Source organism: Phodopus roborovskii, unplaced genomic scaffold (genome assembly GCF_943737965.1).
Source record: "Phodopus roborovskii unplaced genomic scaffold, PHOROB, whole genome shotgun sequence".
NCBI lineage: Eukaryota > Metazoa > Chordata > Mammalia > Rodentia > Cricetidae > Phodopus > Phodopus roborovskii.
Window position 1 is genome coordinate 10,468,033 of NW_026125295.1, and position 144,179 is coordinate 10,612,211.

At 44.5% G+C, this 144,179-nt stretch overlaps 4 protein-coding genes and 1 non-coding gene across 6 annotated transcripts; 3 read left to right on the forward strand and 2 right to left on the reverse strand.

The window, feature by feature from the left end:
• Nucleotides 1-35,981: 35,981 nt before the first annotated feature.
• Topaz1 (testis and ovary specific TOPAZ 1) lies at nt 35,982-78,709 on the forward strand. Its single transcript, XM_051202849.1, has 20 exons — nt 35,982-36,228; nt 36,903-39,330; nt 41,142-41,206; nt 42,397-42,521; nt 48,187-48,257; nt 51,619-51,758; nt 55,108-55,193; nt 55,889-56,014; nt 56,781-56,844; nt 59,572-59,723; nt 59,821-59,913; nt 62,287-62,402; nt 64,893-64,959; nt 66,009-66,183; nt 67,185-67,285; nt 71,101-71,266; nt 71,758-71,922; nt 73,435-73,638; nt 75,473-75,656; nt 78,397-78,709. The coding sequence occupies exons 1-20, from the start codon at nt 36,000-36,002 to the stop codon at nt 78,614-78,616; spliced, it is 4,977 nt and encodes a 1,658-aa protein (XP_051058806.1). The 5' UTR covers nt 35,982-35,999; the 3' UTR covers nt 78,617-78,709.
• A 2,815-nt stretch (nt 78,710-81,524) lies between these two features.
• Tcaim (T cell activation inhibitor, mitochondrial) lies at nt 81,525-110,327 on the forward strand. 2 transcript variants are annotated; one of them, XM_051202856.1, is made up of 10 exons: nt 81,525-81,627; nt 83,719-83,788; nt 85,190-85,325; nt 88,709-88,865; nt 93,700-93,952; nt 99,743-99,865; nt 102,327-102,424; nt 102,964-103,055; nt 106,338-106,570; nt 107,473-107,647. In XM_051202856.1, the coding sequence occupies exons 2-10, from the start codon at nt 83,730-83,732 to the stop codon at nt 107,606-107,608; spliced, it is 1,287 nt and encodes a 428-aa protein (XP_051058813.1). In that variant the 5' UTR covers nt 81,525-81,627; nt 83,719-83,729; the 3' UTR covers nt 107,609-107,647. The 2 variants fall into 2 exon arrangements, with proteins under 2 accessions (XP_051058813.1, XP_051058821.1); XM_051202864.1 differs by lacking the exon at nt 81,525-81,627 and adding an exon at nt 108,527-110,327 and having other exon boundaries at nt 83,628-83,788; nt 107,473-107,604.
• On the reverse strand, nt 90,668-90,780 carry LOC127213601 (small nucleolar RNA SNORA53). The gene has a single exon (XR_007833660.1). It is a non-coding gene; the product is annotated as a small nucleolar RNA SNORA53 (small nucleolar RNA).
• An 11,294-nt stretch (nt 110,328-121,621) lies between the features above and the next one.
• On the reverse strand, nt 121,622-134,393 carry Znf445 (zinc finger protein 445). The gene is given in 6 exon segments (XM_051202876.1): nt 121,622-125,335; nt 126,019-126,129; nt 127,235-127,361; nt 127,587-127,681; nt 128,003-128,171; nt 133,876-134,393. Coding segments are annotated over 6 exon segments (3,102 nt in total). The 5' UTR covers nt 134,290-134,393; the 3' UTR covers nt 121,622-123,149.
• A 7,365-nt stretch (nt 134,394-141,758) lies between these two features.
• Nucleotides 141,759-142,257, forward strand: LOC127213343 (40S ribosomal protein S18-like). The gene has a single exon (XM_051173692.1). The coding sequence runs from the start codon at nt 141,759-141,761 to the stop codon at nt 142,215-142,217; it is 459 nt and encodes a 152-aa protein (XP_051029649.1). The 3' UTR covers nt 142,218-142,257.
• Nucleotides 142,258-144,179: the final 1,922 nt, after the last annotated feature.

The following is a 144,179-nucleotide window of genomic DNA, read 5'->3' on the forward strand; positions in this document are numbered from 1 at the left end:
GTCCAATCTTTATTCTAAGTCACACAGAAAATACCCTCAGGAAGGGAGAATGAGAAGCCCTGGTGAGCAAGGACCACCCTGGGACTCAAACTGCAGAGAAAGCTACTAAGACCGTGCGTCTGAACTGGCCACCGGCGCTTACACACAGCTCTCTCTCTCTGTCTCACCTTGCAATCAGTACCGAGGCTCAGAGAGGCCTGGGGGAGTCTGTGTTCTGTCCAGGTGGCTCTGCAAAGTGCAGATGCTCCCTGGATGTTTCTTCTGCCACCAATTCAGCCATTTGGAGGAGTGGCCAGGGGATCCTGCTCACAGCCCTGCAGCGGAGGAACATGAAGCTGTCGGGCACAGTGTCATCTGCCTTCAGTAACATCGCATACCACCTATTCAAGATGATTCTCGGCAATGAGTTTAGCGGTGGGTGTGTTCGGTGTGTTTAGAAGCGTGTTAGGCATCCCCACTGACCGAAGGGCCTCTGCTTTGGGATTCTATTGGGCTACAGATGCTCCTGTGACAAATTCTCTAAACTCAGAAGGATGGTAGAGAAGGAAACCTTGAACTTAAGAGGCAGGCAGGTGGGTCTCTGTGAGTTCCAGGCCAGCCAGGGCTACATGGTGAGACCCTGTCTCAAAAAAGAAAGGAAGGAAGGAAAAGGATTCCATCTTGAAAATCGTTTCCCTAATAAAAAGCCCCAGCTACACAAAGCAGAGGCTGTGGGAGCCAGGCTAGTCCCCAGGCCAGAGGATATGCTCAGGTCCCCTTCCCTTTACACCTGTTCTGCTGACCCGCCCTCTGCCATGCAGAAGGGCACCCAAACTGCTCCTGCAATCTGTCTTACCTCGGCTGTGAAAACCAGAGACAAGCCCTGAACAAATTTGTACTAAGGTGGGGCAGATTGTCCCTAACTGTGGAGGAAAAGGATCACCTGACATGGCTGCCTTGGGGATAGCTAGCGACAAGTCATCCGCCTTGTGGGGCAAGACTAGCAATCCTCCCGTCTCTGCTCTCCCAGTACTGTGCCAACAGTGAGCATTACCCCACCCCAGCTCCTGGGAACCTCCAAGTCTCAAGGATCAAACTCAAGTCCCACAGCTTGTGCACTGGGCACTTCCCTGACGGAGCCTTCTCCACAGCCACTAGCATGGACTTCTAAATTCTACTCCACAATCTACCCATAGTTTAGAAAGACAGAATCAGGTCACAAACCTGCAAACATGTTGAATAGTAGCTACATCTTCTCACCTCTGACATGAACCTCCTTGGTTCTGTTTACTGTCGGCTTTCGTGTCTTTAATTCTACTGGGCTGCTTTGTGTGTTTGCAGGAAAGGAAACGAAGAGATCAGACCCCTGCAGCGGAGTATTTGAATCAGAGATCCCAAGTGAGGTCTGCCTGCTTCACCTGCTACACCCATCCCCGTTTAGAGCGAGATTTCTTCGGGATTTCGCGCAGATGGGGGGCAGAGCAAAGGTGGGGTCTTGAGATTCTTCACCATCTGGAGTGCCAGTACTTTCAGTGAAGGTCACTTTTAGATTCTGGCTGTGTTCCCTTACATTAGAATCTCTCAAAGAGCCGTGTCCCTGGAACTCTATACCCCCACCCCCCACCCCACCCCCGCCCTCCACGGCCCAGTTCCACTCAGTGCCCATGGGTATTTGAACTGCTCACAGGACACCACTGCTGGTGTATCAAAAGCAAACAGATCAGTTTGGAAATCTGATCCTCTACAAAGCATGTGTATCTCAAGGATTAGAAGCCCGCAAATGAACTGATTATATTCATCCCTCTTATGGCGAACGGATATGAATGACTTTTAAATCTGTGGCTATTTATAGATTTCAGGGGTTTGAGCTTGCTGTTGTGTTTAGCTTCTGAAGAGAACACACATCCCACCCAACAGAGATACTCAGGCTTCCCTTGTAGGTGTTTGCCAGAGACACGGCTGGTGGACACTGTGGACCCTTTCTTGGGTTTCTGACATCAGAAGGACATTTCATCCTCCTACTCAGTACTCATGGCCAGGAATGAGCCACCTGTACATACCTTAGGTTCCTGTTTGTCTGGCACATAATAACCTCCATCTGGACCAAAATCCAGGAGAAAAGAAAATATCTGCATCAAAAAATGTCTAACAAAGGGCTGGAGAGACGGCTCAGTGGGCAAAGGCGCTTACTCACAAAATAAGCTCCATCCACGGGGCCCTCGTGACAGGAGAGATAACAGACCCCACAAGTTGTCCTCTGCTCTGATTGTCTGTATACCTGCTGCAGCACTTACACACATTTACCTAAAATATGTATTTACTTCTGCTAATCAACATATTTAAAAATGCCCCTGAGTGCCTCGGCACACGCCTTTAATCCCAACACCAGGGAGGCAGGACAGGCATCTCTCTGAGTCCAAGGCCAGCCTGCTCTACACAGAAGAGTTCCACAGAGAGATACTGTGTCTTAATCAGAACTTCTATTGCTGTGATGAAGCACTGGGGAGGAATGAGTTTTTTTTACATATACTTCCACGTCGTCACCATTTATCATTAAAGGAAGTCAGGGCAGAGGCTCCGGCCAGAGGCCAGAGAGAGGAGCTGCTTACTGGCTTGCTCCTCACAGCTTGCTCAGACTGCTTTTTTATAGAACCCAGGCTACCAGTCCAAAGATGGTACCACCCACAATGGGTTGAAGCCTCCTCACCAATCACCAATACAGGCTTGATTACCGCTGGACCTTATGGAGACATTTTCCCAACTGACCTCCTCTCAGATGACAAATAAAACTAGCCAGCATACCCTACTTTACAAAGCAAACGATGCCCCCTCCACACTCTCTAAGTTCATTCTTCCCTGTGCTGGGCTGTATTGGGTTCTGTTGTGTTTTATCTCTAGACAGTGCCTCACTATGTAACCCTGGATGACCTCTAACTTACTATGTAACCCTGGCTGACCTGTAACTCACTATGTAACCCTGGCTGACCTCTAACTCGCTATGTAGAGGCTAGCCTCTAACTCTAACAGAGATCCAACTGGCTCTGCCTCCAAATCACTGAGAATTAAAAGTGTGTAGCAGCTAATGATATCATAAAGGAATTTTTTTAAAGTATTGCTAGACAGATGCACTGAACAGCTGTCGTGCCTCTGGCCCAGTGGCAGCTCAGGAGGAGGAGACCTTGGATCCAGTGGCCTCCTGAACAACAGCTTACTCTTTTGCAATGGATACAAGGGATGGAACAAAGGAGCCTTCAGGTTTGGACACATATTTCATACTAGACTGGTAGGAGGAGAAGGGGGCAAAAAGGTCAGGAAGCCCCATAATTCCAGGTAAAGAAGGCTCCAGTAAGTTCCTCTCCTCACCAACCAATGCTGTCAAAGATACACAGGGAGCCTGAGATACCCACATGGATATGGAAGTCAACGTCTGTCCTAGGCTCATTTCTGTTGCTGTTGGCATGTACTTATAGCTCCAGCACTAGAGAGCTGAAAAGTCCCAAGCCTATCTCCAAAATCTTCAGTGAGCAGCCTCTAAAGACCAACTCTCACGGTTATCCTCTGGTCTCCATGCGAACCTACGCACATATGTACTTTTACATACATACATACACACATACATGAAATAAAACAATCCCATTCCATTCAAATTTACCTCTCCCCTGGAGTATCAGTACCCTTTCCTCCGTCTTATGGTTCTCTTACCCTGAACACTGCCATTGAGATTCTCTAGGGTACTCACCCCTCAGTCAGGCGATCCGAATCTCCCTTCAAATTCAGAGTCTAAAATGAGGGCCTGTGTGCACGTGGGGCATCTAAAGAGTAACTTCAAAAGGCAAGAGCCAGGCAGTGGGAGTGGAGGAATTGTGTATGAACGAACAGGTCACTGCTGCGGACATTGATCTCAGTCCTACTGGAGCCCTGCCGCAGATGGGAAGCTGTACCCTCATCCACAAGTCCCACCCTCCAAAGTCCATGATTTTTCCTGTGTCTTTGGATAGAGTGTATGTGAAGTCCAGGTAGCTCTCCAGTTTGAGGGGGGCTTGGAAGCTGTGGGCTTCCTTGGAGCATTCATAGAAGTCTCCCACTGTGTTGCTGAGGACCCTGCTTAGAGGGATAAGCCACCTGCTCCGTGTGTGCAACACACACACACACACACACACACACACACACACACGTGTGTGTGCGCGCGCGCGCGGAGAGGGTGAGTAACCATTCAGAGGTCATTCTTGTATTTTCATTTGAGGCTGTCTCTACTAACTCCTGTTTCTTCCCCTTTATCCTTCACAGCTTTCCCTGAATAAATCCCTTTCTCTAGTTCTGTTTAGCATCTGTTTCTAAGCCCTGAAGGGACACATCCGCTGGCTTGGAGCTGTCCACCACCGTGGTGCTGAAATCAGAAACAGCTGCAATGACACGGTGCAAACACAATATACCCGTGGTCCCCCCTCTGTAATTGGGTGACCATGTGTGGATCTGTATATTTTGTTGGTTATCCTTATGGGGGGGGCACATAACATGTTTTCAAAGGGCTTGTGCAAGTGCGGAGGGTGGAACATAAAGAGACTGCAGAGATTGTAAAAGGTGGGTTGGTTTCCTTGTGCGCCTCTCTGGAAAATCCAAGTGCTGCTGAAATCCAAAGTCACCCTCAGACAATCACATCTCCAGAAACAGGATCGTGCTGGCTTCTGCCTCTCCTGCTTCCCACCCTTATTCAAGCGCCTTGAATTGGCCAAGTCTGACTGAAATCCAACAGGGAAGTCTCATCCCAAAATGTAGCTCTGTGTGGCAGCGGAGGAAGACACCAGGAATCGTGAAAATAACTAGATGGACAGCGGTGTGCTCTTTTGTGCCAGCAGATGTCACTGATTATGTGAGGTCAGGTGTCTTAGTCCCAAAGAGATGGTGAAGTAGACAGAAGAGTGCTTCCTGTCAGTGAGACTTGAGGCCCACCCCTGCCTGACACTGGACAAGCAACATAATCTCTCTGAGAGCCATCTGGTGTGTGTCTCTGTGTCCACAACTCTGTGTATGTATTTGTTTCTCTGTTGTGTGTGGTTGATACAGGATTGTGCATGGAGGCACACACCTTTAGTCCAAGCACTGGGGAGGCACAGGTAGACTGATCTCTGGGTTCAAGGCCAAGACAGTTCCAGGACAGCCAAGGCCACACAGAGAAACCCTGACTTAAACCAAAAAAAAAAAAAAAGGAGGCAATATTACTGACTGACCCAGAACTTGCTATGTAGTTCATACTTGGCTCAGACTCATATAGATCTACCTGATTACACCGCCCAAATGCTAAAATTAAAGGTGTGTGTGTGTATGTGTGTGTGTGTGTGTTTATATGTAAAGAAGAATGAAATCCTGCCATGTGCATCAGTAAGGATGAAATACCAAGGTTCCCCTCGTATATGGAAGGCTACATTAAAAAGAAAAGTCAGCCTGAAAGTAGAATAGGGATTACTAGAAGTTTAGTGATAGAGGGGGGTGGAAAGGGGTAATTGCAATTGATCAGTGTATGTATGCAAGAAAAATCACACTGAACCCCACTAATATGTATAATCTATGTGTTACATTTTAAAGTAAATAATAAATAAGATAAAACACACAAAGGCACCTGGCTATAACTGATTTATATATAAGGAATCCTTGCACTTATAAATGCAGATGCAAAAAATACCTCCTAACTGGTTAATAAATGCCAAGTAAATAAAATGTAGTGAAAGAAAACAGCGCCTCCCAAAAGTAGTCTAGGCCAGTGACTCACTATCCCTGAGATAACATTTTATCCCAACTTAAATTTTCACCAGGCATATTCAGGAGAATGTGTGGTGCAAGTGGAGCTGTGTAGGGGACTCATCGTGTTGATAAATTACCATAAACACTGTGTATCGTGTATTTGGAGATGCCATAACAAACAAAGACAAAACATTGTCATAGAGTCAAGCATGGCTAGCCAGGAGTTCCAGACTATATGCAGAGCAGAGAGGAACCATGAGAGCCTGGAGATTTACCACAGGCTCCCAGCCACTGGGACTGTTATCTTTGGCTGTGCATTTAGTTCTGAATTTCCAGAAATGTCACCCGGGAAATTAGAACTTTCTACAATTCCACATATTGATTTTTAAAACCATCAACTGTTAATATGTTGGAGTTTGCTTGGCTTTGGATGCTTGATTGCTTTCATATTTTTCAAGACAGGGTCTCTACATAGTCTAGGCCAGCCTAGAAACCCGTGTCCTCCTCCTTTGACCTTCTGAAAACTAGAACTGCAGGCAACATAGTCTCCTGTCAAGTGTCTCTTCCATTTGTGTCCAAAGAGCAGAGTTTATGCAGAATCAGTGCTCTGCACATCCAATACTAAAGTGTCAGAGAAAAGACAAAAGCCCAGCCTAACCCAAGCAGAAGGGATGTGAAACAGCATGTATGAAGCTGTGTCCTCCTGTGTCATGTACCCTCTCTGGTCCTCTGATCTTACAACTCGCTGAGAAAGGGGTAGATGGACACAGAAGCCATCTCTTGACTGGGCCACAGCCCCTCATTTCCAGCTCCAGCATCCAAAGGCTATGAAAGACTTCCTTGTAACTCAGTTACAAACCTTGCCCTCCACTGACGGGAGGTTATTTTTAGTCTTGATGCTATGCTACATGAATATTCATGAATTTGGCTGCAGCAATATTAATATGTTGATGATATCATGCCTCTCCAGGCTCCAGTGGGGGTGCTAGGAGTATGATACGCATGCTGGATTACCTTCCTACAACCCCCACAATTCTGAACTCTGGATATATTGAGGTCTTGAGACAAAGGATTACAGATTTATATTTCATGCAGTCCCCAGTAATATTAATCCCTTTTAAGAGATGTTAAGTAACCACTCAAGAGCACACAGCCAATAGCAAACTGTGAAGACTGACAAAACAGTATGTAGATTATGACTCACAGATGTAGTATTGATGTAGTATTGATTGGGGCTGATTATACCTTAAGGTAGCGCTGGGACTTGGGTGTGAGGGCTCATGAACGTGCATGTGGGAACCAGAGGTCAGCTAGCTGGATATCCAGTCCCAGGGACCTTCCTGTCTCTGCCTCACAACCCCAAGTACTGCAAAGCAATGCCATCAATCCCAACTTCTTCTTCTTTTTTTTTTTTTTTATAGTTTGGTTTCTGGGATTGAATTTATGTTTGCACAGCAAACACTTTACTGACTGAGCCATCTCTAAAGCTGAGGGCTGGCACTTTATTTAATAGACTGAAAACTATTAAAAAAAACAAACAAAAAAGGTCTTGCCATTGGCTAGGCCATGTTGTTGGGATTTCACACCAGCTTCATCTGAGAGGCCTTCCCATCTGCACTCTCAAAGAAAGTGCACCCTCTGAATCCAAGGAGAGCTGTTTCTTCTTGTCCTTTAAAAGCAAAGGAACTTGATAAAGGAGTTGCCTTTAAAAAAAAAAAAAAAAAAAAAAAAAAAAAGAGGGAAAAAAAAGCCTACTAGACAAAATCAAAACAAATCATTTTTGCATATTAATCAGGTGCCTGATTGAAACTGCACTTGCTGCTTCGAGAGAAGAATATTAAAAGCGGATCGCTGCTAATTTAAGCACAACTAATTTAAAAGACATACCTAGAAACAGACACATGAAGAATCTCTTAAACCCTACCTACCACCCGCTTTGTTTGATGGGATATTCCTGGGTTGGGAAGCCCCAGTGTCCTGACATTTTATCCCTATTAGTAGATGGTCAAGTCAACCATCCCTGTAGATGCAATTCTCCAGATCTAGATTCAATTCTCCAAATCTCACCCATCCATCCGACTTATTCCTGCCTCCGGAGTGAGCAAACGGAATCCAGAGGAAAGACCAGAAACAGATGCAAGGAGCCACCCCTTCCCAGCAGGGAATCCTGCAAGAAGGACCCTGGCTCCTCGTTGCACCCCGGCAGCTGGCCTCATTGGGCTCTGGGGCTGATGCGTGGCTGGTGAGAGAACATGCGGGTACACTCAGCTTACATGCCTCTATTCCAACAAGCTCCATGCTCCAGGCCTGAACGCTGCTTCACCTCAACTTCCCCATCTTTTCTTTTAAAATCTTTAAAGTTTTATCATATCTCACTTATTCAGTGTGTGTGTGTGTGTGTGTGTGTGTGTGTGTGCATAGTACACATGTTGAGGTCAGAGGACATCTTACAAGAGTTGATTCTCTCCTACCATGTGGGTCCTGGGGATCAAACTTAGGTCGTCAGGCTTGGCAGCAGTTGCCTTTACCCACTGAGTCATCTCACTGGACCAAACCTCCTCCCCCCCTTCCCCGAGTCTCCCTCTCTCTTTTCCTGTTTCTCCCACTCCTCACTGCTTTCTCATCCTGCAAGAATTAAGGAAGGAAGGAAGGAAGGAAGGAAGGAAGGAAGGAAGGAAGGAAGGAAGGAAGGAAGGACAGAACAACCCCAAACCTGGACTTTCCTGTTGCCCTGCCTAAGATCATTGCACTGGGGTTCCACTTCTCAGTACAGAAGGTAAATGGCATGCTTTGAGGTGAGTGGCAAACAGTAAACTCTTTCCATTGTTAGAAAGAACAACTTAGAAGATCAACTCTCCCTGGAGGACTTGGATTTCTGCATTTGGGCCTGCATGGGGACACAGTGAAGGGGAAATCAAACAAGAGCATGTAGATGTGGGGCCAACCTCTATCTAGAGGAAAAGGAGCTCTGGGGCACAGTGTGAGTGCTCCCCCACCTCTCCCCAGAGGAAAAGGAGCACTCCAGCACTGTGTGAGTGCTCTAAGAGGCTGGCACTTCTCCCAGCAATGACAGAAGCCAAGGTTATGAATTAGACGTTATTAAACTAGCAAAGAAATGAAATGAAGCCCAAATAATAGGAATGCCGGACGGAATTTGCTAACCACCGGCCTCCTTTCCATGAGTCAGCAGGTGGTGAATAGGGTCCTTAAGAAACAAAGAGATAGCTGCAACTCCAGTTTGCCCAGACAAGATTAATTAACACACCCCAAGGCCCTAAGGTCTGCTGACCCTAACAGCGAGACCATCCAGCCTCAAAGGGTCAAGCACTCAATGGACAGAGGGTCCCACCCCCTCCCTAAGCTTGTGGGTTTTGCCTTTAAAAACGCCTGTGCCTGGAGAATGATGCTTCCCTCTAGCCTGCATGCTGAGGGGGCCCATTTGCGCAAACATTTCCTGTTCATTAAAGCCTCTTGCGTGTTGCATCAACTGGACTGGCCATTGAGTTCTTGCGGGGAACCAACCGAAACTGGGAGACTCCTCATTCTGAGGGTCTTACACTCTCAACCCAGGTCTCAACATCATGGATTCCCAAAGATTGTCTCAGGACCAGAAAGAGTCATTCATCATGATAAACCAAGTTATTTGAGGTTCTGTTGAGGAGTCAAATCAATAACCCAGCTAATGTGGTTCCTTAGAGTAGAGTGGAATTACTGAGTTTCTAACTGGATGGGGAATAAAAAGAAAATAGGCTGCCTCAGCCTGGATCCCTTCTAAAAGACCCACAACCAAATGTTCCTCAGGAGACACTCCCAGGAAGCAGTGCACAGAGGAGCGAGAAGGACCAGGCTGTAAACAGTGTATGGTTAGTATCAGACAGCGCCCCCTCCCAGGGCACCAGGGGATCAACTCCTTGGGGTGGTTCTGGGGACTCTTTAGGTCTAACCAGTGTGTCGTGGTCACGAGCAAGGACGTGAGACCGCACACCTGCCCTCGACAGCCTTGAGTGGTTACAGTCTGAGGATTCAGCGTCTGCTTACATAAGACCTCGCTTTAAAGCTCAGCCTGTGGGGATCACAGCCAGGAATAGAGGCCATGGAACAATCCCCAATGGCAGCCAGAGGAAGAGGTCAGTGAGACCAGTTGCCTTATGTGATGGCAACCTTATGTGATGGACTGTTCTCCGCAAACTGTGAGCCTTTTGCTGCTTAAACCCCTTTTGTCAGATGTTTTATCACATTACACAAACAGTGTTTAATACTGTCTCATTTCACCAACGATTCCAGGTGTCATGTGATGGGTTGTAACACATGACCTGCTCTCTTGACAGTTAATTCCCTCTCCCTCTTCCGTTCCTTTCTATTCTTCCCCTTCTCAAAACACCGTGACCAACCTGCAAATTCCTGCTTTTTTCTTTCCCGGACTATTCTGTTCTGGGGCACCTGGAGATTCCTAACACTTCCCAAGGGTTTGACAAAGCCCTGCTTTTTCGAATGCACCAGCGCTCTTTCAAAGTGTAGGTAGCCACGCTTCTTAACCCTCCAGTAGGTTTTCTTGGTTAATGAAAAACAGCTAGAAAAGCAACGTGCAAATAATTCAGCCTACCTGAAAGGGGGAGGGGGGTGAGATGCAGATACCGTGAAGAAACTTATGAAAGGGAAGTCCCAGCAGTGAGGGTTCTCTGAGGATCACCCCACTGGGGAGAACAATGGCTAAAAATAGCCATTGGCCCTGGGTGCCTGAAGGGAAATGATGAAAATGTTGACCAAAGAGTTTAAAGTGTCTTTGAAGAAAAAAGAAAAGTACACCCAACTTTTTTTTAAAGCTCTGTGGATGTCTCTTGCTGCACTCCCTGGAAAGGAAACCCTATTTAGCCAAGGTGTGGATTTTTTTTTTTTTTTTTTAGGAATGACCTTTAAAATAGGCAAAGGACAGCCATGCCATCATATCAAGTAGATGCTGGGGCAACAGAGTGGCAGAGAGAAAGATAGATGTCCCCAAACATTGGAGAGGTCATAAACAGAAATGGCTGGGTCAGAAGCAAGCCACTGTTATGGAATCAAAAGCAGCCAGAGCTGCCTTTGCTGTCAGCAGAGGGATGGGGAGGGGCTTCAGGAGCCAGGGCACCTGGGAGCTAAAGCAGGTCTTGTGGGGGTGGGGGTAGGATCTGATCCTAGCTTCCTGCTGAGATATACTCACAGCACCACACTCCAGCCACCTTCTTCTGAGAGAAAGTCTAGGCCCTGGGGAGACAGACAATGATTCTTTCCTGGGTCATGATGAGCTGCCTGAGTAGTGACAGCCTCATTTTCCAGTCCTCCAGAGGTCCTCACCTATGGTGAACCCTATTTAAGATAAAAGGAACTCTCTCTCTGCGCTCAAGCCTTGGTGGTGGTGATCTGGCTAAGTGCACCAAGAAGTTGGCATCTCTAATAAACAGCTCTCTGTGGAAACCAGCTACACATCACATCTTTCTATGGCAAGGCCAAGCTGGTGATGTGGGCCCTTGGCATCTGGCACTGAGATTTCCACAGGAAAGCAGTAAGGCCAGGACCTGCAATGTCATTTCTTCTGTCACAACTAAGTCTGCCACCAGAAGACAGGGAATTGAAAGACCAGTAGAAACTACTATTTGAGTCATCCCTAGCCTGCAATAAATGGGTTAATTTACATAGCTATGTGTTTGTTACTGGTATATAGATTTCAGGTTCTCTTATAGACTTCCTGACCCAAATCACTTACTAGTTTCAGAAGGTCTTTGTTTTGTTTTTAGATACCTTGAGGTTTTTGTTTTTTACATTAAAAAATCACCTACAAATAAGGACAATTTTATATCTTTGTTCCCAATCTGTATCCCTTTCTAAATTTTCAAAATTTTTTTAAAGGTTTATTTATTTTATTTTTACATATATGAGTGTTTTGCTTATGTGTGTGTCTGCACGTGAAATGCATGCCTAGTGCCCTCAGAGGTCAAAAGAGGATACCAGATACCCTGGAACTGGAGTTACAGATGGCTGTGAGCCACCACGTGAGTGTGTGGGGAACTGAACCCCCCCCCATCTTCTGTAAGAGCAGCCAGTATGCTGAACAACTGAGCCAACTTTCTAACCCACCTTTCAAATTTTAAGGAATTCTTCTGCTTCCTAAAGAGTGGACTATAGGAAACCATCCCATGTCTGCATGCAGGAAGCAAGTGGTGTATGGAGCCCTTTGTAAACCTCAGAATAGTAAAACAAGAGGAGAGGCTGCAGAGACTGTAAGGCCCTCAGAATGAGGAGTCTCCCAGGTTCGGTCAGTTCCCCCAAGAACTCAATGTCCAGTCCAGTTGCTGCAACATGCAAGAGGCTTTAATGAACAGGAAACATTTGTGCAAACAGGCCCCCTCAGCATGCAGGCTAGAGGGAAGCGTCATTCTCCAGGCACAGGGGTTTTTAAAGGCAAAACCCACAAGCTAAGGGAGGGGGTGGGACCCTCTGTCCATTGAGTGCTTGACCCTTTGAGGCTGGATGGTCTTGCTGTTAGGGTCAGCAGACCTTAGGGCCTCGGGGTGTGTTAATTAATCTTGTCTGGGCAAACTGGAGTTGCAGCTATCTCTTTGTTTCTTAAGGACCCTATTCACCACCTGCTGACTCACAAGAAGGGGGGGCAGTGTGAATTCTTGGTATCTTGTTATCTCAGGGCCTTGTGAGGGGGAAGTTAGCAAATTCCAAGGGGGAAGTTAGCAAATTCCAAGGAACAGATATTGGTCTGGGTTAGCTTTCCAGTGGGGGGGGGGGGTTTCTTTAACTTTACTTTTTTGTCTTTCAGAGACAATCCACCACTCTGCTTGTGGGGCTGAAACGGAGATGCAGAGGCTCGAGGCCAAATTCTCAAAGGAGAAATAAAAGATGGCTATAAAAGTTGGAAGATTCAAACATTAGATGAAGCAGCAGCACAGATGTCAGCCAAAAGAGGGTGCAGGGCCGAGCCCTGAGGCCACCAATATTTAGAGTCCCCAGTGAAGAGGCATGCAGGTCTCCCCGGTCCAGCCTCACCTCTGTGCATGAGGCTTCCAGAAACACACACCAGCTCATTCTAATACACTCAGAAATGTGACCGAAGTCCAGGCCTCGTTTCCCACTGCAGACAGGAATTTCCAGGTAACTATGCTACCGGTTGCCCAGTCTGCCATTTGCTCGAGTCATTTCACAGTAATATCCCTTAGGAAATCAAAACCTGAATCTGGCCTCTGACAGGCAAAGCAGAAGGACTTCCCACAGTCAGAACTAGGGCACAGCCCACATGCAAGGTGAGAACAATCCTGGCTTCCTTATCCAGACCTGTGTTTAAATCCTGCCCCTGTTGGCTAGTTTCTGGGTGATTTCAGGCAAGATATGTAACCTCTCAGAACGATTTCCCCATTGTAAAATGGAAATATCATTGCCCAACAAGGAAATTGTTTTCCTTCTGATAAATGGTTGCAGATCTTGCTCTGTCTGTTGTCCTGGAGACATCGTCATAGGAATAACCACACTGAAGAAGTTTCAACCCGCACACAGACTGATCTTTCCATTTGTACTTCTCAAGATCATCTTAAACCCTCTTTGGACTTAAGAGAATGACACAGGGCAAGTAGGTTCTAATTTAGCAATTATAGTCGTGGCTTCGCTGCCCATTTGCCTGGGGCCAGAAGGTAATCTGTAATCCAGAGAAGGAATAAAATGCTTGCTTAGCATTTTGATATTCCCATGCATGAAGGCCGTGCCTTTTGCAATGTCTTTGGAGGCATTTCTGAAATGCAGTTGTGAGTGCCCACCCTGAGCACTGACAGCGAGTTTGCTGGGCTTGCCAGTACATAGGTCACTTCTATGCCAATCACAGTGTTCTTGAAAACAAACTTGCCTATAATACAAAGAATGGGGGTGAAGGTCCCATCCATACCCCAGCAGCATTAACTTCCGGGTGACTTGTGTTTGTGCATACTGAGGTCTCAAATGGGAATGTCTACAAATCCATACTATTTCAAAATGTCTCTCCTTCAAATCGAAAAGTGCGTGTGCGTGCATGCACGCATACCACGGCACATGTATGGAGGTCAGAGGACTACTTTTGGGAGTGGGTTCTCTCCTTTCGCTTTGCATGCATAGTCCTTCATTTCTCCCACTGTGCTCCATGCTCCAGTCTACCCGGCCCGAGAGTCTCCGGGTGAGTCTCCAGATGCTTCCATCCACACCCCACGTAGAACAGGGAGTACGGGGCTTACAGTTGCATGCCACTGAGTCTGATTTGAAATGTGGGTTCCAGGTCAACAGGCTTTTGTGCGAACACTTTTACATGCTGAGTCCCCTGCAGACTTCACCTCTCTGCGGGGTTTCCTGATAGGCTCCTAGATAGTGCTTGTTTCTTACTTTTTTTTGTAGTTACCATTTGATATCCACTCCCAAAGCCTGCTTCAGGTGAGTCACACTGAGAGTTTCCGCTTTTGTCCATTCACACAGGCCTTGAGAGGCCCTCATGGAGATAGCAGGTTCCCGTTTGCTTCCTTCCCCCAGCCTGGCGGCAAACACTCACTTGTCCTTGGCCTCAACTCACTCCTGGACCTCAGTGCTGACAAACCACATCAATTGTACAGGAAAGGGGACAAGCCACAGCTGAGGATTCTAGGATGGATAAAAGGATGACTCCCAAGCTCTTAGAACAATGACTGCCGATTTCTCTTTTCAGAAGGCAGTTTTAGAGTATAAGGGTTAGAGGTCAGGGTTGGGGATAGGGTGGGGACCAGAATGATAGATACAGTGTCTTCTAAGCATGGCACAGACCACTGCACTTACCCATCAAGAGTTTCTGCAAGATGAGATTAGGAAGAAACTTTCCAGCTGCTGTTTGCAGGCATTTCTCTATAAACAGCACAGCACAGATGTGTATGGTTTTTACTACTAAGAACTCTCACATAGGAAGGTAATTCAGAATGGTTTGTACCACTTTTTCTTCTAGCACTGGATGCTTCAGAAGATATATTGACTCTTTTGAAGACCATAATCAGGTAAAGGTAACTTTCAGAACTAGAGAAAGGATCTCAGTTTGAGGAATCACCACTGATCTTTTTATACACATTTCAATTATGTTCCCTTTCATCAGATATTCATTAAACACTGTGACTAAGAACAAACTAGTTAGTTAGTTAGTTAGTTAGTTAGTTAGTTTATTTCGAGACGGGGTTTCTCTGTGTAGATTTGGCTGTCCTGGAACTCACTCTGTAGATCAGGCTGGCCTTGAACTCAGAGAGCTGCCTGTCTCTGCTCCGTGAGTGCTGGGATTAAAGGAGTGTGCCACCATCACCCAGCTAACAATTTATAATATTAAAAGACAATAGAGCCAATGACACGGCTCAGCCAATAAACGTACTTGCCACCAAGCCTAACGACCTGAATACAGTGTCCAGAACTCACATGGAGAGAATCAACTCCTGCAAATTGCCATCTGACCTACATGTGAACCCATACATGTAAGTCCACATACATATGCACTAAATAACCGTGAAGGGGGAGTGTGGTAAGACCTGCTTGCTCTATGAACAACCTGGATAGACTGTACCCAGTAGCAAGCTTATATAATAGAAAGTACCCTTTTACTGGGACCTCCCTCGAGATTTTACCCTATCTGCAAGCTAACCAATTAGTCTGCCACTGTTTCGTGATAGAATTGCTGAAGAGTGAACAAAACAGACACCATTTCCATCAGATCAGCTGTGCCTGTTTGCCAGAGGCCTTCAAAAGGAGCCTGTGGACTGCTGACCTTTCCTCAGAGAAGGAGAAGGTAGAGAGACTCACTGGACCCTCATCTGAGCTTGCAGCCACTCCCCTGCCCCAACCATTTGTGTGTAATTCTTCCCTGACTGCACTATGGCCTCTGGTCTCCAGAGGTGCTACAGTGTAAATGCTGAGGAAGGTTAACGGGAGGAGGAGTGGGGACAGGGCGGGGTGAGGGGAGAATGTGGAGGCAGTACTCCATCAACGAAGCCACAGGGAAGCCATCATCCGTACTGGGGGAAGTGTGGCTGCCCCAGGTTCACCCACGCTCCTATCAGCAGCCCGGCCCCCACTGCTTTGTGAGTAAGTTCAATAAACTTGTGGGTTCCTGGAGTGAACTTTGGTGGAACCATACTTTGCTTTGTCTGTCACTGGGACCTCATGAGGACGGTGGGTAGAGGTTGCTCACATCTCCTCAAGAAGGAATCCTTGGGACAAAAACACAAATTCCTAAATTGAAGGACTTCCTCGTGGTCTGGAGAGTAGAATGAAAAAAGTCTCCAAGGTTTACAGGAATCACGGAAGCGCTTTCATCTGACTTATGCCTGAAGGAGATCCTTCCGGCTGAAATTAAAAAAAAGAAAACAAGCAAAAAAAAAAAAAACAGAGGCGTTAGAGTCAAAAGAACCTCACATGAGAGGTGAAGGAAATTTGATCAGGTGACGGAAAGATGTAGATAGATTTTGAGCAATGTGGAGCTTGATTGCATATGGATTGGAATAATATTTATTCTTGGATTAAAGGCAAAATAGGGGTTTTTAACAAAGAAAAAAGTATACGTGGAAGAGAAATGTTGGTAGAATATTAGGCATCGGCAGTCAGAGGGGGGAAATAACTCATTTTTCTATTGGTTTTGGTTTTTTGAGACAGGGTCTCAGGATGGTCTCAAACTCACTGTGTAGCTGATGATGACCTTGAATTTCTGATCCTTCTGCCTCTACCTCCCAAGTGCTAGGATTATAGGAATGTACCACCATGCCTGGTTTTAATACCACCATGCCCGGCTTTAACAGTATCCTTTGAGCAAAATGATTGGAACGGGTAAGCATATTGAAAGATGACCTGGCAAATGAGCCCAGAGCAAAGATCAAGCCAGTCCCCTGGTAAAACAGTAGCCCAAACCCATTAGATGGAAGACTGAACCTCAGACTATGTCATCAGTTGAAATGACTGCATTCCATGTGTACTTACATGGAAAAGGATTCATGGTATTAGAAGAGATACTGACTTGTAAATAGATCAGTGAGATGGCTCAGCGGATAAAGGAATTTTCCCATCAAGCCTGACGACCTGACTTTGATTCCTGGGTCCTATATGGCAGAAGGAGAGGACTAACTCCCCCAATTTATCCCTCTGACCACATGTTCATCATAGCACACACATACACTCTCCCCTGCCTCACCCCCCCCCACATAATCAATAAGTGTATTTTAAAGGTTTAAATAAACAGAAGGGGACCGAAGCAAGGGCTCAGCAGGTGAGAGCCCAGGCTGTTCTTCCAGGGGACCTGGGTTCAGTTCCCAGAACATACGCGATGGCTCACAAATACCTGTGACTCCAGTTCTGGGGGGATTCATTGTCCTCTTTTGGCTCTCCTCAGGTTCCTGAACACATGTGGTATATGCAGGCATACACATGAAATGAAAATTAAACTTTAAAAAAGGAAGATATTCTTTACATATGTACATACAAAATAAAAATATTCATTAAAATATACACCGGAGAGTTACACGGCTACTCTGCATGGTTACTGCTTTTTCTGGCTCTATGTTTTCCGAACCTCATTCAGTGAACACAAATCACTTGCATAGAGGAAAATAGCCAAGGTAATGTAAGCTGACACCCACAGCTCATGTCTGGGATGAACCCTCCTAGAGACTCATGGACCTCAGTGGGCTGGGTCCAGATTATTCTTCTCTCAAAATTCGAATCATCAGGGAAGTTTCCCTTCCCTTCCCAGGCCAGGCAGGGCCCAGCCCCTGGAGAGTCTGACTTGAAAGGCTTGGAAAGTGGCTCAGACCTGACTGCTCATTCTGAATGATCAGCTGTATAGGAAGGCCTTAGCACTGCTAAGGCCAAAGCAGTGCTCTGAAAACATATGGGGAAAGGAAACGACAGGTTTTGAAATCACAAGAGAAAATTGAAAGGGTTTTGCAGCATAAGAGTATCTCAGCAGTCAAGGGCCAAGGAATACCACGCACGCACGCACACACACGCACGCACACACACGCACGCACACACACACCACCACAGAACAGACCTCACACCAGAGATTTATTGGGGTGGGGTGCAAAATGGCTGCCTCTGAGAGGGATGAAGACAGTGACGGCTGTGACGGCAGGGCTTCATGGGGACGACTATGGAGCAAGTACATGAAGGGACCAGACCCTCACCCAGCCTCCTCTTTAGCAGCCATAACAGGCTGCAGAAAAGATCCAGCAAGATGTAGGCCTCTGACTCAGCAAATGTTCTGACCTTCTGACATGCCCCAGTCACTACCAAGCCAGATACCTCCACTCCATGGGGCAAGGGACCAATTAGAAGTTAACTGGCGGGCTCTAAATGTGCTTTAAGGTAACAATGAGCATAGCAACCATCCTGGGAGGGCCTATAGGCCATAGCAACCAGTTGACCAATCAACAACATTGCCGAAGTCCAGAAGTGCATAAATCCTGAGCCAGTTGCAAACCCCAGACACGCCCCTTGCTCCACCCCAACAAGTTCCCTGCCTCAGGGTCCCTCCGGGTCCTTCTCACCCCACGCACTCGCTGTGTTGGACTGATGATGGCGTTAATACAGTTAGCTCGTTAGGTAATAAAAGACTCTTTGCTTTAGCATCTGAATGGGTCTCTTGGTGATTTGGGGGGGGCGGTTCAGAATTTGTAGTGAAAGTAAGGCAACCATGGAAATGTGTAGCATTGGCTGCTAGTGATGCTGATATGCCCAACAGAAAAAGAACTTGGAAGTAAATGATTAAAGAGAAATCCAGCCACAATCCACAGGGGAAAGACTGAGTCCCTCCTACCTCGAAACAAACGCATTGGCTAGCTGTGAAAACCGTAAGTCAGCAACAAGAGGCCATTCCTGATGTGGCCGAAGCAGGTGTTTCTGCCTGAGCAGAGTGGGCCAGAACTGTGAATCTCACTTGGGAAGTTTCTAGGACCAGGGACATTTACTCTGGTCCTACTCCCTTTCTGGGGCAGCCCACAGTCTGCATTTCTGCACAGCATGTGAATGGAATGGCGTGCCTGCCACTGGGCAGCCCAGGGTCTCCTGCCCTCAAAAGAATTGGCAGTGACCCCAGTCCTGCTGGCTTCCTCTCTAATTGGCCCGTGCTGTGGGGAGCAATTTGGGTATAAATGGCTGCTTGCTGGGTAGCTGGGAGGAGGGGTTTGTGTGGGGTACATCCCAGAACTGAAGGCAGAGACCGCAGTTCTGGAAACATGCTCGCAGCTGCTTTCAGCCTTGCCAAAGCAGGCTCTTGGTTTGGGTTTGCAGAACCACACCCACAGCCAGTGTGGTTCACAGTGGAGCCAGTCCAGGCAAAGGGACATCACGGCTGAAGCCAGAAGCCATGGAAAGGACCAGGAGGGAGGAAACTCAGTCAGTGCCCCTGCACTGCTACTACAGAGGGATGGAGACCAATAACTCCGAAAGATCTGGTGTCTCCATAGCACTGGGAAAGGTCTGGGGCAAAAGTTGTCTCCATTCTGCCTTCTGGGTACCAAGGACTAAGCTTTGGGTCTGCTAATGGGAGGGTTAGGAGCAGTGCTGTGCTCCAGCACAGACATCAGGCCCTGAGCTTTAACCCTGACACCCACGTAAAAGCCCACTGCTGCCAGTACATAGCCGTAACCCATGACTAGACAGGCGGAGACAGGAGCCAGCCAGCAAACTCCCCGGTGAAGACCTCCAGGTTCACCACAAGACCCTGTCTCAACTGACTTAGGTAGAGCTGGGTACAAGGCACACATTTAATCCCTGCCTAGGAGGCAGATGATCTCAGTGTGTTCAGAGCCAGAATGGTCTGCACAGCAGGTTCTAGGCCAACCAAAACTGCATAGTGAGAGTCTGTCTTTAAAAAAAAATTAATAAAATAAGGGGGCTAGAGAGATGGCTCAGGGGTTAAGACAACTTACTTAGCTCTTGCAGGGGACCCAGCTTCAGTTCCCAGCATCCCCACAGCAGCTCACAACTGTCTGTGACTCCAGTTCCAGGGGACCTGATGCCCTCCCCCTTCTGGCCTCCACAGGCTCCAGTATACATGTGATACACAGATATATGTGCAGGCAAAACACTTGTATACATAAAAATACAAACAAACATTTAAAAAATAAATGATAAAAGTGGAGAGCAGTAGTGGAAGATACTTAATGTTATCTCTCTGGCCTTGACACTCATGAACACATGTGCACACACATACACACACCACATATGCACACACACAGAAAGCACTAGAAACACAAGGTAGTTTACTTCAAGAAATATTCTCACAGGGGGCTTCGGGAGCCCTGTTCAGATGTGCAGTACAGAGCCCATGCAGTATCAGCCCCTCCACAAGTCCAGAATCAGATACTTCCTCTTCCTGCACAGTGCAGCTTTCTTAGGTGTCTCTCTGGACTCTTGGACTCAGCCCTTTCTATTCACACACACTCATTAACAATCGCATGTACTCACATGCATTGCCATTCAGAACCTTCCCACTTGCTCCCTTAATCAGATCCATATTGGAAACAGAGCTCTGCATAAATAAATGTTCCCATCTACTACACCTCTCATTGACCTTTGGCATAAACAACTTTCAGTACACACACATAAAGACGATATGTGCACCGCCTTGCTGGAGGAAGCATGCCACCGAGAGCAGGCATCAGGGGTTTACAGCCTTCGCCCCATTCCAGTTCACCCTGCCAGCTTCCTGTGAGCTTCTTGCTTTGGCCACCAGCGGGGCCCATGCTTCCCCTGCTTTATGGACTCTCCCTCTGGAACCATAAGCCCTGGTACATGCTCCCTTCCATAAGTTGCCTTTGGTCCTGATGTTTTATCACAGTGACAGAAAAGTCACGGATATATGGAGGCTTGAGATCATGAGCTGATAAGCAGTCACACATTGGGAATTGTCCATCGTGCATGACCCTTGATTCTAGATCGAAGTATCTGGCTTGGCCAACATTGTTTGAAAGGTTGTGAAGCCTCTAAGAAATGTTGGGAGCCCTACGGGAAGAAATGAGCCACTGGGAGACAAGCCCTAGGGTTCTACAGCCCAGCTCCGCTTCTGGTGGGCTCTCTCTGGCTGCAGATGCAAATGTGACCAGCCACCCTCCTGCCACCATCACTTCCCACACCGTGGGCTGCATCCCTCCTAAACCCTGAACCAAGCAAGCCCTTCCTCCTCCAAGCTGGTGCTCTTCAGGCACTGGACGTCTGCATACTCTTTGAAACTCTGAAAGCACTTGGTGTTTTAAGCTGCAAAGATTTTGTATAATTTTAGACACAGTTTGCCCCCACATCAGTAGATGACATCAACACTGAACTTAGCAGATTGGAATGAGATGACTGGCAGCCGAGAAGTGTGTTGAAGCATGGCCTTTTTCCTACCTAACAAGGCCACCAACCCTCTGCTACCAGAGCTTGTTCAGGAGAGAGGAGCTTGATAGACAATCAGATTTAAGTGTGGGACCATGCCCTGCATTGGACACCTCCGCTTGCAACAGAGCAAGGGGTGCACAGAACTAATACATCAAGGGCGGGAGGGGGTGCGCCACCTACAGCAGCAGAGAAGCCAAGTGTGTCCCAGGCCTCCTGGGAACATTAAGGCAGAGCTGCGGGAGAATGGAGTTGAGAACCACGTTGGGTGATTTAAGGTAAAGACCAGTTTTCCAAGAGCAGCAAATCTTTGCAAGTCACTATTTTCCCTCCCACTCTTAAAAAAAAAAAATAAAAAGAAAGGAAGGAAGAAAAGCACAGAAGGGGAACATTTGCTGTTTTTTAGTGCTGAGAGCCATCGCATCTGCCCCTTGCCATTTGGAAAGTGACGATGCTGATTTGTAGTCGCCATTAATCGCCGAGCTCACATCACTCACTCCAACCACAAGACAGAAACCATTACATGCAGGAGCACTGGGTTAGCCCAACATGCCAGCTCCACAACCCTGATGGTGGCCCTGTGGATGCTGAAGCTGTAGGGTGCAGCCAGAGACGGTGAACTCAGGCTCGGGAGAGAAACACGGGAAAAGCCTGCTGGGCCCATTCTGGAGACTTCCCACGGGCTTCCTTCTGGGACACAAGTCTTTGCTTACACAATCCTCTGTCACAGGAAGCATCTTGTAGGTGCCTACTTCCTCAGTGGCTTGCATGACTTCCCTAAACCATAGGTAGTGGCTGCCCATTGATGACTGAGTGTGTGTGAGTGTGTGAGTGTGTGTGTGTGTTCTGGTTTCATTTCTGTTATTGTAATCATGATACCTGACCTCCCCCCCCCCCAAGAAAGCAACTAAGGAGATTAAGGGGTCTACTGCAGCTTGCAATTCCAGGTTTCAGTCCATCATTGTGGAGAAGTCAAGACAGGAACTTCAAATAACTGACCACACCCATCCATACCAGAGAGGAATGCATGCAAGCACTATCACTTGCTTATGCCCACCTCAGTCCCTTCATTTATAACTCAGGACCCTCTGCCTCAGTGAATAAGGGGGAAGAGAGGACGGGGATGACTCTGGACCTCGGCATGCCCGTGCACACAGATGAACTGCACCCACACGTAGGGACGCCACACACAAGTGTGTGACTGAGTCGAGGCACTCTACAGGCCCTTGGCCACTGAGCTGTCAGCAAGGTGTCTGCTCTATTCAGGCAAAGTCACAGTGGTACATTTATTTCGATGGTAACCGGAAGCTGTTCTTTGACTGGTTAGGCCTTTAACAGTAAGCAGACCCGGTCATTCTATTTACAAATATATCTGAGTTCTTCCGCCGCCTTCCCTCTGGCTAACGCCCTTAGCACTTGCCAGCAGGCAGAGCAGCAATGAATAAGCTGAGGGGAAAATCTATCTATACTCACGCTTGTCATAGCGTCCGCCATCAGCCAGGTGCTGAGATAAAGAAATGAATCAAGAGTTCACAGTTCATTCAGGTTTCTTTTCTCTTAAGATTTACCTAGTCGTATTTTTAAATTATGTGCATGCATTTGTATATGGATGAGAATGGGTATGGATTCATGAGTGCAACAACAAAGAAAACCTCCAAATATTAGCTTCACACAAACTCTCCCAGAGAGTAGATAATTTATCAATGTTTTATGAGGCCAGCGTTTCCCTAGTACCAGCCTGACCCTCAAGGGGAAGTTCAAGGAACACACACGAAGTTACCTGTGCCTGTGGTTATGCACGCCTCTTAGGAAATCACTGGACGGCATGAAAGAGTGAAATTTACAGCAGAGGATGGAGCACAACCCAATGTCCATGAAGAAATCACACCTGACAACATACCAAATGCGTTAGGACACCTGGGGTTGGGTGGAAATGGGTTGTAGGGTGGGGGGGGGGTGGTCCATGTGGCTACAAAGTGATGCTTGGCTCAGTGACTATAAGGAGGCAACAGGCTGAAAGATGGGAGCAGACACTGTTAAGATGAATGCAATCATCATACGGGGACAGTGTCACAGGCACTAGACCTTGCTTAGGAGGTCCAGTGGCACATTTGACTCATGGAGATAAAAGTGTACGTACATGGATGCTGCAGATGAACCTCAGCTGACGGGGTGCTGGCCTAGCATGGATGAAGCCCCGAGTTCCATCCTCAGCGCCACATAAACCTGGAATGATGACGCACACCTGTAACCCCAGCATTTGGGAAATGGAGGCGGGAACCTCAGAAGTTCAGGGTCTTCCTCGGCTACATAGTGAGTTACAGTCCAGCCTGAGCTGCATGAGACTTTTCTTTAAAAATAAATAAAAAGTATAGCCAGGTGGTGGTGGTACACACCTTTGAGTTCGAGGCCACTCTGGTCTACAGCACTAGTTCCAGGATAGTCAAGTCTGCACAAAGAAACGTTGTCTTTAAAAACAAAACAAGCCGGGCATTGGTGGTGCCTGCCTTTAATCCCAGCACTCAAGAGGCAAAGGAAGGCAGATCGCTGTAAGTTCGAGGGCAGCCTGGTCTACAGAGTGAGTTAGTTCCAGGACAGGCTCCAAAACAATACAGAGAAACCCTGTCTTGAAAAACCAAAAAAGAAAAAAGAAAAGAAAAAACAAAAACAAACAAACAAAAAACCCTAAAGTGTATAGCGCCAATGGGGTTGGAATAGAGCTCAGTGGTACCAGGTCTGGCATGTATGAAACCCTGGATTCAGTCAGCAGGGGAAGCAGAAAGCAGAGGAGAGAAGGGAAAGGAGAGAGGGGGAATGCATGCAGGCCACGGAAGCTCTCTGACATTTATAGAATTTCCAAGTGAGATGATGGATTCCTGTGGGTACAAAATAAGCCATAATAGTGCTTGTTTATGCGTTTCAAAGAAAAGTTTATTGGAAACAGAGGGGTCTAGTTATTTGGGTTCTACTAATGGGCACCTAAAAATGGGAATTTAACAGATTAGTTTGCCCTTGGTCTGAAAAAGGATCCCCGAGTCCTGAACACGGATCCAATGCACTGGCTCACACTTAGGGCATTTTATCAGGCATATTCCAGAAGCAAGAGGACCCAACCACTAAACCGTCCCGTTACATTTTAAATTCCAGTGAGGGAGTCATGAGGCACATTTCCAGCTCAGTTAGCCTGTAAATTATGTATGGTTTTAGGTGAGGTTCTCAAGAGTCCCATGTTGGTGTCTAACAACTGGAAGGGGTGTCATAAAATGGATCTACGGCCCTATTGACACAGTGACAGCCATTAACGCTATGCCACCAATTAAAGAAAAACTCATGACTGAATGAGATTACTTTCAGTCTCCTTGTAGAACAATAGCCAGCATTATTAATGGAGTTGCAGGGGTGGGGGGGTGGGGGGGTCTCCCAAGACGCCTAGCAGATTTCTGGAAGCCTCGATAAGTACCACATCCTGAATACTCTGGGCCTTTCCCCAACACCTACACACCTAGGATACAGCTTCATTTCCAAATTAGGCATGGTAGGAGATTAACCGTAACTATTAGTTATAAAACGGGATAATTACCACAGGCTGCAATGGGAGTTATTTAAAACTGAATTGTTCATTTCTGGGACTTTCTATTTAAAGGTTAGCCATGGTAACGGAAACAAGAAGGTAAAACTGCGGCTACGTGTGGATTGTATTCCTCTAGGGCTTCAAATAGGCCAGCTCCTAGTGACACAGTCTTTGCTTTTATTGTTTAGCTACACTTTGGTAGGTGTCCAAACACTATTCCTAACAGAAAGGAGGACCCAAGCAGGATCTCTGTGAGATGACCGAAGAGGAATGAATCTGTGCCTTCTCAACACACTCAGCACACACTTGCGAACGTCGCTTCTGAGTTTCTCAGCATTTCAGTACTGGGGGCTCTGGGGGTATCTGCATCTGCAGATTTACAATCTGCAATTGTAAATCGCCGCAGTGGGCAAAGAGAGGAACTGAGATAGGCACCGTTTAACCAAAGCAAAAGGCGTTTGGTTTAAACGGTGCAGGGCAACCCGTGTGCATGCCCAGAGCGGCCCAGAGAGGTTCCCAGCTCACTCCTAGAGCTCCTGGGCAAAATTCTACATCCTAGAAAGAGGAAAGCCAAGAAGCATTCCTGGACGATCGGCGACACGGGGGGAATAGCCTTTGGCACACCGCCATCTAGTGGCTGCAAAGGAGAACTCACGGCAGAGGAGGGACGCTTAAGGATTCTAGGTTCTCTGAAGAGCAGAGTGCCGGTTTTAAATGAATCCTCTGCCCCTCCTCATCTCAAACCCGATGACTGTCTGTCTGTCATTCCAGCCACAGGGAAGCTAAGGCAGTTGGACTGGGCCTTCAAGGCCAGCCTGGGGGAAACAGTAGGTAGACTCTATCTCAAAGGACAATAAAAATAATTAAAAGCTGAAGACTCACCATTCTTTAGAAATAAAGCCGACCCCTCTCTTCAGGCTCTCCTGGGTGTTCTCCAAAATGAAGATGACACCAGAGCAAAGGTGGAAAAAGCCAGATCCCCGGTAAGTAAGTGCAGAAGCCAATAGAGTAAGAGACTTGCATCTTTTGTACATATGTGCCTATGTGCACACAGGCCCGTGTCTGGCAGGTGCATGGGTGTGCAGATGCATGTGTGTAGGGTACGGCTTTGTACAGCTGCACGTGTGCTGAGGCACATGTGTGTACATATGCATGTGGAGACCAGAGGACAACCTTAGCTGTCGATACCATCTGCTTTTGTTGTCAAGCCCTTTGTTTCTGTCCCTTAACTCTTTCAGACCGTCTGTGCTGTCTCTTCCTGTGTCTCCGGAAAGGTATTCTCCAAGTGTCTGGATGCTGGGCCTGTGATCTCTACCCTTGGGGTCTGAGCCACTCTGCCTGGTAAACAGGGCCTGGGGAGACTGGAAAACAGACACCTCGTCTCCATCGTGGTGAGCCACAGACTCTATGGTAACTGCCTTCTGACCCTCTGCCACACCATCTTCCTTAAACTCTTCCTCACGCACCAGGGAAGCACAGTACCGTCCCTGCTCCCACGGAGGGAGGGACAGGGACAGGCAGCTTCTCTCTCTCCTCAACACTTCACACCAGCAGGGCTCTCGGCCTGTCTTTGTCTGAAGCCCCCAGTTGGTCATTCCTCTAGGGAAATAGCAGGCAGCAGCTTTCCCAAGGCAATGTTGGGGGCTTTCTTCTCCTATCCCCCCCAGCCACCCCCCAGCTCACAGCTCCTATGGACTGCTGCAGACAGCAGGGCGCATCTGTGACTGAAAGGCCCCCAAGAGTTCAGAAGAAACTATTTGATACTTAAAACGAGGCTTTGAATGAGAATGACCGCCATTGGCTCATATGTTTGCATGCTCATTGCGGACCAACATAACCACAGCCAAAGGTTCACACGTGTGTGCTCACTTAAAATTTATTTTATTGAGTTTTCACTTCCAATATTTCTGAGTTTTCACTCCTAGTCTCAATTTTTCTGATGAATTTTAGCCACATTTCTGCCTTTCTTGTTAAGGTTTTGCATTGAATTCTGTATTTCACCCATCTGCTTATCTGAATTAAAGGAACTTCATAGGGTTTCTGTCTCACTGAGGAGTCAAGCACTTTTGGAGGAGTCATGCTGCCTGAATTTTCATATTTCTTGTGTTTCTGTACTGAAATGATGCATTGTTTTGTGGTAGATATATATCTCAGGGGCTTCCCCCCCCCATTTACCCTGTGAGGTCCTTTTTAGGGGCAGTCTTCTCCTGGGTTTATGATCCTCACTTCCATTTAGAAGGGAGAAAACTGACTGCATTAATAAAAACTACAATTTGGGAACAACTGAGGTATTAAAGTGTAATAAAAAGCCAACCAAAACATCAACTGCTTCCTCAATAAGGTTATAAAGAGCCAAGTACTTAACAGAATATACTATGATTCTAGAAATTCTTAAATATTATAATAATTACATTGTAAATGAAGAAGAAGTCAAATGTGGTCATTCACACTTCTGATCACAGCACTGGAAAGGTTGAGGAGGGAACTGATCATAAAATCAGGTAAGGTCATTCACACCTATGATTCATCACTTGGTAGTTCAAGGCCAGGTTAGACTCTATAGCAAGATATAGCAACAAGGAAACCGTGTCTCAAAAACAAACAAAACAAAAGAGAGAGAAGAAGCAAGATAACAAATAGCCAAAAATTTCAAGCCCATTCCTTGGTGGACAAATCTCCAGAAAATCTTGACTTTAGTACTTCTAGGGTAAAGAAATAAGAGACGAATGTAAGTTTGGGGAGGCGGCTCAGTGAGTAAAAGTGAGGACCTGAGTTCAAATCCCCAGACCCACACAAAAGCCTGCACGTATAATATTTGTCATCTCAGTTTACCCCTCATATAAGATAATTCCTAGAAGCTCGTGGGCCAGCAAGCCTGACCTATACAGAATAACGCAAAAGAGAACCTGTCTCAAACAAGGTGGAAGATGAAGACCCAAGCCTGTCCTCAAACCATATTCAGTGGTAACTGCATGCTTACATGTGAATGTATACAAGCACACACTTAAAGGGAAAATGTTTACAGCAACGAATAGAAAAATGGTGGCAAAAATCAGCTAACCTCTCATTTTAAGAACTTTAGTAAAGTACTCATTTGCAAACGTATACATGTTGATGGCATTTACTTTAGAAAAACACTATTCCCAGACAGAAGGATGTACGGAGTGGAGGGGGGGGAAGGTTTCTTGATGGTTCCAACCTGTCTGAGTATTAACTGACAAGATACTTCAGTACAAAGACGACAGTACAAAGATTAAAGAACATATGTCCAGCAGATTCCTAGAAGAAAGCAGGTGCTGAGCTCGAGATCCTTCTTTCTCTAGCTGCTGAGACTAGCCTCAGTCAAGAAACAAACAAAAAGTATATGAGCCAGTTGACATACTTCTCACCCATAGAAACCTATCATTCCTGTGTTTGCACAGTGCTTTAGACAATGAAGATGGGGCCACTATTCCCCACAGAGCTGCCACTCAGGCTTCATTCAATGTGCCAGTTGGCTCAAGAGGCCTGACTATGTACCCTTAGCAAGTTCTCCATGCAAAAATCTTGTGCCTAAGAAAAGGCAGTTTCTTAAGTAGTAATTGAAAAAAAAAAAAATACTGACAAATGTTTAGTGCCTACAAAAATCACGTTATTTCCAGGACGCGCTGGTTCCTTAATAGGTTAGGTAGGCATCTTGGTTAGTTTTTGTCAATTTGACCCAGCCAGAGTCACCAGGGCGAAGGATCTCAGTTGAAACAATGCCTTTATTGGATTACCTGCTGGCAAATGTGTAGGGCATTTTCTTGATTAAGGGTTGATGTGGGAGGGCTCAGCCTTTGGGGAACAGAGCTACCCCTGGGCAGGTGGTCCTGAGTGATACAAGAAAGTAGGTTGTGCAAGCTATGAGAAGCAAGCAAGTAAGCAGACCTGGAGCTGCTCAGGTCTCAGCAGTTGCTTGGGAAGGTCAAGGCAGAACCAAAGAGACCTCGGTTAGAGTTTAGAGGCAGAGTGCCAGTGTCATCTTAGGTTCTATAACTGGTGTGATAACAATATGAAATACTTATGTCAGCACCAGTTACATGCACCGAAAATTAATTTTGCAAGCCTCTTTGTCTCGTTTCCACAACTTCTTACCTGTTTTCTGCCCCCTACCTGCGCGTGCCAGCATCTTGTGTCGAAAACTTGCTGCTGGACTTGCCAGGAGGTAATGTCTGGATTTGATGACCACATCATACAACTTATAATACAGCAATGATATTCTAACAGCTTCAATCTGTGGAACGTTTCTGTCTTTTTCCAAAACATCTGAGTCTCATTTTTATAATTCTCATTTTCGTAATTTATAAAGTATAGCGTGTTCACATCTTCCTATTGTGTGAAACAATTTGGAGAATTGTCGGAAGTTCTGAGAGGGGCTATCAGGTTTGAAACAGAGGCAGGCAGTTTCTCTGCCGTCACGCGGCTGCCATGCTCTCTCAGTATACTTGGTTTATTTTTACTTTAATTTTTTTAAGGAAAAGGTAACATGGGGACTATGAATTAATGCCCGTAGCGGCGAGTATTGCCAGCCACTAAGTCACAGAAGAGAAGACTATGGATATGTGCCCCCCACTGGAGAAAAAAAGCAAAACCAAAAAATGCATTGCCACCTACAGCATCTTGAGAAAAAAAAAAAAAAAGAACCAGAATAAAGTTCAAAAACACAGAATTAAATGATAAATTACCTCAAAGTAATTCAGTCATGTAAATCTAGTCTGTAAGACTTTATGGAGCAAATAACTATCTCCACATTGCAGCAATAGAGAGAGAGAGAGAGAGGTTGGGAGAAAGAGGTAGCAAGCTATAGATTTAGAGAAACCTAAACACTTTAAAAAATTACTATTTATCTACACACACACACACACACACACACACACATATATGTTGAAGTGTACATGTGTGGGCCATGTGTATGCCACAGCTCACAAGTGAAGGTCAGACAATAATTAAAAATACAACAAAATCTTTTTTGTAAAGAAATTTTTTTTTTGTAGTTCAGGTAGCAAGAGAATATCATAAAGAACCAGACAGTGATCAGGTTTTTACTATTGTCCTTGTTTTCAATACAATTTTTGAAGGTCCCCAGCACAGTGGGGTTGGGAGGGTGGGGAGGTTTCCCTCCTGGACCCTGGGTTAGGCACAAGCCACAGCAAATCCTGTTTTCACAGAGAGATCCTCTATTAATCGGGGAAGAAAAGTTAAAGTGGCTGCTTTCTGACTCAGGCAGAAAAGCTGCAGCAAATGACGTTGCAGGTGTCACTTTTAAGGAGAGGAAAAGGGGAGGTCTGTGTTAGAGAGAGAGGGCTAGGGTGCTGTGCTATAATTTAATTGGGTATGTTAATTAGATGAAGGGGCTTCTGATTGCTGGACTTCAACACTTTGATAGCTGGACCTTGGTAGTCAGCCTCAGAAAGAGATGGCCAAATAAGGGAACACACCTTAGGGGCTAGCTTTAGGTATATAATCTATGGTTTTATTTTACTTTATTTTAGCAAGGCAGAGGGAACTGAGGTGAAGGACAAGGCCTGCCAGAGCCACATGCATATAATCTATGGTTTTATTTTACTTTATTTTAGCAAGGCAGAGGGAACTGAGGTGAAGGACAAGGCCTGCCAGAGCCACATGCATATAATCTATGGTTTTATTTTACTTTATTTTAGCAAGGCAGAGGGAACTGAGGTGAAGGACAAGGCCTGCCAGAGCCACATGCTTGAGTGGGCTAATGTCCCTTCACTCTTATGTTTATATAATTTTAAAATATTTTTATATTTTTAATTACATTTTAATAATTTCCAATTATATGTGAGTTGTATGACAGACATCTCCTGGGAAGACACAACACACACATCTACTCAGCCCAGATAGTGAGCCCATGACAGACCAAAGTGAACCTGGATTCCAAATCTAGATTCCACCGAAGTCCAAAATGGTGAACCAATTAGATTTTTGGTGGGATTACTTACAGGAATGTGGGCAAGGGGTTACTTATGTTAGGGTCTGCAGAGCACCCCACAAAGATAATCACTACATAGGCAACCCACAAGAGTGCTTATTTCTCCAGAAGAATTCCAACACGCCGGGGTCAGCCACACAACAAAAGGGCAGTGACCCCAAGAGAAGTTTGCAAGCTCCTTTAAAATCAACTAGGAGAATTCCGGGGGCAGTTAGGTCATCTACAACAAACTTGACTGGCTAAGCAAGTAGCAGATGAATTTGATCTACTGTGACATCTTTGGATCTGTCAGGACAAATCCGAACAAGCCTGGCATTTCTTAAGAAGGGTAAGGGATGGTCAGAGGTAGTTGCAGGATCTGCTCTTTTCTGATTGGCTGGCCTCAGCCTGTAGCCCCTCCCAGCCCACTGAGCAGTTTCTCTGAATGAGACTGGTCATGGTGCCCATCAAACAGTGCATGGTATGGCATCTCCCAGCCATCCCAGAACCAGAACCAGGTAGACTGTGGGACCGGGAGCAGGCCAGGAAGGAGGCCATGGCGAAAGGGGCAACCCAGAAGCCGGACGGGATGGGGGTGGGGGTATGCCGAAGGCCGGGGCAAGGCAAGCAGCCGGAGCCGCCTCCCGGGTCAGACCTCAGCAACCATGCTCTGCCTCAAAGACAGCTGCATCACCAAAGCACTGGCGACAGCTCGCAAAAGGGGAAACCCCGGAGCACACTGCGCAGCCTCCAGGTTTTGCGGCTTCCATCTGTCTCTTCCAAGCCTGCTTGGCTGGTCTGAGTCTTCTTTGCAGAAGTTTTTACTTTTTACTCAACCTGGTCAGTCTGGGGAGGGGCTACCGGAAGCTACTTGGAGTTGTTTAGGTTCTTAAAGCGATGCCCTGCAGGGAAGAGCTTATTCCCTCTTCTATAACAACCCTGAGCTTTGAAGGGGGTGACTATAGACAGGCCACTGGGCCCCAGCAACAGAAGTATGGTCAGTGGTTTTGAGTTGAGGCTGACAATGGAAGCAACGCTTGACAGGCACATGGCACCCATTTGAGAAACAGCAACAGTGGCTTTCCCACTTGGACCTGTAACTTTGCCAGCCACACGTTTTTAATCTATGTTCCCATTAATGGATGTAAACGCTTCCCTGTGGAGAGAGATCGGGCCTTATGGGGCTTGTTTCTATAACTACTCTTGCCACTATTGTTAGGAACTAGGACTGCAGGTGGTGGGTGCCTGGTCCGGCGCTGGGATTTCGAGAATCACCATCCTGGGGTGAGTGGACAGTGGGCAGAGAGGGAAACAGAGACCTGTAGGTGTGATTCATATTGAAAGTTTTGTTGAGGGGGAGGTAATAAAGAGAGGACAGAAGAGAAGATGGGGGGGGCAGGAAAGGTCCTGCCTGTCCTCCAGAGAAACCGTGGGGAAAGACAGAGCAGAAGTGGGTGGAGCCTTTCTTTTAGAACGCCAGGGCACATACACCTGCCGAGAACAGGTGAGTGAGAGGCAGGGCCATGTGTGCCTGGATTACAACAACAACTACAGCTTGCCTGGCTCTTTTGTCAAGAAGCATGACCCACCCCACCCCACCCCCAGAAATCTTACGTAGCAACTTCTGACATTATAGGAGCTCACAGGAAGACCTCTCAGGCCAAATTCTAGGGTTTTTTTTTTTTTTTTTTTTTTTTTTCTCCACATCCTGCAACCAATGTGCACAATGTCTCCAACAACAGGGTCTTACTACTCACTTCCACAGCTGTGGCAATAACCATCAAATTTTAGGCCTCCTTTATCAACAACTCCTAGAGAGGTAACTGACACCTGGTACTGTGAGTTCCAATCAACCTTATGGCTTTCCGTAGCATGTTTCTCCCCTTGCAAGATACCCTTGCTTACTATTTGCAAACTAACACCTCGTACTTATTCAAGGTGCACCCACAGCAATGGCTTTCCAACCTTCAAAACATTCAGAGGTTAGCATTACGTTATCTACATAACAAAGCCTTTCTCAGAGGATGAGCAGGGCAACATCACCCCCCCACCCCCACCCCCGACCCACAACCACGTAACTCATAGTGAGATCACCAAGGCGGGATGCTCTTAAAAACCCATGTTCGGAGCATGTGTCAGTCAGGTGATCCCAGAAGTTCACAACCAAGAAGATGCTAAAGTGGACCGAACGTGAGCAAGGTCTAAACACAGCACGGAAAAGGGGGAAGACAACCCACTTGTATTGGTAGCCTTCCTCCACAGGTTGGGGTTGGGTTAAGTGCATGGATAGGAGCCTGTATCTTAACGAGCTCCCAGTAACCCTCAATCATTCTGAGCCTTTACATTTTCACATCCTGGAGCTCTACCTATGCTTTGCCCCTGATTAATACCACCTAGTGCTAAGGGAGAAAGTGTCCCTGCTTAACCCGGCTGCATTTGCTGGCTCCCTGGGTCAGAGAGACCCTGGGATGGCACAATAGCTCTGGCTTCCCCCATTTGCCACACCTGGTTGTTGGGGGGAGCTCCTGGCTGTGCAAACCATCTCTACTCCTAGCGTAACCTTTTTCCTAGAGAGGAATGTATGCTCCTTATCTGGAGGGATAATTACCCATTCCTGGGGCAGGCCTGATCATCAGCACCTGTATGGCTCTATCATGAATGTCTGTGTGCTGCTTCTCCGGTTTTGAAGCCTCCCAGAACCTCCTTAGCACACCGTTTGGTTTTCTTCGTGTTTTTTCCGTAGGAACTCCAGCTCTACACAAATTCTGACACTTGTGTCTTTGGAGTCACCCAGAAGGACCTCTTCCTCTGCTTTGCCTTCCTCTTTTCTCCTCTAGGTTACTCTCTCACTTTACAGACACTCTTTACATGCTGGTCTAAGTCACTCAGGTCTGCCAAAGCCTCTTCTGCTTTATGAAGACTTTGTCCCGCAAAAAGAGCCCAGCAAAGCTGCCAAAGCTCCAAGCCAGCCTTGAGGTCCTCGTTGAATCTATCTTTTCTTTAACTCCCCTGTGAACATAGTTCTATTGCACCCAGTAAACTGGAATTCAAACACAGCTTTTCCTATTTCCTAGTTCCCTCAATAGCACCTATCCCTAGCCTTTGATATTTATGGCGACCTCAGATGGAGTTTTAAAAGGATTCCTAAGGTCTCTGATAAGCCGGTCCATCAGGTACTGATGTGCCTCGCACTGTCTCAGGCTTATGCAGCCCTTGCCTTAAGGACAGGTGGATAGTTATATTACTCAGTGTTTCTGCCTCCAGCACGTCAGACTGATCCCATCAACTCCTTCATCCCACAGTCTCACAAGCCACAGTGACAGGTTCTTTCACTGATTAAAAGATTTCTTTGATCCTAGCAGTTCCGATGCTGAATGTTTCCCGATTACCCTGGTTTCTTGTATGGGACTACTGTTAAGGTATCCATCTGAATGTTGGGTCACAGATTTTTCTGGCCTTCAGGAGGCGACAGGAATGCACACATGTCTTAGTGTTCTCTTACTGTGAAGACACCATAACCACAGCAGCTCTTATAAAGGAAAACATTTAATTGGGGTTTACTTACGGTTTCAGAGGTTCGGTCCATTGTCATGGTGGGGAGCATGTTAGCAGGAAGGCATGATGCTGGAGAAACCACTGAGGGTTCTACATCTGGATCCACAGGCAGCAGGAGGAGAGAAAAAGACTCTGGACGTGGGTTTTTTTTTTTTTTTTTTTTTTTTTTTACCTCAAAGCCCACCCCCAGTGACACACTTCCTCCAACAAGGCCACACCTACTCCAATCACGCCTCCTAATCCTTCTCAAGTGGTCTCAGTCTCTGATAACTAAGCACTCATATATATGAGTCTATGGGGCCGTTCTTATTCAAACCACCACATGGTACAGAGTTATACAGGGAGACAGAATATACATACACATAAAGTAATAAAAAGAAAATGGTGTGTTAATATGCAGAGGGGAACTTCTGACCTTCCCAAGTGTACAGACAAGGGCAACAGAAAGCTTTTCTGGGAGGTTGAACATCAAAGAGGGGTGAATTTGTAGTTTTCCAGGCACACAAGCAAAGGAATGATTTTTAAGAACTAGTGTATAGATAGGCATGAGCAGAAGGCATGTGATCTGGGGAATTCTGGTAGTAGTGATGTAAGTGAAAGACGTGTGGCGCTGATTTATTTTAAAAGGTCTGTCTCACATATTGATGTGAAAATGAGTCTGTTTCTTTCATCAAGTACATTTTATAACTACTAGTTCACAGCTTAATGGGCGATGGTGGCCCACGCCTTTGATCCCAGCACTCGGGAGGCAGAGGCAGCCGGATCTCTGTGAGTTCGAGGCCAGCCTGGTCTACAGAGCGAGTTCCAGGCCAGCCTGGTTGAGCTATAATAATAGCAAAGGTCAATGAGTCAGCAACAACTGGAAGTGTGCCTGTTTTTGCATAACTTTCCATTTAAGGGACACTTTTTTATTCCCTTCTTACAAGGGCAGTGAGACAATACTGACTAAATATACACAAACAGGCACGTTAGCCAGGATCCAAAATAAATTCCACCCTAATCTTTAAGCAAGGGAAGTTCATGAAGGGTCAAGGTGGAGGACACCAGGATCCTCTTTCAGTGGAGAGGCCAGGCCTGGCAAGCTGGTTGAGTTTCACCGAACTGAGGCAAGGATGGGGACATTAATAAAATTTAGACGCATGATGCTACGCTACATACAGGTCAAAGTCTGAGGGCCAGAGCCACAGTAATGGCAAGGAGAGAGGAGGAGGAGCAAACAAACACAGAAAAGTAGAATCAAGTAGATTGGGTAAATTTGTGTGCAAGGCATCCAGAAGACAGAGCACTCAGAAGATTCTCTCCACCAACAGACGAGAAGCAGATCTCTTAGAGCAATAAATGGTATTGTGCTTGTGTTCGTGCAGCTGAGATGCCGCTGGGCTATCTTATGAAAGGGAAGCTACTGGGAAGAAAGCATCCGTGGGTTCCGGAGAGCGAGAGAGCAGTTAAAGGCCACCGCTCTGAAGGTTAGCCAGGGGGTTGCTGCCAGGAGGCGCCCAGGGACCCTCACAAGTTCAAGGCTGGAGCAAGGGGCACAAGCGGGCACAACTGCAAACCCGTGCAACGCGGCCTGTCACCCCCGGCTGCAGACGGACCGGACCGTCGAGGGAGCATGCGGCCAGGCGGACCGCGAGGCGCGCAGCCGGTTGCCCCCAGCCGAGCCCGGCCCGCTTCACTTCCGCTTCCTGCTGAGTCGGGTAGGCGGTGGGTGCGCAGCCCGGAGCAGGGCCCAGGGCGGGCGGTGGGCTGCGTCCCCGCGGGGAAGCCCGGCTCTCAGGCCCGCTGGGCTCCTAAGCTTCCCACGGAGGCAGGGTGTGCGGCGCGGGGCCCATGAGGCCGCCAACGCCACCCCCGGGCCCCGCCACGGCCCCAGGGCGCGAAGGCGACGCCCGAGGCCGGGGGAACCGAAGCCTTCAGCTGACACCGGAGCCCGACCAGGTGGGAGGCTGCAGCCTTGAGGCCCGGGGGCACGAGGAGGAGGAGGAGGAGGAGAGCAGGCAGAAGAGGAGAGTGGAGGCCCAGGCTCCTGCAGGAGAAGAGCCAGAAGGCGACAAGTTGGGTGAGACACCATCCGCCGCCGCCTGGGAGGCAGCGAGCCGAGGGCCCCGGGGAACAGGTGGGCCTTGGTTGCACGGGAGCAATGGAGGAGGCCGAGAAGACGCAGTGAGGAAACCCGTGGCCGCTCCTCAAGCCTTGGCGCCTCCGTCTTCGTTTCCACCGCTGACCTTTCGTTGATTTTGTGTGTGGTTATTTTACCAGTGCACGTGATGGATGGGAGCGGGGAGGAGGTGCAAAGGATTGTCTTGTAAACGTATTATGTTCATTTGGGAGCCCGTCATTATGATGGCTGTAGAAGGAATTAATACTAATGGTTTATCTTAACTGGGATAAAATGATGCTATAAAGTTGTTGTTTTTTTCCCCCTGCTGCTTTAGAATTCATAGAGGTTTATTCGTAGTCTTAATTAGACCTTAAAGCTGGCCATGGTGAAGCACACCCAGAGATGGAGGCCGAATCGGGAGAATCTCAAATTTGGGGTCAGCCTAGGCTATGCAGTGGAACCTGTTTGAAACTTTTTAAATTTTTAATATGAAAATCTGTTTGTATTTCTGAACAGCTCTTCGGGGAAATACAAATGGATGGCTTCACAAGTTTTCTGTTAACTGGTGTTGCTTTTTTTTTTTTCCTGCCCAGTGTAAAAATTGTCTTCTGGTGTGTTTTCTTGTTTTAAAGAGAAAGGAAACGTTACTGAAGCCCCAAGTGAAGATCCACAGCCAGGGACTGACCTGGTAAGAAAGGCATCATTAACCAGTTCGGAATCTTTACAAACAGTGGAGTGCAGTGAATTTCAGAATATGGCTTTCTTGCAGTCTTTGGCTAAGGAAGATTTGGTAGAAGGTATTAAAAGAAGAATTCGAATTAAAAAATGTAAAAGTTTAGAAAATCCACCTCTCAAAATAACTAAGAACGAGGCAACACAAAATATTAAGGTTGAATTCCAAGATGAACTGTACAAGAATACTCCAAAATATTCTTGTAACAGCTTATCACCCGGAGTAGGAAAACATTGCAGTTTTGAACCACATGATTACAGTTTCCTCCATTCTGAGGGTTTCAATAACGAAAACAACTTTGAGTATAAACCTCATGGTGTATGTATGCACATAGCGGAGAACTCTTTGAAGTTACAGAAGGAAAACCTTAGGAATCTTGCAGAGAAGGATGACCCAAAAGCTACTGCTGTGCTCTTAAAAACTGAAGAAGATGTAATGGCCAGTAAATTTCTGCTGGAAAAAAGTCATTTATACCACAATAAAAACAATGGCTTGATTTCTTGCCTTCAAAGTGATAAAAGCAAATATTCAATAGAGGAGAGCAGTGTTGGGAGAAAACACAGGAAAAAGATGAAGTTGTCTGAAAAAGAAGAAAAGATTATTGATCTTAATTTCTCTAATGTGTATAACAGTTCTGAATTGGTGTTACAAGAAAACCAAATGGGTGCAGAAGGGAAAGAAACAGAGACCTTAGAGCCTAAGAGGAGTTTTCTAAAAGCCTTAAGAAAAATAAACCATAATACACTCTCTCCAGTGGACCACTTATGTGTCCCAGAAATAGTAGGAAAAACAAGTCCTAGACATCAAGTAAATGCTGTGTTTCAGAAAATCCTCGAGTCACATGTGAAAGAGGATATAAAAACCTATTCAGAGTCCTTAGGATGCAAAAGTATGGAGCCAGAAGAATATTTTCAATCAGTGATAAGCTCTGCAGTGAAACCACCTAGTGATAGTCATATGGGAAAAAGACCTCCCTGGGGAGATTTGAGAAATGAGACTGAAGAGTCAAAGGTAAGCTGTCGCAGAATAATACCGATGACTGGTAAAAGAACATGGCCTTTTTATTCTTGTGCTAGAATATCAGTCCAGTGTTGGAAGAAGACTTGCCTGTCAGATTTAAATTATCCACTTCCAGAGTCTCTGGAAAATATTAGGCAGCACGAATCTGTCGTACACCAAACAAACCAAACTCAATTAACTGACTCCAGAATGTTGCAACAGTCCTTAACAGAAAGAACCATTGAGTCCTCAAGGAAAGAAATGTATGATTCTGGTTTAAATCATTTGTCCTCGATTTCTTCAGTCACACCTGCTTTGATGGTTATAAAGGAAGCCATACCCAGTGATAAAAAGATAAAGTTAGAAGAACCCAGCAGAAATGGGGCAGAGGTAGTTTCTAATGCTACTGAAGACACCCAGCTAGCTAATGTAACTCAAAGCTTAACAGGAAATAAAAAAAAGAGAGGGAATTTATCCAAACTTAATTTGACCATGGCATCCCAAGAGAGCCAGGACACAAATAACTTTGCAAACAAAACTATTCATCGAAAAGCTTGCATTAGTAAGCAAACACTTGTGGCTCCAGACTTGGTTAAAATGTTAAACACAGGACGGCTGACTAATTTTAAAATCCCTTTACTGAAGAACAAGACAGGTAGAAGAAAAGAAGTAAATGTCAGATCATGTGAGAGAGAAGCTTACAGTCCCCTAGAGCTGCTAGACAGTTTATCTGGAGTAGAAGCAAAACAAAACGGGAATAAGGAAAATATCTGCACAGCAACTTCAGGACCTCAGTCTTTGAATATACATAATAATGTAACTCCAGGGCAAGCTAATTCCCACTCATTCTACAGTAAGACTTCCTGCACTTCTCCAAGCTTTGCAAAGAAACGTTATGACAACAAAGCATACAATCACATCTCTGAACCAGGCAATATTATTTCCAATAAGGAATCTATTTCTCTTAAAATTGAAAATAATACTTTTTCTTGTGATCTTGGGTATATTGAGCAAAGTGCATTCTGCTCTAAGGAACAGGAAGCATTTGTACCAGTTTCTTCTGAAGTTAGTGGTAGAAAAATGACTAAAAGCATTTCAGAACTCAAATTGGGGTTTCCGGATATTCTTAAAGCATATGAAGACGATGTCCTCTTGATTGATGTAATTCAAGATGACCCGGAGCTCTTTGGAATCTCCAGTGAAGGAGATCTCTCATTTGCTTCAGAAGTCTCCAAGATAAGCCAGGAGGCCAGTGTATCAGAAGAGCACCCACTGGCAGACTTTAAGCACATGCACCTTCCAGGGAAAAAAGAACCAGTCGATTTGAGGTATGCATGCTCATGAACGCCTTTGGTTCAGATGATTGTTGGGGGTTCAAAGCGTCCTCTTGTGCCAAAGTTCCCTTTTTAGTATTTATTAAATACAGTGTATTACTGCTAATACCTAAAACTGTCATTGTGCTAAAGTAAAGGATATGTTTCTTGAAACATACAAAGCAGATTAATTTTCCAAATCAAAAATGTAAAAGGGACTTCATCAAATGAGTTTATTTTCATGTTCTTCATTAAATATGAAACTAAATTCATTTGAGCCCGTTTACTAATGGATTAGTCTATTTCCCATGGATTCCTTGTTAGATTTTTTCTTTTAAATAATTTTTCAGGGAACAGAGAAGCCTTGAAATTTATTTGAAATAAGACTTGGAAGTAGAATGAAAAGTTAAACTAATTTTCAGAAGAAATTGATATAAATTTGCTTTACACTTGACTTTTAAGATAATTGTTTTCAATCATCATTGCCCAGATAGGACTAGTTTACCTGAAGCAGCTTTAAGTGTTCAGGAACATGGCCTGTTCTGGTTGGTACAAAATATATGTAATACCATATTTGACTACATTTTAATAATTCTTCTAGTTTGTAATTTGTATGCTTTGTTTAAATACTGGAATGTTTCATCAATAGATGAAAAAGTAAACATGACAACACTTTCCACAAAGATTCCACGACACATGGCTGAAGTTCCTAGTATATGTAATTGCCTTTGGGATATTGTTCTCTTCCAGTATTCTCAGTGGTTTGGGAACTTATAACTTATCAGAAAAGTGAGTGTTTTCTACTTTGCCATGTGATGAGTTGGGTTGCTCGTATGCCCATTTTAGAGATGAGGAAAACGATAACAAATTCTCATTTGCCCAAGGTCACACAGCTAGTAAAGGAGACTGGACTTGAGCCCAGACCTATCTTAATTCTAAAACTAGTGTTTAAGAGAGCTTTACCTTTATAACCTGGCCTAGGTTTCTCTTCCATCAGCTACTAGATGCCTTAAGGCTCTAGGATGGCATATAAGGTAGTCAAAAATCTCATTATCGGAGAAGGGCATTCTGAGCTAGAAATCCATCTGCCACTGACTGTTGAGAGGGCCTCACTTACTGATATGATTAGATGAAAAGGGGTTAGGCTTTTGCCACAAAACCAGTAAATCTCAGAACAAACAGCAACCCAGAGTGTTGTAACTGATCTCCAGAGCCTTAGGCTTAGATGGCACAGTAGCAAACGGGCAGAGAAAGAAAGAACCATAAAATATACTCAAGCTGTCTTATTTTTTGTTTGTTTGGTTGTTTGTTTGGTTTGTTTGGTTCTTTGGGTTTTGATTTCTCCACATGGGTTTCTCCACATAGCCCTAGTTGTCCTGGAGTTCACTCGACCAGGCTGACCTCGAACTCTGAGATCTACCTGCCTCTGTCTCCTGGGTGCTGGGATTAAAGCACTTGGCAAGCTGTCTTGTTTTTAACAAGGAACAAGAGATACATACACATGCTGGAGACATAGAAGCTAAACATTCTCGTGCATTGGTGCAATCCTTTCAAGTTTTCCCAATGCCTGGTCTGTCTTCTCCTTCCTGAGTAACGCAGCTAGGATGGTAGAGAGTCCTCTCCAACAGCGGCAACACCCTTGTGAGTGGCCCAGTGAGAGCCTAGGACAGATGTGCTGGTCCCTTAACACCAGTGCAATCACTTCTCTGTCCAGGAGAACCTGCTGGCTTAACCAGCCACAGAAGCAAATGTTACACAGGGCTTTCATGACTGAGTAGTTCTGCTGGAATCTGGTACAGTGTTTGAGTTTTGTTTGCTTTATATAGTAAAGAAGTTGCCTTGCTGGACCCTGGATTGCTGAAACTGGAGATCTGTCCTTCCTTGTCTGCAGGTAAAATTTGATACTTGAAGAATTTTTGGTATTGTAATACCTGTGTGTGTCTCTATTCCGGCCTACTCAGTGAATTAATTAAAATTGAAACTTTTTGTTTATTTGTTTTGTTTTTGTTTTCAAGGCAGGGTTTCTCTGTAGCTTTGGAGGCTGTCCTGGAACTTGCTCAGTAGAGCAGGCTGGCCTCGAACTCACAGAGATCACCTGCCTCTGTCTCCTGAGTGCTAGGATTAAAGGCATGCTTCACCACTGCCTGGCAAAATAGAAACTTTTTAACATCTGCAAACAAATGCCAGAGTTTGTTGGTTTTCTTCCATTTTAACTGATGAGTTGGCAAATCATATTTTGAGATAGTTTCCATTTTAATTATTCAGTGTTAGCATTCCCTACAAAAGATAGGTAGTTTACCTCTGGAATCTTCCACACTTACTTTGAAATTGAAATGTATGATTTAACTATATCATATCCTAAATTTGTCATTAAAAGTTATAACTAATAGCTAATCATGATTTTAGATGTCTGAGTCACAACAGTGTAGATGTTGTTATATTTGACTTTTGAGTATTTTTAGCGGCAGTAGGATGGCTTAGTAGGTGAAGGTACCTACTGCCAAACATGGCCTTGCAAGTTGTCCTCTGATTTCCACAGGTGAACCATGAGTGCATGCACACAAAGTAAAACATAAATTTATACTGGGTGTGGTGACACACATTTTTAATCTCAACACTCAGGAGACAGAGACAGGTGGATCTCTGTGAGTTTAAGGTCCGCCTGATCTTCATGGTAAGTTCCAGGACAGCCAGGGTTACATAGAGAGAGCCTGTTTCAAAAACAAATGTCAGTCAGGGTAGAGTTTGTTTATGTGTGACAGGGCCTCACTACATAGTCCTGGCTGGACTGGAACTCTGCCTGCTTCTGCCTCCCAGGGCTAAGTTTAAAGGCACACACCAGCAAAAATATTTGTAAATGGCTGAAACATAAGGAAGGCACTTAAATATCATATTGTCAATTATTTTTACATCATATAGTGTAGCTATTTTGGTAATGAGTAGGGAATTAAATAATTTGCTTAAGTTCTGACTTGGTACTTGTCATGGTAGGACTTGGGTGCTTCTGAATTCTGGGTTTTATGGAACAGTCTTTGATGGTTTGGTTTAAAGTTTGTGTAGTTGAATGTTGTTTCTCTTCAGCAGAGGAGTTGCAATGTGATCCTGAAGGTGCAGCCATCTCCTTCGAAGCCACTGAGGAGGCTGCTGTAAGTGAAAACCCGGGAGGCCTCTGTGGGCAAGCGAGAGCTTCAGACTCGGGTGCTCAGGTACTGAAGGAGCTTTTGTGCTTGCCTGTGTCTCGGTCTTAGATAGCATGAACACAGAAATCCATCTCAGCAGTGCTGTGAGGACACAGACATAAATACTTTCACTCAGTAGGGGTGCCTGTCCTCTTAGTGCTCTGTGTAAGCACAATTCAAACAGAAATTCCAAAGAGAAGTCCAGTGTGCTGTGTAGTTAATTATATGAGCTTCTTCATATCCTAAAGTTGCCATAAACTTACATAAGACTCTTAAAATAAAATGATACATATTCTCCTGCCTCAGTATTAAATATCTGATCTTCCCTGAAACTTTTGAATGTGACAGAACCTATGGGCCATGAATGTCAGAACCAGTTACATATCCACAGATGTAGAAGGCACAGGAATTGTAAGTAAAACTAAATTGATCCTGGAATTTGCTACTTATATATGATATTGGAAATATCTTTGATATCAGACTCTCCAATTAAATTTTCTGCCTAAGGCTGGGGATGAAGCTCAATGGCAAAGTGTTAGTCTAGGATTTGCAAAGCCTAGCCTAAGTTCATCCCCAGCATAGCAAAAAAAAAAAAAAAAAAAAAAAAAAAAATCTGCCTGTTAATGTTGGTGATTCTCTGACCTTTTCGTAATGTGATTGATTCCTAAACAACTATTTTATACTCTTTCTCCTTAAACCTTGAATTGCACTTCACTCATCTGCAAAGCTAACAGTTTTTGTTTCCATCTTCACCAAGACACTGAAGTAAATGGAAAAGAGCATTTTAAGCTCCTGTCAGTGTATTAGACCACCTGCCTGCACCCTGCACCCTCCCCGAACTCCAGCTTCTCCTGTACAGTGGGTGTACTCTCTAGGCGTAGCTCCTCTTCCTCCACTCTTGAATCTTCCTCATCCTCTCATCTTTAAGTAGAACAAAGCCTTTAATAATCGCCACCCCTTTGAGCTGTGATTCTGTTTCTCGAGATGCTTGTTCCATACTCATCATCTCCAGTTTGCAGAGGTCTTCAGCCCTCACTAGAATTACCCTTCCTAACCTCTCCAGTGATAGCTCACTGTCTGATGAATCTGGTATGTCATGTCTTCTTCCTCATCTCTCCCTTTTACCTTGCAGCCTTTTCTCATTTGGTTTCCAGAATAAGTATGCTTGCCTGGTTTACTCTGCCTTCATCTGCCACCTCTCAGTTTGGTGGTTTTTTCGGTTGTTTGGTTGTTTGGTTGGTTGGTTGGTTGGTTGGTTGGTTGGTTGGTTTTTGTTTTCCCAGTCTCCCTGACCTCTGCCTAGATTTACTCTTTCACATGGTCCCATCCAAGCCTACTCCATAAACGTACATTCTGACTCGCTCATGTTCTCTTATTAGCACAGATGTCTCTGGTTGCAGACCTTTCTCTTATCGCCTGCTTGTTCACTGGGATGTCCACTTAGGCATTTAAATTTTAACACAGCTTAACAAACTTCTCAGTTAATATGTCCCCTCCCCCCACTCCACAAACCAGCTGCCATCATAGCCTCCACCTGTGTTAATGACCACACCATCTTTCTCAGTTACTCAGTCTCAAATCTTAGCGTTCTTAACTTTTATCCTCATTCCATGTACAGACTATGTGGAGACGCTGCTGGTTTTATCTTCACATGATGTCCAGAAAGGTCTGCTTTTACCACCCTATCCACACTGTGCAGGTCTATATTGTATGCTGTACAGATGATTACAGCAGCCTCCTGACTGACCCATTGCTAACCGTGCCCTCTTATAAGGTACAACATACATTTCCTTGTGTAATTATTTCTCCTGCCTTAGATTCTCCAGCAGCTTCTAATACTATTCATAGCCAAACCCAAAGTCCCACATGGCCTGAAACCCTCCTCACTTCACCATCTCTGCTCTCCACTGTAGAATTTGTCCCTGACCTCTCTTGAAGCTTGATGTGCTCTGCTTCAAGGCTCTATCCATGCAGTCTTAGCTGCCTGGAGTATTCTTCCCCTACAAGATGGTATGGCCAGTGCCTCTGTTTACTTCCAGTTTTGTCATACTGATGTTCTCGGGGAATTTTCTGTGGCCATGACCTAAAATCACAGTGTTCCCCCTGTCCATACCCCCACCTTCTTGTAGTTAGCTTTATCTAGCATATGCTACAGGTAGTGTATCCCTACTTAAAATGCTCAAATTAAGAAGTAGTTCAGAGTTCAGAGTTTCTGTAATAAAAATTGGGGTGGGTTTTGTTTTGAAATAGTATCTTTCTTTGTAGCCCAGCTCATCTCAAACTGGCAGTCTTCCTAACCCCTGAGATTACACCACCATACACAGCCTTAGAATGTTGTATAATAAGAAATTCAAATTCTGAAATGTTCCCAAAAATATTGGAGCATCATTTTGGCACTCACAAAGTTTCTAGTCTCAGAGTGTCTTAGATTTTCAGACTGTGTATGCCTGCCTAAATACATGTATTTACTTTGTCTGTCTTTGTCCCCTTCTGCTAGGATAAAACCCCATAAAGACAAGAATTTTTGTCCTTTTTGTGTAATGCTTGAAAGTCTAGCTTGGAGAGTGGTGCCTGATACCTGCTGAGTGAATAGGGAGTATGAGTACTGGAAGTGCTCTAGAAACAGAAGAAAATGTTCACAAAGAACTTGCTTAACAGTTGGGCAGACAACTCATGTTACCATTATTAAATGCTAGCCAATCACTGTTAAACACCTAGCAGGGATTGTCATAGATTGTCCGTATGATGTTATGAGGTGTTTGGAGTTCCCAAGAATGCCACAAGAGCTCACAGAGGTCAATAAAGCTGTTACACCCATGGTTACATTGATGGCAGTGAAAGATTAAGTCAGAAAGGGAAGAGGCTCCCAGGCCAGAGTCCACAACACACTCCTCTCCGAGACTGTGTGGCATGGCACAAGAATTCTGCTAGCCAGAGATGCTCACCTGAGCTCAAGTGTTGGAGTTTCTGTTAGGATCAGTTGCAAAGGCTGAGCTGTCATTAGTACCTAAGGCTTTAGACCTACCAAAGATCAAGTTAATATCAATTACATGACCCAAGATCAATAAAATAAGTCATACTGTTAGCATATATTATCTGGCATACTCCCAGAATCCCAAATCAACAGCCGCAAGACATTAATGAGCAGAATCTGGGCAAGGTGCAGTCCTTTAAATGAAGTGTGCGGGTAATCTACCCTTGATGAGTGAATCTTTAGTATATACGAGGTTTGTACTGCAATTTGCTTTTACAAGTGAGGGAACCAAGTCAGTGATCTTTTCTGAAGCCTCACTCAACAGCCCCAAAACTCTGCCAATAGAAAACTTTCCTTTAGTGGACCCAGGTGGGCTGTTGGGTCACTGTAGCAGCTACTCAACTGCCACTGTAACACGGAAGAAGTCATAGACATAGGCATTGCTGTGTTCACATACCAGGCTGTCGACCCCAGCTCCTGCTCTGAGTCACTGAACTCTAGGCGAGGAACTTAACCATCATGATAATGTCAAACAGCCTACTTCTGATGTCTCTGCTTGTCCTGCTTTTTTGTTGCCCGTTTAACCCTGATTTACATTTGTCCCTTTCCTCTGCTTGCTTTGGATTTGATATGCTGTTTTATGGGTTTTTAAAGATTTGTTTCTTTTTACTTAATTTTATCCTGCATGTATATAATGTGAACTATGTCCATGTGGAGTCTAGAAAAAGGCATTGGATCCTCAGATAAAAGTGAAAGAAATAGAGATGAAATGTCAAAAAGGAAAGAGATCTTCTGGGCAGAGTTACAGCCCTGGAGTTACAGCTGGCTATGAGCCGCCACACGGGTACTGGGTTGACTGCAAGGGCAACAAACTCTCCATTAAATGGTTTCATTTATTTTTAATTAATTAATTAATTTTTCAAAATGGGGTTTCTCTGTGTAGCCCTAGCTGTTCTGGAACTCAAACTGTAGACCAGGCTGGCCTCGAACTCACAGATCTGCTAGTGCTGGGATTAAAGGTGTGCGTGTGCCACCGCTGCTGAAGCCATTGACTTGAAACATCATTTTGTATTTGTACAAGCATTTTTTATTAATTTCCAGACTGTCAATGCGGAGGTCACTATGGTTTATACTTCCAGCAATGTTGCTGACAGTGCTATTTTTTTCACCAAACTCATCAACTAATATTTTACATTTGTCCATCTGCTTATTTTTACAAATGATTTTGTGTTTTTGTGTTCATTTTAATTTGAATTTCTTTTGAGTCTAGTTAAGCATTTTTCACATTTTAAAAAGTCACTGTCATTTTTATGTGAATTTCTGTTTGTGTCCTTTGCCTGTTTTTCTGGAATTTCAGCCGTGTGTGTGTGTGTGTATGTGTGTGTGTGTGTCCTATAGACAAAGTGCTTATCTTTTCCTTATAGCTTGAAGTGTTTTCTCCATTTTTCCTCTGATTAATTTTTGAGTTCCTGATTTTACAGCTACTTTCATAATTTTTTTTTTTAATCTATAAATCTTAAAGGAACCTGAAAGGCATTCTGGCTTACAATGAGTTGGCATCATTCTTTTTTTTTTTTTTTTTGTTTGTTTGTTTGTTTGTTTGTTTGTTTTTTTGTTTTTGTTTTTGGTTTTTTTTGGCATCATTCTTATTATCAATACATTTAACTATCTGTTTCTACTGTTGATTGAATCATTTTCTCAAAAATTTCAAATTTTATAGTTAACATATTGTTACATTTTTTTTAAGCTGGGTGTTGGCCTGTGCCTTTAATCCCAGCACCTGGGAGGCAGAGGCAGACAGATCTTGAGTCTGAGGACAGCCTGGACTACAGAGTAAATTCCAGGACATCTAGTGCTACAAGGAGAAACCCTGTTTCAAAAGAAACAAGCTAACAAAAACTTTCATGTGGACATGGTATGAGAGTTTTGTCTGCACTATATCTATGAACCATGTTTGTGACTGGTGCCTGTGGCGAGCAGAAGCGGGTGTTGGATTCACTGGAACTGGAGTTACATACAGATGGTTGTGACCTGCCCTGTGGATGCTCAGAAGCAAATCCAGGTCCTTCGGGAGAAGAGCTGGTGCATTTAACTGCAGCCCTGTTGTTAATATCTTAAATATTACATGTAGAATTAAACTCTTTTTTCCAAGGTATTTAATACATGCTTCCTTAGCATACTGTCAGTCCTTTGAGAAGCAGAGGCAGTAAGGAAAGCCTGCTCTAAAACACACTGAGATGTGTTATAAATGTAAAGCATTTTTGATTCCCTTTCGTACACTCATGCTGAAAATATTTTTCAGTGTGTAAAAGCACATTTTCATGTGGGAGCATGACACAGCTTTCTACTTGATGCTTTGTTTTGCTTTGTGTACTGAACGGAGGGCCACATGTCTACTCACAGGTGGTTTAATGCTGAGCCACACCCTACTGTATTCTACTTGTTAGTGTTATACATTTGTCTGGTGTTTTGTTTGTTTGTTTGAGACAGGGCCTCGTTTCCGACTGACCTCAAACTCAATCAGTAGCTAAAATGACCTTGCACAGCTATCAATCCCCCCTTCCCCACTGGAGGAGTCCAGTGTGTGCCAGCGTGCCCAGCAGTAGGAGAAAATTTTACATCATTGCTCATAGTTAAATTATGTCCCACCCTGTTCTAATAAGCTCGGCGGCCTTATTAGAGCTCACATCCACTTCCCTCACCATCATCTCTCCACAGTGCAGCAGTTCGGGCATGGCAACTGCAACTGTTAAAGAAGACCAGGGGAACACTCCAGAAGTTTGCAAAAGGTCTGTAATACAACCTTTACTCTGTTGTGTACCATTAGCTAGTGTCCCATAAACTGTGTGTGGGGATATGGTTTAATTAGTGCATCAGTTAAGTTACTTTAAAGCTGGTAGTAAAGTGGGGTTATTTTTTTTGCATGGGCTTGTGTGTTTGTATGTGTGTAGCTGTACATGTATGTGAGTTTGCATGCATGTGTGGACCAGAAGTTGATCTTGGCTATCTTCCTCAATACTTTTTTTTTTAACATTGAGTTTTATTTTTATTCTTACTAAATTTACAAAAGCACATGGTTTACAGAGCCAGATAGTTCTGCAAGACCTGTATTGGGGAAAAAATAGCATGGATTGGGCTGGAGGTGTGCCTGCAACCCCTAGCACTGGAGAAGGAGACGGCAGGGTTAGAAGTGCAACATCATCCTCTGCTCCACAGCAAGTTCAGGGCCACCTGCTCTAGGGAAAAACACATCACACATTGATCTCTCTCTACTTCCCATTTCTCAAAGGAAACTTTCATTTCTTTCCCACTGTAGCATATCTATTGTCTTTCGATTGTTTTTGTACTAATCCCAGTTCCCCTGCTCTCCCCTCCATTCACTCCCCCCACCTCCCCTCACTCACCGCACCCCTTTTGCTCCTCAGAGAGGGTGAGATATGAGGTTGGTGAATATCTTTTCCCATTCCATGGGCTGCTGTTTGGTCTTGTTGACCATGTCTTTGCCTTACAGAAGCTTCTCAGTTTCAGGAGGTCCCATTTATTAATTGTTACTCTCAGTGTCTGTGCTACTGGTGTTATATTTAGGAAGTGATCTCCTGTAACAATGTGTTCAAGGCTACTTTCCACTTTCTCTTCCATGAGGTTCCGTGTGGTTAGATTTATGTTGAGGTCTTTGATCTACTTGGACTTGAGTTTTGTACATGGTGACAGGTATGTGAAGGCGAGGGTGTAAAGACTTCACTAGACCCGAGATAATGGTAAATGGTGTTTATCGGGGAACAACTACAAGATAATGGTAAATGGTGTTTATCGGGGAACAACTACAAGATAATGGTAAATGGTGTTTATCAGGGAACAACTACAAGATAATGGTAAATGGTGTTTATCGGGGAACAACTACAAGATAATGGTAAATGGTGTTTATCGGGGAACAACTACAAGATAATGGTAAATGGTGTTTATTGGGGAACAATTACAAGATAAATGGTAAATGGGTGTTTATCGGGGAACACTTACACAAGTAAATATAAAGAACCACGGGAGCCTGTCTGTCCATCCTACTGGATCTGGCTGACCGAAGAGAAAGAGACCACACAAAAGGAAGCCAATGCCTCAAGCTTCTTTCTGCTTCCATTTGCCTCACCCAAAGGGCTGTGGCCACCATTACAGTTTCACTAGCAAGACAGCTACAGATATGGATCTATTTTTACCCTTCAACATGTCAACCTCCAGTTGTGCCAGCACCATCTGCTGAAGATGCTTTCTTCTTTCCATTGTATAATTTTAGCTTCTTTGTCACAAATCAGGTGTTCTTAGGTGTGTGGGTTAATATCAGGGTCTTCGATTCCACTGGTCTACCTATCTGTTTTTATGCCAATACCAAGCTGTTTTCATTACTGTAGCTCCATAATAGGGCTTGAAGTCAGGGATGGTGATGCCTCCAGAAGTTCCTTTATTGTACAGGATTGTTTCGGCTATCCTGGGTTTTTTGTTTTTCCATATGAAATTGAGTATTATTCTTTCAAGGACTGTGAAGAGTTCTGCTGGGGTTTTTGATGGGGATTGCATTGCATAGATTACTTTTTGTGTGATTACCATTTTTACTGTGTTGGTCCTACCTATCCACGAGCATGGGAGAACTTCCCATTTTCTGATATCCTCTTTAATTTCTTTCTTTAAAGACTTGATCTTGTTATACAGGTGTTTCACTTGTTTGGTTAGAGTTATCCCAAGATACTTCATACTATTTGTACCTATTGTGAACTATAAGACTAGATAAGGAAATGGTGCTATGATGCACTGGCTTCACTCTGCATCAGTAAGTGGATACCATTTCTTGTTTAGAATACATACTTCATATTTCTTGAACCTGCTATCAGGTATGCTAAAAATATGTCCAGTTAAGCCCAGTGGTATATTCCTATAGTTCCCAGTCTCAGGGAGCTGAACTAGGAGAGTGACTTGACCTAGGGGTTCAAAGATAGGATAGTGATGTCAATCTCAAAAAAGTTTGTTTTCTTCTTGTTGTTGTTGTTTTTGTTTTTTTCTGTTGTGGTGGTTGTGGTTTGGAAGTTTGCTGTAGTGGTTTTTGTGTGTATTTTGGGAGGTTGGTCTTGTGTGTAGCCCACACTGCCCTCAAACTCATGATCTTCCTGCTTCCCCCCTCCTACAATGGGATCACTGTGGTCATAACCACATTACCCTTTATTCATTACATTTGTTACTGTGACAAAATGTCTGTCAGAAGCACCTCATGGGAAAAAGGATTTGCAGCCAGGTGTTGGTGGCACATGCCTTTAATCCCAGCACTCAGGAGGCAGAGACACGCAGATCTCTGTGAGTTCAAGGCCAGCCTGGGCTACAAGAACTAGTTCCAGGACAGCCTCCAAAGCTACAGAGAAACCCTGCCTCTAAAAAACAAAGGAAAGGAAGGAAGGAAGGAAGAGAAAGAAAAAGGATTTGCTTTGGCTCATGGTCTGAGAGTATGTTTTGTGGTATAGAAAACGTGGCAGAGTTCATGGCAAATAGGTGATAGCAGGAACTCATCACATCCCAGTGGATCAGGAAGCAGGAAGTTCAGGCTCTATAGCCCTCAAGGTCCCATAGCCACTCATTTCTCCTCCTAGCCCCTACCTCCGAAAGGTTTCATGGGTTCATCAGCTGGGAACCAAGTATGCAAACACATGAGCCCATGGAGAACATTCCACATTCAACCCATAATACAGCATTCCTATCCCTGCCTCAGCCATTTAACAAATATCGGTCTTATATTAAGAAAATAGGACGTTGGGCTAACAAGATGACTCAGCAGGTAAAAGCACTTGTATGCAAGCCTGACATCCTGAATTTAGTGTCCAGAATCCACATAAAGGTAGAAAGAGGCCCAGCTTCACATAGTCCTTTGACTGCCACACACTTGCTATGACATATGCATCCCCTCCAGAAAAATCATCATCATCATAAATTATTAAGTAAAATGCAATTTAAAGAAGACAGGAGCCCCCATTAGAAATATTGCAAAAATCATAGTATATCGAATATAGTACATGGAGCAGACATAAGTAGGTCATAGTTCTGCTTACTTGGTTCTCATTTTCTGATACTTTATAAACAAGCTAACATTCTGATTCAGTTTTTCCGTTCGTTCAGCATAGAGTCTAAAGATACAGAGGTTGTGGTTAATGAATGTCAGTTACCAGCCCTGGGCCCCAAACCTGTCTGCTCATCTGTGCTTCCTTTGAATCTGAGCAGTCATCAGGAAGATGGAGTGCCAATGCCCTGGATGAATGGTAATACTTGCTTTCTTGTAAGATCTTGTTACCTTGAAGTAATATAGGAATTTCACAGAAGTCATTGCCACCAAAATAAAAATATCTGTATTTGTATGACAGTGGTACTGTGTGAAAAACCAAAAATGTTTAATTATACTTGTGTATGTTTAGGATTTGTGTTATTTTTCATAATTCACAATTCTCTAACTCTAAACCAAATGAGCTTTGTTGACGAATGAATTTAGAAGCTTGAGTTACTTTGTAGAGAACACATCTCACCCTTCTGAACTTTCCCAGTACCCCTCCACCCTGCCTGGTACTACATGCCACAGCAGCAAGGCCACAGCAGTTGTGTATAAATTGCTGTAAAGTTATAGGCAGCATACCTTCAGCCTGTTACAGATTATATCCAGATGCTGCAGAGGTAAAATATCAACAATTGAAATAAAAAACATTTGTGCTGAGGAGGTGGCTCATTGGGTAAATGCTTGCCCCACAAACACAAGGACCTGATACCAAGATATGGTGGCACTTGGGAGGCAGAAGCAGATGAGTCTCTGTGACCTGGTCTAGCCTGATCCAGCTTGGTCTACATGGCAGGTTCCAAAATAGCCAGAACTACATAATAGAGACACCCTCTCTCAGAAAGCAAAAACAAAACAAGCAAGCAAACAAACACAAGGACCTGAATTCAGATTTCTAGTACCCATGTAGAAGTTGGTGGTGAACGTCTATAAACCCAACAGTGGGGGAGAGGAGCAGTGTGGACCCCAGGGGCTCACTGGCTATCTAGTTTTGCTGCAACAATGAACGTCAGGTTCAATGAGAGACCCAATCTCAAAAGCAGTAGGGGACTGGAGGGATGCCTCAGCAGTTAAGAACAGTTGTTGCTCTTGCAGAAGATCCAGGTTCAATTCCTAGCATCCACATGGTGGTTCAGAACCATCTGTATCTCCAGTTCCTGAGGACCTGAAACCCCCTTCTGACTTTCTTGGACATCAGGCACACAAATGGTACACACACAGACTTTCACCCAAGACATTCATATACATAAAATAAAATTAAAAAAAAAAACATGAAGTAGAAGCTGGACATAGTAGTTCCAGCACTCCAGAAGGAGGGGCAAGCAGATCTCTGTGAGTTTGAGGTTAGTCTGGTCTATAGAGAAAGTTCCAGGCCAGCCAAGGATAGATAGTGTAATGGCGGCTCAAAAGTCAGCAACAGAGGAAAATGTGGTAGAGGCTGGTAAAGGAAGATACCTGGTTTTAACCCCAGCCTTGGACACATAGGCTCATACTATATTCATACTATATAGAAATTGTTTTTAGAAAGGAATGCTTTTAAGTGTCCTAGATCTTGTTTTAAAAGGCACTATTAGGCCTAGAGAGATGGCTCCACATTTAAGATCACTTGCTGTCCTTTCAGAGGACCTGAGTTCAGTTCCCCATACCCATGACACAACTGTCTGTAAGTCCACCTCCAGCAGATCCAACATCTCTGCAGGGCCTCTTCAGGCACTGCACTCACATGCACGTGCAGACACACACACTAAACACAATTAAAATTAATGAAACTAGACTTTTAGAAGACACCATTAAAGACTCCAGTGTCTGCTGACCCGATCAGTGCAGAGCACTGTAACTAAGCACCACAGACAAGGGCCAAGCAGAGATTTGTTTCTGATGATTCTGGACTCTAGAATCAAGGTTCTAGCAGGTTGGCTTCTGAGGATCCTGTTTATGTCTCAAAAGGCCACCCTCTTACTGAGCTTATGTGTCTTTCTCTGAGTGTGTAAAGAGAGTGCGCTCTTTGGTGTCTATGCTTATTGGGCCCCTGGTGTCATTGAGGATTAGGGGTTCAGGCTATGGGTCTGTGGAAGTTCTTAGTATGGATATGTCAGTGTTCTTCCTTAGGAAAGGTTTGGGTGAGGCGTTTAACTGAACCAGGGCCCAGGACTACGCAAGTCTTTTAAGAAAGTTATCTGCAGGCTGTTGTTAACTTCAGTTTTTAAGTTCAAGTTTAGAAGTATTTCAGGGAACCCAAGATGTAAGTCACCCAGTATTCCACAGTAATATACATGGCAAGACAAGCCTAGATTGAATAAGAGTGTGCCATAGCAGGCCTGTGAGATGGCTCCGCCAGTAAAGGCACTTCCACCATGCTTGACCATCTGAATTTGATCCCTGGAACATGGTGGGAGGAAAGAACAGCTTTCTCCAAACATACACATGTGCTATATGCCCAAGCATGGGTATCTCACACACTCACACACACACACACACCACATACACCACACATGCACACACACACACACATACACATTCACACAACACACACCACACACACATACACCACACATGCACACACACACACATACACATTCACACAACACACACACCACACACACATACACCACACATGCACACACACACACATACACATTCACACAACACACACACACACATTCACACAACTCACAAACCACACACACCACACACACACACACACCACACACATTCACACAACACATACACACACATTCACACAACACACACACCACACACACCACACATACACACACGCATTCACACAACACACCACACACACACACACACACACACACACACACACACACACACGCAGCACACACGTAAATGTAGGCAACAAAAAGCTAAAGAGGAAGTTAGAGAGGTGACTCATGGTAAAAATACTGGCTATTCTAACAGAAGACCTGGGTTTGATTCCCACTGCCCAAACATCAGCTCATAACTGTCTTTAACTCCATTCCCAAGGGATCCAATGCTGTCTTAGTCAGTGTTCTCTTCTATAAAGAGACTCCATGGCCAAAGCACCTCTTAGGAAATAATGCATTTAATTGAGGGCTTACTTACATTAGTTTGTTATCATCATGAGCATAGTGGTGTACAGGCAGACATGGTGCTGGAGGAGTAGCTGAGAATTCTACGTCCTGATCTGCAGGCAACAGAAAGAGAGAGAAACGGGCCCGGCTTGGGCCTTTGAAACCTCAGACAGAGCCCACCCCTGGTGACACACTTCCTCCGACAAGGCCACATCTCCTAGTCTTCCTCAAAGAGTGCTGATCCTTGATGACTAAGCATTCGAATATATGTGCCAAGCCTATGGGCTGTTCCTACTCAAACCACCACAGACACCCACATTTGGCCTCCGAAGGCAGCAGACATTGTGGATGATGACACGTGTAAATACACATAAAATTAAAAAAGTTATTTTTGATTTTCAAAGAGTATGCCCGTGTGAAACTAAAGCAAACAGGAGTGGCTGTCACTGTTCAGAAGCCAGTATTCACGTGCTCATGTGCTCATTTGTCATGCACTTCTACTTCTAGATTTCAGATTTCCAGGAAGACCTTCTGTCCTACAGCTGCAGAATCCTGAAACCTGTGAAATATTTAAAAGAGAAAAAAATATGGGGGTAAGTCTCCCTCCTCTGCAAAATAATAATCTTGTAAATTATAAGCCATACTTAGAAAAATACAAGCAGAAGGATCCAGTCCCTTTGAAACAGCTGCAAACACACAGACTTTGGGTGGAGATTAGCTAGGAATAAGAAAGCAGCAGAGAGTAAGTACTGACTTAGAGGATATTCACAGTAACAGGTTTGCAGTGGAAGGCAGGAACCTTTGAAACTGAAAGCTGGGAGGGGGAAGGACTATCAGCTGTGGGAGAGGCCTGCTGTATACAGTTCAACTTTATCCTTTCTCTTTTGTGAATCAGAAGAACCCAGGAGAGTTTTGTTTCTAATAAATGCATCTGAAATGCAGTGTGTTCTATGGTATAACTAGCTTTTTGTGAAAGAGGAGACAAGAGCATGAAAGAGAGGAGTCCTGTGTAACCTTTTAAAGGCAGCTGGCTGGGCAGAGTCCACAGGATCAAGCAGGCATGGTGGTGCATAACTTTATCTTGTAACTCTGGAGGCAGAGGTCTACATAGTGAGACCCCGTCTTAAGAAAAAATAAGAAACAAAACAGTCAGAATCTATTATATGACAAATTGAGAAAAGTCCCAGGTAAATCATTCCTAGGTAGTTTTTATGTTAAAGCATTGGAATACTTAGGTGTATCTTCACTCGACTATGTTTTATGATTAACATGGAAGTTTTTCTTCTAGGTGTTCCAGAAGCCCTTAGGGTTGGTGATACCCCATAGATACTGCAAATTTCATTTTAATACATTACGTGGCTGTGAAAGAGCCCAGTGCAAGTTTGTCCATGTACCTGAGCAGGGAGATGAGAAGGTAAAGCCCTGTCAGAGTCGGAGATGGTCTTACTACATGTTTTATCTGGATTGCATAATGCTCTGATAGCACTGGCAATCTTTGCCTGGGTTTACGCTTTATATAATTATATGTGTAAATCTGTATGCAGAGTCTTGCTGTGTTTCTCAAGCTGATCTCAAATCCTTGCTGCCTCAACCTAGTAGCCCAGACTAAAGGTGCGTACCATAGCACCTGGCTTGCCCACTTTGGCTTAGTACTTTTTGCCATCTTTCATGTTGATGGTGCTTCTTTCTCCTTACTGTGTTGATAGTTAATATTCTGTTCTACAAGTTTATTAAAATTTATCAGGGAACATAAAGTTGATGGACATTTGCATTGTTTCTCTGTTTGGCTAATACAACAGTAATACTCTTGGAATTCTTTTCATATCTCCTGGTGAACATGTGCTTATGGGCCATAGGGACTGCATATATTTAGCCCTAGTAGATCCTGTGGAACAAGTGTTATTCCAGGTCACAGTCACAGCAATCAATATCAGGGAGTTCTGGGTGGATGTCACCCTTACCAGCTCTTGGTGTTATCGCAATCATGGTGGCCATTCAGCCATGGTGGTATACACCTAAAATTCCAGAACTTGGGCAGTGGAGGCAGAAGAATCAGTCCAGTATGTGTTTCAAGCCTGTGAATTAACTTGAACATCAACTTTTATTCTAAGCTCTAAGCTCATAACTTTGTTTTCTTGTAAAACATATAAAGGTGATTTAATATTTTATGACTTTTATAGATCTGCGTGGATGTGTTTAAGAAATACATAAGCCTTGATGAGCAACGTTTGCTACAGAGAGCAGGTATGGAATAACTGAGTGATGATTACAAATTCATGTGAGTGGCTTCACACATGTGCTATTGTGTTATCAAGTGTTAAAATCAGTCTAGAAAAGTAAGTCACTTTCACTTGCTGTGAAAGCCTGGCAGCCTGAGTTTGGTCCCTGTGTCCTGCCCAAATGTAGAAGCACAGACCAAATCCACCAAGCTTTCCTCTGCCTTCCATACTCACACCCCACACATGCATCACACACAAACATACACAGTGATTTTTTTCATTAAGAAAATCTTAAAATTTATTTTCAAACTAAGTATGAAAACTGAATGTCTTGACTAAGATTGAGTCCGTTGGCCTTAGAAGTTATTAACAATGTAACTCCCTTATGTGCTAATATTTTTTGACTTAGAGATTTCATTTACTATGTAAAGGTGAAAGTGTCTTCCTCATCAGCTGTTAGCTCTCCATGCAAGGCTGCTCCTTTAGACCCCGAGTCTTCCCTCTTGGTCCTTTTCCCACACTTCCCTTCATTGCCAGGGCAGCAATCCTATCATGTTGACAGCTCTGTCACCATGCCAGACTGTCCTGTGTGTCTTTGCTGCTGCCGCCATGCTGTCTGTCCTTCCAGGATGCTCTTCCATCGCTCCACTCCCCGTGGCTGAGGGCTAGGTAGCCGTCAAGGCCCAGTCCTTACCAGAGGGTTGCCTCTTCAGTTAGCCCTTGTCTGAGTCCACAGCATCTCCACACCCTGCTGGATTGTGAGCCCTGAGAGGATAAGAACCAAGTTTATATACATTTGTTCCCTGACACGGTCACTGAAGCCACTCAAGTGTAATAATAACAGAGCATAACAGTTCCATATTCATGAGCATCCGTCTCCTTCCTCTGAAAATATCCAGGGCCTTCATGTCTAATAAGGAAAGTGGTAAGTTAGGAGCAACAGGACCACATATGGGGATGTACTTGTGATCCAGGGATTGTGACACCCAAGGAGAAGTTAGACAGGATTAAATGTAGGTGAGTTTCGAGTTCCGGAAACCATTCCAAAGCCCGTGAACAGAGAAGGACATGGATGGGAAACATGGGAAACTCCCCAGATGTAAAACTGTGTAAGCATCAGTGGCCATGAGAAAAAACATCTAAATTAGTTTGGGGTGTGTGTCTCTCTGTGTCAGTGTCTGTGTGTGTTACAATGTATCACTTCAAGGTGTCCTGGAGAGATGGCTCAGTGGTTAAGAGCGTGCATGTACTGCTCTTGCAAAGGACCAGGGTTTAGATCCCAGCGCTCATGGGGGCAGTGATAACTGCCTGTAACTCCAGCTCCTGGTCTCCTCAAGAATAGCACTCATATGCACAAACCCACACACAAACATACATGCACACATAATTAAAATTGAAATGGGATGGGCCATAGGGGCACACACCTTTAATCCCAGCACTGGGGAGGTAGAGGCAGATGGAGCTAGAGTGAATTCTAGAACTGCCAATAGCTACATAGGCAAACCCTGTTACATAGTATTTTTAGACCTGCTTAACACTAACTTTTTAGTTTTGCTCAACTTTTTTGTTATGTAGTGACTTTCCCAAGCAATAATGGATTATTCAGATAGTAATGAGTATTTGTAGTGAAATAACACAAAACTAAAACCAGAAGTGATTTTTGCTAAAACATACTTTTAGCTAAAAACATACAGATTTGGATTAGGAAATTTTGGAATGGAAAAAATGATAAGGTGTTCTCAGTTAATTTTAGTAAAATTAATGTAGAAAAAGTGAAATAGATTAAGGAATTAGATGGACAAAATACTTTCTTTATTTAAAAAATTTATTTTTCTTTTTACATATATCAACCCCAGTTCCCCCTCCTCTCCTCCCTCTCTCCTCACCTCCCTCCTGCCCTCCTGCTCTTCCCACCCCCATGCACTCCTCATAGGGGACAAGGCCTTCCTTGGGGAGTCAGCAAAGTCTGGCATACCAAGTTAAGGCAGGACCAAACCCCTGCCCCCTGTATCAAGGCTGAGCAAGGTCTCCCACCATAGTGAATGGACTCAAAAAGCCAGTTCACATCCCTGGGGTAGGTCCTGGTACCTCTGCCAGCCCCCTCCCCCCGCCCTAACAGATCAAGCCACATAGCCATCACCCACATGCAGAGGGTCTAGTTCTGTCCCATGCAGGTTCCCCAGCTGTCAGTCCATAGTCTGTGAGTTCCTACTTGCTCAGGTCAGCTGTCCCTGTGGTTTTCCTCATCATGTTCTCGATTCCCCTTGTTCATATGATCCCTCCTCCCTCTCTCCAACTGAACTCCAGGAGCCCAGTCCAGTGCGTGGCTGTGGGTCACTGCCTCTGCTTCCATCAGTTACCGGATGCAAAACTTTCCTAAAGGAAATTGATAATTTCTTAGTTCACAATAATGAACTGAAATAAAAACCATTCTAGGTCAATATGTTGGTGAAGTTAAAGCCATAAGAATGAGTAATAAGAGTCAAAGAAGTCCTCATCCATCACCAAGTTCCTATGCATCTCCAGGCCATGTGCAAGCCTCAGAGGCCTGTGGGAGTGAGGCTCTGAGGCTCGGCAGTAAGACCATGGTGGCTTGACACTTGGGCTCGGCATGCTTGCTTGACTTCTGATGTCACTGCCATTTTGACTTTTGCTCTCTTTTTCAATTATTTCTGACAATTCTGATCCCTTTCATGAATGAATGTACATGATATCTTCACAGGAACCCAAATGACTAACTTCTCACTTGCAGCGCACGTGTTTCTGGAGTACTACAGAAAGTTTCCCCCAGGGATACACTTCAGTTTACATGTGCTAAATGACCTTCTGACCGCTCTACTCAAGCACTGCTTATTGAAAGAAGTCTTCCAGGTGGTGAAGCTGAGCATAATGGCTAAAATGCTGGTGAGTAACTGAAACACGCTTTTCAGTGTCAGTCAATTTCAGATATTTAGAGAGAGACTTGACAGTGCATTTTTGTTTGTTTCTTTCTTTTATTCAGCCTGCTCTGAAAATATTACTAAAAATATTTGAGTTTGTGGCAGCTATGAAGTTAAGGAACGCTGTGCCTGCTTTAATTGAGATTTTTTGCAAGGTATGATTTTAATCTTTTATTCTCTGATAGGGAATATCAAAAGGAGACTGTTTCCACATAATTATTGATCTTTTATTCATGTTCTGCTTAGTAAAGAATTCATGTTATCTTTTTTTATCTGAAATAGTACAGAAGCATACTCCAGTGATTGGCTTCTCCTTAAACAAATATTCTGAGTATTTAAATGAGTACTTTCTAACCATGGTTTGAGTGACCTTGGAGGTGTTCTGCAGAAGTGGTTGGTTCCACAGTTAGTATGGAGCCATTATTCCTAAAAGTTTCTCAATGCAGTATCAGCATCCCTGTGAAGACTTTCAGTATCATATTTCCTTAGATGTCTCTGCTTCTGATTCTAGTGGTATGATGGACCTATCCAATTAGCCATGGAGAAAACAGAAACTCAAGAGTTTATTTTATGGTCATAATTAGATTTGTTAACCTTATTTTCTCAAGAAATAATTTATACTTACTCTGGTATTTGAGCACTTTTTAAAGATAGATCTTGTTTTTCTTTTATGAGAAAGGGTCTCATCATATAGATCTGGCTGCTTGGAACTCCTGTGTAGACCAGGGTGGCCTCAAGGTCACAGAGAACTGCCTCCCTCTCAAGTCCTGGGATTAAAGATGTGAGCCACCGCATATACAGTTTAAGGGGAGATTTTAAGGGAGTTTGTTCTTTCACAGGTTTGATTTATAGTTGGCTCTGTGGTTTGATCAAACGTCACTGCATGGGAGGGAATTGCAGAGACCAGAAGGCATCGTTTGAGATGCTACAGAGCACAGTAAACCCTCATGGTGCTGTGTGTGTTGTCATAACCCTGAGTGTGGTGAGGAGAGGGTTGTTTTCCTTTGTGAGAATAAAAGTGGCCCATGCCACAACACTAGTTAACAGACCCACAGGAGATGGCTGGGTGGAGACTGGAAGTGAGGTGACTGGGCAGAGAAAGGATTATAGGCCTGAGGAAACAGGAACTCACCCTCTCTGCAGCTGGGAAGTTGCCTGCAGGGGTGAGGTGTGGCTGTAGCTAGCTCCTTTGTCTCTCCAGTCTTTCAGCTTCTGCCCCTGTATCTGACTGCAGGCTTTTATTATTAAGACCTATTAGAACTCTTGATACACAACCCCCGTTTTTAATTCTCACCACTCCCTTAAAATCTAGATGAGGGAGGCATGTACTCTCTCAAATGTTGAAAATGTTTTGAGGAGACTGAGGACAGGCTCAGTAGGCAAAAGGTGCCTGCCATGCAAGCGTGAGGACATGATCTCAGGTCCCCAGAGTGTCCTTTCAAGAGCTGGGTGAGCCAGAAGCCAGTGGGTGGGACACATGCAGCCATGGCAAGTATGTTCCACAGCCACACACACTTCATACACATGCACCAGACATCCCACACACAAAATAAGTAGGTAATAAAGTACAAACATCTCAGTGTTCAAGTAATTTCTCAATAGAAGACTATAGCCACAGAAGACTCTTGGGAAGTATTGTTCATACACCAGCTGAGTCAGACTCCCAGTCCTGGGGATCACTCCATGGTTACTCGAAGGACCTTTAACAGGAGCCACCTTAACCTCAAGCCTTCCATCCTCTCAAGATAAGAACTGTAGGATGCCTGTCTCCACTCATCCATTCTCATACCAGAAGCATCAGTTACTTCCTTCAGCACTCCATATTTAGGCTGAGGTGCATGAAAAGGGTAGGAAATGAGGCACGTCAGAATTAAGTTCTATGATTGTGTGCACAGCCAATTACCTAGGCTGTTAATTTATTAAGTAAAGACTGGTTTTTCCATGACCAGGGCCAGGGGTGACGCTCTGGACAGTCTCCTCAGAATTTACTATCAGGGATGAGGCATCAGTACCACAGCCACCTACCTACACTGGGATAGACAGTGCCAGATAAGAGTGACACCACAAAATAATCTTGGGGAATGGGAAGAAAAATCAATCGTTATATTCAAAAATACCATTCCCGTATTTGTCTTATTTTATTTTTTTGTTTGGTGGTTTGGTTGTTTGGTTTTTCAAGACAGGGTTTCTGTGTGTAGCCCTGACTGTCCTAGCCCTAGCTCTGTGGATCAGGCTGGCCTCAAACTCACAGAGATCGCCTGCCTCTGCCTCCCGAGTACTGGGATTAAAAGTGTATGCCACCAATGCCTGGCTTTTTTTGTTTTGTTTTGTTTTTTGTTTGTTTTAAATTCTTAAGGCATCTTTCTGTGGTTCTCAAACACTTGAAGAAATTATGCTTCAAACTTTGCTAGTAAGTCTCGAACTCCTGTCCCCATGTTTTCTCCTGCCACTGTCTCAGTCGTTGCTCACTCACGGACTCCTCCGTTACTTCACAATTTCACAAGAACAATTACTGTTTCCTTCTGCAGTTCACTGAAGCTGGGATGGTGCCTGACTCAGAGCACTTGAACTATATTGTCAAGCTCTTATACCAAGCACAGGCATCCCAACAAGACATAGCTGCAGTTCTGGAAGCCACGTCCAGGTAGGATGGGAGACTTCCCTGTCTCTGTCTCTGTGGGGACCCAGAGAGGTGAAGGCAGAGTGCTTGTCAGCGCTCCTCTCTGGGTGCATTTGTCACCTTTCACAAGCCCTCCTGTCTCTCTGCCCACAACTGACCATACTCTGCCTCCACTCGTCCCTCACGTCTCTTGGCTCATGCTTTACTGCTTGCTTAATTGCACTTAATACACTCTAATGTGCATGCAAGTAACTTTATCTTTTTTTTCTCCCTGGCTCACCTTCTGTTAGCTTGGTGTTCTCCCTTCTCCCTCACGCCCTATGTCTACTCAGCGTGTGAGACCCTCAACCATGTATTTAGTCTCTGATTGAGTTATACTGCCATAGGACTGGAGTATCCTTCCTTGGGACAGCACTTTCCTGGCTGGCATGTACAGGGCCCTAGGTTCCATCTCTAGCCACAAAAGCAAGCAGGTAGTACTGCAATATACCTGTATTGAGAAAAGGGAAAGCAAATTTTGTTGGTGTTGGAGAGATACATTAATGTGCTTGCCACATCAGTGTGAGGGCTTGTGCTCTTAGCATCCACATAAAGGCCCTTGCTTGGCCTCAGGGACAGTAAGAGAATGAAGAACAGATAGACACAGAAAGAAATATCTTGGGTCAGTGGTCTGGGCTCTTTGCTAGGAAAACACAGCACACCAGAAGCTCAGCATATTTACTGTATAGCTGAACAAGGTGGGTTTTTACATACAGAATAACATCGGGGGGGAGGTTATGGTTTATCGTATGCAGCTGGATGGAGGATGTAGGCTTAACTAACCTAGTAGGAGCAGTCTTGAGGTAAACATCCAAGGGGAGAAAGCTATGACAGACATTTTCTGCACACACTACCAATATCCACACTTGGTCCAGAAGGGAAGGCTTGGTCCTTTCCCTGTGAGCCTTGCCCTGAGGAATACCTTTGCTGTTCCTCCATGGGTCTGCGGCTCTGGGATTCCTCTGCTCCCTGCAGGACGGTCTGAGGAATGACCCCCGAGGCTGACCCCTGTGCACCCCCAACCACCACACACTTGTTTTTTAAAAGAAGAAGGCATGGACATGAATTATAAATATCAGGAGTGAGAGGATCGGTGCAGATCCACCACTGAAGATTGCTTTAATATCCACTGTATGAACTCAGCAATGATGATCTAAATAGTGTGTAAATTAAAGGAAAAACTTAACTCACAATTTAAAAGCTTCTAAAAAGAAAAAAAAAAGGCATCCCAAGGGTCCGATACTTTTTCTTGGGAAGTGCACTCATTTTTAAAAGATGAGGCTGAATGAATGTATACATAATTCTAGAATTTAGGGAAGGAGACAATATTTATTGGCCTATTTTTTTCTTTTTGTGGTTTGTTTGTTTTTGTTTGCACCCAGGTGGACTTATTCTGTAGCCAACTTTGGGCTTGAAATCCTAATCCTCCTACCTCTATCTCCCAGTTGGTAGGAATTGCCACCAAGCTTAGCTTATCAAGATTTGTGAGGCAGGTATTACCCATATACAAAAGACAAAGTGGGCCCGTCATGGTAGCACACGGCTTTAATTCCATCATTCAGGAAGCAGAGGCAGGTGGAACTTTATGGGTTTGAGGTCAGTTGGACCTGAGTTCCAGGACAGCCAAGGCTACGTAGTGAGACCCTATCTCAAAAAGTAAAAGTTAAAAACCGAAGTGGTACAAGAAATCAAGAGATGCCATGGTGACTCAATACCTGTAACCTAGCAATTGTGAGACAGAAGCAGGAGGATCAGAAATTCAAGTGTAGCGTTGGCTTCATAGCAAGCTCGCAGTCAGCCTGGGTTACAAGAAACTGTCTTCAAAAGACAGCCCACAGATCAACCATGCTGCTATGTAACAGCAATGAACCTAGAAACCAAAATCTGAAACAGTGCTATTGATAGTAGCTCAAAAACTAAATGCTAGGTAAAAAGCTTATAGAACATACTTGACTTGTATACTGGAAACCGTGAAATGTTGAAAGAAATTAAATAAACATACTACTTTTATGAACTGAGAGATCAAAAAGAGATATCAATTCTCCTTATATCCATTTATTGGTTTAATTCAAGTCTAAGCTATGATATGATAGAAAAATAATTCATTCTAGCTGAACATAGTGGCACATATGTAATATCAGTAGGCTATATTACTTAGATACTGTAATACTTAGAAGGCTGAAGCCAAAAAGTCAGGAGCTGGGATCAGCAAGTTGGCTCAGGAGCTAAACACATTTGCTACCAGGCTTTATGAGCCGAGTTCAATATCCAGAGCGCACAGTAGGAGAGACTGACAGCCGCAAGTTGTCCTCTGACCACCACGGGCGTGCTGTGGCATGGGAATTCAGCTTGTAAATAACTTAGGATTTCTTCTGTGTATTAGGTTCCTAACGTATATATTTAAAATGTAGAACAGACAGGAGCATTGGTGACTGAGGGGTGAAGTAAGCATAATCAACTCTTCTGTCGTTGAAGGGTACGAGTAAGGCGCCTGAAAACGAGCTGGAAGAGTGATTTAGACTCGGCCTTGAGTGAAGTGGAGGTATGACATTGATCTTCAGAGATACTGCTGGGCTCCAAAGACCAGTGACAAAACGTTGGACTAATCAGGAAGAGCTTGAGAAATATCACTGTTAGAGAACATGCTAAGGAAGAGAAATCTGGTCGTTACATTTTGAAAAGCAAACCTCTGAATTTCTAGGGCTTTAGGCTGAAGGTGGAGCTTGGCAGGAGCTCATTTGCCTGGTGTGTACAGAGCCCTGGATTCTAAGACCACTACCTACCCCCACGTCCCCACCCCACTCAAAGAAAAGCTTAAGGTTGTGAACTATTTTAAATTAATTCTCAGGGTAACTTGCATTTCAAAGTTGGCTTGCATCGATCTAGTGCTGGGCAGACGTGTGGCCGTAGTGCAGTGTGGATGGCTGTGGGTCTGGACTGAGGAGAGCTAGGGGCACAGTGCGCTCTCCTGGCATTAACATAAGAAAGGGGAGGGAAGAGGATGGCTCAGTGGCCATGGGGCTCACAGCCACCTGTAACTTCCGCTCCATAGATAAAGAAAGCCCCTTCTTCTGCCCTCCAAAGGCACCAGCATGCATGTGTGCATACTCAAACACATAGACAGGCACATTTACATATAATTAAAAATGAAATAGAGTAGGAAGGGGGACCTTAAAAATGGCTCTACTCTTCATACCCATTATGTGCCCTCTCATTGATGACATGACCTTGGTCAGCATGATGTAACCTTGAAACAGCCTTTGCACCTGCCATAGTAAGCTTTTCTTAGGTTTGACAGAAAATAGAAGGCCGTAAGCATACTGGAATTTCCTTTGTGGGCCCCAACTCTTAAAAGGCCAAATAATGGTAAAAATGCGCTCCCTCTAGAAGCAGGGAAGGAAGCCATGAGTTACAGTCCACAGCTGCTGTAGTAAGAAGGGTGAAAATCCCGTGCGGGTTACTCAGTGCTGCTCGTCAGGGTTTCAGTTCCCAGGCTGAGCCATGCTCATTTCTGTGAGCCTTCAGGTGCCTATCTGATAGCGTGTGCTTGCTCCCTCCCTCCATCCCTTCCATTTTTAATAATTTTAATAGATTTGTAAAGAAAAAGGTGACTGGACCAAATTGGGAAACCTGTACATTAGCGTAAAAGTGGGCTGTGAAGAATTTGCGGATTTCCAGAGATTCTGCGCTTCTGTTGCGGAAGCCCTCACAAAGGACTGCAAAGAGCAACTGCCAGGCGTTCCTTTTTGTGAGTTTGCGGAAACAGGTAAAACACTCTTCCCGTGCAGAGGCTTAGCCAGTGTTGCAAGTTTTAGACAGACTGAAATCTGTACATTTTTGCATCCACCTATTAATGTCAAGGGCAAGAACTCGTTTTTAGTGTCAGATATTTCACAGAACATTAATGTATTTTCTTTTCATTTAGGTTAATAAAATTATTGCAAGTGATATGAGAGCACCCAAGTTTTTGATACTACTGGTATTTCTACTGTCTACAAATCAAAAATATTGTATAGCCTTTAAAATTATATTCTCTTGAGGACTGGAGAGATGGCTCAGAGGTTAAGAGCACTGGCTGCTCTTCCAGAAGTCCTGAGTTCAATTCCCAGCAACCACATGCTGGCTCACAACTATCTATAATGAGATCTGGTGCTTTCTCTGCCTTGAAGGCAAACATGCAGGCAGAACACTGTATACATAGTAAATAAATCTAAAAAAATATATATATTGACGTGAAGTAGTGACTCACTATGCATCCTGAATTAGCCTTACATTTATAATCTTTCTACCCATTCTCCAAAGTGCTAGGATCACAGAAGTGAGCAGCCACATGGGGCTTGAGATATTGTTGAGGTATTGCTACTGCGGCCTCTATCAGGGGCTGACAAACTTTTTTCTGTAAATGGCCAGAGAGTAACTTTCCTAGGCTGTACATGCAACCTGTACAGTTTCAATTCAATCTAAACAATTCTCTGAATAAATGCACTATTGGGCCAAGCGTGGTGCTGCACACTTTGATCTCAGTACTCGGGAGACAGTGGCAGGGGGATCTCTGCTGACTTCAACATCAGCCTGGTCTACATAGTGAGTGTCAGGGTGGTCAGGGCTATGTAGAGAGACCCTGTCTCAAAAGACAAAACAACAGCAAAAACCCACTACTGTCGCTAAGGCTGGGTTCCCAGCAGTAGGTCTTTGAAGTGACTTTAATAACTCTGAGTCATCCTAAGTGGCTGTATCATTTCTTTCCATGTCTGCTTTATGTTTCAGTTAGCAAAGATCCACAGTTCAGTGAGGTGGATAAGACTTTGTTGGGAAGGATCGGAATAAATGCTGTGTACTTCTACCACAGACTGATGCTGTGGTCTAAGGTATTTCATTGTATGTTGGTTTGATTTGATGCAGAGAATATTAGTTTAAAAATTAGGAACATATAGATATGGAGTAATCCGTCAAGTCAGAAATTTTCCAAGAATCACTTGAGGCACAACAAAATGGCCTTAGACTACTTAGTGAGTTCTTAGTTTCCACATTTGTTTCTAAATGCCAAAAGGGGGTGATGGGACACCAACTGCTTTTTCAGAATCTAATGGTAGGCAACACATAGGAGGCTGTGCTAAAATGTATTTGTTTGAAAGTTTTCAATTCATAATGTACAACTCCATAGTTGTTTTTATACTCTTGAAGAGCTCAAAGCATCCTTCTTTCTTATTCATTTATTTATTTATTCATCAATTGAGGCATAGTCTCTCTATGTAGTCCTGGCTGTCCTAGAATTCAGTATGTAGCCAGGCTGGTCTTGAACTCAGAGATTCTCCTGCCTCTGCCTCCTGAGATAAAAGGCATGTACCTCCCATACTCAGCTTCAAAACATCTTTCTTAAGATGAACCCAAGATGCTCGTGATCATCAAAACTCTTTACAAATTACCCCTTGAGTACTCAGACTCCAAATGCCTCCCATGTCTGACTTTCTTATTATGCAGGTGGTCTGGTGACTCAAGACCATACTGTTCTATTTTGTTTATTTACTTGTAATGTGCATATGTGTACATACGTGTGTGGGGGGGTATGTATGTATATACATATATACACATGTGTGTATATATCATGGTATATATTTGTAGTCAGAGGACAATTTACAAAAATTGGTTTTCTTCAATCATGTAATCGCAGGGCTTGAACTCAGGGCATCAGGTTTGTCAGCAGAGCCTTTACCCACTGAGCCATTTTACCAGCCCTCAGTACTACACTGCATTTACAGCCTTGAGAGTTTTCCTGAAGGGATAAATTGAGAGCATGAAAATCCAATGTGAAGGGAAGAGCTAAGGATGAAGTTAACAAAATGCAACAATTAAGTTTGATCACTGTTAAATTAACTGTTAAAGCTTAGCTTTTCTTACTCTGGTCATTTCAGAATTAGATGTCTATGCAATAACATTTAAGTACAGGTTCACTTGTATATATGCAACATTCATGAACTAAAAGGAATTGTTTAGCACCCAGACCAGTCTGTAGGTTTCCAGATGAGTACTCACTGTATAGCAGGATGGGTCTCTCTCTGCTGTAAGATTGGTGGAAGGCCAGCCATACCTGCACACCGGAGCACTGTAGAGCAGAAGTCTCTTTGACAGTATGAAGATTCAGCTAAAACTTAGACTATTCTGATTTATTTGGGTTTTGTTTCTTAGGTCATTAAGACCTTGGTGAGTTTTTCTATCTTTAATTGTGCTCAGTGAGTTGGTTTTGTACATTGCCTAACTGACTAGGAGATGGTTTGTTTCTTGTTTGTTTGTTCTGTTTTGTTGAGACAGGTCTCTCTATGTAGCCCTGACTGTCCTAGAAATCAGTGTGACTTTGGACTCACACACACACACGCGCGCGCGCACACGCACACACACACACACACACACACACACACACACACACACCCCTACCTCAGCCTCCTGAGTGCTGTGACTGTAGGCAACTACATGCTCTGTGGCTTTGGAGCCTGTCCTAGCTCTTGCTCTGTAGACCAGACTGGTCTCGAACTCACAAAGATCCACCAGCCTCTGCCTCCCAAGTGCCCGGATTAAAGGTGTGTGCCACCACCCGGCTAAGCCTATTCCTTTTTTAATATAAGGCAAAATTGTTAAAATTAAGCTAAAATTATTGTTTGAAAGAAATATTTATTCATATTCAAAGTATTTTCAAATCATAATAAAAATCTTGTTGAAGAGAATACAGAATATTAAGGGTCTGTAAACTAAGACATCTGCATACATGTGTACATAGAGATAACTTAAAATGAAATGAACCTTTTAAAAAAAAAAGTATTTATTGGCTGGGAATGGTAGCAGGCAAGTAGATCTCTATGAGTTTGAGGCCAGCCTGTTCTACAAAGTGAGTTCAGCAACAGCCAGGACTGTTACACAAAGAAATGCTGTCTTGGAAAGAAAAAGAAAAAAAGCATTTCTTGTTGAGCTGCTTAAAGGGGAAGTAGGCTGGCCACTAGTTTAAAATAGTAATATGCACACCCAAATTGTTGTGTCCAAATCAAAGACAACCTTCATGTAGAATCTGTCACATAATTCATTTACTGAATTAAAAAAAAAAATAACTGTTCTCAGCTAACAATTTTGGCTTCACCTTACTATTATTTCATCTAAATTTGGTGACAAATTATCTCATTTTCACTAACTCTCTTAGATCTCAGATTGGTAAAATGTAAGAGGAGTAAAAACATAATAATTTTCCATAGTTAACACATGGAACCCTTGCCCAAACAATGAAATCTTTTTGGTTTGGTTTGGTTTAGTTCTTTGCTTGGGTTTTGGTTTTTGTTATTGTTATTGAAAAAGGGCCTTGCTAGAAAACCCAAACTAGCCTTAAACTATCAACAGTCTTCTTGCTTCAAGTTTGTAAGTGCTGAACTTATAAGCATGAGCCACATGCCCAACTCTACAATCTTTTTTTTTTTAATTTTTTATCATTTTACATACCAACCACAGTTCCCCCTCCCTCCCCTCATCCTGTTTTCCCTCACCCCCCCCCCATCCATTTCCCATCTACTCCTCAGATAGGGTACGGCCCCCATGAGAAGTCAGCAAAGCCTTGCACATTATGGGGCTGGACCAAGCCCCTCCCTCCTGCATCAAGGCTGAGCAAGGCCTCCCACAACAGGGGATGGGTTCCAAAGAGCCAGCTCATACACCAATAATAATTCCAGTCCTACTGCCAGGGGTCCCATAAACAGACCAGGCTATACAACTGTTGCCCACATGAAGAGGGCCTACTTTGGTCCCATCAGGCTCCCCAGCTATCAGTCTAGAGTCCATGAACTCCCAAGAGCTCAGGTCAGCTGTGTCTATGTGCTTCCCTGTCATGATCTTCACACACACACACACACACCCATATAATCCCTCTTCCCACTCTTCAACTGGACTCCAGGAGCTTGCTCAGCCTGGTGCTTGGCTGTGGGTCTCTGCATCTGCTCCCATTAGTTACTGGATGAAGGCTGTATGATGACAGTTAGGGTAGTCTCCAATCTGATGACAGGGGAAGGCCAGTTCAGGCACCCTCTCCACTATTCCCAGGAGTCTTAGCTGGGGTCACCCTCGTGGGTTCCTGGGAAGTCTCCAGCACCAGTTTATCCCTGACCCCAGAATGGCTTCCTCTATCCACTTACCTCTTTCATTGCTGCTCCCTGCCACCCCTCCCCCAGCTCAACCATCCGGTTTCCTCATGCCCCCATCCCCCATCCCCTCCCCCACCCCCTCCCTCTACTGCCCCCCCAAACACCCAGTTTACCCAGAAGATCCCATCTACTTCCCCTTGCCAGGGTGATCCGTGTGTCCCACTTAGGGTCCTCCTTGTCACCAGCTTCTCTGGAGCTGTGGCTGGTAGCTGGTTGTCCTTTGCTAAGGAAGACACTGAAGCAGAAAACCGATAGAAGGAGAAACGCTGATAGAGAAGGGACATAGTTAGGGGTAGGGATGGTTAATGTGAAGCAGAGTTCTTGTCTTCCGTCTTCCTACCTCTAAGACCAAACAGGAAAAGCACAGGCAAAGTCTCACTGCAATTTGACAGCTCTCAGTCTAGCATAGTAATTCAAACTCATAACTTTCTCCTGCATATTGGCACTGACTTTTTGTCTCTCTGATACTGTAAATCAATGGTATGTAGTGTTCTGTGTTTTCATTCCAGGGAAGAATGGTCTTAGATACACTATATGAGCTAAAAATACACTTTACAAGTTTAAAAGGACTTACAGGACCCGAGAAAGTGGCACCAAGATGTCAAATTGTGAATGTTGCAGTGGAAATTTTTATCAAAAGTGGGAGCCTTGATGGTGCCATTTGGGTACTGAGGGGTAAGTTCTGATACGTGAATGCATAATGACCTGCTGCTCTTCTTATAAACATTGTGTAATTACCTTAAGTTGATACTGAGCTGGAGGTGATAGCTTGGTCTGAACTTGAGTGAGTATGTGGATAGGAAAAGTCACTGTGGCATAAACTGATAGGAGAAAGTGCCTTTAACTTAGCCTTGGTTGACAAACGTTTGTTTTTGATATGACCTAGTTGTCATAGAAACCCTAAGTCTGAAACTACAGTTCTATCCTATATATTAAAAAATATAATTATGTATGTTAATCATATGAAATGTAATATGCCAAATTAAATGTAGGTAGTCCAGCTTCAGAAGGCAGGTTCGGCTACTATGGGAAATCGAGATCCTGGCCTCAAAGCCCCCATGTCCACATGTCTAGACAAAAGTGCCTTCAAACCGAGATACGTATTTCTCAATTGTCATTATTCTGGAAAGTGTTATTTTCTTGGTGTGTGTGTTTTTCTTTGGGAGAATCGGAATGGATCATCAATACACCACTTTGGCCCTGTGATAGAATGGATGTGCTTAATCGGCATAATTTGCTCTGTACCATTGCACATGAAATCCTGGGCAAGAATCTTTACAGACAGACATTTGAAGTTCTTCGGAATCTGCCAGGCTTTCAGAATTCACAAGGTATGCTTTTTAACGCCTACCTTCATTATCTTAACAAAAAGAGATTTAGTTATCTTTATTTTATGTGTATGTGTGAGTGCCTACACATATGTGTATGTGTGTGTGTCACATACATGCCTGGGGCCTGCGGAGGCTAGAAGAGGGCACTGGATCTCCACATCCAGTCACAGCCAGTTTGTGAGCAGTTCCATGGGGATGCTGGGAACTGAACCCACCAGGTCTTCAATAGGTGCAGCAAGTACTCTTAACTGCTGAGTCATCTCTCTAGCACAGCCTTCACTTTTTTGCCAATCTGGTGCTTAATGGCTAGTAAGAAACAGTTCTCCACCTGTTCCAGTATGTTTTACTGAAGTCTTTTTCTATAAAGTATGTTCTGTGTAAATTGCATGTATGGTTTTAAAGATGCTTCTCTGGGTTGTTTGTCAGCAGCTCCTGTCAGCATATCCTTGTTCCTTATCCTTGCCTCTGTACATCATGAGCATGCTCCATATCTTAATCTATTTAGATAGTGAAGAGTACTTGATAGCACACATCTTAGTAATCCTAGAATAAATGAGTTCTCTTAAAGGTTAAATTCAAGCTTTAAGGTGAGAGGAGGGCGTCAATGAGCAGGAGCTTTGGTCAGAACTGACAAGTTCAGAGGATGATGCCCAGGGTGCAGAGGATGACTTAGGGCCTTCCCAGACTCTCCACATCCTCCTTTCCACTGATTTAGGGCTGCTGTTTATAGCTAGCATTGGTAGGAAGTGCCTTCCGGACAGTGATACTTTATTTACCACCCAGTATGCCCTTAATATACAGTTGTGTTGATGAAAGAAAGCCGGTTTAGAGATGGACAGTGTGCTAGATTCTGGAACTCCACAAGTAACAAACTAAAGGAGTTTCCTTCTTTATGTGTACAACAGGGTAAGGGGGTGATGTAATAAGTTTGGTGTTAGAAAGATATTAAAGGGAAAGGGATTCATTTCCTGATAAGGCTTGGACCACTTAAAGATCCAACAGGGACATGGACCTAGAGTGTAGGTCATAGACCCAACTGAGTAAAAAGAATAACAGTTGGAAATCTCCAAGGTGACTTCTTTCCCCTATGAATTAGTAATGGGATACCCATTAAAGGGTTTTTTTTAAGTAAACATTAGGAGCAAATATATTTTGAGTCATGAAAGGCTGAGGTCTGAGTTGTGGAAACAGAACCATGAAATTTTTCAAAACTTCAAGCTCAACCTCATATGGGGACCAAACGCAGAGAAGTTAGTGCAACTCCTACGTCTTTGTCAAGTTTCTTTTTACATTCTCCATTACAAAGGAAGTAACGTTTTGCTTCTGTCAAAAGATTTTTTGTTGTTTTTTACTTGGAGAGTGTGAAAGATGATTTACTTCAGTGGCTCTGATGTCTGTAATGGAAAGAAAGGCTGGGGTTGGGTGAGTAAGAAAGTTGAAGATTAATATTGGTCTTTATGTCATTGATCATTTTCATTTTATTTTACCCCCCTTTTTTTTTTTTCATTTCAGAAACCGTGGAGGTTTCCCAGTATAGCCTTCTTTTTAATAAACTTCTAGATGCCTGTATAGAAAGTAGCAGTCTTGGCATATCATCTTCTGTAGCAGAGTTCATGGTTTCAAAAAGCATCCCTGTTGACTTTTCCTCTCTCAGGAGACTAATCACTGCCTTAGGAAGGAGCTGTCTGTGGTTCAAAGCCAGAGCCCACTACAAAAGTAAGTTCATTGAAATGTTTAAGTTAATATGTTAGTTCTGATTACTTTCTACATATTCAGAGGCAGTGGTCTGATAGATCTGCATTGACCTTTGAAACCTGTTTTTTTTTTGGGGGGTTTGTTTTTTTGTTTTTTTTTTTTTTTTGTTTTGTTTTGTGTTTTTTTTTTTTTATTGCCCTTTGGTTACAAGTACCATGTTTTCCTTTTATCGAGTTATCAATTCCAGTAGAGGGAAAACAAAGAGAACCTGACACAGTTTGACATGTCTTACAACACAGGGGTAAAACAGTTGGGTGGATTGAAATTTAAATGTTGAGTGTCAGACATCCTAGCTACCCCACCTGAACTAAAAGTGTTTTCAAACTCTCAACTATGATCACCTTAGCAAGTGGTAACTTTTCTTCCCAATGAAAAGGGGGAAAAGAATTAGGATTTATTATAGGTAATAAGTTTAAGTGTATTATAGATAGTAAGTTTAAGCACTTTTTGGGTTGGGGGTTTAGGTTTTGATTTTTTTTTTAACAGAGTCTCATGTTTTTATGCATGTATTCACATAAACATAATAAATAAATAAAATTTAAATATTTAAATGTTTAAATATAGTTTTCAGAGATTAACATCATTACCTGCACTGAAATGGTTTCTTGAAGAAAAAAAACCAACACTTTAAATGAAATCTATATACAGGTTTAATTTGATTTTGATAAACTGTATATAATATTGTCTATGTCCAGTTGGGTGTCCTCACAGTATTAACTGTCATTTCTAATAAGCAGCCCAACGTTTTAAGGTTAAGTCAAATCTGTTCTCTTGAAACATGAAGTTGGTGACTGGCAGCCATACACAGGATGGTGTTCACATCGTATCTTGTGCCCATCACTTGCCAGGAGAGTAAGAACAATAAAAGCCACATGGTGTGATGGCACTTTGAAGTAAACATAGGCAGGCACAGCATTTAACAGCAAGCGGCACCCTTACATTATGGTCTGTGTTCAGTATTCATAATTCAAAGTAGACAGGGGCCATAAAAGTGTAAAGTTGTTCGTAGACCAAATCCCATTCAAACCTAAATGGCTGTCTGGTTAGGAATTTTTTTCTTCTTCTTTTCTTTTGTTTCTAGATAATCTGACTACATGTAGCACAAGCTGGCCTCCGATTCACAGCCTTCTGCTTCAACCTCCTAAGTGCTGGGGTTACGGGCATGCACCACTGATGGGAGATGTCATTCTGTATATGTTTCTCATACTGGTTAATGAATAAAGCACTGTTTGCCAATAGGATAGGGAGATAGGAGGGACTAGGAGACAAGGAGGAAAGAGGAAGTAGATAGGAGGAGTCAAGATGGAGAGTCTGGAGAAAGCAGTATGCCGGCCAGCTCCCCGGTAAGAGAAATACATAGATCAGCAGAAATGGGTTAATACTTAAGACAGAGCTAGCCGATAAGAAACAAGTACCTGGCCAATAGCATTGTATCAAATACAGAGTCTGTGCATTATTTGGGGCTGGCGCGGCGGCGGGTCAAGCCCAGGCGGCGGCAGGCGGAAAAACCGTACTCATTACACACCACCACACATAGCTACTTACTTCTTAATTACTCTGCAATTATATTTATTACTGTGATTGGAAGAAATGAGCATTTACTGCAGGAAAACCCAAAGGTCATTTTTCAGAGCTCTCATAGAGTAGTCTCTAATGTACCAAGATGCTTACTGTTATAAAAGATTTGATAAGTCTAAAATGTAAGAAGTTACCGTGGCCTGTAAGGAGCTGCCAGCTGTGGACACTCGGAGTCTTAAGTCTTGCCCACTAAGATCTGGTGTTGTTTGACTTTCAGGTGCGCTTTCACTGGGTTGCTACCCACCATTAGAGGGAAACTTATACCGGAAACTTCTACTGATTCCTTCTTATTTTTCCGAGATTGAAATGCTTTTAGCTATGGAAATCTTTCTGGTGTCTAATGCTAGCAGTATTCAGAGCCAAGGAACTCCCACACATGTGCTACAGATCGTTTTGAAAAGGTGGGTGAATAGAACCCCAGCTGCATCCTGAACATAGGTGTGGCTCCACACCTGCCCTACAACGCGGTGTGTGCGTACTATGTGTGTTACAAACTTGGCTACCGTTTAAACTGAGAAAAACAACACCTACTTGAAGCTGAAAATAAGAGGTTAGGGATGAATTTTTGTAGTAGTGTGTGTAGATGCATGAGAACCAAACTAAAGCTAGCACCCAGTAAACAGATGTGAATTCTGTCATAAGATTCGGATCTTCTCTAAGAACAAACCTTTCCTGTGGTAAAAAGTGTGGCAACTTAAACGTGTTTACCTAAAAAATTTAGCTGTGAATCTTCTCTCTATTCCTTACAGGTCCAGAATGACACAATCTGACATAAATGCCATGTCAGTGTGGACATTCACACAGCCCTTATCTCTGAGAAGTTCTTCAGTTTTTCAGCTGTAGAATCTCAGTAATTTTTTAAATGTAAAGTTTTTGTAAATACACGTTTTAAATATAAAAAGGTATTTGAGTGCCAGCTTTTCCCAGAATGAGTGATCTGAGAGAGAGAGAGAAAGGGGAGGGGGGGGGCTAGGAGAAAACCAAGTGCTTTTTGTGACTGTCAAGCAAGGGTTATGAAGGTCTAAGATTTTACCCATTTGTAAATGTCAATGTGTGCTGGCTAAGACACAAGACTCCTGTGCTGGGGCAGGGTGCTTCCTTGCAGTAAACTGCCTGATGATCTGCTTACCAGCACTCTCTCCCCAGAGTCTTACTGATGGCCTGAACATGTGGCAGGTTCCCTGACAGGAAGGCAGGCCCAAGCCTAAAGAACCAAAAGATGCTTTCCAATTTCTCCACAGGAAGACACTGCCTACAGCTGTCAGCAAGCCTGCCTTTTGCTCCAGAAGGAGAAACTGTCTTTATCTTTCTAGATTCTTCACTATTTAAAGATGCTTGATCCAAAACAAGAAATAGTCAACATCTCTAACACACCCTCCTCCCCCGCCACCAAATCCACTTGGCTCATGGCAGATTGCTCCCTGACATCTCATACTCAGAACTGCTGGCTCTGCTTTATAGCCCCCATTTGTTTGCTTGCTTGCTTGTTTCAAGACAGGGTTTCTCTGTGTAGGTCTGGTTGTCCGGGAACTTTGTAGACCATGCTGGCCTGGAACTCAGAGATCCGCCTGCCTCTGCCTCCTGAGTGCTGGGCACAAAGGTGTGTGCCACCACCACCAGGCTGTATAGCCTGTGTTTAAAGGAGGAAATCATTCTGTCTTTATTAGGGGTTGGGCTTCCTTTGACACTATACACTGTGGCATGAAGTGTCTAGGTTTTATTCTTCAAAGAATTTGATTTTCTTCTTGCATCCCATTTCCCATACATGTAGCCTCTGTGTCCATTGTTGGATGTGAGAGTAGCTGTAGTACTAGTCCATGGCCAGTGAAATACCTAGATCTTTGATTTTATCGAGGTTAGTATGTTTTGTCTCACAGGTGTGCTGAGCCCTAGCTTAGGGTGCTCACCCCTATATAATTTTATTCACTTTTAAACATTGAGAATATATCACATACACAGTTTTTCAGTCTGTCAGACTCTAAAGTGCCTCACCTGGGTACTGCGCTGATACATTGCTTATGATTTATTAAAGCCACTGGAGACAAAAATAGCAAAGCAGCCACACTAGTTAGGTGTAAAAGCTAGATGGTGGTGGTACACACCTTTAATCCCAGACTCAGGGTTGAAAGGTAGACGGAGCTCTGTTAGTTCAGGGCCACCATGGCCTACACAAAAGTAGAGAGTAACGGAATCTCACGCCTTTGATCCCAGTTAATCCCAGCACTAGGGAGATGGAGACAGGAGTGATAGGCAGGATGGAGGAAGCGATAAAAGGAGGAGATAGGAATTCAGAGCCTTTTGCCCATGAGGATTTGTGGGGACAGGATTGCCATTTCAGCTGGGTAGAGGTAAGATCTACTACTGCCTCGGCTGCTTTGTTTCTCTGATCTTCAGCTTGAAGCTTCCCCAACATAAGTCTCTGGGTCTTTTATTTTTCCTGTTACAGATACTCCTTCCTCTTTTGAAGTGGCCCACACTGGTGTTAATTTAGGTAGAACCAATCTCAGAACTCAATGCACACTGAGCCCCCAAAGTACCAAGAGCAAAACACAACAAGAAAAACACGATGTCTCGTATTTTAAATACTTTTAACCATTTCCTTTCTCCAGAAGAAAAGCTACCATAAATTAAAATGTTCATGCCAGTAAACACAATCACAGTTGATGGCAGATGGAGCTTGAAAAAAATTATAACACTTAATGAAGTACCCAGGTCAGGACCAAAGAAAACCATACAGCTCTACAGTTTGTTACTAAATGTTAGCTGGATGTTAAGTACTTGCTTGAAACTATAAATAACTAATACCAAAAGAAAACTGATGTGATTATTACTCATTTAAGATGTGTTGTACTTAATACTAACTTATACAGATTAATATTTGTAGTTATTAACTTTGTAAGAGCAAACATGTAGGTGACTAGCTATATTCTAGATCATTGTTTTCTAAAACTGCCCATTGCTACTGGGTCCTAATAAATGCCTCTCATACTGCAAGCCATGATCTGAAAAGCTGAAGAGTCTCTGTAAAAAGATACCACGATAGTTTAGAATCAGTAAATACAAATGACTCTCGAAACCACACTGCTTTTTTTTTTTTTTTTTTTTTTTTTGAGAATTTCTGCCTTTGTGCTCATTTTACAGATGTGAAGAAAGCAAATCTCGAAGCAAGGATGACTATCAAGCTGCAGTGGAAAGACTCATCATGGCTGCTCGAATATCAGACCCCAAGCTCTTCATTAAGCACATGACCGTCAACATTAGCCAGGAGCAGGTGTATAGCCTGGAACATTGTTCTGCCCTGAAATGGTTGAAGGAGAATATGAAGTGGGCTGGAAAGGTTTGGCTTTTCACTAACCATTAGTTAATAAACATGTTGTTGTTGTTGTTGGTTTTTTTTTTAAGTTCAAGTAATCATTGTTGAAAATAAAAGACAATAAAAATAGTTCTCATTGTATTTAGCATTTGTATCTTATTGACACTAGAAGTTATCAAATAGTTTTTAAGCAATAAAAAATTTTCATTTGCTTTATTAACAATAAAAAGTGATTTTTAAAATTGCTCTTTTACTTAAATTTAGAAGGACCTAAGCACCGTAAGTTCCTTTTTGAAATGTAATTCAAAGAGTGAAAAGCTATACACTGAATGCTGTGCAACACTTAACAAGGTACCCACAGTGTGGTAACTAAGAATCACCACATACTGTAAATGACTGCCATAGTCAGGTTTACTACTGCTGGAATGAGACACATGACCAAAAGCAGCTTGGGGATAGAAGCCTTGAGTGGTTCACACTTCCACATCACTGAAGGAGGCCAGGGCAGGAGCTGACTGATTGATGCAGGGGCCTTAAAAGGGAGCTGCTTACTGGCTTGCTCAACCTGCTTTCTTACAGAAGAACCCAGGGACGACCAGCCCTGGGTTGGCCCCATCCACAATGGGGTGGGCCTTCCCCCATCAATCACTAATTAAGAAAAACGCCCTACATCCAGATCTTACAGAGACATTTTCTCAGTTGAGGCTCCCTCCTCTAGCCAGCACAGATTTACAACACTAAAATTCAGAGCATTATACCAAACGTTTAAATTGCCCTCAACAGTTCCCTTCTGGTGTCTATGATTCTCTGTGTGTGTGTGTGTGTGATACAGGAAGGGGAAATCTGTTCTTTTCCTTCCATCTTTATCTGGTGATCAAACCGAGGTGGTCAGGCTTGTGGTTCTGACAGCAGCAAACGCCTTTATCTGCTGAGCACCCTAACCAGCACAGCACTGTAGAATTTTTGACAATGTGTGACTGATGTGTATAGTAAGTTAGACTTTGCTAAAGAAAGTATTCAACAAGTATGCCAGAAGTTAGATATCTAACAAGGATTGCCCCAAAGCTCTTGGGAATCGCCTTCAGGTTCTGTAGCCTATCGTCTTCAGTGAGATCCTCATTCTTAATGCTGTAAACTACAATCTCAGGTCTTTAAGAAAAAAAGCTCTGAATGGGGTAGTAAGTGGACAAGTGGTGAGGGGGAGAAGGGAGTGGGAAAACGTAATTAAAGCAGTTCTCAAAATAGGAAAGCGCAGTGTCCCAAGAGTAGGAGAATTAAGTGGTTCCAGCACTCTTTCGTGAACTGCAGAGTCACGGGGTGAGTGCGCCAAGGGAATTCGCGTGGGCGATTTCAAACCACGCCCCTACAGACAACCTAGAAACTGGGGCTGCAGCAATGAGGGTCGCAAGGTTGCTGCGGAGAGCCAAGGTTCATCCGAGAGGAGGCCTGGGACTGGTCTTGGCGCTGGGGAAACGCAGGCTATTTGCCTGGCAACCAAGCCGAGAGAGGCGGCGGCGGCAGCGAAAAGAGCAGTTACTGTCCCATCTTTTGCAGTTCTGGCGATCAAAGTCACAGGCGCGACATAAGAAAGTAGAAAGCCCATGCTGACTGAGAACACCTAACATTTAAAAGCAGCCTAGTAATCGAGGCGTGGTAGCTGAGGCAGGAGACTCGCTCCAAGTTCAAGGCCATCGCAGGGTACCAGACTTTGCCTCAAATGATAGTGAGTAAATCCAGACAATGCCTGAGGCAACGTCAAGTAGGGACTGCAATCAGCCCGAGAGGAACAGGACCCTTCAAACTCAGCCGTGCCCGGGCAGCAGACGGAAACCGCCAAACGGCCACTGCTCAACGGGAACCCGAGTCAGCAGAGCCCAGGCGCGGCGCAGCCCCGCCCCCTGGGCCAGAGAGCTGCGCGTGCGCGCGCTGTCCCCGCCCCCCCCGCCCCGGCTCCGCCTCTCTCCTGCCCGCCAATCATCTCCTCCCTCCGGCCGTCGGCGCAAGAGCGCAGGCTCGCGCCTCTCGAGGCGCACTTCGGAACCCCGCACGTAGCGGGGTAAGGGCGCGGGCTGCTGCCGCTTGGAAGCGGGGAGGGAGAAGGGAAGAGGAAGGACCCCCATCCCCACCCTACCCCACCCCCAGACAGCCGAGGTCCCGGCTGGGAGCCGCCGGCCTGCAGACCGGCCGTGCGCAGGCGTCGTAGGAGGGAGGCCTGTCCGCCGTAGCCAATGAGCGTGGGCCCTGCAGGCCTGCCCACCTGCCCGGCTCAGGGTGACCCGGGCCTGTGCAGCCCGGAGGCAGTGGGCGAGGCCTCCGGGTAGGAGCCGGGAAAGCCTGGAGGCTGGTGGGGCCCTGGGAGGAGGAGCTCTACCCCAAGCTGTCAGCCAAGTTGCAGGCCCACCGATTCAGCTCTAGACCTGTAACCAGGCTACTGGCTAAGTAGACTCCCTGAGGGGAGGTGGGGAGGGGGTAGTCCTCGGGGACGGTGCACTGCCCCACTAAGGAGCTTGACGGCTTTGCTAATTCAAGAAGGCTGCGCAGTCTGTGTGGGGATGGGTTTTAAGGGTGTAGGGTAATGGTGAAAGGCGGCTAGACCAGGCGGAGTTTTTCAGTGTGGGACTACTGGAGAGTCCAGGTTTAATATAGAGCTTATATAGTATTTAAAAAAAAAAAAAAAAAAGAAGGCGTCAAAAGGTTGGTTGGTTGGTTGGCTGAAGCATTTATGTAAGATGGCCTGAAGAGGACCTGGAGATGCCTGATATCCCTTTGTTTAGTGTTGAGGGAGGGATTTTTAACCTCAGGGAAATTGGAACGCTAGATCGAGTACACTACTAGATTGAGTAACCTACTCCCCCCCTCCCCCATGGAAAGACCCAAAAGACCTGCACTAACCCTGTAGGATGCAGTCGCTTTGAGGGACAACAGAGCATTTGAAGAACTTTTGCCGTAACTCTCTTTCTTGTGCCAGATCTTAGGGTTGGAGACCGACGCTCAACTGGATGAATTAAATTTCACTGGGTTTCTTTGGACGGTGGAGTAGCATCAGGACCTGTATATTGGTGAGGCTGGACCTGAAGTGCCTGTATCCTTCTTGAAATGAATCGTTTCCAACTGTGGATTTTTTTTTTTTCCCTGTGCCTCAGACTTTCAAGAAGCAACTATGATTTAACTCTCCAGCAAGAGATATAAAAGGGAAGCCAAAATACTTGTTAGCCATTGATTGATCTAATACTGTTTCCTGATTTTGATCTTGTTGGTGCTTTTTACTAAGTAGAAAGCCTAAAAGCAATGGGGGGAAAAATGATCTCTGGGTGAGAGGGTGCATACTTTTATCCCCAGCGCTCCAAAGGCAGAAGTAGGTGAATCTCTATGAGTTGGATGCTAGCCTGGTCTACATAGTGAGCTCCAGGCTAGCCAGGTCTACAGAGTGAGATCCTGCCTACAAAAACAGCCAGGTAGTGTGGTGCATGCCTTTAATCCGGGCACTCAGGAGGCAGAGGCAGAGGTAGATGTCTGTGAGTTCAAAGCCAGCCTAGTCTACAGAGTGAGTACCAGGACAGTCAGGGCTGTTAAAGGGAGAAACCCTGCCTCAAAAAGCCAAAAAACAAAAGAGAGAGAGAGATGCATGGTTTTATCACTACTTGAGAGAACAAATTTCTTCTAAAACCTCACAAGATAGTTACAAAGGGTAGTTAACATACTACTAAAGAGAGAGTAGTGTGAGGTTAACTTAGTTACAATAAATTACTTTCAAACACAAATTGTGCCCGGAGGCCAAAGCTCAATCTTGAAGACCTCTGTTCTGACAATTTCCGTACTTGTCAAAAGATAATAGCCAGAGGCAGTTGGGTCTACACAGCAAGTTCCAGGCCCTGAGCTACATAGAGAGTTGCATACCTCGGGTGAATCTGGACCTTCCACCTGTACCTCCTGTGCACACAGGAGAGACCATTTCCTTGGGCCAGGGCTTTCCAGGGTGTCTTCCCATAGGTGTAGCCCCAGGAAGTCTCCTGTTACTCTGCAAGTCTGAATCACTGCATTTGCTGTTTTGTTTTATGGCCATGTGCTTGTGTCTTCGCCCTTACACTGTAAGCTTAGTGTGAACAGCAAATGTCTTCAGGCCTTTTCAGTTAGTGCTCTGCCCTGGACCTAACACGGTAAACCATTGACTTAAAGAATCAGAGTGCTGGTTACACAGGGAGTGAGTGTCTTTAGCTGCTCGGAAGGGGACATGAGTCATGAGACTTTGTCTGAAGGCAGACTCCTGTGGCTGATGTAGCTGGCGTCACCGGCCTGCCGAAGCACCCAGCCTGTGTCTGAAATGGCGTGTCTTTGGCCTGCTGTTAGCTGTCTGCAGCAACAGAAGACACTACCTCTTGCAGCTTGACGCCTGTACAGGCTGACTTCTTTGGGAGATTTTACTCAGTTGAAGCTGAGGTCTTGATTTACACTGCAGAAAAGGAGTTTCAGGATGATACAGTGTGAAGACAGGTTAGAGTTTATTAAGAGTGTTTTGATTTAAGAGAAAACGTCTCTCCACAAAGGTAATAGTAATAAGAAGTTCATATCAAATATGAGTCACCCGTGGCCCGGGGAAGAAGATGGATTCATTTCTCTCGGAATAATGCATTCCAGTGTAGGAGCAGTTACATGGGCTTTTAGTCACAGAACAAAAGAAAGCCGTAAATAGCCGGTGTCACCACCTGAGAAGGTTGTGGAACCTTTAGGAGGTGGGGCCTTGTTGGAAGAAGTAGCAGAGCCATGAGGCTTTCACAGTCCACCACACACACACACACACACACACACACACACACACACACACACACACCCCTCCTGTTCTCTTTCTGATCCCGCCTGCCTCCGTGCCCTCCCTCCCTGCCTAGCAGCGCTATGTCTTACTTGGCGAGGGACTGTGTCACCTCCTGGAACCATGAGCCAAAATAAACTCTCCCCTATGTTACTTTTGCTGCTGCATTTCATCACAGCCACAAAAAAATAACTAAAACACGCCCTCACACGTGTAGTTTATACATACTCTATTAGGTTGATAGCTAAGCATTTCACTTTGAGGATAGTAGCAAAATGGTAACATCTCAAATTGAACCTCATTTTACCTATTCAGTTTTTCTGTTTGCTTGTTAATCTGTTAGGCAATTGATGGATGCTTGGAAGTTGGCGTGCACACTCAGAAATGTTTTGCCACCTGAAGCCTTTGAGGAGGTAAGCTCTGTGACCCACTCTGTGTTTGTTTAGGGGAAGGTCTGTTATGTATTGAGATAACTTCACCTTGTTTTTCAGATCCCAAAACTGTCTTACGGTTTTAGGCAGTAACAACAACAACAAATAAGAAAGAAAATTCATACGAGCAGCCAAATTATCTAAGGCTCTATTCAGAGCAGGAGATAACAGATTCTAACGGAGTAGCTCTGTAAGAAAGATTAGAAGGAAAAAGCACAGTATTGCGTCCCCTAGCTGTAGGGCACACAGCTCAATGTTTTAGAGTTAAAAGAGAATGACTGTAATTAGAACACAAATTCCTCCTCCTGGTGCATAGGAGATGTGCAGCAATTCTATAAATAAGTATAACTTGGATAGGTGGAAGGAAGATCATTAGGGCTTGGCTCCCTTCTGAAAGTTCTGTGGAAGGGATAGGTGACACAGAGTCTCGAATAGACCAGGCTGGCCTTACATCCCTTGCGTAGTCATGGCTAAGCCTTGAATTCCTGAACATACCTCTCCCACCCTCCTGGAATCACAAGACCTGTGCCGCCACACTCAGCTCACCTTCTATAAGGAGTATTTGAGAGTGAGTTGGAAGGACTGATAAAGAAATAATTACTGAGGCTTATAAATATAAGCCTCGGAAATGGATCTTAATCGTGTAGGAACTGTGGAAGCCATCAAAAGTGTTGGTGTAAGCAATACAGAAGCACGCAGCATGGTTTGGGGAAAGGCAGACAAGTAGGCTTGGGAGGAGACTGCCCACACTGCTTCAGTGATGGCAGTCCAGTAGCAGAGAAAGTATCAGTTCTAGAGTCTCTATCCTTAACAGTTTAAAACACTTCCAAAAACTCAGCACACCTGATAGATTACCAAAGCATGCCCAGTGCTTAGAGACTTCTTTTTAGAATAATTATAATGGAAAATGTAAATTGCACTATGGAATTGCTTCCCAAGAATCAAAAGCTATTTCCTCCGAGCTCAGAAATATAGAGTTATTTCCACCAAGGAAAATGAAAAGTACTTTAAGAACATTCCAGACAGCTTGGGGCACAATTTAAGATTGAGAATGTCGAGTTGTCTGAATGGAATGTATTTCCACTCTGGTAATGAGGAACCTAAAGGACATCTTCCTCTCTGTGCTGAGGGATAAGTACATTGCTGTAAATTAAGGGATAAAACAGAACTTCAAGGAAGACAATGCCATCTCCAGTGATGGGGAAATTATCACTCTGCACCAGAGGAGCTTAGAACCGCTGTTAAGAAACCACACAGACTACAGCAAATGAGTTTCTGTACTGTTGGCTCTGGGCTTTCTTGCCTTGATACTTTTCTTCGGTTGGCTGTCACCTGCGTGGTAGACTCATGCGTGTCCCAGAGAATAATCCGTGTGTCTGACAGGTTCTGCCTGAAGAAGACCCTCCCTCACTGGCTTAACTACTCTCGAGCTCTATCAGGAGCAGAAGCCATCAATGCCTTGAGGCCTTTCTACTTTGCAGTTCATCCCGATTTCTTTGGACAGCACCCCAGAGAAAGGGTAAACACTTAACTCTTTAACTTGTTGTCTATATGTCTAGTTGATTTACCTTTGACCCAGTATAATGCAGAAAGTTCTGTTAAGTTCCAGTTATTCAGTCATGGTAATGTTTTACACGGAAGCAATACTAACTTGAAAAATAATGAAGTTTCAAGTTAGTAAATTTAGTAAATATTTGTAATGTTAGAAATTGAAACCATTGTTTATTCAAAGCTGTCATTGTTTATATAAAGAGAGTTGCCACGTAAATAAATTGAAGGGTATGCTATTCATGTTTTCTGTACTCGTTTTGGAGTGAAATGGAAGGCTTGAGGGAGAGGCCTTTCTTGTACGGATGCCAGGGCAGATCTCCGGGGCCTGGAGATGTCCCTCACGCTGTGTGCTCCTGGGCTGGTGCTGCCTGCCCTCTGCTCAGGGAGAACAAACTGACAGTGACGTCAGATAATGTAGCAGAGCTGACAGTTATCTTATTGGTCCCTGATTTAACTGAAGCAGTAAGCCCCGGGCACCAGGCTCGAGGGAACCTCCCTGCGTGGTAGCACATTGCTGTGCACCAGTCACCGCTGGGGATGAGGACCCAGCCGTGGATCCACGCTGTGCGGCAGCCAAGGCTTGCCCTCTGCCCTCTGCCCCTGTACACGGCCAGCCGTCCTAGTTCAGTGAATGCTAGCAGGCCCTGGACCTCAGTGGCCTTGGGGCCTCGCACTCCTGGTGTCCATGTGTTTTCTCCTTCGGCCTCTGTGCTCTTAGCCCTTACTGTTTGCAGAGGCTTTGTGCTCGCTGACCTCTCAGCATGGACTGTCCTTGTAGATAGATATCCCAGAGATGGCTTTTCTCTTCCTCTCAGTGAGCCTCTCCCAGGCTACCTTCCTTTCCAGTGTCAGTATTATCTCTGTTTCTGTTTTCCTTCCCATGTGCCCTATCTTATTTATTTAGGTTTATTATTTATCTCTTGCCATCAGTGAAATGCAGGCTCCATGAAGGCTTCTAATGTAACAACCATTACCCACTCATCTTAGACTCTTCCTTGGCTCACCAAGAACTTGCTCCTCTGCTGAGGACAGGCTCAAGCTCCAAGTGCTTACAGCATCCTACCCCAAATGCAGGATTTCCCACTGGGGCCCACTGGTGTGGTTCTTTTCCTTTTAATACTCTTAATTTTAAAGTATGTGATACTAATAGATCACAGAATTCACATCTAAATATAAAGTTCACTTAAAAATCTCAGTCTGGTCCCTATTTCCTTTACCCTATTCCTATTCACTTCTTATAGATCTTTGCTTTTATTAACTTCTGAGTTCCGTTGTTTCTTTTGACAAAGACGAACGCATCAAAAGTAACTTTGAAGATTTCAGTTTTATTTTGGGTAGAGGGGATTTTTTGGTTTGTAGCACCAAGATCCAGCCCATTTGCTTTGTTTTGTTTTTGTTTTTTGAGAATGTCTCACTGTGTAACTCAAGTTGACCTCAGACTTGCTATGAATTCCACACTGGATTGAAACTGACAATTGCCTTGCCTCAGACTCACAGCGATTGGTGTTAGATGAGAGAGTAATCTCGCTGTGATGTGTATCACACCATAGATGACCTGGAGGGTTAGGCAGATCTGGAGGGTTCCACTTTGTGCACGACCCTCCAGGTGGACGGTCCTGTGCTCAGGTGTGCCTATGCGGGGACCCCCAAAGCATGTCATATAATAAGTTTTAGAAACAGAATGCAAGGTGATTTCTACTCTCAAAATATCCTGTTAAAGAAGAGAGATTTAAATTATCAAAAGCAGTTGTTATTACCAATTATGCACACCTTTAATCCCAGCAGGGCTTCATAATGAGACCTTGTCTCAAAGACGGCAATAAATAAATAAATAAATAAATACATACATAAATACATAAATAAATAAATAAGGCCCAGCAGTTGTTAGTAATCCAGGCGTGGGAATATGCAGCTTTACAGCACTCCTGAAACTCAGGCAGATAGGCCTCAAATTCAACTTCAAGGGCGTCCTAGGCCTAATAGACTTAATAATAAAGCCAACTATCACATGCACAAAACACATGTGCCCACTTGCATGCATGCACACGCACACACTCTTACTCCTAAGTGATGAAGGAGTCCAGCCACCTTCTACCCTGATGCTTTACACGGCTATATGTTGTGTCTTACCTCCAGTGATTATTCTTTTACCAGACAGCTGTGAAATATCAACATTTCTTTAAGTTATATTTGGGGTGTCTGTGTGTGTGTGTGTGTGTGTGTGTGTGTGTGTGTCTATGTGTGTGTCTGTGTGTATCTGTATGTGTGTGTGTATCTGTGTGTGTTTCTGAGTCTGTGTCTGTGTATGTCTGTGTGTGTGTGTGTCTGTGTATCTCTGTGTGTGTGTGTGTCTGTGTATCTCTGTGTGTGTGTGTGTGTGTCTGTGTATGTCTGTGTGTGTATGTGTGTGTGTATCTGTGTGTGTGTGTGTGTCTGTGTATGTCTGTGTGTGTGTGTATGTGTGTATGTATGTGTGTATGTCTGTGTGTGTGTGTGTATCTGTGTGTGTGTGTGTATGTCTGTGTGTATCTCTGTGTGTGTGTGTGTGTGTATGTATGTGTGTGTGTGTGTGTATCTCTGTGTGTGTATGTATGTGTATGTGTATCTGTGTGTGTGTGTGTATCTCTGTGTGTGTGTGTATCTCTGTGTGTGTGTGTATCTCTGTGTGTGTGTGTGTGTATCTCTGTGTGTGTGTGTATCTCTGTGTGTGTGTGTATGTATGTGTGTGTGTGTGTGTATCTCTGTGTGTGTGTGTGTATGTGTATCTGTGTGTGTGTGTGTATCTCTGTGTGTGTGTGTGTATGTGTGTGTGTGTGTATGTCTGTGTGTGTGTGTGTATCTGTGTGTGTGTGTGTATATCTGTGTGTGTGTGTGTGTCTGCATCTGCGTCTGGGTAAGTACAGGTGTCCATGGAGGCCAGAAAAGGGCACTGGATCCCTGGGGCTGTAGTTGCAGGTGGATGTGAGCTGCCATGCGGATGCTGGGAACTAAACCCAGATCCTGTGCAGGATCAGTCAGTGCTCTGGACTTTTAAGCCATCCTTCCAGCTCTCAACCATGTTTTGTTTTGTTTTGTTTTTTCCCCTTTTACTTAAAGACAAGATCTCATTGTATAGCCCTGGCTGGCCTGGAACTCACTATCTAGGTCACTATATAGGCTGACCTTGAACTCAGATCTGATTGCTTCTGCCTCCAAGTGCTGGATTTAAGAACAAGTGCCACTATGCCAGATTCCCTCAACATTTTTTTAAACAGTAAATTACTTAATATCTTCAATATATTTAAAGACCACAAATAATTTCATCTTTCTTTATTCACATGTAAATACCCATATTGGTTTTTCCCCCTCTAGGAAATCAATGAAAATTCTCTTAAGAGATTAAGTGTCTACTTAGAAAATCTCCAGAAACCAGGCTTCAAGTCTCTGAAACCAACTCAGCTTACATTTTACATAAGAGAAAAAACGGCCCAGAACTCCTCTGAAGGCCAGGAGCCTGTCAGTACTTCCGGTATGTTGTTTTATTTCTATTGTGTCCCTTGCAAGCTTCATATGAAATATGTTCATTAATTCTGACATTGCCAGAATACCTTTGGCTTAAAGCCTTGATTGTTGATAAGTATCATATAATTGTTTTGCTTTAAAGCCTTGATTGTCAGTAAGTATCATATAATTGTTTTCCTAGCATTAGATTCCCAGCTGCATATGTTTAAACATTTTTTTTTCCTGAAGTATTCCAGCTAAATGTTCATGCCTTTAATCCCAGTATTTGGGAGGCAGAGGCAGGTGGATCTCTGAGTTTGAAGTATACATAGTGAGTTCTAGGCCAGCCATGATGGTGTATAGCCACACTATATAGTGAGACCCTATATCAAAACAACAAAAAACCTGAAGTATTCATATTACGGCCTTCCAAATTTAGTGTTGGTCTGAGTGTTAGGAATGTCTGTTACATTCACACTGAAATCTACCATGTTCCTTCTCTTATTGTCCCTGTGAGGGTAGAAATGTTTAACTCTTTGTGACCTAGTGACATCCATCCTACTTTCAAAGACTGCAGAGACAGAGTAAGGTCTTGAACTCAGGTCTCTCAGCTTCTGCCTGATGTTGTTTGTACACAGAATCTATTGCCTGCTTTCACTGATTCCATCAGGATGCAGTAAGGTTGACCAGTAGGACCTAGCTGCGGGTGCAGCCCTATAACCTCCATTCTTGGGATGCTGATACAAGCAGACTGTGAGTTTGAAGCTAGATCCTGTCTCAAAAACAGACACACACACACACACACACACACACACACACACACACACACAAATTGTGACGAGCTGGATAAGTTAGTTTGCCTGTATTCCTAGCATTCGGGAGGCTAAAGCAGGAGATTCTACCAGTTGGAGGCTAGCCTGGACTACTTGATTATGGAGATAAAAGTTGCAGATTCTTTTTCTTAGTAGTTTCTCCTCCGTCTGACTTTGGGTTTTATTCAAAGCAGCCAGGAACAATAGCAGCATGGTGGGGGGGGGGGGGGTCCCAAGACAGGAAGACTGTGAGTTCCAAACCAGCCTGGTTACAGAACAAAAAAGATCATTAATGTTCTTAGCTACAAGAGTTCCCTGAGGTCTGTTGTTTACCATAGTCCTGGCTGGTTTTTTTGTTGGCTTTCACAAGCTAGAGTCATCAGAGGAAGGAGCCTCAGCTGAGGAAAGGCCTCCATGCAATTTCTCAATTAGTGATCAATGGGGGGGTCCCTGGGCTGCTGGTCCTGAGTTCTCTATAAGAAAGCAGGTTGAGCAAGCCAGGGGGAGCAAGCCAGTAAACAGCTCCCCTCTATGACCTCTGCATCAGCTCCTGCCTCCAGGTTCCCGCCCTGCTTGAGTTCCTGCCCTGACTTCCCTCAGTGATGAACTGTGATGTAGACGTGTAAGCGAAATAAATAAACCCTTTCCTCTCCAACTTGCTTTTTGGTCATGGTATTTTGTAGAAATCCTAACTAAAGCAACCAGTGCCAGACCATATGTTCTTACTGCTTAATAGTCAGTGTTCCTGTCACTCAGCACCAGGGTAAAGCTGGAGCTACCGAATCCTACTGATACTTGATGACCAACCTTGACTTCATGATTTCTCCCAGACACACATGGCATTTATAAGGCAAATTTCACCTTTTCTAGTTGTTCATATAAAATAGTCTCACTGTTTTGTTTTCTGTTGTTAGATGAATCTTATTTTTGCTTCTGTCTTTATGACAAAGATTGACAGGGACAAAAGATTTGAAACTGTATTTCTTTAGGGTTTTTATTTTTAATTTTTTTTTCCAGAAGTGTGAGCACACCAGTCAAGTCCTGACAGTAACACACGGCAGCATAATGCAAGTCATTTCCATCAGAGCATAAGACTAACGTGCAGGTTGCTGTGCCTCCCAAAGTGCTGGGATTACAAGTGTGTATAACCTACTGGGCAGTGGTGCACACCTTTGACCCCAGCACTCAGGAGGCAGAGGCAGGTGGATCTCTGAGTTTGAGGCCAGCCTGATCTACAGAGTGAGTTCCAGGACAGCCAGGGCTGCACAGAAAAACTCTGTTTCGAAGAAAAAGAAAAAGTAAAAAACAGTTTCCCAGCTTTCTTTATCTTTTATCTGCTTATTAGAGTGTACAGTGGCGCCACTGAACTAGACCACGCTGTGAGCAAAAGGAGAGGCTTTATGGGGATCGGATTGTCAGGGCTGTCTCTGGTGTGCAGGGTGCAGAGAGAAGCAAAGCGGTGGAAAGCCAAAGCCAAGAGCATGTTATATGCGACAGCAGAGTCCGGGCTCTAACCCAATGCAGGCTGTTCAGATAAGATGGGAATGGACGCCCTTGCCCAAGGAGGTCCTGGTAAACAGAAAGCTGCTTTGAGAGAGTCATCTTACCCAATAACAGCCTTCTCTTTATCCAGTCAGTGTCCTCCTGGTTAGGGCATTGGCATCAACACTGCCATTTTGGAAGACCACTTTGAACCCAACACAAAATTAAAATTAAATTGTTCTTTGTGTACCATACCTGGCTGTCCTTGCTTTGTAGACCAGGTTGGCCTTGAACTCACACAGGTCATCCTACCTCTGTCTCCCCAGTGCTGGGATTAAAGGCTTGTGCCACGATGCCTGACAAAAGTGTTGGTTTTTATTACTGAATTTGCATTAGCAGGTTGACATTACTAAGAGACTGACTATCTTTATTCATGCATATACAATGCATTTTGGTCCTTTTCAACCCCTTGTCCTCGATCCTACTCCCTGACTTCTCAACCAGCCCCTCTCTCCTTTCAAGTCTTCCTCCTTATTGCTTTATTAGGGTATTTTGTTTTGTTTCCATGACAATACATTGATTTTGTTTGCTGTTTTGGGGTTTTTTGTTTGTTTTTTGAGTAGGGTTTTTTCTGTGTAGTCCTATAAATCCTTGAACTAGCTCTGTAAACCAGGCTGGCCTCAAACTCACAGAGATCCACCTGCCTCTGCCTCCCAAGTGCTGGGATTAAAGCCATCTGCCACCAACTGCCCGGCTAATACATTCTTAAAGACCTAAATCATTTCTCCAACTCTAGGTTTATTTTGGCAGTTCAAGAGGAAGTGAACTGTATTATCAGAATAAGCATTAGAACAAAATAGAATTCACCAAAAACTTTTGTGAATTAATCTTTAATTAATTAGCTATAGCCAGCCCTGGCTGAACAAATCTAAAAATCCTCTACTGTCAGCTAATAGTTAATTGAGAACTATTCATTAGCAAGAACAGGTGAAGAGACAAATTGTAATTGAAAGAAAGCTTGATTTTTTTAAAGGTAGTATTAATATGTAAAGCATTTTTATATACCAGAAGAAATCAGAATATCTCCCTTACGAAATGGCCCCTTGGATAACAGTTAAAAAAAGCAAACTGAAGGGATCGGATCCTGTTCTCCCTACTGCTCACCTTTTCACGCTGATAATGTCGGCACATAATAGAGTGCTCTGCAAACCAAGCATGGTGGCCCACATCTCCCCTCCCACACTGGGAAGCAGAGGCAGGAGGATCTGATGATCGCTATGTAGGCAAGCCTGGCCTACATAGTGAGTTCCAAATCAGGGCCACATAGTGAGACCCTGTTCCTCAAAAAGAATAAGGAAGAGGCCAGGTGTTTACCTCTCCCAGAAGCTAGAATTACAAGCCTGTACCACCATGACCAGCTTAGTTTTAAGTATTTTGGTTGTGAATATCCACATGTTCATGGTTAGTACATATTTAATACGTGTTGTTTGAAGACTATGTACCAGCTGTTAACAGTGGTTATATATAATAAAGGTATGAGATTATATGCCTGTTAGTAGACTTTTACTCATGTGTGCACGTGTGAAACTTTACCATGAGTATGTGCTTACAGAGTATTTATAGCCCAAAGTCATAGCACACACCCAGCACTCTGGAAGCAGAGGCAGGCATATATCTGTAGTTTGAGGCCAGCTAGGGCTACATAGTGAGACCTTGTCTAAATAAAACAATAATACTTAGTAGAATTTTAAAACCTAGGGCCTTGGGGCTGGAGAAACGGCTTAGCTGTGAATAGCACTGACAACTCTTCCAGAGGACCCTGGTTCAGATCCCAGCACCCACATGGCAGCTCACAACTGTCTGTAACTTGAAGATCTGACACCCTCACACAGACATGCATGCGAAGGAAAACCCTGATGCACATGAAATAATAAAAATAAGTTAAAAAAAAAAAACCTAAGGTCTCATGTGTTCTAGACAAGAACTCTACCACTGAACTATATTTCCAGCTCCCTTGTGTAATTTTCAAACTACTTTTAAAAATTGGAGATTAGGCCTGGAGAGATGGTTCAGTGGTTAGTGGTTAAGAGCAGTTAGTGCTCGTATCTGCTGAGCCATTTCTCCAGCCCCTGAATAAAATGGGGTTTTGCTGTTGTCGCTGTTTATTTGGAGATAGCTTCTGTGACCAACAACACTGGGTAGATACAGCCTGGGCCTTTCTCTAGCATGCACTGTCAATGCAGGTGTCCCCATGCTCCCTCCTCTCAGCTAGAACTGTGGTGGGCATGGAAGCACTTCCCTCGCCTTAGTGCCAGGACTCATGGGCAGCACTGGGAAATAGTCTCCATCCCCTCCTCAGCTAGGGTGAGGAGAAAGGAATCCATGAGGATTGAAAATACTGCTGGAGAGTTTGAAGGAGGAAGTCATTTTCCATTTGCTGGGGCGAATTTTTACGGGTAATAAAATGTTCTTAAAGATTTTTAATTTTGTAATTGTTTCATGAGAAATGATTCTAAGGTAAAACAAGTAATCGTCTGTATTAATTGTTTGGGGAATTATATTCTCTAGGATTTCGAGCAGTCAGATTTACTTTGCACACCAGCGATCTGCTAAGCACAGTATTGTATATTCTCAACTCCTGCAGTTTGTCTGCTGAACACATCCAAAGCTTGAACACTAATGTGCATTCCCAGCCTCTCAAAGACACTACAGGGATGCCTGACAGACCCATCAAATGGCATAGGTCCTATTATTCCTTTACTGGGTTCAAAGACCCTGACGAAGACCTTGAACACGTCTCAAGAGTGGAAACAACCCTCCTGTAAGTGAAAGCCTCTCGTAGTTTATGTTTAAATGTAGTTCTGATTTTTACAGGAAAAGAAATCTTAGTAATATATTTGATATGGAAACCATGAGAAAAAATATTTTATGTTTCTTGCTTAAAGTTGCAAAAACACTTCCATTTTTTGTTATTGTTTAATACCAGAAACATGCAAAAGATTTAAGTTTTTCCGGTTTTTTTTAATAATTTATGTAACTTTATATGCATTGGTATGAAGGTGTCAGATCCCCTGCAATTGGATTTACAGATAGTTGTGAGCTGCCATGTGGGTGCTAGGAATTGAACTGGGTCCTCTGGAAGAGCAGCCAGTGCTCTTAACCCCTGAGACATCTCTCCAGCCCCAAGCTTTACGTTTTTTAAATCAATTCTTTACACATTGGGCATTTCTAGTCTACTTAGAGGGCTCAAAGGTAATTAACTTTAATAATACATACTTACAGGAAAACACACCAGTTGTGACATGTGGCTATAATCCCAGCCTTTGGAAGGCAGTCAGGAAGATGAAGAGATCAAGGCAGGCCAGTTTGGGATGCATAATGAATCCCTGTCTCAAAATAGACTAAGGGGTGGGGGGAGAGAGAGAGGAAAGGAAGGAGAGAAAGAGAGAGAAGAGGAAGGAGATGGCTTTATAAATATCTTGAATGAATGCTTGTAAAAGAATGTTTTCAAATTATAAAAACTAGGTATGAGTAGGGTGTATAGTACTTTCCTCTAATCTCACTATTTGGGAAACAGAGGCAGGGGGATCTCTATGAGTTCAAGGCTGTTTGGTCTACTTGAGTTCTCAGGCCAACCATGGCTATATAATAAGACCCTGTTGCAAAAATAAATAAATAAATAAATAAATAATCTGACATACTTAGTTTAGTAAGCTGCCATTAATATTTTGATTGAGGCAGATGTTCATAATGTAATGTTAACTATAGAAAGCTGATTTTAAACACTATGAGCCATTTTTATAAATCATATTTTACAAAATAAAAGGACAAACAATATTATCATTGATTAGTTTAACATAGCAGTTTATTTTTTTGTAAGCCTATTTCTTCTGCTTGCAATTTTTCAAGACAGGCTATCACTATGTAGCTGTGGCTGGCCTAGAACTTACTATGTAGGCCATCCTGGCTTCAAACTCAAAACTTTGTCTGCCTCTACCTTCTGATGGTTGGATTCAAGGCAAGGCATGCATCACTCAGCTAAGCCTAATCCTTTTTTTTTTTTTTAAATAGACTCCTTAAAGCCAGTCCCATTCTGTTTCCGCGATTGTATTCAAAGAAGCCAGTAACTGACCATAACTTAGGACATTATTCTTTGCTATCCATTGCCACATGAATCCCCTGTGTATTATCTGCTCAATACAGGAGCCATCGTCATCTAGCTTCATCCCTCACAAGGTTAAGAGAAAGGTGTTGGAAAGGAAGGCAAGTGTTCAACTGAGGCAGGAGTCTAGCTGTGATGCTCGTCTGTGTCAATGACTGATAGACACATCACCTTGAACAGTATGCATTGTCTAGATTTCCTCCTGAACACTGTCTGGAGAGAGATGGGGATTTTGTAGTTATGATTTAGTGATGGAGCGGAAGTGTCGAGGCAGCAGGAAGTGAGGTAGATGTGGAGGGCGGTGACATAGGGTGAGAATTGGCACATTCCGGTGCTAGCTTAGCAATCCAAAGGGGACAGTGGACACAGACAGCTGTGCGTGTGCACTCAGCACTGTGACTCAGCTTGCCACAAGTCTGCATACACCTTAAGAGGATGCTGTTCTTACCTTGACCTATGTCAAGGCCAACACAGTGCTGGGAATGCCTGACCTAAAGGATATAGAAAAAATTAGATTGTTCAATGCAAGACAAAAAAAAAAAAAAAAGAAAAGAAAAAATAAGGGTGTTGAACCTTACTCAAACTAAGGGGCTCAAGGATAAAGTACTAAGGAGTTTCAGACCTCAACTAAGTGAGCATCGGTTACTTAAAGATTGTCCCAGGGACCCGACAAAATAATAGAAACTGCCTGGAACTAGAAAAAGATAATTCAGCAGTGTTTTTCAGGGTTCTTATGTAAGCTGATTTTTTTCATAATCTCTTCATCTAAATAGTCAACAAAATCACCATCTTTATTTTATTACACTGTCCTAGATAATGAGTTCTCAAGAATATGGAATGTGCCTGTCATCAATGAGGTGTTCACAAAACCCACCCAATGCCTTTAATGACCTGAACTTTAAAACTATGGAATAAAGCCTGGAGAGATGCCTAAGAGATTAGGAGCACTGGCTGCTCTTCCAGAGGTCCTGAGTTCAATTCCCAACAACCATCTGTAATGAGATTTGGTGCCCTTTTCTGGTGTGCAGACATACGTGCAGGCAGAACACTGAATACATAATTAATAAATATTGTTATTTTGATTTAAAAACTGGAATAAATATGGAGGTGGGAGGTGTAGCTCAGTGGAAGAGCAGTAGGAAAACAGAATAAATATGATGTGATGGGCTCAATGATCAACTTAACAAATTCACGTGGAAACTCAGTGCAGCGTGTAGTGGGTGGGCGGGCTGTCATGTACTTCAGTGTGCTCTTGTTAGAAGTCGTTAGCATTTACTAGACACATCTGCCAGTTTGCAAGAACACACTACCTCAGAATATGCCTGTGTCTAGATGAACCATGCTGCCTTCCGTGGATTCTCGATTTCTTCAGGGTGTACCTTGAGAGCAGCTTTGTAAGCTACTGTTTCAGGAGTTAAAGTCAGGTAGAATCAAAATCGATCACTATTAATCAGTTCAGTTGTCAGTAGCTATTTGCCAGGACATGGTGGTGAACCTGTCATTAGTTAAACAGACTCTCGGCGTCATAGGTGGAATTAATAATGACCTAGCGTTATGGTACACGGCTAACATTATTCAAAGGCCTTTACATGGCTTGAGCATTGATATTTCAGGGACTTACATGACCCCCATCGTAAGGTTTTGTGGAGTTTGAGTGTAGCTTTAAGGAAGTGTCACTTTATGATAGGAGGCCAGGCCAGGTAACATGGGAGAAGGCGGGACTCCAAAAGTGAACTGCCATGTAGACTTGAGCGCCTCAGAGCTGACACTAGATTGTGATGCCTGTGCTTGTTTTGCTTTGTTTTTGAGATAGGGTCTCACTAGTTACCCTGGGTTAGACGAGATCACTCTGTGCAGCCCAGGCTGGCCTTGAACTTCAGAGATTCAGGTACCTTGCTGAAACTAAAAATGTGTGGCAACATGCATAGCCCAGATCCCAGTGTTTGTTTGTTTGTTTGTTTGTTTGTTTTGGGGGACCTATCCCTGGTTGTTCTAGAACTCGTTCTGTAGGTCAAGGCTAGCCTTGAACTCACCATGATCCTCCTGCCTCTACCTCCCAAGTGCTGGGGTTAAAGCTTTCAAACCTAGCAGTCTTAAAACGGGGAGAGGGCAGGATAAATTGACAATCCAACTACTGAATCAAAAATATGCCTAGCAGTAAGGACCGACTTCCTCATTCTGCCATGCAAACCCTTCATGGTCTTTCCCCTCATCCCTTTGATTGCGTCTCAGGCCCTGCCCTCTGCAAAACCATCTGTTTGAACATCGGTTCATCTGTAGACCAGCACACCCTCCCTTCTTACCCACACATCTCAGGTTCGGGTGCACATTGCCCATTATATAGAACCTTCTAGCTGAAATTACTTTCTGAGTCCTCTTTCTGTTTTTGATAGTCTGTTTTCCTTTTAAGTAAGCCTTCTTTTACAGTGACGCCTTATTTTCCCTATATTCCCAGCACAATACCATACTGGGTATTTGGGCTAGATGTTTGTTTGATAAATTCATAATGATTACCCAGGCAGTGGTGGCATGTACCTTTAATCCCAGCACTTATGAGGTAGAGACAGGCAGATTTCTGTAAGTTAGAGGCCACCCTGGTCTACAGAACAAGTTCCAAGACAGGCTCCAAAGCTTGAAACCCTTTCTCAAAAAATCCAAAAAAAAAAGGAATGATTTCATTGTTTTTCAGGTTTTAAACATGACACATCTTAATGCTTTAGCTCACTCTAAAACAGTTGACTGAAGCATCTTCTGTCTAAAGGCTTTGTCAGGAACATTCAAGCTCTCTTTAGCACGGCTTTTCTTACGTGGTATTATGGACATGTCCCACAGTTTTTCAGGCATCCCCATGAAGAGCTGTGCGAGTGACCTGTTTACTCTTCAGATTGTTTCCTCTCCTGGAGCTTTCTTTTGCACAAGCATGCCTGAGGCACTCACTCCCACATCTGAAATGTCTCTTCCCCTTTGCTCAGTCACCTTCCCATTCTGTGAACACACACACACACACACACACACACACACACACACACACATGTTCACAGGTGCTCACGTGTCCGCACACACGCACTGCATACACTTTTCCTAACTCCCACCCCCACCTCAAGACTGCACCCAAGGTGCCTGTGTGTGGCTGTTGTTAGCGCTGCTGGAGACATCCTCGGGGAGGACGGTGCTGCTGTCCAGATGCGCCTTCTGACAGCTGGCGGCTGCCCTGCTCTAGTCCTCAAAGCATCCTCTCACGTCTGTTTTTCCCTATAATGTCATTGAGGGAAATCTAAGAAATAAGGATCAGAGAGCATCTTCTCTGCTGTGTCTACACAACTGTGTAGATGATAAAACTGAGACACGACTTCAGCTGGGCACTGGGCTGGGTGGAAAGAAATGGACTCCAGGGTGGGAGAGAGGCCACTTGAATGTGCCCTGGGGAGTCTACCGCTAAAGAACTGGAGTGACGTGGTCTAGCCAGTAGAAGGATTAGGCAGAGAGAGGAGGAGCTGGCTTTGAGAGTATTAAAATTAAAGGCAGAAATTAGGTCCTGCCAGGCTAGAATCCACAAGCAGTCTTGACTCTTTTCTCGGGACGCAACCCCTTAGTGTGTCTCTGTCATGATGTGTGTCCCTTGTTTGCTCACGTGCTGCACATCTGATGTGTGCAGAGTAAAGAGCTAAAGCAGACAGCAGGGCCTCCAGTGAGCAGGGTTAAAGGCTTGAAAGATCTTCATAGCCTTCATATTTGTTTTATCTCTAAGGCCTAGTGATGCGTGTGATCTGATTAAAATTTAAAATTTTTTTTTGCAGTACTTAAAAGAATATACCATAACTGTAACATGACTTAGCAAGGGTGGGTAGGCAGCCTCTTGAAGTAGCCTTGTTAGAAGTAAAGATCTGGGGGTCTGAAGAGATGGCTCAGTGGTTAAGAGCATGGTTGCTCTTCTAGGGGACCTGGGTTCAATTCCACGCATCCATATGGAAGCTCACAGAACAGTGTAAAACTCCAGTTCCAGGTAATCTGACACCCTCACACTAATGCACATAAAAAAAAAGCTAAGTGAATTTTTTTGTTTTGGTTTTTTCTGAGACAGGGTTTCTCTGTGGCTTTGGAGCCTATCCTGAAACTCACTCTGTAGACCAGGCTGGCCTCGAACTCACAGAGATCCACCTGCCTGTGCCTCCCGGGTGCTGTGATCAAAGACGTGTGCCACCAACGCCTGGCTTAAGTGAATTTTATTTTTAAAAAGCAATGATCTGATTAAAAACTGACTTTAGCAGTGGAGAACTTTAAGATGTGTATTCGGGACTGTTGGTCCTTTCCTTTTGTTTGTGTTTGCTGTCCTGGGGGGTGGAGCAAGGGCCTGAGTTGCGCTAGGCATGTGCTTGGCCACTGGCTCCATCCCCAGCCACCTGTGCGCTGTACTGGACGGTAAAGAGTTTATATCCGGCTTTGGTCTAGGTCCTGGTTAGGTAGCAATGGGAAAAGTGCTGTTAAAAAGCTGAAGAACAGTTTGCCGCTCAGGAAGGAGCTGGATCGCCTGAAGAATGAGCTATCTGAGCTTCTGCAGCTTTCAGATATCAGGTAATGAAAAGTCTCCTACATGTCTTAGTTACTGTCATGGTGTCATAGATGACACCATGACCAAGGCAATCTGCAAAAGAAAACATCTAAGTTGGGGCTTGCTTACGGTTTCAGAGGCTGAGCCCATGGCCATGGGGTGGGGAGCATGACGGACGGACAGGCATGGTGCTGGAGCAGTAGCTGAGAGCTTAGATGTTGAGAAGACCATGAGGCAGAGAAAGGGGCCCTTGCCAGGAATGGCCTGGGCTTTTTAAACCTCAGAGCCTTTCCCCAATGTCACACCTCCTCCAGCAAGGCCATAATCCTAATCTTTCTCAAATAATTTACCAACTAGTGAGCGACCATTCAAACATCCCAGCCCATGGAGACCATTCTCATTGAGACGGCCACACCGGTACACACATTCAGATATGCAGGAATGGAAACAGCCCAGCTAGTAAAGTGCCTGCTTATTGCACACTGAGCCCCGGGCTTCATCCCAACACTACAAAACCTGGCGTGGTGGTGCAGACCTGTCTTCACGTCAGTAAGGAGGTAGAGTGATCAGTTGGAGTAATGAAAGTACAGGCAGTACTTAATGTTAACACTTCCTAGTAGGTTAGCATTTGGTTCTTTAAACGACAACCAATACTCTTCCATTATCGTTTTATGGAAATAGTCAGGTGACATTTGTATGAACACTGTTAGTATCCACATAGTAATGGCCTGTCCTTGGGGTTCTGACAGGATTTGTCCTCAGCTGCAGCCACTAAGAGCACCACCTGTGCACATTCACTGTGTTCCCTTTTAAAAGGGCCCCGCCACCCCCCATCTCCCTCTCCCTCCCCCTTTCTCGCTCTGCTTCTCTGCCTGTCTGTCTCTACCCCTAACACGCCTCTCTTTTCTCTCCTGCTGCTCCTGTCTCCAGAGGCTGGTCTCCCCTTCCAGTTCCCCTAATTAAAAAAAACAAAACAAAAAACCCTCTACTGGGCTGGAGAGATAGCTCAGTCGATAAAGGCAAGCCTCACAAATATATATGTATGTATGTATGTATGTATGTATGTATATATATGTGTATATATACATACATACATACACACACACACACACACACACACACACACACACACGGTGTCTTTCTCGCACTACTTCTTAAATTACAACTGTGATGAGTTTTTATTTAAAACACAGAAGTGAGATTTAGGTTCTTATATTTTGGCCATAACAGTTGAACTTCTTTTTACATTTATTTTTGTGTACACGTGCCACAGCACATGTATGGAGAACAGACGACACCCTGCAGAGTTAGTTCCCTTCTTCCCCTATGTGCATGTATGTGTGTTTCTGCACAATGCTGAGGACTGAGCCCAGATGCTCGCTCCAAGTGTATGTGCTATACCAAGCTCCATCCTCTTGCTTTAAAATAGAAACAATGTGTTTGCTTTTTAAAAATCATTGTATACATCAACATGGTAACAATTCTTTTACACACATTCCCCCACACCCCCACCCCCTCATCCTAGTCACACCATGACCAATAAAACTTGTTTTTTTTTCCCAAGCAGAGTTTGTCTGTGTAGCCCTGGAATACACTCTATAGATCAGGCAGGCCTCAAACTCAGAGATCTGCCTTGCTCTGCCTCCCATGTGCTATAGTACACACACACACACACACAGAGAGAGAGAGAGAGAGAGAGAGAGAGAGAGAGAGAGAGAGAGAGAGAGAGAGAGAGAGGAGAGAGAGAGAGCAATAAGGATAATAAGAATGATTTTTTTTTTAAGTTAAGAGCGACAATAACCTTAAAAACATAAGATCATTTGAAACATGTCTGTCTGCTTCAGGAAGAGGCTGTTGATGTCAAGAATAAGGCAGTTGGGGTGAGAGCCTGTTCATCCTCCATGGTGCTACTGTGTTGTGGTATTTTGTTTGTGATCTAGCAAATAAAGCTTGCCCTAAGATCAGAGTGCAAAGCTAGCCACACTAATTAGCCATAGAGGCCAGGCAGTGGGGCACATACCTTTAATCCCAGCATTTCGGAGAAAGAGGCAGGGATCTCCGTGAATTTAAGGCCACCCTGAGCTACATGAGATCGAATCTGTCTAAAAGAGAAACAGCTCACACAAAGGTGATCTCAGCACTTGAGGTCACACACCTTTAATCCCAGCACGAGGGAGGTGGAGACAGGAGTGATGTGGCTGGATGGAGAGGAATGTAAGGCAGGAGGAGATGAGAGAGAGATGCAGTCTGAGGACTCATAGAGACGGGCGCAGTCTGAAGCGGGCAGTCTTGAGGAAGCATCTGAGGACAGGATCAGCCCTTTGGTCTGAGTATTGGTAGAGGTAAGAACTCCATAGTGGCTGGCCTCTTTGCTTCTCTGATCTTTCAGCATATACCCCAATAGCTGACTCTGAGCTTTTACTATTAAGTCTAATTAGAATTCGTCCTACACTGCTGTTAATGTAGCTGTGTCTGTTGGCCTAGGTGGCAGAGGGGCTGGGGTGTTGCCCATCGCTGCAGCCAGCTGCACAGTCTTAGCCGCCTAGCACAGCAGAATTTGGAGCCACTTCAGAATGCGAAAGGTAACTGTTGTCCACTCTCTTGTTGTTTGTTTTTGTTTTATCAAGACAGGGTTTCTCTGTGTAGACTTGGCTGTTCTAGAACTCACTCTCTAGATCAGGCTGGCCTCGAACTCAGAGAGACCTTCCTACCTCTGTCTCCCTACCTCTGCTGGGATTAAAGGCGTGCACTACTACTACCCAGCTGTTCACTGTCTTTCAGAACATCTGTAGTACACATCTGTGAATTGTAACACAAAACTAAGGGACTTTATTAGAGTTAGATTTTTAAATCTGTGGGGGGAGGTGCAAGCCTTTAATCCCAGCACTCAGAAGGCAGAAGCAGGTGGATCTCTGTAAGTTTGAGAAACCCTATCTCAGAAAAAAAGTAAAAATAAAATAAATGTTTAAATCCTTTTTGAATAAAACAGAAACATGATGTAAGCTTCTAGGATCTACTAGATGATAACCCTGAGTGTAGACTCTAAGTTTAAGTAATTATTTGCAGTGTTATAAGGACGAATCCTCTGGGCCATGACCAAGGGTTTGTGTTTTATCATCAGGATGCACCATCGTATTCACAGACCGCTCCGGGATGAGTGCACTGGGCCATGTGATGCTGGGGACCATGGATGTCCACCATCACTGGACGAGAGTAAGGATGAGCCAGAAGCAAGCAGACCACTCTGACTTGCCTGCACACACTTTGATTTCAAACAGCACTATTACATCAGCAAACTATCCCGTCAGCACTGAGAAGCATAGCTCCAACCCAGTACTACCACACAACTGGTATTTCAAAGTGAAGATCGCTCCCTTTTACGTTTATTCATTTTGTGTGTGTGTGTGCCTGTGTGTGTACAGAAGTCAGAGGACAGGCTACAGTTCTCTTTCCCACACACTGGGTCTAGGGACTGAGTTCAGCTCGTCACACTTGAGTGAGCAGGGCCTTTACTCCCGTCTCACGGGCCCATGTGCGGCCCGTGTGCCAGCTTTAAACTCATACAAATAAAGCTGATATGAACATTTTTTATTGTTAAATTTTTAGATGTATTTAGTTATATGTGTTTTGTCTGCATGCATGTATGCATGTCTATGTACCACGTGTATGCCTAGTTCCTAAGGAGGTCAGAATAGGGCATAGGATCCCTGAAGCTGGAGTTATAGACAGTTGTGAGACACATGTAGGTGGTGGGAATCGAACCCAGCTCCTTTGCAAAAACAAGTGCTGTCTCTCCAGCCCTGATATGAACATTTTTGTTTAGTTTGGTTTAGTTTTTCTGTTTTTTGCTTGTTTGTTTGTTTAAGTCTCATTATGTAGCCCTGGCTGGACTAGAATTCAATGTATAAGTCAAACTAGACTAAAACTTGTAGCAATCCTCCGGCCTCAGCCTCTAACGTCACTATGCCTGGTTGATACAAACATGGGACTTGCATCTTTCATCTTATAGGTAAATTCCTAGATAGAATTGCCGAATCATTTCCTATCAAAAGGTAGTCATATTTTCAATTTTGATGAAAAATTTGAATTACGACACTCTAGTAGGTGTGAGGTGATATCTCACCTTAAGTTTAATTTCCATTAAATGATAAATGATGGTGATCATTTTTTCATGTTTTTACTTGCCATCTTCATGTTTGATGAAGTATCTATTCAAATAAAATACTTGGTAGAGGGACTGGAGAGATGGCTCGGTGGTTAAGGGCACTGGCTGCCTCTCCAGGGGATCCAAGTTCAAGTCCCAGCACCCATATGTCAGTTGACAACCATCTGTTCCTCCAGCCCCAGGGGATCCAATAGTACCAGGCAGTAATGTGTCATAGAGATATGCAGACAAAACGCCCATGAACATAAAATGGATCTTTAGCCAAGCTTAGTGGCACACACCTTTGATCGCAGCAGTCAGAAGGCTAAATCAGGCAGATCTCTGAGTTTAAAGGAGCCTGGTCTGCAGAGTGAGTTCCAGGACAGCCAGGGTTCCACAGAAAAACCCTGTCTTACAAAACCTAATTATTGTTATTATTTATTGTTATTATTTCAAGCCACATATTTAATAGGTATTTTGTACCTAATGTGTGTAAGAACTCTTAACACTCAGCAGTTTAAAAAAAAAAAAAATACCCAACCTAAATAGAAAATGTGCCAAAGGTGTCACTAAGAGAGTTCAGATGGCAAGTCTTCAGAGCTGAGTGCCTGCAGCCTGAGAGATGCTGGGTTCTAGCCCCACGCTGGGCAGAGCTGCTGAGTGAAAGTGGTGACACCACCAGGTGATGATGGGGATCTGGAGAACGGGTTCACTCCTGACCGCTGACCAGAGCCGGGATGTGCAGACCTGGCACAAGCAACATCTTAAACTGAATGTGCTGGCAGCAGGTCACTCCTGGGCATTTATAGTGGAAAATGCAAAGTTGTCTTCATGTAGAAATCTGTGCACAAGTATTCATAATAGCCAAGAGAGGAGGAAGTCCTAATGTCCTCCAGTGTGAGTGCTGCTCAGAAGCGGGAACGACCCGCTGAAGCGTGCACTGGCCTTGAGTGGGAGAGTCAGTAGCCAAAGGCGTTGTTCTGTACAGTCCCATGTCTGTGCCCTGTAACAGGGCATCAGGAGGCAGAGCAGCGCTGTGGCTGCCTACACATCGGGATCAGCAGTCCGGCTACGGAAAGGTCGTCGCAGACCCTGTGGTGGAACTCTGCTCAGTGCCGAATGGTGATGTGAAAAGACAATATGAAGCAACACACAAGGGTTGACAGAGTCCAGATGAAGTTAAGCAGCTCACATTCAGAAACTTGTATGGTCTTGCTATGATAGAAACCCAGCACATACTATATGAACCTGTAGTTCCCAAAGACCCTGAAAGTACTTACTTAGCACTGTATAAATAACCCAAGAAGAGGAGAATCGGGGAGCAGGATTATTATTTTTTTTTTTTTTGACAAAATGTAGTAAGTAGATGGTGGATGGTTCATGGAAACTTTAGTTATTACCTTCATTATAGACTACCTGATGCCTTCCAGTCCTCTTTCTTTTGTTGTTGTTGTTCTTTTGATTGTTTCTGTGGAGCCCTGGCTGTCCTGGAACTCCCTCTGTAGTCCAGGCTGGCCTCAAACTCAGAGAACCCCCGCCTCTGTCTCCTGAGTGCCGGGGTTAAAGGTGTGGCCACCACAGCCTGGCTAAAACCCTCTAGTCATCTTAACATTATGTAGATCCCAGCTTCCTACAGAAATCCAAAGTCCTCCCTCATCCCACTCACCAACACACGTGCCGTGCCGTGCACCAGCCACACTCAGCTTCCCGTTAGTTTTAGACATGGCCTTTTTTCTTTTCCAAAGCATCTCGCATTCATCTGCTATTTCTAAATCCTATACGTCTTGTGCAATCAGAAGTCTGGGCAGCCATTGTTTAAACCTGGCTGTGTCCTGTCAGCCTCCCGGGCACTCGAGCCCACAGCCTTGCTTATTTTCTTGCCCCTTGACTGTGAGCTCTAGCAAACTCAGACAGCCCTTACACCCGACACCCCGCACGTGCACTGCATTGCACACGCACACAGTAGGTGCTCAGTAATGCACTGTGTGCTTATCAACCGAATTTGAAGTTGGTTGACTGGAATTCTTAAGAGTTGGAATACACAAGTGTGCATTTAGTCGTCACAACCCAGCTTAAGATTCCTATGGGAGTCTTTAAATGTTAGCACCTGGGCTTGATCTTTACCCAGAGCTGTCAGAGCTGTTCTTGATCTGCAGCTCTTCTCACCTTCCATCTAAAACCCCTAGACTGATAGTTTGTTTTGAATATTAGTATTTACTGGATTACATTGTCTTTTTTTTTTTTTACTGTATCTTCCATCTATAAAAATAATTTTTAAATTTTTTTCATTAATTGGACTCCTAAAACCATAGTAACATAAAATTAAATATCTTTTTTTTTCAATACTATAGCTCTTTGAAAGCTTGCCAAGTTATTTTGACCTTCAGAGGAAGATGTCAGCCTTAGAAGACCAGATAAGCAGTCTTCTGGGGGGCATCCAGGTGGTTTATATCGAAGAGCTACAGCCAGCGTTCACAATTGAAGAGTACTACTCCCTCCTTGGCGTGTTCTATAATCAGCTGCTGAAAAGTCGGACACCATCCCCCCCTCTGAGTCTGAGTGGCTTGCAGATGATCCTCAGCAGGTAAATGTCTGGGACTGGATGTATAGATGTTTTACAGTACATTGACCTGCTTTTTGTTCCATTGCATGGTTCTTGTAAATTTAGTAACAGTAATAAGAGAACTGCATGGCTGGAGGAATGAATGGTTCAGTAGTTAAGAGTATGTGCTCTTTTGGCAGAGGATTCAAGTTCAGTCCCCACGACCCATGTCCGGCAGCTCACAACCACCTGTAATGCCGGATCCATAGGATCCAGAGCCTGTGACCTCCTCAGGCTCTGCACTCACATGCAAAGACAGACAGACACAGAGACCACACACACACACACACACACACACACACACACACACACACACACACACGGTACACACCTTTAATCCCAGTATTCGAGGCAGAAGAATAGGCTCAAGGCCAGCCTCAGCTAAAAATGCAACCCTGTCTCAAAAACAAAACAAAAGAATGTCACTGTCAAAAAAAAAAAAAAAAAGAATGTCACTGTCACTACTTGTGAAATGAATTGTATTCACACCCCTGTTCTGCATATGTCAAAAATTAAACTGAGAGACTGAAGAGTAATATAGTGGATCTCCACAACATTCTCTGAAAACATAGCCACTGATCAGCAAAGTGTCACTCAATCATGAGGTAAAGTCAGTAATGTACATAGGTGCTCATGCGCGCGCGCGTGCATGTGTGTGCATGTGTGTGCATGTGAGCGTGCGTGTGTGCGTGCACGCGTGTGCGTGCACAAATGTGTGTATGTGTGTGCTAGTCACTGCCATGTCACGGACAACAGTATGCCATCATCATTGTTGCTGTAATTTAATGTGGATTTTCTGATGACTACTTTTCAGTCACTTGAGATTTAAAAAAGCAAGGTCTGTGGAAGTGGTGATGTTTTCCTTAGTACACACTTTGTTTCAGTGACAGGTATGAGCCAAGCTTGCATGAACTCGGGCATTTTAACATCCCAGCCCTCTCAGATCCAGCCAGCCTCCAGTCTTTCCTGAGAACCAAAGCTCGGCAGGCAAGAGAAAACGTGGCAAGAAGGGAGGAGTAAGTACCGAGTGGGCCTGGCTCCACGCGGACCGTTACCTATCCACGCACAGCTGCTGTGCCTCTTGGTATCAGCAGGGACCCCTGAAGGTGGAGTTGTGGGCAGTTGTGAGCCACCATGTAGGTGCTGACATTTGAACTTGTGTCTCTGTAAGAATCTCAAGTGCTCACAGCTGCTCTAGCCCCATTATAGTTAAACTTTAAAATGTAACTAGTTCTAACAGGTCCTGTTTCTGTGTTGTTTATAACGGGATCACTTGACAGCCAGTGGTTTCCTCATCAAAGGTTTGAAGCTATAGAGTTGAGTCCATTGTAGAGGAGAAAGGGTAGGAATGGGTCCATATAAAGGGATGGACAGACAGATGGACAGCAGGTTCAGATGTGAGCAGGAAGGGAGAAACCGCTCAGGGCAGGGCACAGCCTGATCTCAACATCCTAGTAAAGATTTATACTCATAGTCTTTACTTTACTTAGTCACGGTTAGTGGCTAGGGGAGGTTTATGAAATCATGTACTATTGGGCTGAAGGGATGGCTCAGCTGTTAAGACCCCTGACTGCTCTTCCTCAGGACCATTTGTAACTGCAGTTCAGGAATCCAACACCCTATCCTGGTCTCTGAGGGCACCGAGCACACATGTGGTGCACAGATATCCATGCAGACAAAATGCCGATACACATTAAAAATAATAAATGTCTGGAAATTAGGAATAAAGTATGTGTTATTTTTACCTCACTAATGCTAAAAAGATTAAGTACGTTCAGAGTTTTATGTAGATGAATCAGCCAGTACTGGGCACAGGATAACTCTTGGCATATCTTTTTCCCATGACTGTCTTGTGTGGACACTATGTCATCACCCCAACATTTAAGAATATATATCTTATCTTAGTAATAGCTTGTGACAACTCTTTTTATTTAATAGGTTAAAAGTTATTGAAAACGAGTTGATTCAGGCTTCAACAAAGAAGTTTTCCCTGGAGAAGTTATATAAAGAGCCCAGCATTTCTAGTAAACAAATGGTAGACTGTTGTAAGAGACTTCTAGAACAGTCGCTGCCTTATCTACATGGGATGCACCTCTGTGTGTCACATTTTTATTCTGTCATGCAAGATGGAGACCTGTGCATCCCATGGAACTGGAAGAAAGGAGAAGCCATGAAGTAACACAGATAGCTGTTTTATTTTCTGGAGAAATGAGAAACTGTTGAATTTATTTAAATTCAGTTTGACATAGTATTAGTGTTCACATATTAGGACACAGTTCCTGACTGCTGCTCTAAAAGTGGGGTGAGCTTTTCTTTGTGGTGATTTTATGCTAAGAAATTTATCTCTCAAAAGTTTTACCCCATAGTTATATGATGCTGATGGCTAGGAAAAAAAGATGCTTAGAAAAAAAACTATTTTAAAGATATGTAATAGAGAGTTCTGTAAGTCATATATTTTTATATGAGTGGATGTGTGCACATAAAAATTGGCCTCATTCTGTGTAGCTCTTTCGTACTAGAACTGAACTCATTTTTTTATCCAACACAGTTCAACACATGTCTTCATGGTTACATCCCATAGACACACACTTTGTAGCCAGTAATGGACAGTTATGTTAAAATAGATGATTAATGAGTAGCAGAAATTAAATAACCATGTTTTGTTTGAGAAAGTTTTCTTTTGTTTTGGTTTTTTGGGTTTTTTTTTTTTTTTTTGTTCTTTTTCTTTTTTTTTTTGAGACAGGGTTTCTCTGTGTAACCCTGCCTGTCCTGACACTCACTCTGTAGACCAGGCTGGCCTAGAACTCACAGAGATCCTCCTGCCTCTGCCTCCTGAGTACTGCCGCCACCACCCATCGAGAAATATTTTTTTAAAAACCCTATTGAATGTATGCTATCAATACTATTTGATACTAGTTTATTAAAACATCAGTGACAGAGAGAGAGTTTAAATAAATGATTCCTTCTACCAATCAAAATTTCTGTAGAGCATGTGCTTGGCAGGCATAGGACCCAGGTTCCATTCCCAGTACCAAGAATGTGTAAGATGTATTATTGTCATTAACCCAGAAGCTCCTTTTAAAAGCTGTCTTCATTTCTTCAGCTCTGGTCCAGGTAAAGCCTCCTGTGATCTCTGATGTTTCCCACATAGCTGTCTACTCAGAGCAGACACACACACACATTCTACTCAGCATTTTTCCCCTAAGGAAGACCTCCTGGGTTTTTCCCACAGCGCATCAGAACAAAGGATATGTTACAATCAGTTTTTCATGTTTTGGATTTTTATAAAACATAAGTTATTTAAATAGTTCAATTGTATGTCCAAAATAAGAACTGAATTGTAAAAGAATTGTGCCATTATTGCTTTTTGCCCATGCTAATTTGACAAATGTTGCTGTAAATACTCTCTCCATAAAAAATTCCTCAAGTTGGATTTGGTGGCCCATGCCTTTAATCCCATCGCTTGGGAGGCAGAGGCAGGTGGATCCCTGTGAGTTCAAGCCTAGCCTGGTCCACAAAGTGAGTTCCAGGACAGACAGAGCTGTTACACAGAGAAACCCTGTCTCAGAGTGGGGGGTTAGGTTGGGAGGAGAGTTATCAAAGATATAAATTTATTTAAAAACTGTTTGATTGTGCCACTTGTAACATCAGCTAACAGAGTCCACTGTGATTTGTGTTGAATTGGATTTGTCTCCAAACTAATTGTTACATAATAAACAATACCTTGTTGACCGTATAACTGCTTTTCTTGTTTTCCAGTTGTTAGAGTTTCACAGCTAGGAGTTGTAGGAAATTGTTAGAAGTGATCTCAGGATGTATGTGCTCCCCCACCACAGGGGGGGGATAACTTTTAAAAGAGATGATTCTCCCCAACCATGTGGATCCTAGGGATCCAACTCATGTGCACGCTTCATGGCCAGTGCCTTTACCCACAGAGCTATCTTGCTAGTTCCAGAAATTCTTTCATAGTTATTAAGAGGAAGTTACATGTTCTTACTGTGGGGACAGGCGGCCCTCTCAGAGCAGTTGCTGTTAGAGTGTTTCTCACTGTGACTGGGGGCTCCAAATGGTCGGGGCTCAACTGTGAAGGGATGGGAATTCTGCTTTTATTTTTAAACTACTCATTTCCTTTGGAGAAGTGTTTTTCTTTGTTGGCACCTTGTAAACCACATCTGCATCCAATCAAGACTCAAGAAATCAGGTCCCTCATATCCCAAAGCCTTTAACATTCACAAGCCAATGCAAAGAGCTCACCAACGTACAGATTTCAGCATGATTTCAGAGTGCCTCCTGTGTCCTTATATCTTCCTAGCTGGGCATTATCACACCCGCTGTAAATGAGTGCTCCATCTCTGTGTACTCCTTTATTCCAGAAGGGGGCACCAGATCCCACCATAGATGCTTGTGAGCCGCCATGCGGTTGCTGGGAATTGAACTCAGGACCTCTGAAAGAGCAGTGAATGTTCTTAACCACTGAGCCATCTCTCCAGCCCCCATTTCCCTGATTTTATAAAAAGCTGTATTTGCAGGCAGCTGAAACCATCCTGGGCCAATGGGGCCAAGTGATACAGTGTGAAGTTGGCAGGGACCATTTTGCTCTTCCAGTGCTGGTCCGTGGCAGCCTTTGTAACCTCAGCTGCTAGCAGCAAGCAGTAACAGCGAGCGGGCATCTGCAACAGCAGGTAACAAGAACCAGGCCAGATTCCAGCCTTCACGCTTTTCCGTGTCCAGAGACTTCATCACTAGGTACAGGAAGCCGTGTTCAGGAGAAGCCTGGTGAGGCTCGAGAGATGGCTCCGTGGTTAAGAGCATTAGCTGCTCTTCAGAGAGACAGGGTTCAATTCCCAGCTCCTACATGGCTGTTTATAGCCTATAGATTCCAGAGGGTCTAACACCCTCTTTTTGGCTTTGTGAGACCTGGCACAGAGGTGCACACCACACACACACACACACACACACACACACACACACACACACACCATCCATGCAAGTTAATTAGAACATTTGTAAAACCTGTAAATCCAGCACTTGGGAGGCAGAGGCAGGTCGTGAACCAGGTGTACGCAGGAGCATGAAGAAAGACTGGGGAGACCAGCTGGCCGCTCTAACCCCAGCTCTGGCTCTCCATCCCCAGTCCCTCTGCCTGTTCCAACTAGTCCCTTCAGGCTCCTGTAAGATCTCAGCCTTAGACCTCTTGTTACCTTTTCAGGGTTCTGCCCCTAGTGAACTACTTCCTCCAGCTAGATGCCACCTGCTAAAGATTGCACTCCCTCCTAACTAGCACCAAGGGTGTGAGAGCAATCATTCAAAACCTGCACCCGCTCGGAACAACCCTACCCGCGCAAAGACCCCTTGCAACTGCAGCTCAGCTTCTTGGTGGCTCCCCAGAACCACGCGGGCTTTCAGTCCTAACCCCTGCCCCAGCTCGGCCCGAGGCTTTGCATGGTTCCTAGACTTTGCTTTGCCTTCCTTTCCACATCAGGCCACACTCTACTGAGCCTGCTCCCAACCTTCCGGGGTCCCGGAGTCCCGGGGCCCCAGTTACTCCTGAGTGCGCAGGACCAAATTAGCAAGCACCCTTTGGCCCCACTTTTAGGCCCTCGTGGAGCCTTGAACGAACTTTGACATAGGGACTTGTCCTAGGCTTGAGCCTAGGACAGTAGGGACACCATAGACAGTACGGGCACCTAGCCCGGATGCAAGCTTCAGCCCTTTTCCATTGCAAGTGCTGGCCGTGAAAGCGAGCGTGGTCTGCCTGTGCCGGGCTAACCGGTCCGTCCCACTCGCCCTGGCCAGTTCTTACCCCACTCAAGGCTCAAGCACCAGAATCGCGGTGGCCTGCAAAAAAATCTCAGATAGGTTTGTATTGGGTCTGAAAGCGTTTTTTGTTTTTGTTTTTTGGTTTTTTTTTCTTCGAGACAGGATCTCACTGTGTATCCTTGGCTGTTCTCAAACTCACTGTGTACGCCAGGCTGTAGCCTCCAACTTCAGATTCGCCTGCCTCCTCCCAAATGCTGGGATTAAGGGGTTGTACCATCATGACCAGATTCATTTTCTTAATTAATGATTGATATAGAAGGGTTCTGGGGTGTAAAGGAACACAAACAGGCCGGTAAGCAAGGTTCCTCCGTGGCCTCTGCTTCTGCTCATTTCTTCCAGGTCTCGGTAACAGAGTATGACCTAAGAGTTGTAAACAGAAATAAACTCTTTCCTCCCCAAGTTGCTTATGGCCATGGTGTCGATCAGAGCACTAAAAACCTAACTAATGAAGGGCCCAGACCCTCACCCAGGCCCGTGCTTTGGCAGCCATGACATGCTGCAGAAAAGACCCAGCAAGATGTAGGCCCCTGAATCAGCAGCATGTGCTGAGCCTCCGGCCTTGCCCTAATCACTAGGAAGCCAGACACCCTCCATGTGTCAAGGAACCAATCAAAAGTTAGCTGGCGAACTCTGGTTGTGCTTTACTGATTATCAGTGGAATGCAGAGTGTAGCGACCGCCCTAGGATGGCCTCTCTGCATAGCAACCTTTCTGCAGCTGCAGCTGACCAATCCACTCAGGACAGGTTGCCCAACCCAGAGGAGCATCAATTCTGAGCCTGTTGCTATGCAACTAGGGAACGCCCCAGACACTCCCCTTGCTCTACCCCAGTCTATGCCCTGCCCCACTGCTGCTCTGGGTCCCTCCTACCCCACCGGCCATGTCAGACCTGCGGAGGACGGAGTTAACTTCAGTTAACTAGTGAATTTGAAAGACTCTTTGCTTTTGTATTGGACCTGGTCTATTGGTGGTTTGGGGGAATGCAGAGTCTGGGCACAGCACTAAGACATGTGGATGTACTGAACACAGACGAACACAAACCTTTTCTTGTTGTGACTCCCTGGGCAGTGCATAGCCACTGCTCCAGCGTTTGTGTTATGGTTTAGAGATGGTGTTAAGTATGTGAGAAGATGAGGATACATTGCATGTAAATACTGTCCCATTTTATACCAGGGATGTGGACATCTGCTGACTCAGTGTCCGCTGGGCATCCTGGTGCCAATCCCAAAAGTAGTGAAGGGCAACTGTATACTAAGCATATGTCATCGATTTTTCTGACCCAGTTAAGATATCTATATATGTATGCTAACTTTTTCGATGGAAGGTAAATGGTTAAATTTCTGATATTTTCTGCACAGTACTAGTATAGTCTTTAAATAGGCTGGGCACCGTTCCTTAAGTTCATTTTATAAGAAGAGCAACAATGATTAAATGACCTTTGCTTGAAACCGTTTGGCAAGAAAAATAAGGCATGAAGAGAAGGCAAAAACAGAGTGGCAAGCCTCTAGGATTCAACAATTCTAAGAGCTGAAGCTGGAATTGAGGCTAACCTGGACTACATGGTGAGTTCAAGGCTACCCAGTAGTGCGCGCACATGTGCGCGCACACATACATACTATCAAATTGCTTTTGCTAAGTTTTCTAAGACACGATCACGTATAATCAGCAAAGGTATACATCAAAAGTGACCACACACTTGGAACCTGTGACTACGTTCCTTCCATGGCAGAAGGACTTCCAAGCAGGATTACATTTTGGACCTTACAAAGCAGAGATCTCCACGAATTCTCTAGGCCACTCAGTCTTATCATTTGAGCCCTAACGAGCAATTTTGCTCTGATTCTGAGATGCAAAAGCAGGGGTGAGGGAGACTTGTGACAGAGCAAGGCAGAGGGAGGTCCCTCCATTTTCTGAGGCCATTATAGCTGTTTAAGTAGAATCTTATCTCCTTGACGAAAAGTCCTGTGGAAAGTTACCCAACTCTGTTCCAGGAACCTGAGGTCAAGATGCCCCATCTAATTTATCTTGGCTTCTGTTAAGCTGCCTGCTTGTTGCAGGAACTCTCCAGCTAACTGCTTATCTTAGCTTTTGGTTAAAACTGCTTGCTTGTGCAAAACTTCCCCCCCTGCAGCTGCCAAGCAAAATAATAGGATGCGAGTTTTGCATTTAAAAAAAATCCCTTGCTCTAAATGCTAAGGCTACACTTGGGTCCCAGATATCTGCGTGTTGTCCCAGCCAGCTGGAATCAAGACTTTCAGTTGGCTGTAAAAACTGCCTGATTGGTCTTCCCTGGTGGGTTCCCCGTAATGGTCTATACAAGAGAAGGATTCGACTTGAACGTGGAAAGAAGGGGCTAAGTAGAAACCACAAGGAGGAGACAGCTCTCAGTAAAGTGAGGGAGGGCCAGCCATGCTGGCATGCAGTTGTGACTCAGCAATGAGGTGGAGGGCAGGAGGATCAGGAGTTCAAGACCTATAATAGTAAATAAATCAGCAGTTGTTATAGCAGCAGTAGGAAGCTCAGGAAGTATGTGAATGCTGCCCGGGGATAGGGGCAGGAAGGGCTGCAAGCCTAGGGACTCTGCAGAGAGCTTAGCAATGTTTCAGGGACCTCACCATGCTCTACCTGATGTGTCACCCAGGCTGACCAGCAGCACCATGACTCCTGCATTCTATGTGAGGCTCTGATTGCACAGGCACAGGCGCCCCCCCCATCCATTCCACCCCCACCCTCCCAAGCCTACAAGGCTGACCTGCAGGAATCCTGGGTTTGAAGCTCACCTGGTGGAAGGTTATGGGTAGCCACGTCTGTGCAGACGGCTTGCCAGGGTAGGGATAATGTTAGAAGCTGGGTGTTCCTAGTAACCTGGTCTTTGTTATGTGAAGCTTTCTATCCTGGCCAGGCCTGATTACCCCTGGGGAACACACACCGCGGCTCTCAGCTTCTCTGGCACTGTGCCAGAGGTGCGCAACCCCTGGAGGTGACCCTGGCGTTGTCTTTGTTTCCCGTAGCTCTTGCTTTCCGGCAGGCAAGTCCAACACGTGTCTTCTCTTGCGGAACATGAATGTATAATCCAGCCAGAACATGACAGGCTGGCTTCCAGCCAACACAGGCCCCCTCCCCCATTTGCCAGTTTTCTCCTCTTCCTTGCCTAGTGCTGTTCATGGGTTGGGTCTGTGAGCACTGCACCTTAATAACATTCTCTATGCCCCCAGATGCTTCCCACTCAGTGGTCTCCATGGCAACTCTCCCCATCGGCTGCGGTGGTCTTGAGTCAATACTCTTCTAGCACAAGGTCATTCCTAAAATGCAAGGAATGGCAGAGGGCTCTGCTCAGCAGCTTTCATTGGCATTTAACTCAGTTGCCCAACATAGCTTTTCACAGTGGAGGCCAAAGAAGCCAGACAGTTGGGCATCCTTGCTCTAGAGTACTACAAGGAAGGTCTGGTATTCAACTTACTCAGTATAGGTTAGATTCAGGTCCCCATTCCAACCATCACACAAACTGATAGCTACTCTTAGCTTTTGAACAAATGTCTTCTTTGATTTCATGTAACTTCAGGCATCCAAAGAGCTGGCTGGGCTCCTTTTGTAGTAACAGTTCTAGCTTTGGAGTCCTTGGGTTCTGAAGACTTCATGAGATGGACTCAGAGACTTGGAGGCTTAAAACCCCAAGCCTTGGGAATTCAACTCACCGCTCCAAGCTCTAGCGCTCAGGTTAGACAGTTACAGGGTTGGGTTCCCATTGCCTGCAGGCCCAGCATTTGGCAGCTAACGAAATCCTCCAGTCCGTGCAGGAGCTAGTTAGTGTGTGGCTTTACGAAACAGCCAGCGTTACAGCTCTTGAGCTCCAGGGTTGGGATCCTCTACTTGTAACAAGTACTGTTTTTCCGCCTGCCGCTGCCTGGTCTTGTCCTGCCGCCGCGCCAGCCCCAAATAATACATAGAGACTCTGTATTATATACAATGTTGTTGGCCCGGTTCTTATCGGCTAGTTCTGTCTTAATTATTAACCCATTTTTGCTGATCTATGTATTTCTCTTACCGGGGAGCTGGCGGCATATTGCTTTCTTCAGACTCTCCATCTTAACAACTCCTTCCTACTTCCTCTTCCTCCTTGTCTCCTAGTCCCTCCTATCTTCCTTTCCTATTGGCCAACAGTGCTTTATTTATTAACCAGTATGAGAAACATATACAGAAAGACATCTCCCATCATCTCCTCTTTTCTGTCTAAATAAAAAGAAGGGTTTTAACCTTAATATAGCAAAATATATCACATAACAGTTATCAAATAAGAATCACAGTTAACAATATTTAGTCCATTAACATTTAGCAAGATTTGAAGAAAATATTTCATCATCTATTTTATCTTGTGAGTCTAAGTCCTATATGTACCTTATCATTGAATCCTAACTAAGGAAAACTATAACCATAACTATCTGTCTTCAACTCCTTCAAAGACCACAGAAGGATAGTATATAAACTCTAGAAATGACAGAGACATCTTGCCTTGTCAGTCACCTGAAGTTCTTCTGTAATCTTTTATCTTCAGCCCATAGGCCATAGTGTGTCTGGCAGACTCTTCTGCAAAGCAGGAAACTTTAAACTGTCTTCTTGTATTGGCAGTTTGTCAGTCACTTTTCTCTGTGTCCTGCATACTGTCTCGCAGACTCTTCCATGAAGCAGAAACTCTATAGCAATGTCCATCTTGTATCAGCAGTCACTTTTCTGTGGGTCCTGCATGTCCAGTTTATATAGCACAAAGTCAAACAGTCCAGACAAGAGTAGTATCTTGTCCAAATGGCTAATCTTGCCATATTGGAAGCAAACTCCATAACGAGTTTCTTTAATGTCCATCTTCCTTTCTGACACAGGTGATGTTGCCAGGAGCATTTATGTCTCATTGTCAAGTAAAACCCTAAACCATTTTAAATGCCATATTCTGTAGGTCTTTGAAAGGTTTGAAGAATTCCTATCTATCTTAAATACATCTCTGTGTATCTTGAAAACCCTAACTAAGCTCTAAACTTTGACTATCATAGGTAATTATCTATAATCTGTACTACATTATACATTACATTTCTAAATGAGCTATACAAACAAGAGGAGAAATATACATATGACAAAATTGACCTTAAATTGTATCAATAAATGAAAAACCATTCCAAAACAAAGTATTCATATCTATATCATAATCCCCATTTTACCTTTAAAAAGATATTGGTTGTGATCCTTAACCATTTATAACCAAGTCCATTTAAATGAAAACAAACATTTATAAACAGTATTTGGGAATTTTGGGCATCGTTCTTTCCAAACTACTTTCTGCTGATAGGGGGCGCTGTCATGGGGATCCTAAGAAGTTGTAGAAATCTTGGCTGTAGTCTGCTTATTAATTTGGCAATGAGGTATAGAATGTAAGAGATATTCCCACACTACATCACCACGGCCTTCAGCTGGATGTCAGCACCAGGGAGCAATGTGAAGAACTACCTCTCAGCTGAAGATTCTTGATTGCACAGGGGGAGGAGACTTGAGAGTAGAATGCCAACAAAGGATTGTACATGTACCAATCACATCACAGCACTTGCCAAAGTACAGAGGAGGTTCCTGCTCTCGTTTGAGAATAGCTTGAAGGCCTTTTAAATCTCTAGTCTTGAGAAGCTGCCTTCTAAGGTCAATGCAGGTTATCTAAAGTGGTTGTGACAGGGACAAGGCCTCCTGCGACAGTTGCAGCTTTTCAGATACTATGGTCCTTGCAGCTGGAATGTCCTCAGAGTGGCTGTTAAGCATCCAGAACAGCCAGGCTGCCAGTGCAGTCCTGCTGATTGACAGATGTTTGGCTGATGACAGTTTCCAGCTCTAGGATGCCAGACAGGTAATGAGGAAGTCTCTTCACTGTTACTGAGAAGCTTAGACTGTGGGCTTCTGCCAATTTCATTCATTCACACGGGAGAGGGAAAATCTAGGGTACTCATGCCCAGTCCTTGGGACCCCAAAAAGACCACCACCACAGAGGCGACTCACCAAATAAAAGACAAAGGTTTCTTTATTACCACACTGAAGCCTGGATCCAATCCACTTGGGAGCAGGTGGAATGCGGCTTTCACCCAAGAGGGATTTTTAAAGGAAAGACCATAAGGCTGAAAGCCTCAAGATCACGAAGCTTCCGTGATTACATAGGATAAAACAATAACTGTGTGCTTACAATTGAAAAGGATATTGTAGGCAGCATTAGGTTAATGCTGGGCCAGGGATTTTTACAACTTCTAACCGGTGGCTGCCTGGTTTCCTTTAGGACAAAGGAATATTGACACAGCTTGTAGTGTGCTATCTGGTCTTAGGCTTCTAGGCATGTACTCCGTCCTTTGTTTAGCCTTATCTTTTGTGCTGTCTTTTGGAGCTCAGAAATTCCCTTTCTTCCAGTATGGGCTTTGTGGTCTAAGTTTTTAGACTTTTGTTAATTTTTCCTAATTTCACTTAAAGATTTAAAGGCTTATCACAAACTAACATTGAAAACAGCACTGAATAAATTTTAAACAGTGCCCGAATCCTGCCCAGTGCACAAAAGTTGAATCCCTCCAACCTTTAACCCTGTTTCCACATCCTTGAAGTCCATTCCTAAATATCCTCTGGATTTCTGCTGGCAAAGACTGTGGCCAATGATGCAGTTGTGGAAGCATGTTCTATCTCTTCGGTCACACTTTTCGGCCTGGGCCACCACGGCACAAGCCTGGCTGTTAAAATTTTTCAAAGCACTTGTAATGGCGGTCTCTTGGGAGTCTCTTTTCGGTCTCTTGGGAGTGAGGGGCCAGACGCCTGCAGGGCAAGACTAAAGCCATTTTAGGCTGGACACCATGGTGAGAAGCTGCTGACCAGACCCTGAATCCAGGTCCTGGGAAAAACCACACATACCTAAAAGTTGCTCCAGGGCCCCCATATCCTGCCCAATCAGCCTGGCAACGAGGAAACAGACATCAATCATATCATGGTATCCAGATGCTCTAATGGAAATTTCCAATGCTTACTTAACCCCAGGGCCAATGGGCCCAGGAAGCATCCCCTCTGAACCCAATCAGAGAGACAGCAAAGCTTGTACTCCCCCTGGCCTTCGGATTTTCCCTTTGTAAGCCCTACTTCCCTGCTGGTTATTGTAGTGAGATAGTCCTTCTGTGGAACTGACCACGCCCATTGGGGGGTGGAGCCATGGACAGAAGTGACCTGTGGAAGGAGGTCGGAGAGAGAACCGGGGAAAGCTCTCTTGCTGGCAGGACTCGGACAGGAGAGCATCGGGTGGAATTCCCTTGTGTTCATCTGTCTAGGTTGTAAGTTATTTCTCCCTGAATAAACATCTATTCGGCCTATTTGTTTATCCTGATCCTTATTTAACCGCGGTATCTTTGGGCTGCTCCTCTCTCTCTCTCTGAGTGCTGCTACTGGATGGTTCGAGTCCATCCTTAGTAAACCCGTGTTTGCATCAGTACTTAGCTCTGTGGTGGTGGTGTATACTGGGGATACACGTTCTTCAGGCAGGAGACCAACATTTGCAGTCCAATCTTACGGTGAATTGTTATATTCTGCCCCAATATAACCTGATTCACACTGGCAACCCTCCACAAAGTCATAGGTCTGAAGGCCCTACAATCACACATCTGAGGGCCTCTCTGCCAAACTAACTCTAAACTTTGAGTAGAAGTGCCTCTCTTTGCTCCTGCTTTGTGGTTTGCCCCTCAGGATGGAACCACATACCCAGACCAGTTGACCAACGGGAGACCAGAGGCATTGAATGCTACTAAGGTAAGTGCTTAATAAGGTGTGTTCTATTTGTTTATGCCGTGGGATATTTGTTTAATGACAAAAAGATGTGTTGCATTCTTTTATGTTATGTTGTTTAACTCAATAAAACCATGTGACTTCAGACACCTGACTGGTCGAATAAGGAATTTAAGGGCCAATAGCTAGGCAGAATAGATGGGGCCGGCAGGCAGAGGAAATAGGAGCAAGACAGCCAGGGCCAGTCACCTAGCCACACAACCAGCCACAAACTAAGAAGGAAAGAAAGGTAAAAGTTAGATGGGATCATTTAATAAAAGCTGCCTAGATATAAGCCAAGCTAAGGCCGGGCATTCATAAGAATACATCTCCATGTACTTATTTACCACCTAGGTTCCAGGCCCCCAGATTTAAAAGATAAAAACCAACAAGTGTTGACAATTCACAACTGAGACAGACATTCTGGAAAAAGCTGGGCAGACACCAACAGTCAAGTTTGGCTTAGGCAACAACTATGGTGGTTGGAATTGCCTCCTCCCACAGGAGCTATGGAGTAAGATCTTGGGCTTCCTTCTCAGCCTGCCCAGATGTAAGGTAAAGGTCTTATTAGACAGACGTCACACCACTCTCCTCATCTGGGTACAGATGGCTGGGGTTGGTATAGGTTTTAGCTTTTCAACAGACCCTGGCTGATACAATTTTGCCATTTTTAGCAGTGTTGGTATTAACTTAAAAGATGTGATACCCGGCGCGTAAGTACTCATTTTCCCCACCTGCCAGGAATGTTGGATGGCTAACAAGCATCACTGTCCTAATTCCCATGTCGTCAATGGAACTGTCTGTGTATCTTTCCTAGTTTGGTTTCGCTAAGAGGAACTGAGAACAGCTCACAATCTCATAATTTAGAGACGGAGCCGAGACACAGACCACCCTGGATTTCTTCAGACTGCCACATGACATTCTGTCACCAGCAGCCATTTTGTGTTGTTCCAATTTTAGCAGATAGAAATGTTAAAAATTTAAGAGATGAGGTGGGCCAGGTGTGGTGGTGCACACCTTTAATCCCAGCACTCCAGGAGCAGAGGCAGTGGATATCTGTGAGTTTGAAGCCAGCCTGGCCTACATAGTGAGTTCCAGGACAGCCAGAGACCCTGTCTTGTAAAAAAGGAGGGGGAAGATATGAAGTAGACCATTTAAGTAGCAGCACTTACAAGTGGTGAGTGGCACAGCTGGAGCTTCTGTAATAATCATTATATAGAAATCAGAGGCCATGGTTGTTTTTTATTTTGATATACTTTAACAATTGAAAGAATCCAACATAGTATCCTTTTAAACTATAACTTTAGGTTGTATTCGTATCAGTTTTTAGAAAAACAAGTGAAGCCTCATGAATTCATTCTGATTCCCAAAGACAATGGAGCAGTGGTTAGTACACACCATCCCATTTCATAATCTTACATTTATTTCATGTCTTTTAAATCCACAGAAAATTGTGCCAAATACTAACTATTTATTATACAGCAGGAATGTTTACACAATGGACACCAGTCTCACTGCTACACGTGCATTTCAGTACTGCCCCCCACCACCCCACGAGGCTACTACACCATCTCACTTAAATAATGAAGCCCAAACCAGAGTGATCGCCCACTTTCAACATGCTTAAATGTCTATACACCGTATATCGTGCAATTCTGTGCCGTGTTCTGAACTGGAGGGTATACCTCTCCTACGGTCATTGTTTATCCTCGTTTTAAGAACTTTTGGCTCTCTTGCCTCAGCACCCCACATTAAGGTTGCAGGTGTGTACCCACACACCGAGTTGCATATTCTTTCTGAAATACAATTATCTTTTGCACTGTCGTGCTGATGGAAAACAGGGTTCTGCCAGCCCCACCATCTCAACCCTGCTGTAGTGAGCTAGCTTAAACTCACCATTCTTCACATTAACCCCAGGAGGGACTCGATGGATAAACTCACAATTTCAAAACACTTTCCAAGTTGGCCGGCAGTCTCCACTTACAAAGGAGTCTGAATCCCAGCTCTTCCTCCCGCTTCACACTTGAGCTTTCATAAACTAACTTCTGTAAGCGATTGCTAAGACAGCTCATGTGGTCCCTTCTCTGCCCACTGGTCTGACAGTCTTCAGTTATGATGGAACTGACCACATTGGCCAGGTGAACAAGGCATCATCCGACATCCACTTCTCTGTGATGGTCTCAGCCCATCTGTCTCTCCCCAGCCACAACTTCAGTTCCTCGAGCAGTGGAAAGACCATGTCCACAGAAGACTGTGCTGCCCATACCAAGTTCAAGAGTAGACATCCAGTTCTCTACTGCTCAAAACCATCCACAGCTGTGCTCCTACCCAACAGTCATGTACTTCTGAGTACGACTTTCATCCAATGCTTGACTCAAGGCCTGTTTTAAGAGTATCCCCAACTTGTCTGATCAAGGCGCACTTAAAGTTCCACCCCTGACCTGGCAGAACTAGATATCTTCAGAGAGGCAATTTTAAAATATTTTAAAAGTTTTAATGCTCATACTATTTTTTGAGTCCATTTCTTACTTATGGGTAGTTTGCCTGCATGTGTGTCTGTGAACCATTTGCATGTCTGGTGCGTGCAGAGTCAGGACAGAGCAGACACACCTTACTAAGCCACAGAGACACACTTCCCAGTCACAGCAAAGAGCTACACAGGGACACCTGCCTGTCAGTCTTGGGCTACACCTCAGGGCCACGACATCTACAAGGCCCCCAGAAGACAGTGTTCCCCAGCATCACTTTTCAACTGGTAGACTGAGGAGTCCCTGAGCTTTTTAAAGGTTCCACACCAAACTCCCAAAACAGAAGGGGCTAGACCTTTGCAGAGGTTTTCTCCAGTGCCTACAAGTTCTCTAGAAATGGAGCCAGGAACTATGCACCCCACCACCACGACCACCACCACCACCATCATCAGAGACCCCAGGCTAATTAACATGGTTTTTCAAGTGTCGAGTCAAATTGGAAGACCACCTGAAGGTCTTTGCACACACTTTGCATTTAAAGGGCCTCTCTCTGGTGTGAAATCTCCTGTGGCTAATGAGTCTTGAATGCTTGCCAAACATTTTCCCACAAACATTACATTTGTGGCAGCCTCTCTTAGTGGGTATATTCTGGAGAGCAATGAACCTGGAGCTCTTGTCGGAAGGGTTCTGACTCTCTTTATGGGGCTTCTTCCCACTCAGCTCCTGAATATTTAATCTTGCACTCCGAAAGGAAGATAAACCAGGATTATCTGAATGCACACTCTGTTCCAACTGCAGCATTCTGCTGTGTTTTCTCTGGTCAACAGAACGGACATGTATCCCAAAGAGATCTTTACCGCGCCACTGAGACTGAAACGGTCTCTCAGTGTTATGGCTCCTCTGATGATTAACAAGACGATAGTTTCTATCAAAAGATTTTTCACACAGGTTGCACTTAAATCGTTTCTCTCCACTGTGTATTCCCTTATGATCTAAAAGGCTTCTTTTACGTGTAAAGGTTTTCCCACATTCTTGACACCAAAAGGGCTTCTGATCAGTGAAGACCTTTGACTCCAGACTGGAAGCCTCTTTACTTTCAGGACACTCATACTGCTGGTGTAAAGAGTGTTGCCTCTCGTGCCGGGAGAGGTTGGAGCTCCACCGGAAGGCTGTGCCGCACTCCCTGCACTTATAGGGCTTCTCTCTAGTGTGAACTCTCTCGTGAATGACAAGGAATGAGCGAATCCGGAATATTTTGCCACAGTACTTACATTTGTGAGACTTTTCTGCGCTGTGACTACTCGGAGGAATGTGAGACGCTGTGTCTTGGTTAGCAGGTAGATCATTTTCATGTTTTCTTTTAACAACATGAAGCTTCATATGCATGATATGAGCCGACTTATAGATGGACGTTTTCCCACACTCACTACACTGGTACAGTTTTTCCCTTGTGTGACTCCTCTTGTGCTCAGTAAGTGATTTCTTCTGAGTAAAAGTTTCCTCACAATGCTGAGACCGATTACAAATCTGCTTGAAGTCTTCTCGACGTTTCTCTTGTTTACAGAACTCTTGTTGAAGGTGCAGTCTCTTATGACGAGAAAAGTTTGACTGCCACCGAAAGGTTTTCCTACATTTGGTGCATTTATAAGGTTTCTCCTGTGTGTGAATCCTTTGGTGTTCAAGAACGTAGTACTTACAGCTGAAGGATTTCCCACAATACCTGCAGTTCAAGTGATTCTCCTGACCCTTATCTGTCAAATGATTGAGATCCAAGCTGCCCTCGGGAGCTTCTTTGTGCTGACTGGATTCTAATTTCTTTCTCGTCTGGGTTTCCTGGTGCAGGTCCAAGCTGTCCGTGAGAGCTTCTTTGTGCTGACTGGATTTTAATTTCTTTCTCGTATGGGTTTCCTGGTGCAGGCGGTAGGCTGAAAGTCGTTGGAAAGATTTCTCACATGAACTACATTTATACGGTTTCACTCCAGTGTGAATTTTCTCATGCCGCACACAGTTTGAACGCCACTTGAAGGCTTTTTCACACACCCTGCATTTAAACAGTTTCTGTTCAAAATGGGTTCTCTGATGATACTCAAGATGAGAGCTTTTCTTAAAGGTCTTCCCACAATCATGGCACCTGTACATCATCACAGTACGAGCACTCTGTTCCTGCTGGCGACAAGAACTAAGGATGAAGTTCTTTTCACCTGTGCGTGCTCCACTCTTTCTTAGTCTAATATAAATGCTCTGGTACACACCAAATCTCTCAACTGTATCTCCAAGCACATGTTTCTTATTATAATGGTGTGATCTTTTTCTGAAGCGTCTGTCACGGCCATGTTTAAAGGATTGCTTTTTCTTAGTAACACTCTCACACTTAACATGCTTTACATCAAGAGTATCGCTGCTTCCCGATACTTCAGAGTCTCTTCCTGTCTTGTTACTGACGTCAGTTCCTTCCTTCATCTCTTTCACTTGTATGGGGCTTCCACAGGGCTTCTGTAGCTTATTCTTCTGTTCAGAAGATTCTTTGAGCTCTGTTCCCTCAGAAACACTTGTCTCAGGACATACTAATGGCACAGTAAAAGTTTCTGTGTATTCTGAAGGGTCCTGTTTCAAGATGAATTTGTGTGACTTAATCTGGGGCTTACCTCCTGGAGGAAAAAAATAAAAAACAAGAAAATGTATTTTTCCCATACTTGCAACTAATGAAGAAAACCAGGAACTATAAAATAAGGTTCTTGGTAGCAAGAATTTTGCCTGTCATTACCTTTTTACAAGAGTCAAGATTAAGACAAAACCATGAAAAGTATCTCAAATAACAGGAAAGGGAAGAGGAAGGGCCAGATACAGTGGGTAGACAGACGCAGAAATCAAATCCAGGAGGCAATAAAAAGAGCTAAGGCAGAATATTAACAGCAAGCCAGTAAAGAACCATGGCACTGCTCAAAGCTCCCGAAGCCGAGATGTGGGCTCCAAGGAGGGTCCAACTGGATTATCATGCTCATCACAGAAAAGACTCGGACAGTGAAGAAGGGCCAGAGTGGGAGTGATGCTCCTGAGAGCAGGGTGGGTGAGCACAAGTGACGCAGGAGTCAGTGCAGAACATCACAGCTAAGTGCAAAAGAGAACCGGGAAGCCCTGCTATGAGCAAGAACTAATACTGAGATGCCAGGAAGAAGAGACAGGGCTGGAAGGAAATGGCCTACCAGGGCCCTAACACCCCTTAGTAACTCCCAGCAAATAACGGAGTATGTCCCCAGTGATGTATTTCACCGTATAAAAGAAAAGAGTAAAGTTAGGAGGGGCAGGACATGATGGATTTTATCGAACTCACCTTTAGAGGCAGTACCTGAATCCCTCTCAAACTGAACTTTGCAGATATTCATGACCCATGGCTTCCTTGCTTCCAACCAGGATATCAGAGCAGGTTTGGGAGATGACTCCACTGCAGAAAAGAAGGGATGGGATGGGAAGGAAGGCAGATCACACACAACTATTCTTGAGAACCTAAAGTCCTGGCAGAGAGGAAGGAAGGCCAGGAAAACAAATGGAAGAAGCTGGAGCAGTCATTTCTGATAGCTCTAAGCCTGTGGTTCTCAACCTTCCTAATGCTCTGACCCTTTAATACAGTTCCTCATGCTGTGCAGACCTTTAGCCATAAAATTATTTTCATTGCTACTTCATAACTATAATTTTGCTACCATTATGAATCATGATGAAAATCTTTTTGAAGAGAGAGGTTTACCAAAGGTTGTCACCACACACAGGTTGAGAACTGCTGCCCTAAGCGGAGATGAGAGGCTAAAAAAGGTCACAGGCAAAGGGGCTTTGAGGAGTCTCCAGAGGTAGGGCTGACTGGAGAGACACTCAGCACTTAAAAGGGCACTGGCTGCTCTTCCAATCTGGTTCAATTCCCAGCATCCACATGGATGCTGATGACCATCTAACTCCATTTCCAAGGGAACTGATACAGTCCTCTGCCTTTTATGAGCACAACATGCAGGCGGTATATAAACAAAACACTTATACACATAAAATAAAAATAAACCAAACAACAATAATAAGTATTCTTCAAAGGTGAAAGGCGTACAGCTACTCAACTAGCTAAGTCAGTTAACCATCTTCAAATGCTTAAATCAACCCGGAATTTGCAACAGTCTTCTCAATAACCCCACATGACAGACATTGCAATCTCCACTATTCAAGAGGGACAGTTTAGTAATAGCTTAAATAATAAGGCTGGCGGTTGCAGAGCCAAAATCTAAGGCTAGATCCCTTTCTACACGTTACAATAAGAAACAAGGTCCAGTGCAGACGGCTCAGTGAGTTAAGGCGCCTGCTGCCAAGCTTAGCCTGAGTCTAATTCATAGGATCCACATGGTGGAAAGGACAGAAATCACCCTCACTAGCAATCTTCTGGCCATATGAACTGTGGCGTTCAAGCATGTATAAGCATACATATCCATGCACACAAATGAATATTTTTTTAATAATAAAAAGAGAGGAGAAAAAAACAAATGTGGAGGTTGCTAGGGATACCAAAGACTTACCAACAGAAACCACGTTCCCATAATTCTCCAGCATAACATCCCGATAAAGATTGCGCTGAGCCGAATCCAAACATGCCCACTCTTCCCGAGAGAATGTCACCTCCACATCCTGGAAGGTCATAGCTTCCTGGAAGGGGGGGGGGGGGGAACCATGCTTTAGAGCTGATCATGGGCCTGACAGAGTTAATTAATACTGGATAAATCTGGCAAAGGAGAAAGACCATCATCTATCACCCAGCAGAAACCTCTGGTGTCTGAATATGAAGTCAAATGACAACCCAAGATGAAGAAAGCTACAATTCATACAGCAGCCATGCTTGAGACGCCAAGAAATAGCAAAAGCAGAAACCACCTAGAACTGGGTTACCAGAGGCTTGCTGGTCATTACCTGGCATCCTGTGCCGTCTTCTGTCTGGAAACGGGCAGGCACTGAGTCAGTAGGAGAATCTGAAGGAGAAAAGAAATATGAAGAGGGTTGTGCAGCTCTAGACACCTAAGAAGCCCACTCCTCACTCCCAAAGGACTCCTGGGCCTATAGTAGGCACACTGCTATTCAAGATGCAGACATGACCTCAGTGTCTGCTGGGGAGGGGAAAGGCAGGGTAATGGGGCAATGGAAGAAACCAATCAGACATGAATCAGAAAGGCGTTCAAGAGAGCACAGTGCTAGGTGACAGAAGATTCTTGTGATATAATAGATGGTAACAAAACAACAGTGCAGGAAACACAGGAGATATAACACGAAGCTACAGTCTAGGCAGTGAGTACCATCTTGCCCAGGCAGGAAGTTACAAACTCCTATTTTACACGGAGGTTCCAAATGGTCCTCTAGAGCAGAACTGTTCTTTCGATGGGAAGTAGGGGACCATATCTGTGAAGACTGCAGAGTTCCAGTGCCTATCCAATGCACATCAGGGCTCTGAGCAAGGCATGTGTCCTGCCAAGAAGAAAACAGCATCAGAACATGCCAATAGGTTTCAGAAAGCAAACTCAGGCCCTTTAATCAATTCCTGGCAGAAAGGACCCAAAAAGAAAGACTAGAGAAACCTTTCACTCCATGGCCTCCCCCAACCAGGGAGAGTCTGTAAGATTACCACTTAAGGTAAGGATGCACTTGCCAAGTTAGTAATATAAGTCCTCACATGCCACAATGAAACCTTCCCATTATTTCCTACTTGACCCCTGGCCTAAAGATGAGAAATGAAAAGGAGCAAAATGAACAATGGTTTACAGTGAAGATCCAGACAAGTATACTGAAATGTACAAATGGTCTCAGAGAAGGCTAACTTTCAAACTGTAAACCTGACAAAACAGTTATCACCATTACAAAGACAATATTGGTTTTAAGGGTCAGCCAGGAAACAAACAACAAAGAAAAGCTCTCCTATGCTTGTCCACGAGGAGAACAGGAAGGAGAGCTTTGCCCTTGTACTTCAAGCAGCTCTGTCCCTGAGACAAGGGTTCCCTTAATGTACAAGTGAGCACAGAAGGCTCCAGTTAATGAACTTAGAGAGCAGTCTTCCTGGCACATTGGCTGACACTTTTTCTACGTCGATGTGAACAAGCTTTAGACTGAGGCCACTGAGCATAGGACAAAGACCAAAACCTTACATCTGGCCCTACACGAGCTAATCATAACCAAGCCATGCTCTTCTTACAAGACTTTATAAATTACTATCAGTCCCCTCTGAAGTCCCCATTGTTTTTGGTAAAAATGACAAATGAACTTTCAGATTTTTAAAAAGACAGAAATGTTTTCTGTTTTAATAAGCATTACATATGCTGGTTTACTACACCATTTAATACCGGTGGACTACAATCAAATGTTACTTAATTTTATTTTTGTAATAGATTTGAGAGATAAGCCAGAAATATTAGTAATTTTAATGCATGAATTATGCATATAGGCTCATGTTTTTCTTTTAATAAAATTTGGAAGCCTAAAAAATGATAAATACTTTTTTTAAAAAAACACTCAAAAGGTGCCAGATGTGGTGGCATACACCTTTTATCCCAGCACCCAGGAAGCAGAGACAGGGAGAACTCAGTGAGTTCAATGACAGCCTAGTCATTGTTCCAGGACAGCCAAGGATATGTGGAGACCCCGTCTCAAAAACAAACAAACAAAAAGCTCAAAAGGCAAAGACCAGTTTCCTGTGTGCAAAGGAGTAAAAAGAGTACAGGCATCAACCGAGCTGATAGTATTTGCTGCCAGGCCTGGGGTCTCACGTCTCTGTACTAGGAATAGGGACCGAGAACATTATAAAGGCTTCAGACAGATACTGATCAAATCCTCATGATCGGATAATTTTTGCATTTCCTTCTCAATAAACTAAGGTCCTGAAAGACTGACTGTAGTTAGTGATTCCATTTTGGTCTCTCAGAGGAAACTTGTCTTACTAAGTGCCAGCATCAAAAAACAAAAAACAAAACAGAGCAACAACAAAAACAATCCCAGGAAGAAAACCAACTCAAGGACGTAAGTTCATATACTTAAAAGCTTAGTCACCATGGAGAGGCACTATCTGAAAGGGTTAAAAGCTTAGTCACCATGGAGAGGCACTATCTGAAAGGGTTAAAAGGATAAGTATGGCATTGGGAGTGGGATTCCAGGTTTCAGAAGCCCATGCACACCAGGCCCAGTCTTTCTACCTACGGATCAGGACGCAGCTCTCCAGCACTTGCCTGCAGGCTGCCATGCAACCCACCATGATGATGTGCTAAACCTCTGAAACTGTAAGCCAGCCCCCAATGAAACACTTGATTTTATAAGAACTGCCTTGGTCATGGTATCTCTTCAACAGCAATAGACTAGACATGCTCTTTGCAAAAATCACTGTGACTCTGCCATTTTTGCTAGTCATATATTTTGCTCTTGTTTTTTTGGTTTTTTTTTTTTTTAACTAGTTAAAATTTTAATTAACAACACAGCATATAAAGGGATTTAATCAACTTTTTTTCTGGAACGCATTTAGTTCTCTTCTGAGAACTGTTTTGTAAATAGGCCAGATTTCCATGAAGATAAGCCCTGAACCTCCCATTCCTCACAAGAAGCCAGTCTTTCAGGACTGATAGTGGCCATGCAGTGTTTCAAATATTGACGGGAAACAATGAGTCAACCCTGAGCATGGGAAGCAAACTGTGCCATAGAAAGTAGACAGGGAGGCAAAGTTTTTACAAACTCAAGTATGACATGATGTAACTGTGATAGGCCTCATTTTCTTCTTTAGCTCCTAAACAGATCTAGCCGCCAACAAGCAAAAGGTCACCACACTCAGAATGCTAGGACATTTTTTACTTGGTAGATTCCTTTCCATCCTCTCTTTCTCCTCAGCTCTCGATACTGTTGTCAAATTCTATATGCTTCAGGCATTGGATGCTGGAAGCGGGAAGCAGTAGGTCCAGGAGGGTGTCTGTTTTCTGCACTTACATGGGGCGCTATCTCCAGAGAAGTCCTTACAGGGTATGCCCAAGATACACTGTTGTCCAGCTGCCCTCACCAGTGAGTCAGTCTTTGTAGGATGGCAGAAACCACCAGTCAAGGCAAATGCATATGGACTGAGGGGAAGCCTTTAGTGTCTGACATAGATGTAGCACTGCGGTTTCTCAGGCTGTGCCTGCTGCACCTGAGCAGTAGCAGCCGGGAGCTCCGAGGAAGCTGCCGAGCTGCAGGGCTTGGGGTCGACATGGTCCTGTCTTCCTTTTATTTTTCCTATTTTGGCTCTTATAATGATTTGCTTAGCAAAAAGAAAACCCAAGGATCTTGCAGCCAGGGTATGATTTTCATGCTCAAATATAAGCCCTGAAAACAGGCTTGGAATTACACTTGAATACCAAATACCCAGGTGTGCTCACCAGCCAGTTCAAACGAAGACTTTCAATCAATCACAAACTGTGATCTTCCCTGGGAGCGGGGAGGGGGGGGGGTCCACAACAATATGTCTAAGAATATTAAGCTGTACAAAAAAAGCTTAAAATTGAGGTCTTCCAATTTCCCAGCCCAGGGATGCCCCCAGCCCTTCTGGAAAGGAAACACATTACTACATGCAGACTGCTCTGGTGTGTTCTCTCCTTCCGATTTCAGGACTGCTGACTCCTTTCGGTCCCCCCTTCTGCCCCAGCACTCACACGCGCATGGTTAGTCTTAAACCAAATTGAACTAGCATGTCTGCCCACAGGCCACCCACCATGACCATGATAATGGACTAAACCCACAAAAATGTAAGTCAGCCCCCATTAAATGTTTTTCTTTTAGGAGTTGACATGGTCATGGCATGTCTTCATAACAACAGAAACCTTTCTAAGACAGAGTTGGTATCAGAGACTGAGTGTATTGCTGTGAAAGGCGGGGAGCCATGCTTTTGTTTGGAGGAATGTGGATTTTGAGCCTTTGAATTAGAAAAGCAGATGGATGCTTAAGTGGTGTTTAATGGGCCATACTAGTAGAAGAATGGAAGACAGTGGTGTTGATGGTGATTTGAACAGTGGGAGGACCTATGTAAAGAAGTTTCTGAGAATTTTAGCATGTTGCCTAGATATTGTTCTTAAGATGCTTTGGCAAAGAATGTGACTGTTTTTTGCCCTTGTCCAAAAAGTTTGCCTGAGGCTAAAGAGTTTTGGATTAATTCAGTCCACGGAGAAATCTCAAAACAGCCTAGTATTGGCTTTGTCCCGTGGTTATTCATGCTCACTCTTATGCAGATCTTTAATGAAAAGGAGCAGCCTGTCAGGCTGAGCAAGGAAAAACACAAAATGCTCAGTTCAAGGAGAAAAGGGGCACCAGGAAGTAGAGCAAAATCCTGTGTTCAAGGAGCTGAACAGATTAATAAAAAGGGAGAGGTGACCTCTGGGCAAGAACCCACCCAGCAAAGCCTCCAGCTTGTGAAAAGGAATTAAAGAAAACCTTAGAGCCAGGTGTATCGGTGCATGTCTTTAATCCCAGCACTCTGGAAACTGAGGCAGGCAGGTCTCTTGTGTTTGAGGCCAACCTGGCCTACAGATCAAGTTTCAGGACAGCCAGGCTTAGGCAGTGAAGGTTCCATTGAGAACAGAAAGCTGGTAAAGAGGGGGCCATGTCCCAGCCCCAGTAAGCAGCAGAACTTGGCAACTTCAGTCACACGGTTCTGGGTTTAGAGTCAAGGACAGAAGGGGTTAAGGAATGTCCATACACAACTAAGGAAAACTACTGAGGCCCGGCATGCGTCAAGGGTATCTCTGAATGGAGGCCTAAACAGGCCATTATATGAAGCTGTGAGGGTGAGAGGGTGCAGCCTGGGTTGCCTTGGGAACCTCAAGATGTTGGAGATGCCAGAGTCAGGGGAAACATGCCGAGGAGAGCAGCTAGCTGGGAGTGGGACCAGCACGAGAGAGAAGTGTGCTGCAGTCAACAGAGCTGAAAGGAGCTGTAGGCCGAAGAGTTTGACCTCAGACATGGAGAGGCAGTATGGAGTTTGCCCATTGTTTGGTCAAGTATTTCCTCACTGTGCGCCATTTTAGAATTACAATGCATATGCTGGTGCCATTATATGTTAAAAGTGGTATACCCAAGTCAAAAAGATCCCCCAAAGACCACCGGACAGACAAAGACTCACCGATGCAAACACAAGGTTTTGGCCCTAGATTCTAGGAGGCTAAATGGGTCTGGAGTTTCTCTGTGTTCAGTTTTGGCCCTAGGCCTGTTGATACAATATAGTCTCCAGGAACTAAGACTCCTAGAGCCAAGGAGGGAAGGGTTTGGTCCCTCAAAAAGTATGTGACCTGTATTTTGATTTTACAGGGACCGAAGGAGGCTCAGAAGAGACTCTGAACGTGTAAACAAGTATGAAATTGTCAAAGATTACAGGGACTTTTGAAGCTGGACTAAATGCATTCTGAATTATGATATGGCTACAAGTCTATGGGAGCCAGGGAATGGACTGTGGTGGTTGAATAATGACCCCCATAGGCCCACAGGGGTGGAACTATTAGGAGATGTAGCCTTATTGGAATAGAAATGACACTGTTGGAGGAAGCATGTCACTGTCACTTCCTACTGCCTGTGGGTTCAGATGTAGCCCTCTCGGCTCCCTCTGCAGCACCCTGTCTGCCTGCACAACATCGTGCTCTGCCATGGCCATGAGAGGACTAAACCTCTCAAACTGTAAGCCAGCCCCAATTAAATGTCTGTCTCTCTAAGTGTTAACATGGTTCATGGTGTCTCTTCACAGCAACAGAATCCCTAACTAAGACAGAGGTGGAGCTGGACCTTCTGGAATGTAAACCACCGTATCCATAAGTTAATTTGATGATTTTTGTCTTTTTTCTCAACAGTCCTGGCTGTCCTGGAACTCACTCTGTAAATCAGGCTGGCTTCAAACTCACAGAAATCTGCCTGCTTCTCGAATGCTGGGATTAAAGGTGTGTGCCACCACTGTCAGGCTCCATAAGGTGATTTTATGATTTGTAATACCTGCTGATCCTATTCTAGAGGTGGTCTTCCTGTATAAAGCAGAAAGAGCTCCTTGCTAAATGGTTCGTGATCAGAGCCCCGTACCCAGGTGCTCAGGTGTTCAGAGAACTAACAAGGAGAGATTTCCCTACATTTCTCAGGCTAGCATTTCTCATCTATGGGAAGGCAGGCAGAACTTGTGTGTGTCACCTACCCTGAGTGGTATTCCATGATGATCCCTCCGCAACTCTTCCAGTAGAGCCACAACCTCTGAACCGCTCTCAGGGCAATGGAGCTGCACCCATGTCCGGAGTTCTCCAGGCAGGATGCTCAGGAATTGTTCCAGTACCAGCAGCTCCAACATCTGAGCTTTGGAAAGAACATCAGGCCTCATCCACCAGCGGCAGAGCTCCTGGAGCCGCCTCAGAGTTTCTAGGGGCCCAGAAGACTCATGGTAGCGGAGCTGCCTAAAGAGCTGACGGAACAGCTCCTGGCCAGGGCGGTTAAGAGTTTGTGGCCTGGCATGCTGCACTGAAGTATAGCCATCATCCTCCTCTTCCTTCTTTACCACACGAAGGTGTCCTTGTTTCCTTGAAGCATGGGCTGCATAACACCTGCCTGGAGGCATCACTCTTGTCTGCTGCTTTTAGGGAATCACTGCTATATTCTTGGGAGTGTCTTCTCAGCACTGCAGTGCATGCACAATGTTATTTGCTAGGTCATCAGAAGCCACTGGCAAGACACTGAAATAACCAACATTCCTGTTCAGAAGAAAATAGATAAGAAAATGGTGTCCATCACACATGATACTGTTGGTCCTATAGGTGGGGATCGTTTGTGAGACATTACTTCTCACGTGTGTGAGAAGACATATGTATATGAGTACTTACACAGACTGATGCCTATTGGAAAGCTAATAAAGTATCCCTGAATACAGTTACGATACGCATAAGGCTAGAAAACACAAGTGACTAATAAAAAAAAAGGTCAAAGAACATGTAAATAAGTAAACATACCTACATTCATGTATTGTGAGACATGACAAGAAGAGCTATCAATTCTCACACTGATATTCAGTTCAATTTGTAGCAAAATCCCAGGAAGATGGGAGGGAGAAAAGGCGGGACTGTGACTCAGTGGTAGAACAATTGCCTGGCACACACAAGTCCCTAGATTTAATTTCTGTAACAGGAGAAGAGATACGTCATGATGATACGACAATTTATATTGAAAGGCAAAGGGATTAGATTAGCTAAAAATTACTTTGAAAACTAAAGTAGAAGAAAAAGGTATACCCGAATTCATTACGTTTTTAATTGTGTGTCTGGGTGCGTAAGTATGCAGAGGTTGGAGGACGACTTACAGGAGTCCATTCTCTCTATCATATGGGTTTTGGGTTTCAAGGACAAAGCTCAGGTGCCTTTACCCACTAAGTCATACCCTTCAGCCCAGTCTACTTAATTTCAAGATTTATAACTACAAATAGCTTCTAGAAGCAAGTCAACGTGGTATTGGTAGAGAACAAATATGTAGATTAAGGGAAAAGTAAGCATATATGGAACAACAACAGCAAAAAAAAAAAAAAAAAAAAAAAAAAATCCTAAGAAGAAAAAAAAGTTTGAGAACTCACACACTATAGTTTGGATCTTCCCCCCCTTCTTCCTATTGCTATTTTTTGAGATGGCATTTTGAGACGGCATTTTGCTATATGCTTTAAATGACCTCAAATTCATGGTTCTCCTGCCTCAACTACCCAAGTGTACAGTTTGGATTTTTCTTGTTTGTTTTGTTTTTGTTTTTTGAGACAGGGTTTCTCTGTATAACAACCCTAGCTGTCCTGGAACTCACTCTGTAGACCAGAGATCTGCCTGCCTCTGCCTCCCACATGCCGGGATTAGACCAACCTCAGTTTGAATTATTGGTGTCCTCCACAGGCCTATATAGTGAAGGCTTGGTCCTACCCTTTAATGCTATTGGAAGGCAAAATCTGTAGAAGGTAGAGCCTGTATGGAATACTTTAGTTACATGTTTAAAATTCTTTACATCAATATATAACATTGATACTGATGTAAAGATATTAAACGGTAAAATTACGTAGGACTGGAGAACTGCCTCAGGGGTCAAGAGCATTTGCTATGTAATTATGAGGACTCAAGTTCTGATCCCAACACCTATATAACAAGCCAAGTGTCATGCAAACTGCCTATTAACATCAGCTGTAAGGGACTGCTCTTCTTTTGGACTCTGTATGTACATGTGAACATGCGTAACCACACATACATATTTGCACACACTCAGACACGCAGGATGACGATGGACACCATCATACCCAGAGTATCCAAAACCTGGGTTCTAAATACCTTTCTCCAATAAAAAGGAATTGGGGCTCTGAAGTGGTTGATGTCATGCTGGACAGAGAAAATACAAGAGTTTTACAATATCAGAAATCAGCAAACCACAAAGCTGTACACTTAAGCAGAGCAGGAGCAGGTAGCCCAGCAGGTAGAAGTGCTTGTATCACCAGCAACCTGAGTTCCACATATCCCTGGAATCCACATAAAGGTGGCGGGAACTGACTCCACACACACAAAAACATACCATGCACACACACATGGCAAATTAAATTTTAAAACAAAACACAGTGCAAGCAGTCCAGGCACGACAGTGAATGTCTATTATCCCAGCACTTGAGAAGCAGGAGGACAAGGGACTCAAGGCCGGCTTGAGCCAACTCCGTAAGATCTCCATCTCAAACAAAACATAAACAAGTACAAGGACAGTCACGCCAGCATAGGGTACACTTTAGTTCCATCGTTAGGAGGTGGAGGCAGGCACGTCTTTGTGACAACAGAGCAGGTTACAAAGTTATACACAGAAATTTCAAGTGGTGAAATTTGACAAATGCCAGTAACAAGGACACACTGACCTTACCTAAGAACAAGAAAACATCAGATACAAGAACATTCTAAAGTTGCACATAATGAAATACTTCAAAAAAGGCAAGACCTTAGGGGCCAGGGACATGGCTCCGTAGTTTAAGATCACTGGCTGCTCCTTCCAGAGGACCCTAGTTAAAATCCTTGCACCCACCTGGGAGCTCACCACTGTCTGTAAGGGATCAGACACCCTCTTCCAGCTTCCACAGGTACCAGGCACACACATGGTGAATAGATACACATGTAGGCAAAATTTACACACTAAAATAAATTTTAAAAAAATAAATTTTTCTTAAATCATGTTCTTAATGGTATGGCTGTTAGGACAAAGTACATGAGGAACCTTTGTGGATTCCATGGCAGACAAGGGTGATCAAGGCATGGGACAAACACGTCAGGCAGACAGAGTTTAGTGAGAGAGTGATAAAGAGACACAGACAAAGAGAGACCGGAAGGGAAGAGGGAGACAGGAAAAGTCCTGCGGGCCCCAGGGGAACAGCAGGAAAGAGAGCGTCAGTGGGCGGGGTCTTTCTTTTAAAGGGGTCCTTTGCACCGTCGTGCAACTAGGCAACCATGGAACCCTGGGCTGACCAGGGTACTTCCTGAGTGCATTCGGCCAGGTGACGGGCAGGCCAGCCATAATGACTGAATCCTTACAATGGCTATGCTTGGTAGTGACTAGTACCGCATAGGAAGGGCCTAGCAGGTAAAGTTTAGTGTCAAAACTGCGGTTCTGTTGAACCTGAGTTGGATCACAGCAGCAAGAGATGCCCACAAGTTATTCTGATCATGCTCACTGCCACAAGTACGTACACACATACAGTCACACAAAAATAAGTTGCAGGGCCAGCACTCCCCCACCTCCCCCGCAGCACTCAGGAAGCAAAAACAGGAGGATTTCTATGAGTTTGAGGCCAGACAGGTCCACCTATGATATTCTGGGCCAGTGGGTGTATCAGCCAGATTCTACACCCGCGAGAGGCAATTTAGGGCTTATAAAAATCGGAAGAACACAATTGCCTTACGACAGGGGCAGAAGTTTCAAAGTTTCTACAACCTAGGTTTCCAGAGCTTAGTTGATTAGGAACAATGACTTCAGCCCGGCTAGAGAGCACTTGGCGAAATGAAGCTCACAAAATGGAGTCAGCTAAAGCAAAATGGGGCTCCCCGATAACCAGTTCGTCTCCACCTTTCTATATTTTTCTCTCAAGCAACCCTGACACCACAAAACGCTTATAAACCGATCGTTAACGGATACCAGAAGCCACAGCACTTTTCAGGGGGGCTTACCAGTGCTTGATTTCAAACGCGTCCTCCCGGTTTATAAAAACAGTAATGTTACTATTATTATTTTTTACTTTAAAAAAAATATTGGGAGAAACGCTCATTAAACGGCCCGGGTTCCCGGTCTTAATGTCTCAGCCTCCTCAGAAGGCGGGGATCACAGGCCTGAGCCACGAGACCAAGCTGCCGGGCCTTCTAACTCCGACACCGTAGAACGAGGGGTGGTGGGGGTTTTATGTTATTATTATTATTATTATCTTGTTTTGTTTTTTAACCAACCCGCACGATTAACCGTGCTGAGTTTCTGTCAAGAAGTCGGGACGCCAAGAATCATCATGGCGGACACCGGACTTTCGGGGTCTCGGGGACTCCGAGGCGGCTGGGCGGCACCGCTCCGAACGGCCCGACGGCCGTGGCATCGCCTCGGGGTCAGGACACCGCAAACCGTGCCCCGCCACCCCCCGCTGGTGCACCCGCTCTCCCGGCTTACCAACGGACGCCGGAACCCTCACGTTACTCCCGGGACGGCGGCGGCGGCGCCGGCTGGGTGCACTGCTGGGGCCACTTGGCCGTGGCCTCTCTAGGACGGCGGAAGCGGACCTCCTGGGGACGCTCTAGGAACGGCGGAGGAATGACATCTCGGATGCTCTCTGCCCAGATCCGTCCTGGCAGCCTTGGTAGCTCAGCTCAGCTCCGCTCCGCTCAGGGTCCTGGCTTTGGCAAGGTGCTGGGCTGCCTGCGTTCCTTCGTCCGTGCCCCGCCCTCTGTCTGACCATAAGAGCGTTTTATCCGGAAGAGGCGGTGTGTCCTGGAGGCGCAGGGGAGGAGGGAGCTGTCTCCTCTTCCTGTGTGTTGAGTGAACCATCTCAGTCTGGCAAACCCTTGGCAGAAAGTGAAGGGATCCCACAGGCCGGATACGGCAAACCTGGCTCTTGCAGGTCTCGCCCTCCCCGCTCTTCTTCCTGAAAGACCCCGGTGATCTTGGGTCATCCAAGAGGACCCCCTGCCCAGAGAGACGAGACAGAGACCACTGGATGCAAGCGCAAGAGGCTATTTATTGCTCACACAGGTACCTGTGGATGCTTCAGTCTTTAGAGAGACTGAGCGCACGCAGGCTAGAATTTCAGGAGATTATATAGGGTTTGGGCAGCAAAAAGCGGGCTTACAGAAACAGATGCATGGTTACAGGGATTTCATTGTTCCATCTAAATAAAGCGATTGTGGTTAACCAAGGACAGAGTTGTTTATTCAGGTTGGGCACAAAGAATACAAAGAATTCAGTTATGACTATCTCAGCATTCTGGTGGTCTTGATAGAATGTTCCCGGGACCTTCTGTTCCCGGATATCGTCCTGCTGACCTTGCTTTGGTCCAAGCTGCAGACCACAGATATCTGGTTGGCGTCAGACGAGAGCAACACCTGGTTCCCTCCTGTACTTTCCCATAACTTGACCTTGGCAAATTGGCAAGAGCAGCTCAAACAGGCAATATGCATAGGGGGATCTTTCAGGTCCAGCTATCAAAACATCAAGGTCCAGCAATCCAAATTCCTGATCGGAACTTGCCAACCCATACTAGCTCATTCTCACAGAGGCCTCTCCTGTTTAACCTTTTAAAAATGACTCCTGCAAAGCTATCTGCTGCTGTTTCTGCTCCTCCGGTCAGATTCAGCCATCTTGTCCCTTTGCCTTGCTTTAATAAAGGACACATTGGTGTTTGGGTGGAGCATGTGCCTAACCTGGAGTGCAGAGCGGAGCAGGTCCCTTCAGAAAGAACCCCACACTCCAGAATAACTCAGGTCAGACAGTTCTTACGTGAAATTCTGGGAAACAGAGTCACCGAGATGGACAGAGGTGCTTGGATCACTCTAATGGGGTCATCCAAGGAGAAAGACCCATTCCACGAGTATTCAGTTAAAGCAATCTTTAACACTGACCAGGAAGATGGACATAGAGTGGCTGTGAGCTATATTAGCCAGGTGTCTATAAAGGCCAAATCCACAAGGGTACCATACTTGGAACCTTTGTTCCATGAGGACAAGCATATACCCTGACGTATTTCCTGAGAACGTACTTCCTGCCCACACATCTGTGGGGTTGGGGCAACCACCCTTGTTTATTGGAGTGAAAACGGTCCGAAGCATTCTGGGAAGTTGTCTGTCCTTGGGCAAATGGGGCTTACACGTTAGCTTTAGCCCTCACACTCATCAGGAAAGAGGAAGCAGGTAAGCAGAAGTACAGAATGCTGAACACAATAGTAAAGGGCTGGGCGGGGTTAAAACTTAGTTACCCCACCTACACAGCGCCTCCAGTTTTGTGATAATGCCAGCAGGCAGGGGACCAGCCAAACAGAACTGTGTGTGCGCTGGAGAATTTCCTTAGGTTTGATGTGGCCGTTTGGGGGTTTCAACGGTTCCTCCTCTTCTAACCCCTTATGATCCTTCTAAAGGGACCCTGTGATGCTGGTGGAGGATCTGCAGTCTAACGATAAAGTGAATTAGACTTATAAGGCATGGGCCAAGTAGTAGAATCAAGAGAATTACAACCAAAAGCCCCACTTGGGGTGGGGATAGGAGCGGGAACCTGTTATGAGACCACCAGGAGTCCGAGTTCTTATGCAGAAGCAAAGAGCTTTTATTGCAAGCTTGGACTTCCTGTCTGTTCCCACACGGAGGTTGGATCAGGGAGAGCATCAAGCTCAGCTATGGCAGGAGTAAAGGATTTGGGGGGTGCAGGGAGCAGGGGATTCTGATTCAGATGGGGCTTGAACTCCTGATTGGTCAGAAGTGAGGTAACAGAAGTCTTGTCAAACGGGGGTTGGTAATGGCTTTGCTGCAAGGAAACTGGCAACCTATATGCAAGTTAGGTACGCCATTCTTAATGTTCTGGAGCATCTAGTATTTGTCTCAGTTGTGATTGTGATTGGTCCCCTGCAGGGTACAGTGTGGTTTTTCCTGGTTATTGTAAGAGAGAGGGCTAGTCTCAGTATTGTTAGTCTGCAGCCTGTTGTGGCTGCAATAATGTCATTAGGCCTCTTCAAAACCAGCCTGCCTCCATGTTGTAATCAGGAGCCATTTGATATTCTAGTTTAGTTAAGGTTTCAATTCACTGTAAAACTTAAGTTTCTGAGCCTGGGGTGGTGGTACCTGCCTTTAGTACTAGAGGCAGCAGGATATCTGTGAGTTCAAGGTCAGCCTAGTCTACAAAGCCTTTGTTTTATCGCTGGCCTATAGTCATTGTAACAGTTATCCAGCACTTACCCCTCACTGTTCATTGGTTTGCATAGAAGCAACACTCTATTAGGAAGACATATATGCCGCCTTTTGGGCCCTGATTGTTTAGAGTAGAGACCTAGAGATTACACAGCATGTCCGAAGCTTGAATGGAGACTTTGTATTAAGCCTTCGACTCTCTGGAGAGAAACACTTGTCACAGAGAAGCCTTGAATATATTTTATAGGAAAAACTTAAAGGTAAAGAACACAAAACCATCCTGTTCACAGATGTGGGGGGGAGGGTGAGTAAAGCAATAGTTTCACCATGGGTATTCTGTTAGTGAAAGACATAAAATTAACAAAAAGTAAAGTCCAGCTAAGGAAACTCCCCAACTGGAATGCAGGGCAGTCTGATCCGGAAAACTGACCCAGGACACTATGCCTCAGTTCCCTGGAATTTGCCAACCACCCGCAACTTTCCCTTACAAGGCCCTAAGATAGCCGGATACCAAGAATTTCCAGATGGTCACCCTCCCCCAGGGAACTCAAGGAGGAACAAATTGCCCCTCCGGTCAGTGTGTCAGCAGATGGTAAACAGGGTCCTTAAGAAACAAAGAGATAGCTCTTCCACGGGAGGCCAACATGCCGATGATTGTACCGCCGCCATGTCTCTAGTGATCCCTGAGAAGTTCCAGCATATTCTGCGAGTACTCAACACCAACATAGATGGGCAGCGGAAAATAGCCTTTGCCATCATGGCCATTAAGGGTGTGGGGCGGAGATATGCTCATGTGGTGCTGAGGAACGCGGACATTGACCTCACCAAGAGGGCTGGAGAGCTCACGGAGGACGAGGTGGAGCGCGTGGTCACCATCAGGCAGATCCCAAGGCAGTACAAGATCCCAGACTGGTTCTTGAACAGACAGAAGGATGTGAAGGATGGCAAGTACAGCCAGGTTCTGGCCAATGGTCTAGACAACAAGCGATGTGAGGACCTGGAGTGGCTGAAGACGATCAGAGCCCACAGAGGGCTGCGCCACTTCTGGGGCCTTTGTGTCCGAGGTCAGCACACCAAGACCACTGGCTGCCAGGGCCGTACTGTGGGTGTATCCAAGAAGAAATGAGTCCCTGGGCCTTCACTGTTAATAAATAGTTTATATACCTGTGGGGGGGGGGAGAAAAAAAGAAAAGAAAAGAAACAAAGAGATAGATGCAGCTCCCATTTGCTTAGGCAAGATTGATTAGCACTCCCTGAGGTCTGCTGACCTAAACAGTGAGACCATCTGGCCTCAAAAAGATAAAGAGCATACTAGATAGAACCCATGACTCTGGTCATGTACTAAACGGCCAGAGGGTCATGACCCCTCCTTAAGCTTGTGGGGTTTGCCTTTAAAAAATGCCTGCGCCCCGAGAATGACACCTCTCTCTAGCCTGTGTTGTGAGGGGGCCAGTTTGCACAAACGCTTCCCGTTCATTAAAGCCTCTTGCGTGTTGCATCAACTGGACTGGACATTGAGTTCTTGGGTGAACCGCCCGAAACGGGGAGACTCCTCATTCTGAGGGGCTTACATTAGGGTCCTGGAGAAGTCCCACAAAAGACGACCATTCATGTATGCAATCAGCAAGAGTGTTTATTGTCTTGAGAAGATATGGACGTGACAGGGCCGTAGATCCAACACAGAGGCAAAAATGGTGAATGATGGACGACCTCCCCACCCCAAATAAAAGCTTGCAGGCTCTTTTATACACAATTAGAGAATTCTAAAAGCACTGCAATCATTCCATCTAGGATTGACTTATGCAAGTGGCAATCATACTAGTACATTTCTAATTGCTTAGGACTAATGGGTTGGCTATGAAAGACCCGCAGAGCATGGACCTTCATGCTCCGTCCGAATCAGGAACGGCGACACCCAAAATCACTCATGAGAAGCGGTCTTGATGCAAACGGCATGAGGAATTTTTTATTCCAAGTGCACTGGAGCCCACAGTCATGCAGGGGTAGAGGACTGAGGACCCTGAGGGCAGAATTAAGACGGTTTTTATAGGGTTTACAACAAAGGCCACACACCAAACCAATCATCCCAAAGTGTCAAGATCCCACATGATGCCAGCTAATCAATCTAAACCAATTTTTGTTTTTCTATAGGTGGAGTGATAATTGGCAGTTAGGATTTGGGGGTAGGGTTTCCGCAAGCAGTTTACTAAAGTTAGATAAGCAGCTGGTCAACTCATTTCCTGTTATACTTATTTAGCCAGAAAGCAAGGCCTTGGGACAGTTCAAAACTTGGGTGGTTATAACTTTTTGGACAAGATGACCCATAACAATTCCCAGAAACCAGACTGTTGTTGAGAATAACAACATTCCTCAGAAACTAGGTGGTTATGTGGTTATGAATAATAATAGCAATTCCCAGAAACCGGTCACCGTGACCGAGTTATTTCATGTATTCCCTTTTTGTTGAGCTTTGTATGTAGCTAGGGTGATTTTTAAATACATGCTGGTGGGTGCCCCGACCAGCGGGGCCTAGTTATTTGTGGGTCGAGGTGGGCTAGAACCTGAAAATAATGGGAGAGAAAGAAGGAACGAGACCAAGCAATGCTTGTCAAGGTCTAACTTTATTAGGCACAAAGAGGGTTTTTTAAAGCACAGCAGGGAGGAAATGGGGAGGGGTAGCTGTGCTGACTCTGGGGCTCTGGTATTTTCCCAGGCCAAAAATATCAGACCCTAAATGTCTACTTATCTCAGTTCCTGGCGTCTTGGTTCATCTCAGTTCCTGGGTTGAATGGAAGAGACTGCTTTTTTTAGCAGTTTTCTGTTTTACCAAGATAAGGTTCAATTAGAGTTTTAAGGTATAAGTAATCCTGCAAGAGGATGTGACTCAAGGCCAGCTCCCAACAGGTGGGTGTTTTTAAACTTCTAACTTCCAGGGGTCATTGGAGAGTCAGGCTATATTGTCATCCCTTCAGCTAAGGGTGTAGCTTTTATATTCCTGGGAGAGTCTGTTGTGACAAGGCAAGACAGTGCAGACATTATTCCATTTTGTGTTCTTGCTGAGGCTGTTTCCAATGCTTAGCAAGAATCA

Excerpts from the sequence above, each read along its gene's own strand:
- Tcaim (XM_051202864.1), top strand. The coding sequence starts at position 83,730 with ATGCTTGGAAGTTGGCGTGCACACTCAGAAATGTTTTGCCACCTGAAG. Across the intron at positions 93,953-99,742 it reads AGAGTGGAAACAACCCTCCT|GTCCTGGTTAGGTAGCAATG; the intron begins GTAAGTGAAAGC and ends GCTTTGGTCTAG. Across the intron at positions 99,866-102,326 it reads CTGCAGCTTTCAGATATCAG|GTGGCAGAGGGGCTGGGGTG; the intron begins GTAATGAAAAGT and ends CTGTTGGCCTAG.
- Topaz1 (XM_051202849.1), top strand. The coding sequence starts at position 36,000 with ATGAGGCCGCCAACGCCACCCCCGGGCCCCGCCACGGCCCCAGGGCGC. Across the intron at positions 55,194-55,888 it reads AAAGAGAAAAAAATATGGGG|GTGTTCCAGAAGCCCTTAGG; the intron begins GTAAGTCTCCCT and ends TTTTTCTTCTAG. Across the intron at positions 71,267-71,757 it reads TGCCATTTGGGTACTGAGGG|AATCGGAATGGATCATCAAT; the intron begins GTAAGTTCTGAT and ends TTTCTTTGGGAG.
- LOC127213343 (XM_051173692.1), top strand. The coding sequence starts at position 141,759 with ATGTCTCTAGTGATCCCTGAGAAGTTCCAGCATATTCTGCGAGTACTC.